General features: G+C 46.2%; 2 protein-coding genes across 3 annotated transcripts; one reads left to right on the top strand and one right to left on the bottom strand.

The window, feature by feature from the left end:
• Positions 1–1,228: 1,228 nt before the first annotated feature.
• On the bottom strand, positions 1,229–58,149 carry RNFT2 (ring finger protein, transmembrane 2). The gene is made up of 10 exons (XM_052654908.1): positions 58,036–58,149; positions 57,486–57,544; positions 51,450–51,931; positions 48,507–48,583; positions 44,923–45,023; positions 41,636–41,789; positions 7,431–7,580; positions 5,859–5,924; positions 5,619–5,720; positions 1,229–1,363 (listed from the first exon to the last, which is right to left on the bottom strand). Exons 1-10 carry the CDS (start codon positions 58,057–58,059, stop codon positions 1,229–1,231), a joined length of 1,350 nt encoding a protein of 449 aa, XP_052510868.1. The 5' UTR covers positions 58,060–58,149.
• Positions 58,150–61,665: 3,516 nt separating this feature from the next.
• Positions 61,666–77,155, top strand: SPRING1 (SREBF pathway regulator in golgi 1). Of its 2 annotated transcripts, none has more exons than XM_052654771.1 (5): positions 61,666–61,827; positions 71,183–71,339; positions 73,952–74,103; positions 74,487–74,600; positions 76,652–77,155. In XM_052654771.1, exons 1-5 carry the CDS (start codon positions 61,741–61,743, stop codon positions 76,733–76,735), a joined length of 594 nt encoding a protein of 197 aa, XP_052510731.1. In that variant the 5' UTR covers positions 61,666–61,740; the 3' UTR covers positions 76,736–77,155. The 2 variants fall into 2 exon arrangements, with proteins under 2 accessions (XP_052510731.1, XP_052510730.1); XM_052654770.1 differs by having other exon boundaries at positions 61,666–61,891; positions 76,652–77,154.
• Positions 77,156–144,179: the final 67,024 nt, after the last annotated feature.

Genomic DNA, 144,179 nt, shown 5'->3' on the forward strand with positions numbered 1-144,179 from the left:
CCGCACAGGCGGCACAGAGTCTTAGCCACTGCCTCCGGGGAGGTCTCCAGAACTGGCCTTTCTTGATGTGCCATGTGCTGTGCTCAGTCAGTCGCGTCTGACTCTGAGACCCCGTGGACTGTAGCCCTTCAGGCTCCCCTGTCCATGGGATTTCCCAGGCAAGAATACTGGAGGGCGTTGCCATTTCCTCCTCCAGGGGACCTTCCCAACCCAGGGATCGAACCCATGTCTCCTGCATTGGCAGACGGATTCTTTACCACTGCGCCACTTGGAAGATACCCAATCACAACTGAGCATCCTGGCAGGAATCCAGCTAAACAGCAACTTTAAGGACCAAAATTTTCTGTGAACCCAATCACGACTAGATTTTCAGAGCTGGCATTCACTATTAGCATCCTCAATGCAGTCCAAATGAAACACACTACATACTCGAGTCACCGATGACGTCAGAATCACCTCCTGTGCATTGAAAAAAAAAAAAAATGACGGAGGGGCCCCACGCCTGCAGTGTCTGAGCAGCACATCAGTGTGTGGATAAGAGGCAGGCTCCAAAGCCAGACAGGCCAGGGGTGGAAGCTTGGTCCATCACTGCTCACTGGGTGACCTGGGAATGTTTCCACATGGAGTTCTGAGCTCAGTTTCTTCCTCTGTGAAACAGAGGAGACAACAGTACCTCCACCTTGGGGCGGTTGTGAGCCTTACAGGAGGTCATCTGGGCCGAAACTTCGAGACTGTGCCTGGCTCACTCTGAGGGTTCTGATACACGAAGTTCCTGTAGGCATGAGGTGGGGCCCGGTATTTGCATTTGAAAAGTACTTCACAGTGATTCTCATCTGCAGACCTGGGGCCCTGGCGGGGAGGCAGCATTGAAAGGCCTCTCTCCAGTTTGCAGCATCAGGTGTCAGGTCACCACGGGTTATGATCACCAACAGGTAGAACCTGGTCCATTATCAGTTCTTTGACTTGGAGGGAGGAGGGAGACTGACCTCGGTGGAGACCAAGTGTGAGTGAGCAGGCGTCCCCATGTGGAGGCGAAAGATGTGCACACCGTGAACAGCACAAGAGAGGAAGGTGAGGGCGGGGGCTGGGTGGGGGACGAAGGCTGGATGGAGGACAGTTGGGGCCCGAGGGCTGTTTTCGAGGAAGCTCCCAGAGGTGGCCCAGACACAGCTGACCCTCCGTCATCTCCCTGGTGTGCCTGCAAGCCCCGGGGCCACAGTCTTCAGCCCTAGTACACCTGGAAGTGTGCCGAAGTGGCCCCGTCCTTCCAGCAGCGCAGGGTATCCACGGCAACCGAGCGGCAGAGGGGGCAGGTGCGCTCTCGGTCCAGCCAGAGGCAGAGGCACTCCTCACAGAACACGTGCTGCGGGGACAGCAATCAGAACCGCTGGGGTCGCTTCCCCCAGCATCCACCCCATACCCGCCTCGGTCCTAGGAGCTGAGACCCAGCAGTGAACAAGAAGGATGATTTCTGCCCTGTGTAGTCAGGGCCGCTTCCTGCAGGTGGGGTGATACTTGTGTTGAAGTCTGAAGGATGTTTAGGGGTTAACTGGGGGAAGAGAAGGGGTGGGGCTAGAGCATTCCAGGCTGAAGGGAACAGCTGTGCAAACCTCCTGAGATGGGAAAGTGTTTGAGAATCTCGAGATGATCAAAGTGGCTACAGGGAGTAGGGTAGTGGGGGAGAGGAGGTGAGGAGGCCATGCAGAATCTTGAAGGCCGTGCCCAGATTCTCACCATGGTCTGAAGTGCAGGATCCAGGGGTCAGCAGGCCCAGCAGCTCCACGAGGGCAGTGACGGCTGCTGCTGTAGCCCCACTGCCTAGCCCCAGCCTGCACTCTGACAAATGAATGCCCTCCCATGCAGGTTAGGTGGAAGATTCTAGAGATACCAGGATGATGAAGACCTGGTCCCTGGCTTCCAGGAGCTCATGGTCTCCTTCTCAGAGAATCAGACAAGACAGAATCTAGTGCCAAATTAAGAGATTCAAAGCACATAGGACCCCAGGGGCCAGGCTGGAGGAGCTCATGACCTAGGACTGCCTCCGACATCTAGAGAAACAAAGGTGTGTCTACAGAGGGAGGGGGCAGAGGGGTCCTTCCAGGCTGGGATGTGTAGCATCAGGTCAGTTTGTGGTTGGTGGGGGATCGCAGGCGGGGCTGGATGGTTAACCTTTCCCTGGCCATGTCTCCTGGAATGTGGACTTGGGAGAGATATCCTGGAGTGGGGGTGTGCCAGCCTGCCCTCAGGAGGCGCTCCATCCATCTTATCTGTCCCATCCGCCCATCCATCCATCCCTCTCTCCAACCATCCCATTCCTTCCATCCAGCCAATGTTTACTGAGTCAGTACTGTAGTGACACTACTAAGACAGACATGGCCACCACTCCCAAGCGGCTTACAATCTGGCCAAGAGGAGACACACCCTACCCAACCAGTTGCCCAATTAGCCATCTAGCTGACAACTGGGATAAGTGCTCTTAAGGAAAAACAGGATCTGGAGCCTGCGTAGCTAGGGGTGCTAACTAGTCTGGGGAAACAGAATCAGGGAAGCCTTTAGTGAGGATGTAACACGTGACTCATTCATCCATTTGCTCATTCATTTGGTGCATTTAGGAATTACTGAGGCCCTTTTCCCAGGAAGGCATCTTTGTCCTTGTCCTTCTAAGCCCAGCTCACAGGAGCAGAGCAAGACTGAGGCGTGTACTGGGCCCGGCCAGGTACGTGGGCTTCAACCAGCACTGGGTGTGGCCACTGCTCCTAGCTCTGGGATGGCGGTGTCTTGTCCAACCCCTCCCACCAATTCTAATCCAGTGATGGGGACACACAGCGGTACCAGGAGAAGAATGGGAGACAGACACACAGACTAAGGCTTGGAGAGACTGCCATCAAGGAAGAAGAAAAACTTTCACCTTGACATCATGCTCAAATACTCACTGCTACCGAGAAGGAAATACAGATGGCTCTGAAGCATATGAGAAGATGCTCATCTGCTCTCATAATTAGACAAATGCAAATGAAAACTGCACCAAGATAGCGTTTGTCACCTGTCAGATTGGCGAGGCTCAGGAAAGGCTTGATAATGTGGTGTGCTGGTGAGGAGGGCGAAGCAAGAGGGCACGTCACACTCCTCACTGGGAGTGCGAACAGATACACTCCTTTACGGAAGGCGACTTAGCAGTGTCTGTCAGACTGCATACCCTCTGACCCAGTAATTCCACTACTAGGAATGTATCCTACCAAGAGCTTGCACATGTGTGAAATGGAATACGTGCCAATGAGAGCGAATGTTTATGGAACCCTGACCATGTGCCAGGTGTAGTTCAAGATGCGTCACCTGAATTAACTCATTTAATCAACACAATGAGTCCAGGTAGGTGCTACAGATCTCCCTATCCCTCCCTGATCGCTCCTGACAACCGCATTTGTGGTAACTAAAGATTATGAACCACCAAAGGCCCATCAACGAGAGGATGGTTGGACAAAGACGGGCAATCCACAAAATGGGATGTTGTGCAGATAAGGAGCAATCTCTTCAGGCAGAGGTTCAAATCAAAAAGAAATGATGCAGAATGCAGCTTGGACAGAATGGGTCACAGTTAGGTCTTTTTGGGAATGATATGTTCACGGTGTGTGTTGTGTATTTAAACTTTTCAGAGCATCTCTGGAAAGATATAAAGGGAACTGGCAACAGTGGTTGCCTGTGTGGGTATTTAGGGGCCTAGGGAGCTAGGGACAAGTGAAGGAGCCCTGTCATCACTTCCCTTTTTGTATCTTTAGAATGTCCTTTTAACAAACTTTTTATTTTGAAATAATCTTGTACTGTGCTGTGCTTAGTTGCTCAGTCGTGTCCAACTCTTTGTGACCCCATGGACTGCAGCACAGCAGGTGCCTCTGTTTGGGGATTCTCTAGGCATGAATAATGGAGTGGGTTGCCATGCCTTCCTCCAGGGGATCTGCCCAACCCAGGGATCAAACCCACGTCTCCTGCATTGCAGGTGGATTCTTCACTGAGCCACCAGGGACACCCAAGAATACTGGAGTGGGTGGCCTATCTGCTCTCCAGGGGGTCTTCCCAACCCAGGGATTGAACCCAGGTCTTCCGTATTGTGGGCAGATTCTTCACCAGCTGAGCCACAAGGCAAGCCCAAGAATACTGGAGTGGGTGGCCTATCCACTCTCCAGGGGGTCTTTCTGATGCAGGAACCAAACCAGGGTCTCCTGCATTGCAGGTGGTAGCTGACCTACAGGGAAGTCTGCAAAGGTACTATGGGAAGTTCCTGGATACCCCTCCCCCAGTTCCAGTCTCCCCCAGTACCATCCTCTTGCATCACCATGGTGGATCTGTCAAAGCCAAGAAAGAAACCCACACAGAGGCATGGCGATGGACTAAACTCTAGCCTCGCTTCAGATTTTATGGCACTAGTTTTTTTTTTCCTGTCCTCTCTCTGTATCAGGTCCCACACTGTATTTAATCATCATGACTTCTTCATCTCCTTTTTGAATGTTTGAGTCACACGAATTTATTCTCAATTAAAAAAATAAATACAATTAAAAATTAAAAATGAACCTCTTAAACATCCCCAAACAGCAAAAACAAAAAAATTTTGTTGGTGCCATAAACGGCCCCCATCTCTTGTACTCCTACCCCTGGGTGGCGGGGGCAAGAGGATAGGGGGAGAGCCGTGTGCTCTCCCATTCATTCCAGTCTGCAGGCTATGCCTCCCCTAAAGCCTTCTCAACCTCCAACTCATCGCATTCTGGCCCGGTCCCCTGGGACGCTGCATGAATCTCTCTTACACAGCACTTATCACTGCCTGCCTTGTTTCATAGTTATTTATGTATGTGTCTGTTTCCCTAGGGTGACTGTGCTTCTAGAGAAGGGGACAGGGCCTGTGTGCCCCTTGCCTCCCCTCCCCGGTATCTGATAGGATGCTTTGACTCATACATATTTGCTGAATTGACATCTTAGTCTGCCCCCATGTCAGGAAGGGGAGTGGGAGAGGGAAGGGTTGGGGGGAGAGGAGAAGGGATAAGTTTAGGCAGCTAAAAGTAACTGACCAGTACTATGAGTTGGTGACCCACAACCAATAACGAAAACAAGTGGTAGTAAGAATTATAATGATACTAATAACTGTAATAGTATAAAGTTTTAGAGCTGAATATTTCAAATTTAGCTCTTCCCAGGGATGATTTCATTTGATCATAAGAATAGCTCTTATGATTAAATAAAGTAGGCACTATCATGATACATGTTTTATAAATGAAAACAACCAAGGTTGGAGAGATGGACTGAGCCACTTGGGGTCCACACACCTGCTGAGATTCATGTGCAGAACATTCTGACACTACCATACCAAAATATGCATTTTCTACATTTTACTGGTGAAACCAAGGCTGGGAGTGGTGAAGTAACCTGCCCCAGGGCAGCCAGCTGGGAAAAGGCAGAACAGAGTTTTATACTTGGGTCTGACAGACTCCAGGCTTCACCACACTTTTCCCAGAAACCCAGCCCAGAGCCCTGAGGTTTGGCCAGAGGACAGGCACCTGGGACTCCTGCATGGGGCAGGGCCCTGTGGCCCGTGGCGCCCATCTCCAGTGGTCCCGCCTGGCCCTGCTCACCTGGCACATGAGGACCAGAGGCTCTCGGAACTCAGCCTGGCAGATGGCACAGATGTCACCAGCTTCTGTGCACTGCTGCCCCGTGGCCCGGACTCCGTAATTCTGCTCGACAGAAGGGAGGGAGAAAGACACAAACACAGCTGTGGCCCCTTGCTGGAGAGGTACCCTCAGAAGCAGTGTGGTCTGTTCCCAGCTCCCGGTTCCTATGAGCTCGGTGAGGCCCATCAGAAGCCAACTCACCTGAGAGGTGCAGAGAAGCTTCAGGGCCTTCCTGACTCCACCCACGCGGCCACAGATGTCGAAGGACTGAAAGGAGAGTGAGTGGATGGCTACAAACTATCCAAGGATGGTTGAGGATCTTTCTCACCATGGGTCTCATCTTTGACTCTGAACATCTGCAGGGTACATCCTCCCATTTGAAACTCCCCACCAGTTTTACTTGGCTTTTGTCTTATTACCCGTCAGCAGTCTCCTCTGCCAGTGGGGCCAGAATGGCGAATATATGGCATGCCTACTGCCTCTTCCCCCACCATAAGCCCAGGGCAGGCACTGCTAATCGATCACTCTTCTTCTGAGCCAGGCTGTGATCATCCTTCTCCATCTCCTGTCAGCCACAGCCAGCAGATCAGAATCAGCAGCCAAGACAAGCCCCAGTGGTTGACTCGACATGGACTGCCTGGCTAGTACTGCTTTAAGGAAAGGGAACACATGATTCTTCCAGGATTCTCTAAAGCCAGAAATAAATACGGAAAAAGAAAGAGGAGGCTGTGTTTATTGTCGGGGAGTGGGGAATCTGACTTTGCACCAATGATGAAAAGAGGAGTGCTCTATACTGATTTGCAGAGTTGAGGGTGTGCAATTTAAGAGGAACGGAAAACAAATTCCATGGCCGTGCTGTTGGTGGGTTGAGATCTCCAGACTCTGGAGGCAGCCTGCCTGGGTTTGATGCTCGTTCTGTGATCTCCAGCTGAGTGATGCTGGACAAGGTACTTCTCTCTGAACCTCAGCACACTTCCCATAATATTGACATGATAATGGAATGTATCTGGAAGGGTTGTTGTGAAGAAGACAACGAGAAAGGATGGCATATAGTGAGCTTTATGGGCAAGAAATTAGGATGGCTGTACCCATTAATGCAGGAAAGTACTGACATATGGTATAATGTGGAGGAACCTCAGAAATGACCCTAAGTGAAAGAAATCAGACACTAAAGATCACAGAGTGTATGACTGCATTTACACGAAAATGCCCAGAAAAGGTAAATCCAGAGAGTCTTCAGAAAGAAGACCTGTGGTGGCCAGTGGCTGATAGAAGAATGAAGAGTGATGCTTCATAAGTTGCTGCTGTTGTTGTTTAGTTGCTAAGTTATGTTCAGCTCTTTGCGACTTCATGGACTGTGATCCACCAGGTTCTTCTGTCCAAGGGATTTCCCAGACAAGAATACCGGAGAAGATTGCCATTTCCTTCTCCAGGGGACCTTCCTGACCCAGGGATCGAACCTGCGTCTCCTGCACTGGCAGGAAGGTTCTTTACTACTGAGCCACCTTTCTCTGCGGACATTTCTTTGTTAAATGTTCTGGAACTAGACAGTGGCGGTAGTGACACAACATTGAGAGTCTTCTAAATGCCACTGAACTGTTCACTATAAAATGGTAAAATAATTTTGTATTGTGTGAATTTTGGTTTTCAGTTAAACAGAAAGAGATGAGGGTGTTTATCCAGGTTCCTCACTTGCCCCCCCAACCACCTGCCAGGTTCAGCTGGTGAATGGGTTGTCCTTGGGCCAGCCCTCTAGCCCCCAGGGCACCTCACCTTGCAGAGGCTGTAGAGGACGATCAGGACCCCTCCCAGGAAGTAGCTGTTGGAGGAATCATCACCCATGATGTATTTATACCACAGCTGGATGGGAACGAGGGATCGGAACAGCTGGCTCAGCTCCTCGATGACCAGATAGAACTTTCCCTGCAACCACACAGAAAGCATCAATTATTATCAGGAGTAAAGACCCAAAGGACCCAGCTGAGGGGCCCTCCAGCCCAGGGAGTAATGACATTCCAGGTCACAGCCAGCCCATTAATCAGCTCTGGAAAGCACTCAGGCCTGCTCCTAATGGGCCTGCGATGTGGCCGGGGAGACAAGGCCCCTTGCCCGCTGCCCTCGCCCGCTGCCCACCAGCCCAGGAGATCAACGCTCTGAGGACCGCCTTTCAGGGAGGCAGAAACTGGACACCTTTAGTAGAAGGTTGGAGTGGGGGTCACTCCCTGGTGCCTGCTGTGGCTTTGAGGGCTCCAAGCCGATCATGGGGCAACAGTAACTGGCCCTTCACACAGATCAGGCTCATCTCTAGGGGGCTGGCCCCAGCTTTGCGGGCAACTGCCCTCAGTGGCAGGGGCAGGGTGGACCACGGGATGCAGAGAAGGATAGGCAGAGAAGAGGAGGGGAGAAGATGGCCCAGCCCCGCTGCCTACTGTCTCCAAGGAGGCAGGATCGTATGTGGGGAAAGAACGTGGACTCAGGGGTCTCAGGCTTGGGGGACTCAGAACCTCAACTTGCTACATATCCACGAGCCTCACTGTCATCATATACAGAATGGGAATTGCAACTGCTACCTTCTGGGTGGCTCTGAAGATTAAAGGAAATAAACAGGAAAAGCATCTAGGATTCTCCTTCTCTTCCTCTCTCGGCTTTTATTCAAGTCCCTCAGCTTTCTGGGGCCTGAGCTATAAAATGGACATGAAAATAACCTACCCTGCCGTGTTCAATGAAGTTAAACAGACACCTCTTTAGGACCCAGCATTCCACTCCCAGGTGTGCACCCAAGAGAAAGGAAAATATATGTCCATTCACGGGTAAATGTTCATAGCAGCTTTACTCATAATATCCCCAAACTGGAAACAGCCCAAACGTCCATCCATGGAAGAATGGATAAACAAATTGTGGTATATATATACAACAGGGTATCACTCAGCAACAAAAAAGGAACAAATATTTGTGATACACAACAGCCTGGATGAGTCTCACACATTCTAGCCAATCAAAGGAAACAGACACAAAAGAGTACATATTGTGTCACTGTGATTTACATGAAGATCTACAATAGGCCATGGCAAACTGCAGTGATGGAAACAAGATCAGTGGTTACCTGGGGCGAGATAGGGGAGGACGGACTGTAAGGGGGCATCAGGGAATTTGGGGGAAAGAAATTTCAGATTGTCTATATAGAATTTTATATTGTATAGTGATGGGGTGCTGGTTGTTCATGTGCATACATTTGCTAAAACTCACTGAAATGTGTGCTTCAAATCTATGTGTTTTGTTGTATAGATATGTTCTACACCTCAATAAAGTCGACTGAAAGAAACAAACAGAAACAAACAGCCCTGCCCCAGGCATGCACAGCCTTAAAAATATGAATAGGGACTTCCCTGGTGGTCCAGTGGTTAAGATCCTGCATTCCCAATGCAGGGGGCCCTGGTCTGATACCTGGTCAGGGAACTATTAGTAATCCCACATGTCGCAACTAAGAGTTCTCAACTAAAGATTCCTCATGCCACAATGAAGACCAAAGATCCCAACGAAGACCCCATGCAGCCAAATAAATAAATACATAAATAAATGTTTTTTAAAAAGTGAATAATTTTTGTTCCAGCAATTCTACTTCTAGGAATTTATCCTAATAAATCAGGGATTTGGGTTAATAGATATGTCAGTAGGAATGGCCAATGCAGCATTCATTGTAACAGAACAACAACAACAAAAAAAAACAGGTGACAAAGTAAATGTGTACGAAGAGGGTCTGGTTATGATAGAGATCAATAATGCAAAGCCATACAGCCAGCCAAATACCATCCTGAAAATGAGTGACTTTGCAGTGAAGAAATCCAGCACATATTGCCTTAACCAAGGTTAATTAAGGTTAACACCCCCAGTAATAATACATCACTGAAGCCTAAAGCCCTGATACGATGCACTGAGAAGAACACAGCATCACTCTTGTGTATTCTGGTCAAAAACTTACAACCTTGATTGAATCGTGAGAAAACAAGAGACAAACCCAAACTGAGGAACATTCTACAAAGTAACTATCCAGCGTTCTTCAAAGGCATGACATTCAGGAAAGACCAAGAAAAGACCAAGGAGTTGTTAGATTGGAGAAGAAGGTAAGTGAAAGTTGCTCAGTCATGTACGACTCTTTGCGATCGCATGGACCGTAGCCTGCCAGGCTCCTCTGTCCATGGAATTCTTCAAGAGTGAGTAGCCATTTCCTTCTCCAGGGGATCTTACTGACTTGGACTGAATCTGGGCCTCCTGCACTGCAGGCAGATTCTTTACCATCTAAGCCAAGACTAGGGAGACATGACTAATGCAATGTGGAATCTTAGATTTGGTCCTTAGATCAGGAAAAAGACATCTGTGGGACAATGAGCAAAATGTGACAAGGTCTGCAGTTTAGCTACTAGTAAGGGAATTGATCTTAATTTCTTGGCTTTGCTAACTGAACTATGATTATATTAAATGTAACATTAGGGGAAGCTAGGCGACGGGTACATGGGAACTCTGCACTATTTTTGCAACTTTGCTCTGAGTTGAAAATTATTCCAAAATAAAAAATTTAAAAAGAAATAATCCTGGCAAAAGATATCAATTGATTCAGGGAAATGCTCATATTATAGTTCCAAGTGGAAAAGCCACAGAATGCAGAAACTCCTCATTTTCGTTGTGGTTTTCTGTCGTTTCCAATTTTTTCGTTACTGAACATATGATGAGTTTAAATTAGAGGGAGAAAAAGGTTATGAAAACATGTTGTGTATCCACAAATGGATGATGTAAAAGGCTATGGATAGAGACTTTATATCCATGTTGCTATATTCTGTCTTGATGGCCTGGGTACAGGTCACTCGCAAGGGGACCCCTTGAAGAGGATGTACCCACATCTGCTAAGGACCAAGGACGGGCATCCAGTCATCCGTTCACTCCCGTGTCTGACCTTGCAGAATCAGAACCTCACTCCAGACCTGCTGAGGCCCAGAACCATCTGTGATTTAACAAGCTTCCCAGGTGACGGGTGTGCACGTTTAAGTTTGAGAAGCTCTCTTTCAGTGGATAAGTGGAAGAAGGATCATGCAGTAACGTGGGCACTATGAGGGAAGAAAGGTGTTGCAGAAGCCCAGAGGTGACAGAAAAGGTGGTCAGTCTTTGGCTATCTTGCTGGGAAGCCTCCTGTTCTGTCCACCTGGCCCCATGATGGGTGAGGATATGACCACCTTATGAAAGGTCCTATGTCCCTGTGTCTCTGGGAACCCCTGCCTGCTCATCTGGCTGGCTCTGGGGGACAGACCCTCCTGTTCCCTCTCAGGCTGATCTTGTACCACCAGTCCGGCTTGGTGGGTAGGAGTGCAGCCTCAGGAACCACACAGCCTGGACTCAGATCCTATTGCCAGCTACCTTGCTATTTCTGTTCCCTTGTCATTGTCTTTGGATCCCCCCAGTTCTCAGGCCCCACTGGCTGAGAGCTGGTCCCCTGGCCCAGACCCCACATTGGCCTAGTGAGTGAATCCAGAACAAAGGTCAGCGACTTTTTTCTTCTGCCACGGGCCAGATAGTGACTACTTTGGCTTTGAGGTCACACAGCCTCTGTCACCACTCTACCCCTCAGCTATTGACAACAGACAAACAAATAGGCAAGGCTGTAAAATTTTAGCTATCAAAACAGGTGTCGGAGCATATTTGAATGCAGTTTGTGGTTTACTGACCCCTGATCTACACATAAGAAGCTAGATAAATCAAGTCTGGGGGCTCCCAACATATCCCCAGAATTTCAGGGCAGACTCAGGGAACAGCTTTTGGGCCCCTCTTTCAGGTGCTTTGCTATGAAGACCATGCTCCTTCTCTGCAGATGGATGTTTGGTCCCATACTCTTTGCCGAGCTAACACTTGAATATCTTCTGTGTCTCAGCTAGCTGTCACCTACTATGAAGACTCTTCCCCAACTACTTAATTAGATGCTCCTGTTACACCCTTTAAATCACTCTTTTAGATCACCTCTCACATTTAAAAAATTATCTCTCTCTTCGTCTGGATTGTAAGCCCCATCAGCATGAAGATAATTTGGCTCCTGATCATATCACCAGCATGCAGCACAAAGTAGGTGCTTACTTAAGAGCTAGACACTTTGGAAGCACAAGATTTCCACCTTTATTACTCAGGTCAATGTCTAGAGTTTGCTGATGGAGAAACAGAATTGGAACATGGAAGAGAGTACTTTTCTTTATAAGCAAGCCCTGATGTCACAGAAAATAAAATAAAGGGAGAGAGAGAGCTAAAGGTAGCAATTAGCTGCTGGCAGAGTGGGGGGAGGCACTTGGAAAAGGAGATAGAACCACCGGGGAGAACTGGGCATATCCCAGTGAAACCATCTCTCTCTAATTAAGCAGTTTTATAATTCCAGGTTGCTTAAGCGTGTTATTTCTGACGACCACCAAATGGAATGTGTGGTTTCTCCAGGGTGTCAGAGAACAAGGAAAGCGATCAGATTATGAGCCGTCTGGCCTCCCTGTCACCCGTGAAGGGGGAACAGTAGCAATTGCTGCAGAACTTGGGCATGGAGAGTTTGCTGCTGGGATTCTGATAAAGGGGGGCGGTTACAGTCGAGATGGAGAAGGCGGTTCTGACTTTTTTACTGCTTGGAGGGGGGAGGGAAGGACCACAAGTGAACTGGGAAGCTAGGAAACAAGAGAGAGCTGACTCTGGAAGGGAGTGGGAAGTGAAGGCAAGTGGGATGCCGAGAAGCCAAAGAAAGGAACACACCTAGGAAAGGTGATGTGAAGGATTACAGGGATGAAGAGGAAGGGGATAGAGACATAAGCAGAGAGTTGTTAGCAGTATAAATGTACAAAGACATAAAGAATAGACAGACACGGAAAGAAGATTTTTTTCTGCATCAAAAGTAATGAATTTTTAATTAATTCAAAATTAATTAATTAATATTTATGAGACTTTACCTGTTTATGAATTTCTTTCATACACATTTTTCTCATCTATAGAAGTAGGACAGCACAGTGGTTAAGGACACGCAGTTTGGGGCTCCAAGGTCAAATATGCTGCCTACTAAATTGGTTGACTTAGGGCAATAATTAAACTTCTCTGAGCCTCAGTTTACTCATCTGTAAGTGGGCTTGAAAACAAACACACATAGTGGAAAACAACCAAAATGAGCAAAAAAAAGGGCCCCGATATGTACATTTCCAATTTCTCTGGTGTAAATACTCCCACCAGGCCAATTTCAAGGTACCTAGGGTTTAAGGACTATTTGCAAATTTCCTGAAAATGTAACCATCCGCTCTCACAAGCCTGTGCAAGTTGGCTCTAATACACCAAAGTGATTGGGAGGACTGACTGAGCATATGAACCTAAAATACAGGTACCCAGAAAGGGCCCAGTGCATGATGAGAGCCGAGAAAGAACCTCATGATGACCTGGGGATGTGGGCACTATTGCTGTCACCTTCTTTCAGAGATGGGGTACCCCAGGTTCAAAAGAAATAGGGCTGAAGTAGAACGAGGCAGAGGTGCTATCTGGGATGCCCAGGCCCCATGAGACCTGGTAGCTGTCAGAGCCTCCCCCTCACTTGCCTTTCTTCCTCCAGCACCACATTATGAAAAACCCAAAGGGAGACTCCATGCAGAGGCCATGTGCAGAGGAAGAGGCTCTGAGCAAGACTACATGGAGGAGAAGCAAGGAACCCAGACAACAGGGAGAACTGAGGCAGCAAATATAGGACCCCGGGCAATTCATCCCACCTGTGTCAGCTGAGCCATTAGACCCGTGAGTGAAAACGCCGTCTTAGAGGGTCCAGACTCACTGTACATCACATAAAGACCAGCCGTCCTCAGTGTGTCCTGGCTGAACTCCTGACCCACAGAGTCATAGGAAATAATGAAATGGTGGTTGTTTGAGGCCAAAAGGGAAAAAAGAAAGAACAACAACTAAAGTACTCATCTAAGGATACTCAGCCAGTGCTATGGATTGAATGTGTCCCCACAAAATTCTTACTCTGAAGCCCTTACCCTCAGTATAGTGGTATCTGGAGAAAGGGGCCTTTTGAGAGGTAATTAGGTTATGAGGATGGAGCCCTTCAGGAGGATGAAGGGCTTCATGAGGATGGAGCCCTCGCGAATGGGATTAGTGTCCTTATAAGAAGAGATATAAGAGCATCCATCCTCCCTCTCCCTCTCGCTCCTTCCCTCCTTCAGCGCTAACTGTCTCTCTCTCTCCCAAATCCTCGCAATCATCCTTGACTCTCCTTTTTCTCATAACCACCATCCAATCCATCTACAAATCCTCCTGGAAACAGCTCCCTAGTGGCGACTGCCCTTGTCCCACTATGCTTAGTCTTTGCCCAGTATCCAAAATAAGCTTCTCAAACACAAGGCAGATCAAATCATCTCTGAGCTCAAACCTGCCAATGTCTCCTACCTCTCTTAGGGTGACATCTGATGCTCCCTCCTACCTTCCAGATCCTGTAAGACTGGCTCCCAGCTCACATGTCTGATGTGCTTGATTCTCAAAAAAAAAACAACAACAACAAAACAAGCACAGTCCTACCTTCGAGCCTTTGCACTTGCTCTTCCTTCTCCCCAGAGCACCCTTCCTCCTGACGTCTGCCAACTAACTGGCTCCCTCACTTCCCTTGGGTCTTAGCACACATGTCATCTCATCAGTAAGGACCCCTGAACAATGTATATAAAATAGCACCTCAGTACTTCCTACTGCACCACCATACTCCCGATTGTCTGTATTCAGCTTTTCATTTTTCTTTTTTGCACTCACCCCCAACACAGACTGTATTTCTTTGTTATGAGAATATGCACTCCTGAAATACAGGGGCTCTGTGTCTTTTTGGTGTTATCGTTTCTGTTTGAAGAATATAGAGGGTGCTCAGTTCACATCTGTTGAATGAATAAGTGCGCCTCTGTGTCTTCATCTGTAGATTGCAGATAAGGTCCTTCAAAAGGGTTTTGATGTTAATAACAATATATACATTGAGGGCTTATTACTTGCCAGGTGCTATACTGAGCACTTTGCATTAATTAGTTTAATTCTCACAACAAGCTATGAGATAGGAGACATCATCATCCTCACGTTACAGAAGAGTAAATTAGGGCACAGAGAGGTTAAGTCACTTGCTCAAAGTCACACAGCTGGTAGGTGGCAGAGACAGAATTTGTATCCAGGCAGGCTGGTTCCAGAGGCCACTTTATAAATCCCCTCTCGTCAGAAAAATAAGTAACATGTAAAGATATTAAAACAAGGTGTGGCACAGCACAATATTAAAAGTTGGCAATTATTATTACTACTACTGTTTGCTGCCAGCTAAATGAAGTTCATTTTAGACTAAGGGCTAAAGAGAGATAAGTCATAACCATCTTGGGTGCTGACTGCCCCTAAGGCCAACTCTCTTGGGTAAGTCTGATGTGTGGATGGCTGGTGATGTTTGTTGGCTTGGTATGTTAACACTCTAAGATCCTGTTTTCAAGTCAGCCACACTCCCACAATAAGAGCAATACCTGCTCTTCTTTCTAGAATGTTCTTTGAAGAACACAAATCTGATCATTGTGGACTCACTGTGATATGATTTGCAACAAATATGAGAACATAAGTATCTTCTATTAAGCCAGATAATAATCTATGAAAATACTAAAAAAAAAATGCCCCTTTTCTCAGTAATTAAAAGGATACTTGTCTTTAGAAGGTTTTTATGTTAACATGTAATGGATTGATTATTAAGTTAATTAGTAAGTACTATAAAAAGTTCTTGGTTTTAATTTCCATTGTGGTGAACTGATTTTAATTTCTATTATGGCTACCTGGGTCATAACAATAATCCATACATGGCAATTCTGTAGGGTCTTCAATATTTTTTAAAACTGTAAAGAGGTCCTGAGTCTAAAATGTTTGAGAAAGCCCAAGAAGCACCTCGAATAGAGTAAGTGTTCAATAACTTTGACTACTACTATTATTATCACTGTCTGTTTCTTTGATAGGCTGTGAGCTTCATGAGTGCTGAGAACTATATCCCGTTCACCGTCTTTCCCCTGTGCTTACTCAGTGTGTGTTCCTAATTGCTGGCTGTCACCTCACATTCGTTCTTTCCTTCTTCCTTAGTACTAGAGTCATCAATATTTTAGCTAGATGATATCTCAAGCAAAGACTACACCTCCCAGCTTCTCTCCTGCATCCAACTGCCTTTTCAGTGGCACTAAGATATAAGTGTCATGTGATAACTTCAGAGAAACTGTCACCTTATTCTTCCCCTCTTCCTCCATCTGGCTATCTTGGACTTAGATGCAATGGCTGGTGCTCCAGCTGCCATCCTGGGTCATGAGGAAGTGTCCCACATCCCAGGATTAGTAAAGTAGTAACCTAGAAGGTGTCACACTACCAGGTTTGGATTGCTTACCTTTGGACTTAACATGGGAAGAAATAAACTCTTCTTAAATTTAAACTTTTTTTTTCTTTTTTTGCTGTTACTGGCATATCCCAATTCTAACTAATACAGAGTCTGGAACTTGGTAGGTGATCAACAAATGTTTGTTGAATGAATGAATGAACAGATGACTAGGTGGGCTAAATAATCCTGTGGTTCAAATAGCTAGGTTTTCCACAGGTGTGGCTCATAGAGAACCCTGAAATCATAGATGCTAGGAACCAAGGGACTATGTATAAGGAAATGCTCAAAAACTATTGAGGCTAGGAGCAAGGAAAAGGGGCTGTCCAGTGACTACTGGGTTTGGCACAAGAGCACCACGAGGAAAGCATGCAGTGCAGAAGAAAAAACAATGACTGAGCTCTTACTACGTGCCTGGCACCCACTCCCTGCACAGCGCTTTGAGGTAGGTGCTATCAATGCTCCCATTCTACAGATAAGGAATGGGAGACCCATAGCGTTGGTAACCTGCCTCAGGGGACACAGCTAGAAAGTTCTGGATACCTCTACTTGGTAGGAAAGATGGCCACTGGCAGCCCCAAGCCAACATTCACATAGCCTAACTCCAACAGAAAGAGAGGCCCTGTTACTCCCTGAGCCCAACACCAACCTGAACAGCAAGCCTTGGGTAAATTGGTCACATGGGGCAGGCAGTGGGTGGGATGCCACAGCTGACAGCGGCAACAGGGCCACAGGTATCGGGAGAGGTGCTTCCGCCCTAGCGCAAGTGGCAGGAAAAGGAGGCCAGAAAGCTTCTTCGAGTTTAAGTCAGAACAGGGCCAAAGGGAGTCCTCACTGCAGAGCCCTCCTTTAATGCGGGGAAAATAAACAGTAACTGTGTCCAGACTCTTGGTGCTTGCCCTTATTTGCTTCTGTTGCTCCGGACTGCTAGTTAGCTCTGGGTTGCCTCAAGGGAGAGGGCCACGTTTCCTGCTCCAAAATGGGTGGGCTGGGCCAGGGCAAAGGGCTGAAAACAAAGACTTGTTTTCTTGGGAAGGCATCCTGCGGGTCTGTTATGATTGCTGGCTGCACCGGGTTGGGGGGGGGGGGGACGGGGACCGCAGCTGAAAGAGCATGTCAGAACAAAACAGCCACAACATTGACCTCTGAAGTGCTGTGCCCATCGGCTAAGGGGCAGGAGGGCCAGCTCAGACTTCAGAAAGCTTAGGGGTGGGGAAAGAGCTTGGTAACTGCCTTCAGAATAGCCTAGCCTGGAGTGCTGGGAGCAAGAGGTGTTGAGGGGACTGGGACTAGAAAGAAGGCTCAAGAGAAATATAGGGGGTGGGGAAAGCGGAGAGACACAGGAGGGGAAATAGGGGATGTGCCCAAAAGAAGAGCGGGGAGGAATGACAGTTAAAGGTCGGGAGAGAAAGGGCACCCAGGAATGAGAGACTAGCACAGAGGAGGCCAAGGAGGAGAAAGTAATCCCATTATTAAGCACATATCATGGGCCAAGAATTCTACATCAAATGCTCCCCTGGTAGGGCAGCTATGACCCAGTCCCATTTCTCAGATGATAAACCCCAACAAATGCAGGAGAGGAAAGAATAAGGCGCGGGAGACTGAGCTAATGAGATACGTACGAGAGGAAAGAGACAAGAGAACAGCAGCAGAAGAGAAGATCGAGGGCCAGCTCAGCTTGGTGGTGAAAGCTTCTCTGGAAACACTTAGTACCTGCATGTGGCCCCCAATTCTGACAACCCTAGGAGATGGACACTGTTCTTACCAGTCCCAGTTAGCAGGTGAGGAAACAGGCTCTGAGGGGTTCCCATGTGCTAGTCAGGGGTAGAGCCAGGTTTAAAACCAGTCTGACTTCCCATCTTGTGCTTTGAACTCTAAGAGGAGACTCTAAGTTAGGAAGTTAAGAGTGAGATGAGAGGGGAGAGAGAAAGAAAAGACACAAGGTGTGTGGGAGGGTAGAAAACCAAAGAGTGAGGATGAGATTCAGATAACAGGTCCTTTATCTGAAAGACCTTCTATTCTTAGCTGTCTGACAGTCTAGGGAACAGAGTCTCCGAGAGGGGAGTAAGGGACCTATAGGGGTTCTGACCAGAATAGAGAATGAAATAGGTTTTTGGGTGCTGGAAGTGTTTTATATCTCTGCCACCCAATACAGTAGCCAGTCGCCATGTGTGGCTATTGAGCACTTTAAATGTGGCTAAATCTATACTGAGATGTACTGAAAGTATGAAATACACAGGAAATTTCAAAGTCTTAGAAAAACAACAAAAAGGTAAAGTATCTCATTAAATTTTTTTATATTGATTACATGTTTAAATGATAATACCCTGCACATACTGGGTTAAACATATTATTAGAACTGATGTCACTTATTCCTTTTTGCTTGCTTAATGTGACTACTTGGAAATTGGAAATTGCTTATGTGACTTGTACTATATTTCTGTTGGAGAGCACTGGTGATATCTTGAAACATATGGATATACATATACATATTTTACATATGGATACATACATATGTAAAAACTCATCGAGCGTGTACACTTATAATTAGACTGCTTTACAATATGTAAGTTATGCCTCAATAAATAAAAAAAGAAAGAAGAGTGAGCCAGGTTGAATATAGAGGATGGGAGCCCGACGACGGGTGGGGGGGTGGGGGCGGGGTCCGAAGGGGCGGGGCCAGAGGCAGGCGGCCGCACGTTACCCGGCAACAAGCGCTGCCGGTGACGTCATCGGTGGCGGCGGAGGCCATCAATCCCCCTCCCGGTGGAGCGGGCGAGTGGGGCCGCCTGTCTCCTCCTCCCCCGGGCCCGGATGAGATCACCGCAACGGGCGGCCGGCTGTCCCCGTGCTCCCAACAAATCGACTCCACGGCAAGCGCCGGCATCTCATGATCTCATGGCCCCGCGGGACGGCGCCGGCCGATGAGGTCACAGGCCCGCGCCCCTGGCTGCCCAGGTCTGCGCGCCGGCTCTTTGCCAGGGTCTCTGGGCAACCTGCCATCAGTACCAAGCAAGCCCCCCAGCTCCTGGCTCTTCAGCCTTCAGGGACAAAGGAGGTGGCTGTTTCAGAAGGGCAAAGCTACCTTTTCCACTCTTGCTGCACCTTTTCCTGCCCACTTATTTGAACCTGTCACCACTGAGGCCACGTGTCTAGCAGGGAGAGACTGCAGCAGCTCCCCAGAACTTGAGGTCAGGAGCAGTGCAAGGCGACTTGCACGCGAGATTTCACAGCCGCTCAGTGAAAGAACTTCTATTCTTAGCTGTCTGACAGTCTAGGGAACTGAGGCTCAGATGGGCAAGGGACACCTGCCCCAGGTTACCCAGCTAGGAAAGGTTGCAGCAAGGACTTTAACCCTTTGGCTCTCTTTAGCTGCACCCCAAACATCCACTCCTTTATCCCAGTTCCTCCTTGCTCTGGTGGAAACTGTGATCATGGCCATACTTGCTGGGTGCCCACCATGTACTGGGTACTTTATATTAAAAGTCACAGTTCCACATGCCAAACCCATGGAAAAGGTATTAGAGTATATGGGCTAGTTTGTGGATAAGAGTTAGAAGGCTCCAAGGGGTGAAATGACTTGTGGCAGAGCCAGGATTTGATTCTACAGCACAGACTCTGTATTACTCTACACTACCTTCTGGAACAAAAGGGGATGCTTTCCTGTTAACCGTGGACAATATACCCTCTCACCTGTCTCCTCCCCCCTTAGGTCAGCCATCAAAGGCAGTCAGAGACAGGCCAGTGAGAGTGCCTCTTGGAGGGTGGCTCAACTCCCTTGCCAGCAGCAGATTTTCTATCACTTACTGCTCACCATTTGCTCTCCAGCAGCATCCACTGCCTAGGATGACAGGGAGGGAGGGAGATGACATTTTCCGAGTGCCTGTGCTAAGCCAGACACTGAGTCACTGCCATTACCAAGAGCAGAGCTGTGAGGGGGTCATTACCAGCTCCATTCTGCAGATGAGAAAACTGAATTTATTTTAACTACAATCAGATGGCAAGGCAGTACCAGCTTCAGCTCCAATATCATTTCTAAAATGATATTGGACTTTCCACAGAAAGTCCTTCCCATCCTCCTAAATGAATCTTCCATGACTTCTGTGTTATTTTCTTCTTAGAGCTTATTGCAGTTTGAAGCTTTATGTTTGTGTTTGTTTAATGGTGCTCTTCCCAACTCAATGAAAGCACTGACCCTGTTGTTTCATTCACCGATGCATTCCCATACCTATGCAGTGCCTGTCATACAACAGATACACAAGAAATGTTTTTAGGGTGGATGCAAAGAATTGTTGGCTTAGGCTGGTGGGCAGTCCTGATATTCAAACTCAGGCTCATTTGGGCCTAAGCTTGGGCTTATATACTTTCTAAGAAGTCCAAGCCTCTTGGTACACATAACTTCATTCACAGCAAAACCATTCTGGTGCTCACTCAGAGCCTACTAATTCGAAGTTTGCTCACAGTACTGACAAGTTTGATGTTCTGGTTTCCCAACCAGCAGAGCCCTTGCTTGGTAACAGACAGAGGGCAGGAGGAGGAACTTGATAAGAAATTAGGTGTGGAAGGGAGGAAGTTCTACGTGTATATGCCTGCTCTAGTCTTTAGTTTTCATATGATTTTATTTATTTATTAATTTTGTACTGGGTCTTTGTTGCTGCACATGCGCTTTCTCTAGTTGTGGAGGTGGGGCTTCTCATTGCAGAGCTTCTCACATTGAAGAGTATGGGCTCTAGGGTGCACAGGCTTCAGTACTTGCAGCACGTGGGCTCTGGCCGCTTGGGCTTCAGTAGTTGCAGTGCATGGGCTTAGTTGCCTCACAGCATGTGGGATCTTAGTTCTCTGACCAGGGATAAAACCTGTGTCCTTTGCATTGCAAGGAGGATTCTTAACCACTGGACCATGAGGGAAATCCCCTCGTCCTAGCTTTAATAACAGCTCAGCAAGGAAGGAGACATTAAAACTACAGAAAAGCAGACTCAAGGAAAACAAGGTAATGGTAACCACAAAACTCTGGTTTCTCATGCACAAAGGGAGGAAGGGAGATGGATAGAATCTAGGAGATGGGCACAGGGAGTTTCTAAGCCATGAGTAATTTTCTACTTTTTAAGCTGGGTACATGAGTCTTTGTTGTTTACAGACATACAGAACACATAGTTTCCTGTTGCAAGAAGGAAATGCTATGCACTATGTTCTTTCATTGAATGGAAGATACATTTTAAGTGTGATGCATACACGTATTATTACTGAAGAGATCTGTAATGCTGCTATTCTAAGCTACCTTAAGCTGCACAAATTTCTATATTCTAAAGGTGAGTAAGGGAACTTCCCTAGTGGTCCAGTAGGTAGGACTCTGCATTTTCAATGCAGGGGGCCTGGATTTGATCCCTGCTTGGGGAACTAAGATCCCACAAGCTGTGTGGCAAAACCAAAAAATTAAAAATAAATAAATATATAAACAGGAATAAGATGATGGCCACTCACAGAAGTTTGTTTCCCATGGAGAAAATGTATGTTTTTTACGAGTTAATGTTTCTTACAAGTTAGATGAACAAAGTTTTTGCAGAGGTTGTTTTCTCAATGTATGGAGCTTGTTCTCTCAATGCAAGGAAATGGCAACCCACTCCAGTATTCTTGCCTGGGAAATCCTAGGGACAGAGGAGCCTGGCAGGCTACAGTCCATGGGGGTCACAGAAGTCTGACACAACTTAGTGACTAAACCACCATGGAGCTTGTACCTAGGACTTGGAATCGCTAGAGAAATGTTTGGAAAAACCTACAAACCTACGTTTTCCAAAGTTTAACTGAAAGCCATGTGAAACTGTTCAAAGCCCAAGTAAGAGTGAAAGCTTTCAGCATGCAGGGAAAGGCTTGTTCCCCATTTACTAAATGTATGTCTCTCACAAACTGGATGAAAGGAAAAAAACAAATTGGGAAAGGAGTACATCAAGGCTGTATATTGTCACCCTCCTTATTTAATTTATATGAAGAGTACCTCATGCAAAATGTCGGGCTGGATGAGGCACAAGTGGGAATCAAGATTGCTGGGAGAAATATCAATAACCTCAGATATGCAGATGACACGAACCCTATGGCAGAAACCAAAGAACTAAAGATTAGCCTCTTGATTCAAGTGAAAGAGGAGAGTGAAAAAGCTGGCTTAAAACTTAACATTCAAAAAACTAAGATCATGGCATCTGGTCCCATCACTTCACAGCAAATAGATGGGGAAAGAATGGAAAAAATGACAGACTTTATCTTTTGGGGGCTCCAAAATGACTGCAGATGGTGACTTCAGCCATGAAATTCAAAGATGCTTGCTCCTTGGAAGAAAAGCTATGACAAACCTAGACAGCATATTAAAAAGCAGAGACATTACTTTGCCAACAAAGGTCCGTCTAGTCAAAGCTATGGTTTTTCCAGTCATGTATGGATGTGAGAGTTGGACCATAAAGAAAGCTGAGTGCCAAAGAACTGATGCTTTTGAACTGTGGTGTTGGAGAAGACTCTTGAGAGTTCCTTGGACAGCAAGGAGATCAAACCAGTCCATCCTAAAGGAAATCAGTCCTGAATATTCATTGGAAGGACTGATGGTGAAGCTCCAATACTTTGGCCAACTGACGTGAAGAACTGACTCACTAGACCATGATGCTTGGAAAGACTGAAGGCAGGAGGAGAAGGGGATGACAGAGGATGAGATGGTTGGATGGCATCACTGACTCGATGGACATGAGTTTGAGCAAGCTCTGGGAGTTGGTGATGGACAGGGAAGCCTGGAGTGCTGCAGTCCATGAGGTCACAAAGAGTCAGACATGACTGAGCAACTGAACTGATATATATGTATTTGTATTTATATATACCTCATGTGTTATCTTAAAAATGCCAGAGCAGAACATTTGTTTGCTTACTTATTTACTGTAACAACACCAAGAGGCAGGGGACAAATCAGTAACCCCAGTTTCCTAGAAGGTACAAAATAACCCAAGCTTTATGCTCAACTGAACCTGGGTTTGAATATCATCACTGCCCGCTAGCCTGAACCACTGAGTCTTGGGAGAAACTGAGGCTCAGTGTCAGAGAAGTTCATCGTTTTGCCTAAGATCACAGAGCTGATAAGTGGCAGAAGGGGCACTGGAATCCAGGTCTGTCTGATGTCAACATGGATGTGCTCATCCACCACGACATCCTGCCTTCTGATAACTAGACACCTGTCATTAAAGAGCAGAGCCAGTGAACACACCTGCCACCCACACCCTCCCACCTCCAATTTCCTACACTGGTCCTCTCTCTACTCTTCGGGTTTCCACGCCAATGGCTGGGATCGGCCTCTGTGACACAGAGTTCTTGGGGCTGGACTGAGGCCCCAGAGAGTCTCTCAGCTGTGAGGAGAAACCTGCCCCTCAACAGCAGCAGTCAGGCATCTAGCTTCACTGGCTGTGGTTCCCTTGATTTAAAAACCTCCACCCTTGGGCTTCCCAGGTGGCTCAGTGGTAAAGAATTCACCTGCCAATGCAGGGGACATAGGTTCCACCCCTGTATCAGGAAGATCCCACATGCCACGGAGCAACTCAGCCTGTATACCACAACTACTGACCCTGTGCTCTAGAGCCCAGGAGCCACAACTCCTGATCCTACGTGCCACAACTCCCAAAGCCCGTACGCCTAGAGCCTGTGCTCCGCAACCAGAAGCCACAGTAATGAGAAGTCCGCACACCACAACGAAGAGTGGCCCCTGCTCTCCACAAGGAGAGAAAAACCTCTGCAGCAACGAAGACCTAGCACAGCCAAAAATAAAATAAATTATAAAAACAAAAAATAAAAGCCTCTGCCCCATGAACAGGAAGGGCCCAGGCGACGTGTCCCAGCAACATGTGTTATCAGGAGCTTCCTCACAGTCAGGGCCCTGCTCCTCAGGACCCAGGAAAGGCCCAATTATATGGTGTTGACAATGAAGACCGAAGTGGCCTGGGACCCTGTTAGCTGCAGAAAGGCAGTCTCTTCCCTCCATTCCAGTCCCAGGGGGCATATTCTGGATGTCCTTACTTGTCCCTGTGTCAGCTACACTCTTAGGCACAAATGCTCTGGCCGCAACTTCCCAAGCCTGTCTACCTCCTAAAGTACTGGGGGTGGAGTGAGGTGAGTGGGTGCACGGGGCAGGGGTGGCCAAGAAGGACAGAAGTTGCCTCATTCCTGGTGGTCTAGTGATCATGAGAGGAACTAGATGGACACGGACTTCAGCTGCAGGTCTGCCCCTTTGCTGGGAGCGATTTTCCCCACATTACATCTCCTCTCTGAGCCCCAGCTTCTTCTTCTGCAACTTGGGGGAGGTGGTAGGCTAAACAGTGGCTCCCCCATATGCACACATCCTGACCCCTAGATAATGTTCAGAGTCACCTGTGTGGTAAAAGGAATTCTGTGCATGTGCCAGTGTGATTAAATGATAAGGATTCTGAGAAGGGGAGGCTATCCTGGATTACCAGGGGTGGGAGCAATGTCATTACCAAGGTCCTTATCAGGGAGGCTGGAAAGAAGAAGAGAGTGAAAGAAGCGGAGGCTGGAGAGACGTGCTCTGAAGAGAGAAGGGGCCACAAGCCAAGGCTCACAGGCAGCTTCCAGAAGCTGGAAGACACAAGGGAACATATTCTCCCCAGAGCCTCCTGAAGTGACCAGCTCATACCTAACACTTTAACTTTAGCTCCATGAGACTCATTTTGGACTTCCAACCTCTAGAACTGTAAGAGAATCAATTTATGTTGTTTTAAGCCACTAAATTTGTGGCAGTTTGTTACAGTAGCAAGAGGAAACCAAAACACTCTGCCTTAGTTCCCCCGTCCTGAGGACAGAGTCAGGACCAAGTGGTCGGAGACTCTTAGTTTAAGGCCCCTCCCTGAAAGGCTGGCTCTAGCGCAGGATGGGAGGAGGCCAGAAGGCATATTCTGGGCTGGGAGTGGCCTCTGGCGCTGTGGTCCCCTGCTGCCTCTCTGATCACCAGGACTGGCTACATAATTTGCAACACCTGGTGGAAATGAAAATGCTGGGCCTCTTGTTTAAATAAAATCCTCAACACAAAGATTGAGCAGGCACTGTGCTAAGCCTTCTAAATCCATGAGCTCATTCTCTGCTCACTGGGCTCCTCTTTGACGGGAGCCGCATTGTCTATCAGCCCCATACACAGAGGAGGCAGTGGGAAACTCAAACCCCTGAACTTGCTTCTGTGAGGATACATGGCTAATGGCAAACCAGATTCAAAGCCTAGCTGTTCTAAGACTCAGCCAGGGCAGGAAGTGTAACATATCTTTCCTTCTTTGGCCTATTCAAGGTCTGACTCTGGCACTCCTAAGCCCCGAGACAAAGAGGCGGGGGTCTGCCAAACCTTAGCAGGCTCTCAGCCGCTGAGCAGCTTGTTTACCTCCAAGCTCCAAGCTCCAGAGGAATTCTGACCTGTGAGGGTCATGGGGGAGAAAACACAAAAGAAAAAAAACACACACACACACATCCTGAGCACCTATCCTGTGTCAGTAACTGCAGAAAGCACCTCTACTTGTGCTGTCTCAATTTATCTTTTTTTTTTTTTTTTTAGCTCAAATCTCCCCTAAAGCCTTGAGGGAAACGGCATCATCTCCTTTTTTACAGATGGGGAAACTGAGGCACGGAGCAGGGAGGTGACAGGCCAGAGGTGATACTGATAGAAATGGCAGAACTAGAGTTCAAATGGGAATCTGCCTCCCTCCAGAGCACAAGCTCTTTCCAAATGACTCTGGAATGTTTCTGGACACACCATAAACTGAGAAGTGTAAGTGGTGGGCTCTCTTGGACCATCTCAGTTGTAACCCCCTTTCTTGCCCCTGGCGTATCTGGGGGAAATGTGAGAGCAGGGCAGGCCCACCCACAGTGGAGGAAGTCAACCCCAGAAAACCAGCAGAGTGGCAGCTACCCAGCAAAACTCAGGTGCCCACCCAGAGGGAGGAGGTGAAGGGGATGTCTCTGAGGCCACCTCAGGGAGCCTGGCTGCCTCCCTAATCATTTAGCTGGAGAAGAGCAAAATAATCACCAATTAGCTGGCTAATTAATCCCCGCAGCACCCCAGAGTAGGGGCTGCCGCTGCACAGCCATAACGTGGTGTGGAAAGGCACACAGTGGGCCTGAGAGTGAGGGACTGGGGCCTCCCTGCCTTGCCCCGAATGCAAATTCACACCAGCCATTTATGTTACTCATCTGTTCATTTGAGAGTCACTGCACACTTACTCTGTGTCACCACGCCCAGTCACAAGCACGGCGGACGCCACCCCTGCCCTCCCGGAGCTGATAGTCCAGTAGGGGGAAACATTCAACAGTCAGCTGGAAAAATGCACACGCCAAACTGATTCCCACTGCGGTGCCGCGGTCCTGGCTGTCCCCTCTCCCTTCTGGTTTGGCTTTGCCTGGCTAACTACTAACCATCTTTTAAACCTCCAAGGTCTTAAGTTCCAAGGTCACCTCATCTAGGAAGACTTTGCCGGGGGCTGGATTAGGTGCCCACCTCTCTCTTTTCCCAGAGGGCTCCGCTTCCTGCCTGTCACTCCATCAGAATAAGTTTTGAGCTTGAAAGTCCTAGGTCTGGGTAGCCCTCCCATGCCTAGCAAGGTGCCCGGCATTCTGCTGACGTCTAATAAACACTTACAGAATGAATATATGAGAGGATAAATCATGCGATCTGGGAGCAGTAACTTTGGAGACTTGATTTCCTTATCTGTAGAAGAAGGTCTTTCTGGGTCTAAATCTGTGAACAAAAGGGAAGGACCTCCCTCCTGGCCCAGTGGCTAAGACGCCACACTCCCAGTACAGGGGGCCGAGTGTGATCCCTGATTGGGGAACTAGATCCCACGTGCCTCAGCTAAGAGATACTGCATGCCCAACAAAGACTGAAAATCCCACATGCCACAACTACAACCCGGTGCAGCCAAATAAATATTAAAAAAAAAAAAAAAACCACCCAGCCCCTGCAAAAAAACCCAGGAGTATAGCCCAGCCTCTAAGGTACTAGGGTACCTCTGGAATGTCCATGTATGACAGTTCTCAGTATGTAAGCTGAGAACTTCCAGATGTTCAAACTGGATTTAGAAAAGGAAGAGGAATGAGAGATCAAACTGCCAACATCCATTGGATCACAGAAAAAGCAAGAGAATTCCAGAAAAACATCTACTTCTGCTTCCCTGACTACATCAAAGCCTTTGACTGTGTGGATCACAACAAACTGTGGAAAATTCTTAAAGAGATGGGAATATTAAACCACATTTTCTGCCTCCTGAGAAATCTGTATGCAGGTCAAGAAGCAACAGTTAGAACTAGACATGGAATCTTGAACAGACTGGTTCAAAATTGGGAAAAGGGTAGGTCAAGGCTGTATGTTGTCACCCTGCTTATTTAACTTACATGAAGAGCACATCATGTGAAGTGCCAGGCTGGAAGAAGCACAAGCTGGAATCAAGACTGCTGGGAGAAGTATCAATAACCTCAGATATGCAGATGACACCACCCTTATGGCAGAAAGTGAAGAGGGACTAAAAGCCTCTTGATGAAAGTGAAAGAGGAAAGTGAAAAAGCTGACTAAAAACTCAACATTCAAAAAACTAAGATCATGGCATCTGGTCCCATCACTTCATGGGAAATAGATGGGGAAACAATGGAACAGTGACAGACTTTATTTTCTTGGGCTCCAAAATCACTGCAGATGGTGACTGCAGCCATGAAATTCAGAGATGCTTGCTCCTTGGAAGAAAAGCTATGACAAACCTAGACAGCACATTAAAAAGCAGAGATATTACTTTGCCAACAAAGGTCCATACAGTCAAAGCTATGGTTTTTCCAGTAGTCATGTATGGATGTGAGAAAAAGGGGTGTAAAGAAAGCTGAGTGCCGAAGAATTGATGCTTTCAAATTGTGGTGCTGGAGAAGACTCTTGAGAGTCCTTTAGACTGCAAGGAGATCAAACCAGTCAATCCTAAAAGAAATCAGTCCTGAATATTCACTGGAAGGACTGATGCTAAAGCTGAAGCTCCAATACTTTAGCCACCTGATGGCAAAGAACTGACTCATTGGAAAAGACCCTGATGCTGGGAAAGATTGAAGGCAGGAAGAGAAGGCGACAACAGAGGATGAAATATTTGGGTGGCGTCACCAACTCGATGGACATGTGTTTGAGCAAGTTCTGGGAGTTGGTGATGGACAGGGAAGCCTGGTGTGCTGCAGTCCATGGGGTTGCAAAGAATGGGACACGACTGAGTGACTGTGAACTGAACTGGAATGTCCAAACTGAGCATTAATCATGGTGGTCTGGCCCCTGCCAACGTCACAAGCAGGACAAAGACTGTGAATCCCTCCAGTCTCTGCCAAGGGAGCTGGTGTATATGTTGCAGTTGTCTTTGCCTCAAGGAACTGAAACTGACTCCCACCAAAGCCAGAAGGGCCTGCTGGACTGACTGTGGGATGGCGAGGTCATCTGAAGGCGGAAGTGGAAGGATCTCTCCTCTTGGCTGGTGTTTTTCCAACTTTCCCTGGGGATCTAGCTAAAATGCAGACCGATGCATGATGCCTCTCCCAGGTGCTGAATGATCAAGTGTACTCAACCTCTGTGTTCCTCTTTCCCTGGGTGAGGGCACCGGATGGGTCTTTCTTGGGCCAGGTGCCTGCCCCAGGTTTTCAGTGACAGCCAGAGCAGTAGGAGCACTGACAGCAGCTATGGCCCCAGCAACAGCTGTGGCCACAGCCCTGTTCCCGTGTATCTAGTTATTCCTAGGGAAGGGTGGGCCTTGGGCTAGGGCAGCCACCCTCACAAGGGTTGACTACAGCTGGAGGGAGCCATGCCAGCTCCCTGTGTATGCAGCGACACTCTGAGTGGTGAAAAGTATCATCTTTCAACCTGGAAGGTGATTTCCAAAGGCCCAGCACTGGGGGCGGATGGAGGAGAGTTTAAATAGCAGCTGTGTTCCTAATTTCCTCAGGAGGAGGCCTGGCTGCCCCTCCTCCGTGTTGAGTGTTTGCCATTAAAAACAAACAGTATCATTTGGTTCAATATAAAATGAATTAAAGGAAATTAAACTGCGGGGGCCATGTGGCAAGCCTTGTCCTCCATTGTCTGAAGCCATTTTTCATCTTCCCCGGTGGGGAACAACAGCTTGGGGGGTGTGGAGCCGAGCAGGGCTAGATAAATAAATAAATAAGGTGAAAGACCCCCCCCCCCTTTCCCCAGGGGCAGAGGCTGGGTGCAGGAAATCCCAGGTGCCTGCTCTGGCCCATCTGTACTGCATTCCTTGGAGGCAGAATGTAGACCTCGAGTCTCCCAGGGAACGAAGGGAAGGGGAAAAAACAAAACAACAACAAAAAATGATGTGGGGCCTCCGAGACAGAAAGGGGGTCAGGGCAGCTGAGAGAGAAGATTATGGACCAGAGGGGCTGGGAGAGGAGGGTCTCGGGCACCTGACTCGTGGGGAGTGATCCTGGCTCTTCCCCAGCTGCACAAAGCAGGGTTGTTGCCGCTATTTGTGCTGCAGAAACTGAGTCAGGAGGGCAGGGGTGGGGAAAGACGGGCAGAGAAGAGAGGACTGGATAGTGGTGAAGAGGGGGGAGGTCGGGCACTAGACTGCCTGAGTTCAAATCCCAGCTCTGCCACTCATCAGCTATGTGCCCTGAGCAAGTCGCTTACCCACTCTGTGCCTCAGTTTCCTCATCTGCAAATTGGGAGTAGTAAGTATCTCCTGCCTAGGGTTGTTGTGATGATTAAAAAAGTTCATGTCTATGAAGCATTCAGAACAGTACTAAGGACACTGGCTATTTGTTATTGCTGCATCATAATTATCTTATTATGATTATCAATAATCATAAACAGAATATTGATAATGTTCTTAATGTTGGTCTCTGGGGGCGTCTTCCTTGGCATCTGAAGACTTAGCCTGAAGTCATAGCTCTGCCATAGGCTTGCTGTGTGACTCTTGGGTAAATGAATATACCTTGCTGAGCCTTGGGTCCTTCATTCTACAAATCAGGGATAAGCAACCTGGGACAGCATGTGCTGGTGCCTCGCAAGATCCATCCTCCCCTTCCTCCTTCAAAATAAGAACTATTTTTTTGCTTAGATCCACTGGAACCCAGCTGTAGGATGGGCCCCAGCTCCTATGCAGCAATTGTGACTGTGTGGTGGCCGATGAAATGTAAGTTAAAGTCACAGGAGCAATTTCCAGGAAGCTACACCTTTTAATAATCTCGCTAAGGAAGCAGAAAGGCAACGCCAAAGAACGCTCAAACTACCGCACAATTGCACTCATCTTACACGCCAGTAAAGTAATGCTCAAAATTCTCCAAGCCAGGCTTCAGCAATACGTGAACCGTGAACTTCCAGATGTTCAAGCTGGTTTTGGAAAAGGCAGAGGAACCAGAGATCAAATTGCCAACATCTGCTGGATCATCAAAAAAGCAAGAAAGTTCCAAAAAAACATCTATTTCTGCTTGATTGACTATGCCAAAGCCTTTGACTGTGTGGATCACAATCAACTAGAAAATTCTGAAAGAGATGGGAATACCAGACCACCTGACCTACCTCTTGAGAAACCTATATGCAGGTCAGGAAGCAACAGTTACAACTGGACATGGAACAACAGACTGGGTCCAAATAGGAAAAGGAGTACGTCAAGGCTGTATATTGTCACCCTGCTTATTGAACTTCTATGCAGAGTACATCATGAGAAACGCTGGGCTGGAAGAAGCACAAGCTGGAATCAAGATTGCCAGGAGAAATATCAATAACCTCAGATATGCAGATGACACCACCCTTATGGCAGAAAGTGAAGAGGAACTAAAAAGCCTCTTGAAATAAGTAAAAGAGGAGAGTGAAAAAGTTGGCTTAACGCTCAGCATTCAGAAAACGAAGATCATGGCATCTGGTCCCATCACTTCATGGTAGATGGGGAAACAGTGGAAACAGGGTCAGACTTATTTTGGGGGGCTCCAAAATCACTGCAGATGGTGACTGCAGCCATGAAATTAAAAGATGCTTATTCCTTGGAAGGAAAGTTATGACCAACCTAGATAGCATATTCAAAAGCAGAGACATTACTTTGCCAACAAAGGTCCATCTAGTCAAGGCTATGGTTTTTCCAGTGGTCATGTATGGATGTGATAGTTGGACTGTGAAGAAAGTTGAGCGCCGAAGAATTGATGCTTTTGAACTGTGGTGTTGGAGAAGACTCTTGAGAGTCCCTTGGACTGCAAGGAGATCCAACCAGTCCATCCTAAAGGAGACCAGTCCTGGGTGTTCATTGGAAGGACTGATGCTGAGGCTGAAACTCCAATACTTTGGCTACCTCATGCGAAGAGTTGACTCATTGGAAAAGACTCTGATGCTGGGAGGGATTGGGGGCAGGAGGAGAAGGGGATGACCGAGGATGAGATGGCTGGATGGCATCACTGACTCAATGGACATGACTTTGGGTGAACTCCGCGAGTCAGTGATGGACAGGGAGGCCTGGTGTGCTGTGATTCATGGGGTCGGAAAGTCAGATATGACTGAACGACTGAACTGAACTGAAGGCCTCAGGATAATAGTTCAGTAAATAGTAATTTTTTTCCATCTGATTATGGTTAGATTCTGACTTTCTTGCTTACCTTAAACTGTAAATGCTCTTCATTTTCTTTAGAATAACAATAACTAATAACAACAACAAAGATTTACTGTATTGCCCAAGGAACTATGGGTTTCCTTGGTGTCTCATTGGTAAAGAATCCACCTGCAATGCAGGGGATGCAGGTCGATCCTTGGGTTGAGAAGATCCCCTGGAGAAGGAGATAGCAACCCACTCCAGTATTCTTGCCTGGGAAATCCATGGCCAGAGGAGCCTGGTGGGCTGCAGTCCATGGGATCACAAAGAGTCGGACACAACTGAAGTAACTTGAGTACACACACAGGGAATTATATTAAATATCTTGTAATAAAGTATAATGGAAAAGAATAAAAAGTGGATATGTAGACGGTGTATTAAAAAGTGGAGACATCACTTTCCTGACAAATGTCTGTATAGTCAAAGCTACAGTTTTTCCAGTAGTCATGTACAGATGTGAGAGCTGGACCATAAAGAAGGCTGAGTGCTGAAGAATTGATGCTTTTGAACTGTGGTGTTGGAAGAGACTCTTGAGAGTCCCTTGGACAGCAAGGAGATCAAACCAGTTCATCCTAAAGGAAATCAACCCTGAATATTCATTGGAAGGACTGATGCTAAAGCTGAAACTCCAATACTCTGGCCACCTGATACGAAGAACTGACCCACTGGAAAAGACACCGATGCTGGCAAAGACTAACGACAGGAGGAGAAGTGGGTGACAGAGGATGAGATGGTGGGATAGCATCATCGACTCAATGGACATGAGTTTGAGCAAGCTCCAGGAGATGGTGAAGGACAGGGAAACCTGGTGTGCTGCAGTCCATAAGGTCTCAAAGAGTTGGACACGACTGAGCAAATGAACAACAGCAACAACAATGTACATATATGTACAGCCAAATCGCTTTGCTGTAAACCTAATACAATATTGTAAATCAGCTATACTTAAAGAAGAATAACTAGCCAGCTATCACTTGACCTGTGTTATTTTAATTATTCCTCACAACAGGGCTGTGAGGTTAAATCCTGATATTCCCATTTTAAAGAAGGGGATATTGAGGGTCAGTGAAGTTAATCAGGGTCCTAGAGGTCTTGTAGGTCTGCTCTAATCACATGAGCCCTTTGAAGGCAGAAGGGTAAGTTACAGGGACATGAAGCACGAGAAGGATTCCATTCTGGCTTGAAGATATAGGAGGCCACAGGAACAGACCAGAATGTGGTTTCTGGGAGTTGAGAGTGAGCCCCAGCCAACAGCCAGAAAGAAAATGGGGATCTCAGTACTATAATCACACAGAACCTTGTTCTGCCAATAACCGAATAAGACTGGAAGTCAATTCTGCAGAACCTCCAACAGGAGCACAGCCTGGCCAACACGTTGATTCTGACCTCATGTGACCCTATAGAGAACATGGTCAAGCCCACCTGGCTTCTGACCTACAGAACTGTGAACTAACAAATGGGTGTTTTTCAGCCACTGAGTTGGTGGTAATTTCTTAGGCAACAGTTGAAAACTAACAAGGGTAGGAACTACAATGATCTCATGTTACGGTTGAGGAAGCGAGTCTGCAGGGTGCCACAGCTGGTAAATGGCAAAGGGCTTCTCAAACAGGTCTGCCAGACCCAGACAGTCTGACTTTTAACCATCGTGCTGTGTTCTCCATTTGTATTTGTGTATGACAATCTCCAACACAGATAGTTTAGTTGTTTTGAAAAGCAAGGTGGGAGCTATGTATAGAATATCACTGTTTGAAGAATGAACTTGGGGTTCATTAGAGAATGAACTTATGGTTGCCAGGGGGAAGGATGATGGGAAGGGATAGTTAGGGAGTTTGGGATGGACATGTACACACTGCTATATTTGAAATGGGTAACCAACAAGGACCTACTATACAGCACAGAGAACTCTGCTCAATGCTCTGAGGCAGCCTGGATGGGAGGGGAGTTTGGGGGAGAATGGATCCATGTATATGTATGGCTGACTCCCTTCTCTGTTCACCTGAAACTATCACAACATTGTTAACTGGCTGCACCCCAAAGTTAAAAAAAAAGAATATTACTGTGTGAATATATAAAGATGAGTAGGAAGAACATACACATTGGTTGGCTTGTATGTGGCGGAGTAGCTATAAAAAGATTCAAGGATGGTATGATTATTTCCCAGGAGGAGAAATGGGTGTCTGGGGGATGGAGAGGGAAGGAGACTTTTCACCATATATTGTTTTGACTTCTGAACTCTGTGATTATATAACCCATTTAAAAAATGGTGTCCTCAATAATGAGAGGAATGGGGAAAAAGTTGACAGACATTTGAATAGACGGAAAAAAACATTCTCAAAAGGACTCAGAATGACAGATAAACTGGTCTGTAGGTATATTAATTTCCCAGGGATGCCATGACAAAGTACCACAGATGGGGGGGCTTATACAACAGAAATTTATTTTCTTACAGTGCTGGAGGCCAGCAGTCTGAGATCAGGGTGTGAGCAGCGTTGGTGCCTTTTGAGGGCTGTAAGGGCAAGGCCTGCTTCCTGCCTCTCTCCTGTGTCTCTATGTTGTCTTCTCTCTGTGGGTGTCTGGGTCCTAATTGCCTTTTTATAAGGACACTGGTCATATTAGATTAGGGCCCACACTAATGGCTTCATTTTAACTTCATTACCTGTTTAAAGACTCTATCCAAATACAGCCACATTCTGATGTACTAGGGCTTAGGACTTCAATATATGGATTTGGTGAAGGGACACATTTCAGTCCATAAAATGAACATTTAACCCAGGGTTTCTCAACCCTGGCACTCAACACCGGGGACTGGATAATCCTTGGTCTCAGGGCCTTGTCCTATGCTCTGTAGAATGCTGAGCAGCATCTTTGCTCTCTACCTACTGAATGCCAATACCACCCTCCCCGCAACCAACCCCATTATAACAATCAGAGATGTCTCCCAAGAGACTTCCCTGGTGGTCCCTGGTTAAGAATCTGCCTTGCAATGCAGGGTACGTGCGTTTGATCCCTGGTCAGGGAACTAAGATCCCACATGCCATGGGGCAATGAATCCCATGCACCACAACTACTGAGGCTGAGAGTTCCGAAGCCCATGGGCCACAACTAGAGAATCTGTGCACCCCAATGAAAGATCCTGCATGCCGCAACTAAGACCCAACGTAGCCAAATTCATCAGTATTAAAAAAAAATATCTGCAGAAATGACCAAATGTGCCCCTGGTTGGGAACCCCTTCTAGCCCAGCTGTGTGGGCAGCTGGGCCAAGTACAGCTGGCTCATCGAGAAGTTCTGCACTTTCATACACAGAAGCATGTACTGTGAGAACCACAGCTGAGACCTAGGAAACCCAGCCCTGCCCTGGTGGAGACCTGTGTCTGCTTAGGAGGGGAGTGGAGAGGGGAATGGCTGACCTCCAGGAGGGAAGGTGATTCAATCAATGGGAAACCACTCTGAGAGCAAAAGTGCTGGGTTCAGGGCCCAGAAAATAGAGGGATTTTAATGGCACCAAAAGCCTCATGAATCCTCTCGGCTCTCACATCCAAGAAAACCACCTTTCCTGCTCTTGTCGGCTCTCCCCTGTACTTAGAGACAAACCACTGGGCTGAAAGCTCGTGGAATCTCGCCCTCTGGAAACCTCTCATCCGGGGGGATGGCTATCCAGACTGCACTAGGAGTCAGTTACGATGATTTCAGACACGGGAAGGGCTTTCTCTTTCCTGTTCTGATGGGAAAAGACAGGAAGTTGGTCATGTACTGTGTTCTTTGGAGAAAGAGCTTGGCTAAACTTTTCCTTGTTTCTGACATTGCTGGTCCTATTAACCACCCAGCAACTGGATACCCACTCTTCTACCTTCTAAAAACCTTAACGGGATAAAAATGACCATTTCAGACATGAGGAAGCTGAGGGCTCTAAAGAGTGAGGTCACCTGTCCAAGGTTGTATAGGCAATAAGTGTCCGGGAATCAGGATTGGAACCCAGGTTTGCTGACCCTACAACTTCTCATCAGGTCAGCACTGACTCAGCTGTCAGTAGACGTCAGTTCCGCAAGTACTTCCTCTACCCATGCGTGAAGTTGCTTCAGTCATGTCCAGCTCCGCGACCCCATGGACTGTAGCCCACCAGGCTCCTCTGTCAATCAAATTCTCCAGGCAAGCACATTAGACTGGGTTGCCATGCCCTCCTCTGGGGGATCTTCTCAACCCAGGGATCAAATTTGCATCTCTTACATCTCTTGTATTGGCAGGTGAGTAATTTACCACTAGTGCCACCTGAGAAGCTGGTAACTAGGTTTGGGTTAGGTGAATACAATAGCAAGTTTTACTCGCAGAGAATAAGGGAGTGCATGAAGGCAAGGAAGGCGTCTTACTCATTTTTATATTCTCAAGGTCTAGCACTGCCTCTTTAAGCAAATAAGATACAAATAATGTCAGTGGGATTGAGGAGAGAAAGGGGAGGTGGCTGGGGGGGGCGGGCAGCAGCAGACCTGGTTTTAACCTCCCGATAGGAATTTAACATGAGGCTCTTCATTCAGCCCATAATACCCACGGTGTGTTTCCTGCGCATCAAGACAGACTTGACAGTCTCCATCCTCATGAGTCTATACTCGAGTAGCAGAGGGAGAAAATAAACACAAAACAATTCAGTCATTGCAGATACTGGTACATGCTAAAGGAAGAAATAAAATGGTGATGGGATAGTGCAGGCTGGGGACCACCGTCAGGGAGGTGACTGAGTCTCAGAGAGAGTGACACTGGAGTGACACTTGAATGATGGCAATGGGACAGCCATGGACACATAGGGAAAAACCTCCTCAGGCAGAGGGAGCAGCAAGTGCAAAGGGCCTGAGAGGGAAGGTGCTGGCTGGTCCAGGGTGAGCAAGGGAGAGGAGAAGGTCATGGGTGATGAGGTCAGAGAAGTGGGTGGCAGTCTGACTGGGCAGGGCCTAGATGTATGGGTTGTATAAGTTATCTAGATTTACGATGGCAAGTGGCTGCTCTAGTCATCCGGCCAGGGTGATGGTTTGGGGCTGAGGTTACAGATGGGTGGTCACCATTGTTAACCCCACCTCCCTTCTTGGCTGGCCAATGAGCCTGGAGATCCTGGGAGGCCCAGGTGTGAGAAGATCCCGGACAGACCTTCTGGAGGGTCTGCCTCCCCACAAGTCTGGAGGCATGTGGGGATCGGTGGCTCAGCCGGGCTCACACATCAGGGACTGTGGGGCCATCAGGCAAACCCAAATTCCAGAAGCCCTTCCAATACAATGATTATAATATTGAAAACCAACCCACCCTCTCAGTGGACGGCGTGGAGGCGCAGGAAAGAGCATCTGTGTTGTGAGCCATTAGGGTCCCTGACAGATGTGTGCCTTCCCCCTCCCCCCACCAGCTGCAAATGAAGACCCATCCTTTTCTTCTGCCCAGACAAGGATTGATGAGGATTCGGGAGAGCACTCAGACAAGCACGGAAAGGCTGCGAACCTTTTCCAAGCCTGCAATTTATCTTGAGGAGACTATTCACATCACTCCTTACAGGCTGGATTCTGCTCTGACCTGGCACATTAATCTCGCCGAATAAAATAATAATAATCAGAAAAAGGGAGTTGGATAGTTGCCAGGGAGGCATTAATAACTGTCGCCCACACCTCGGCAGTGCAGAGAAGGGGTGCCGAATCTCATCCCCGCCCCCTGACCCCCAGCAGTGCCCGTCGAAGAAGAAGGGAGTAAGCAAAAGTTTGCCTGAACCTTGGGGGGATTTTCTAGAGATGGTGTATGGGGACATCATTCCTTAGTCAACACAGGAATTTCCCCAGGCAAATGCAGAGAACTTCCCTGGGAGGGAGTGTGGTCTAGTGATTCAGAGCGGTCCTGGAATCAGACCGCCTGAGTTCAAATCCCCACTCAGCCGTATATAAGCTGCGTGACTCTGGGCCTCTTCTTAACTTCTCACTGGGTTTTTTTTTTCCTCTGGAAAACAGGGATAAAACTAGCACCTGCTGGGAATGTAAAATGGTATAGCTGCTATGGGACATAGTGTGGTGATTCTTTAAAAAGTTAAACACAGAATTACCATATGACCCACCCATTCCACTCTTAAGTATTAGAAAAACTGTGTTCAGAGAGATCCTTGTGCACAAATATTCAAAGGACCACTATTCCTGATAGCCAAAAAGTGGAAGTAACCCGAATGTCTATCAACAGATGAATGGATAAACAAATGCTGGTCTCTCCACACAACAGAATATTATTCAACCATAAAAAGAAATGAAGTGCTGTCATCAGCTACAATGTGGATGAATCTTGAAAATAAGATGCTAAGGGAAATAAGCCAGACATAAAAGGTCACATAATGTATGATTCCATTTATATGAAATGCCCAGAAAAGGTAAATACATACAGATATAAAGCAGACTGGTGGTTGTCAGAGGGAAGGGGGAGTGACTGAATGCATATGAGGTTTCCTTCTGGGGTGATGAAAATGTCTTAAAATTAGATAGAGGTGATGGTTACCAGTGAATGTACTGAATGTCATTGAATCACACACTTTTAAATAATTACTGGTTAATTTTATGTTATGTAAATTTTACCTCAATTTTTAAAAACCCACAAAACAATAGCACTTGCCTTCTAGAACAGATGTCAGAAGAAAATGAGTTAGAGCCAGGTCTGGCCCACATGAAGGCCTGACTCCGTATCAGCTGCTCCTACTGCCATGGGCATTATTATGCTGGGGTTTGCAATCTCTGGCAAGTTATTTAACTCGGTGTCCACTCCATGCATGCAAGGAGATACCAACAGTATCTACCTACCAGGATTGTTAAGATTAAACAAGACAGTGTCTTCAGCAGACTATCAACTCCATGAGCAAGCGGATTTTTGTCTACTTTGTTCACTGATATACCCCTGTGCTTAGAACAGTGCCTGGCACACAGCTGGCATTTAGCAACTGTTCTTGAACGAATGGCAGTGCTTAACTTAAACACGGCCTGGTTCCTGGTGGTTGCTCAGCAATGTTTAGTTGTATGTATTACTATTGGTCTGGCGGGTGTATTTTTGGAAGGCCCCTGCGTGTTCCTTTCTAGCACAGGGAAGTGAGTACTACTTTGCCTTGCAGATTTTGGTGTCTTCACAACAGGGTGTCTGGACATCTACCAGACATGAGAAGTCTGAGCTGAGCTGACAATGGAGTCTAAGCTCTCACTGCAGTTATAAGAGGAGGTGATGACAGTTAGTGTAGCTAGCTAGACTATCAGCTTATCCACTCACCCACCCATCTACTTACCTGTCCATCCTTCTAAATCTCCATCCAAATATCCATCCATCCATCTAAATCTCCATCCATCTATCCATTCAAATCTCCATCCATCATCTAAATATACATCCATCCATTCACATATCCATCCAACATCCAAATATCCATCCATCCATCCACACAATCACTTGATTATCCATCTATCCACATATCCACCAACCTTCCCAGCTATCGATTCAATTCATCCATTCACCTATATAGCCATTCGTCCATCCATCCACTCCCCATATCTACATGCAATGAACATTTCTGAGTGCATATCAGATGCTGGTGATCTATCAACAAAGAAACCAGATGCATTCATTTCCTGCTGTCACAGAGGTTACAGTTGAGCAGAGCAGGCAGACAATTAAACAAGCAATTACGATCAGAGTGGTGAGTGCTGGAACGGGGGAGCACAAGGCGTTAGGAGAGCCCCAGTAGGGTCTCCATCCCTCATCCCAAGGGCAGGAGGACGTCCAAGAGGCTGTGATCTGCAGGAGGAGCGTGAATTGGGTAAGAGACAAGAAAGGAAAAAGGTCTTTGAGGTAGAAGGAACAGTGGTAGGAGAAAGGGCAGCACAGAGCCGGCTCTGGAAGCTGTATGGGTTCGTCACTCAGCATCTCTGTCTTGAAGGTTTCTCATGGGGAAAATGGGATAAGAGCATCTGCCACATGTCAGATTGGGACTAGCTGGTGTATGGAAAGAAATGAAAGAAGTAGGTCTGGTCTAGAGGTTCCTCGTCTGTGGATTCAGCCACTCTCATGTAGAAAATCTAAGGATGTGGGACTGTGGATGCAGGAGGACAACTGTAAGTGGCTTGAGCATCCGCGGATTCTGCTATCCGAGGAAAATCCTGGAAGCAACCCGTCACGGATACTGAGGGGTGACTATATCAGCTTTTCATCTGGAAAGAGTTGATCATAATCTCTCTCTCTCTCTCAGAGGGGTGCTGAGAGCCTTACACAAGTCAAGACATAGAAAAGAATCTAGCAAGAAGCAGAACGTATGAGGTGATGAGTGACCATCCTCTGCCCATTTTCCTTATCTTTCTCCCATAGCTACTTTGAGGCAGAGCTTGGGCCCTGAAGCTGAAGTTCTGGGCTGGAGTCCCAACCCTTACCACGTTAACAGCTGCTTGTCCTTCCGTCTCATCACCAATGAGAGAAATAGTATCTCTGGGAGGAATTGAAGAGGCTACAAAAGGAATTCATACATAAAGTGCTCATAGACCCCAGTTCAATTCCTGGGTCAGGAAGATCCCCTGGAGAAGGGATAGGTTACCAACTCCAGTACTGTTGGGCTTCCCTGGTGGCTCAGATGGTAAAGAATCTGCCTGCAGTGTGGGAGACCTGGGTTCAATCCCTGGGTTGGGAAGATCCCCCGGAGGAGGGCATGGCAACCCACTCCAGTATTCTTGCCTGGAAAAATTCCCTGGACAGAGGAGCCTAGCGGGCTATAGTCCATGGGGTTGCAAAGAGTCGGACACGACTGAGTGACTAAGCACAGCACAGTCTCAGGTTCACAGTCGGTGCTCAATAATTGCAAGCCACTGTTATTCCAGGCTGTCAGTGTTAAGCCAGCTTCCTTACATGCCTGGATTCACATCTCTTGCCTTCCACAAAGTGTCACAAATGCTATGAAGGAAAAGGCTCAGGGCATCTAGAAGTGACTGAACCCAAGAAGGGGGTCGTGGGAACTCCGTTTTGTGGCTGTTTGATCAGCAGCACAGGTGACAACCTGGGGCTTGTGATTGGCCATCTGAACGGACATGAGAAGTCTGGTGGGACTAAGCCCTTCTCCCATGGGATCTGATACTATCTTGAGGTGGATGGTGTCAGAACTAGATAAACTGTTGGACACCCAGCTGGTGTCAGAGAATTACATGACGTGTGGAAAACCCGCATATCTGGTGTCAGAGGTAGTGAGCATGCGTGTGTACAGAAGAAACACAGGAGTGTATTTTTCCTACACACCTGGCCAGTGATTTGACCAGCTGTCACTCAAAACGAATGGTCAATTCCAACTTGCTCTTCTGCCAACCAAGGCCCGGGACAAATTTTGAGCTTTCTGACCTAATGATGATGTCTCTTTCTAACACTGCCCAGTTCTCTGAATTACAATGATTATCCCCCAAGACCTCCTCATACCAACACCTGCTGCAGACCTTTCCCTGAGATGACACTGCAAAGAATCCTTGTCACCATTTCTCTTCCTGCAGCCATGGCAGGCATCACTCATAGATCAGAGTTCTTTCCTCCTGAGCCTCAGTTACCCCTACAGAACATGCCACAGAAGCCATGAAGAGTGAGACCTGTGAGAGCCACCCTTCCCTGGGAAAAGCAGGACCCAGGGCATGTTGATGTGCTCTTTTCCTTTCTCGGGAGAAATTTAGAAGAAAACTGCATCAAGGCCAGCTTTGCACAATAAGACTTAGGAAATGCACTTGGAGAGTAGAGACGTGACGGGAGGGTGATGACAATAAAGAACGACGTGCAGCTTCAAGCAACGATGAGAGGTGGGTTACCGGATCTACCAGCTCAGGTTCTGTTCATTTGATGACCTGACATCAGCTCTGCTCAAGTCCAACCTTTCTTTCTGCAGGAGGAGCACTAGAACCCCTGCATGATCGGTGTGATGGGGGCTGCCACCTGTGCCTACCTTGGACTTGACGGCCAGGATGATCTTGGGCAGGGCCACAACGAGGCACTTGAGAGCAATGGTGATATACTTGAGCACAAAGTCTGCGATGCCCACGATCCACAGCAGGTCGAAGAAGTCCAGTGTCTCCAGGTTGGGCTTCAGGAATATGAGGCTAGGAGAGGAGTCAGAGTGTCAGAGTGCTCACTTAGGACCACTGGCCCTTGGCAGCTCCTTCTACTCACTCTGGGAGCCTTGTAAATATTACCTGTAGAAAGAGCACTAAACTGCGAGTCAGACATCTGTGTTCTGTTCCTGAATATGCTACTAACTTGCTGTGTGACCTCAGGTGGCTATCTTAACCTCTCTGAGCCTCAGTTCCCCTGAGAGTTAAATGATGAGCTTGGCCTAGAACATCATAAGTTAAAGTCCCCTCCAGTTTTATGGGTCCACAACAGGCTTCCACAAGAGAAACTGGAAGGAAGGGAAGCAGAGAAAAAAAGCTGACCAGCACCATGAAGGAGGGAGAGAGAAGCAGGGAGGAAGGTTTTGATGTGTGACAGCATGCTAAGCCCTTTACTCACTGTATCTTATTGTTCTGTGCAGTAAGCATTGCTTACCCTCACTTTATAAATGAGGCACTAAAGCTTGGAGAGGTTAGGTAAGTTACCCAAAGTCATACTGCATGCTAAGCATACAGGCATGAGTATCAGACAGACTTGAATTTGAATCCAGGCTTCTCCATTTTTTGAACACTAGGCAAATCGTATTCTTTCTATAAGCCTCAGTGTTCTCATCAATAAAATGGGAATCTTTCTGTCCCTCCTAGGGTTATTGGTGGGATTCGATAATAGACATACTACAGACTCTGCCAAGCAGCATTGACAATGATAACCACATCTCTACGAGGCAGGCACTGTTATCTACCCATTTTGCAGGCGAGAAAATGGAGACACAGAAAGGTAAAGGAACATGCAGATAGTCCTACAAATACGAAAGAACAGTGGTAGATTTGAACCCAGGTGTGCTAGCTGCAATTACTGCCCTCAGTCCTTACTCTACAGTAGTGCTGCTTGGAGTGTGTAATCCCTCTTACCCATCCATGACCAGGTAAGGCAACCTCACACTCAACTTCTGTACTTCACTCACGGGAGACAGACAAAAAGTCATTCTCAAACTGACCCTGGTCCATGGCCCACATGTGGAGCAGCACTGCTATCTGTCACCTCTGCAGATGATGGTATTATTCATGTTAATAATATCTTGGTTCTTTACATCATGGTGGCCCTACTCCACCTGCTGTGTCTCAAGTCATTTCATCTTCCCAAGGGCTCTGATTGGTAGGCACTATGATTATTGCATTTTGAGCTGGGGAGTCTGGAGTTCTCTGACTTCATGGAGCCCACAGTATCTCAGCTAGAATGTGGAGCTAGGATTGGAACCAGCACCCAAACCGTGCTGGGCCCCTCGCTTTTCTTTCTGCTGGATTAGAAGCTCCAAGGAAAGGCCACTCCGAGTCGTGCCTGTCCCCCCAACACAGTGCACACAGCCCAGACTGAGTGCTTTCTAAACTCTTCCCACATACTCTGCTGGGCTGGCAGACAACAGTGCAAGCTGAGGTCCCCTGATGAGAGCATTCTAGGAGTCAAATGGTCTGTTTTCTTACGTTTATTTTTAAAAATCAATTTCTATTTATAATAAAGATCTTTGAAGAGCTAGACTATGGGCTAAATCAATGAAAACAATCTATTTTGGCAATCTCTCATGATACTGTCAGTCTCCTTCCACATCTGAGCCCCATCTCCATGGGATGCCTCGTCTCCAAGTCTGAGATGCACCCAGGTTACGACATGGGGAAAGGCGGGCGGCCCTGAGCTCCTCTCTTCGTCTCTGCTCTTGTCCCTCCCTGGGCATATCCCAGGCTGGCGGGCTGACTTTCACGCCCTGCTTCTCTGTTATGCATGCATCTCTGATTGCAAAAAAATGAAGATGTGCCATCCACTTTCCACTTTATCCCAGAGACACCAATCTGTTACATTCACCTACCTGGGTTTTACTTCATCATCTTTGTGTTTTTCTGTTGGCTTTGACGCCGGAGAGATGCCAAAGTGTTTTTCCACAGATTGATCACTACATCCACTTATTTCTAAGATACTCTATGAACTTCAATGGACGGATACATTTTATTGTCAGTTTTCCACCCCATTAGCCACCACCACCAAAAGGTATAGTAATTCATCATAAAACAATAACATCATGACATGATTAGGACATATCAAATGTTGCACAGTTCGCCCAGTAGTTTCTGCATATTATAATATTTGGCCTCTGTAATCATTAGCCTGTTCAGGTGGGTAAAGCAGCAATTAACCTGCTCCCAGTTTCACAAACAGAGAAACTAGGGGAGGTTCAAAAAGGCTCTACTATCTGCCAAAGGGCATAAGCTGGTATGTGGCAGGACTATGACCTTCTGGTAATCAGACTTCAAATCCTGGGATGATTCAAACTTGCTTTCACCTACCAGGACTAAGGTTCATTAAAAAGGGTTTCATTAAGCCTCAGTTTCCTTACCCGTAAAATGGCAACAGCAATACCCTGCTCACTGGGAAAGCAAAGTAAGATAATGGCTGTTGGTATCACAAATACACTCTAGACCACTGACATGAAAAAGGAAGGCGCTCTATTGCTTTTCCCCAAGACGCTCTCTTTCTCTTCATCTGCTGCCAGTTTGACTCAGCCCTGGTCTGATGAGGGCACAGAGGTCTGAGCCTGCGAATGTGATCATGCCCAGAAAATGGTACAAGCTGGAAATTCATCCAAGGTTCTGGGAAACTCCATCTCCTTTACCCTCCACCAGGACCTTGATCTTCTGGGCCAAGCAACTAATGCAATGTGTGAGAGGCGTGTTGATGCCTTAGAACGAATTCTCCAAATTGCTTTTATGCAACTTTGGGTGGCCCCAGAAAGTGGTGAAACTGCTTACTCCTCAAAGTCCATTTTGAAAACAGATGGACATAATCTGAAAGCTTGGCTTGAGTTTCAACCCTGTACTAGAGACCATCACTGGCTAGTCCTTTCCCCTTGTGCACTAGGTGGTCAGTAGAAAATGCAAAATTATACATGAGGCTTGCATCCTATTTCTGCTCAAGAATTCTGCTCTAGGCATGTGTGCACCTAACAACAGGGTGGGATCTGAAGGTTACAGTGTGACTGAGGGCTACTATATCATTCTCCAATGAAGGGGGTGTGGGTTCCAAGTGCAACAAAGCTCCCCACTTTCCCACTGAGGGTCAGACTCCTCTGCTCACCTGTTATACAGCTGCTGAGAACTGAATGTGTAGAGCACATAGAGGGTGTTCCCCGCTAGAAAGGCCAAGATCCACAAGATGACCAGCACCGACCTCTTCTCCTGGAGACAAAGCAAGAGATCTGTGGGGAGGCTGAAATGTCAAAGGTACACCTGGAAGAATATTCTAGAATGCTCCCCAACAAGGGGCAAATGTTCCCTTTCTCAAATGTTTGGAGGAAACACGGCTAATGGTGAAAGGAAGGGTGTTGGCATCTTTCCATCCCACTGGAACCCAAGCAATGTTTACAGTGGAGGTAACAGAAAGGTATGAACCTGCTTGGAGAACTATCCAGAATCAGGAGGGCATCATGGTTAGCAAAACTGATTCTGGAGCTGGATGACCTGGCTTCAAATCCTTGATCTGCTACTTGGGAGCTGTTCAACCCTGGGCAATGACTTAAACTCACTGCATTTCTCTTTCCTCACCCGCTAAAAGGGTGTGTATTATATCAACTTATAAAGTCGTGAGAGCTAATGTACATGAACCGTTTAGAACAGTGACTGGCATATAGGAAATGTTAGTTTACATTTACTGTTAGGGACTGAGGCACTGAGAATTTAAGCAACTCTTGCTCAAGGACACATGTTTTAATAACTTTTTTTTTTTTTTTGACCACACTGTGAGGCATGTGGAGTCTTATTTCCCTGGCCAGGGTGTGAACTCATGCCCCCTGCAGTGAAAACGTGGAGTCCTAACCACTGCTCCGCCAAGGAAGTCCTTTAGGGGCATATATTTTAAGGTCCAGTGCCCTTATTCAAAAGTGAGGTTTTGTTAAGGTTTAAGTAAATGTGACAAATGTAAACATTTAGTTGGGCACAGGAGCGTGTTTCAGGGTCACTAAGTGGCAGGACCTGTTATTCCAACTTCACAACCCAGCACTCGATTCAGATCGACAAGTCAGAAACTGCTGTTCTAACTTTTTCTGGTATGCACCTTTCCGGACTGACCATTCAGTGTAGGGGCACGTTTGTAGGACTACAGTCAGCTTTGTACACGTCGACGTCAAAGCCCTCTGCGATCCAGCCCGGTTTCTCTTTTTTCAGACTTGTTTCTGATTCGTCCCCAGGAAGACAAGCTGGGAAACCTTCTCAGTTTGTTTTCTTAGTAGTCTCTCAGCCTGAGAACAAACCTAGGAAATTTCTAGAGGATGCGTAGAGCAGGGTGTTCCTGCCTGTGTACCCTGGGATACATAATCAGACCCAGTGCTGAGATTCTCAAAAGCCTATCTCTTCCTGGACCAGGGCGGCTGCATTGCTGGAATAAGATGAGGTCATAACTTTCCCAGTGTAACCTTCCCTGTGGTTTCGGTAAATGCTCCAGTCTCCAGACACAGCTCAGTACTTCACACACTGTTACAACACACATTTCCATACAGCAGACAAAATAAATGCATCTCCAATCCACCCATTATTCCAGGAGTGGTCAAGGTTAACGGCTCGAGAAACCACCTCCAACCAACCAACTGCTCTTATCAATGTGATTAATCCACTCGGCAGCCCTTTTTATGCCAATAAATAATAGATTCCAGCTTAATCCCCTGTAAATCTGAACCAAAAGTAGAAGAGAGAGGGAATGAGCAATGCCCTGAGAAGCCAGACTCTGGAGGACAGGTGGGGTAGTTCTCCAGTAGTCAGCTGAGATTCCTAAACCAAGAGTCATGTAGACCTACTGCCACTGAAATATGCATACATAGGCAAAACATCACTTGAGTCTTCAAAGGTGCAAAGACCCCAGAAGCCTATTCATGGATATAGGCATTCCCTTGTCCTTACAATTCAAGTCAAGGCACCCTGAGGATGTTACTGCACCTGAGAAAGAGAGAGCCCCAACAGCCCCACTATGACACTGAACAACCTGCTCTTTTTTATAGGTCATTAAAAAAAATTTTATTTATTTATTTATTTGGCTGCATGGGGTGTCAGTTGAGGCATGTGGGAACTTGGTTGCATCACGTGGGATCATTTGTTGCGGAGCACAGACTCCTTGGTTGTGGCCATGTGCAGGTTCAGCTGTTGTGGCCTGTGGGCCCAGCTGCTCCATGGCATGTGGATCTTTATTCCCCGAGCAGGGGTTGAACCTGTGTCCCCTGCATCACAAGGAAGATTCTCAACCGCTGGACCACCAGGGAAGTCCCAACTTGTTGTTCTAATAGCAACAGAAAGGGGTTGGCGTGAAGAAGAGACTGAGGGTCAAGAAGAACCTCTGGCTCCATGCCCTACTTCTGACTTCAACGTGCTCATTTGTTTAAAATAAAGACTGAGCTGGCATTTTCGCCTCATGGAGCCCTAGATGCTTCCAAGAAAGCAGATGACCCCAAAGCAGGGTCAGAGAGGATCGTGGCTATGATAGGAGCCCATGTGCCGCAGAATACACAGGCTTCTTAAGGAAAAATAGCTAAGTTGTTCCTATGAGCCAGGTGCTGCACAAAACACATTCCACACACCATCTTGCTTAATTCTCTCAGTGGGTGAAGTGGATGTGGCAATTCCTTGCCCAGAGGTGGCATCTGAGGATGAGATCAGTGAGGTCACCCCCTAAGGGCTTGCAGGAGGGTGGAGAGGCTGGGATTTGAACCTGGGGGAGCACAGGCTCTGGGCACAGTGCCTGGATTCATATCCTGACACCATGCTTTGCACTGGCTGTATGGCCTTAGGCAGAAAACTTAGATCTTAGCCAAGAAATTATGGGGCACTGTTTCCTCATTGGAAAAATAAACTAAGTGTGATTCTGCCTGCCTCCCAAGTTGCTGGGACGGATCTCCAAGATGAGCTGTGAAATGGGTCCAGCACTGTGCTGGACACATTGAGTGCTCAGCAGGTATCAGAAGGCACTGGGGATGACGGTGGTGAGACCCACACAGCCACCCAGAAGTGCCACTGGGGTGGCCTTAACCATGAGGGTGGGCTGGAAATGAGTTAACTGACTGAATGTCAGGAGGGTAAGGGGACTGGGCTAGGGGCATGAGAGGAGAGGCTGCTCTTGGAAGGGAGAAGGGTGGCACATCTGGGACCTGCCAGGGTAGGAGGCAGAAGAATGACTCCCAAAGGTGCTCCTGTTCTAACTCCCGCAGCCTGTGAATCTGTTCGGTTCCATGGTGATAATGGTTGCAGGTGGAATTAAGATTGCTAATTAGCTGACCCTGCGTTGGGGAGAGTTTCCTGCATTATCCGGGGGATTGGTCCAAATAATCGTAAGAGCCCCTGAGAGTGGAAGGAGGAGACAGAAGAGCAGAGTCAGAGGGGGATGTGTCTATGGAAGGATGTTCACAGATGCAATGTGGGTGGCCCAAAGGAGGAGAAGGGGCCAGGAGCCAACGAATGTGAGTGACTGCTAGGACCTGGAAAAGGTGAGGAAAGAGACCGTCCTCCGAACCCTCCAGAAGGAAGACAGTCCTGTGGACACCTTGATCTTAGGTTAGAGGGATCCACTTCAGACTTTTGACCTAAAGAACCACGAGGAACCCATTTGTGTGGTTTTAAGCCAATGAGTTTGTGGTCATTTGTTACAGCAGCGCTGGAAAGTTGATTTGCCAGGTGACTCACCTTTAGAGAGACCTGTTCCCGGAGTGTGGAGTTGGCATAGGCGAAGGTGCTGGCCATTCCGATGCACACAGCAATGCCTGCGGGGCAGAGGAAGGGCCAAGACCACCCACTTAGATGTGTCAGGCCTGGCCTGGGTTACTAGGGACATGGGACACATACCTGCCCTCCTCAGAGTCAACACACCAACCACAGAGGAGAGAGAAAATCCCATCTCTGGGGCATTTGGGCTGTCATGTATATTGCTGGGAACCTTGAGGCCCCTGACTTAGGGATGGGACTGAGGCCACTGGGGGGAGGGTATTTTATAGGACCAGTTAGCATGGGCTGTGCAGTCTGGTAAGATCTGAGTTCAAATCTCAATTCTGCCACCTCCTCTCTGTGTGAGCTTGGACGAGTCACTGCCCCACTCTGAGCCCAGTTTCCTCCTCTGTAAAAACAGAATAATAACAGGACTGAACTCAAGGAGGGATACTGCTTACAATGCGCAATCTCTAGCAGTTTCTGTTGTTGCTGTTCAGTCACCAAGTCATGTCTCACTCTTCGCGACCCCATGGACTGCAGCATGCCAGGCTTCCCCATTCTTCACTAACTCCGGGAGTTTGCTTGGACTCATGTCCATTCAGTCAGTGATGCTATCTAACCATCTCATCCTCTGCTAGCCTCTTCTTTTGCCTTCAATCTTTCCCAGCACCAGGGTCCTTTCCAATGAGCTGGGTCTTTGCATCAGGTAGCCAAAGTATTTCTATTTTCAAAAAGAATCTGAGGCATGTTATTTGTAATAAAAGCATATGTAGCAAAAGGCCACAGCACCATAAGAAATGGAAGTTTCATGCTAAAAGGGAAAAGAATTCCTAGCTGACAGGAAAACATGACCTTTGGAGAGGGGGGAGAAAGAACGGAGTTTTATTCCACAATTTGCTAAGCTACAGTCAGAATTCTCCCTGAGCAGGGATTTTCAAATCCTACTTTTTGTTCCTTGTGGACAGGATTCTGCTTTTACACAATGTACAGAATTTCCCATGCTTGTAGTTCACTTTTACTTTTTAAATAGTACATGTATTCCATGCATGCTTCCAGATCTACTTTATAAAAGATGAGTTGCTTTACTGAAAACATATAAAAACAAAATCAGTAACCCCACAATCCCTTCTTATACTCTTTGATCAACTGAACAAACCTGACAACTGAGAAAGAATATGACCAAAGTTGGGAATAAAACTTGGTGGCGAGTTTGCTGGAATTCAGGTAAGAAGAAACAGGCCAGCTTCTGTTTCTAGGAATAAAAAGGAAGGTGGAGAAGGGCATGGCAACTCACTCCAGTATTCTCGCCTGGAGAATCCCATGGACAGAGGAGTCGGTGGACTATACAGTCCATGGGGTTGCAAAAAGCCAGACCTGACTGAGTGACTAGCACTTTCACTTTCTTTCATGAAAAGGTATAGGTGTACAGTATAATCTTTATGTATATTAGGAGAAAGGGGGGACAGAGAAAGGAGGGGCCTGCAAAGGTTGAGGCTCAGTAGCTTGCAAAGTTTAGAAGCAAGGGGCAGAACCTTTCACTTGAAGCTTTGTCCACAGCACCTGGGGAAAGGGCTCAGACACCCAAGAAGGGGACCGGCACCACTGCCACAGGCGCCTGAGTCCGGCTGGTGCTAGACTTGGAAGGAGGTGCTGAAGGGCCCAGAACCCAGTGCGTACGTGATTATAAAAACCAAAAAAGCCACCATTTTTTAATTGGTCAAAAAGGAAAAAAAAAAGGAAGGGACTGATATTGTAGCATCCCAAAAAGGAAGGAGAGACCTGGGTCAGCTGGAACATACCGGAAAGGGGCAAATAAGACACAAATGATGGCCTAACCTCTTCTAGATATTTCTTGTGGGATGTACTAGGCTATGTACTAGGCTATGAGATAATTTGTACTGTAATTTCTACCATAAGATAAAAACAATAGCCTAAAACTCTCCAGGACACAGCAACACCATGATCTAATACCAGTAACAGAAATAAATAGCAGTGGGCCAGAGACCACGTTTATTCAATGTTAAGTATGTGTCAGGTACTATGCTAAGTACTTCATGAATCATTATTTTACTTCCTAGTAATAGGCTGTATTTATTGAGCACTTGCTATGTGCAGGATTCCACGTTAAATATTTTACAGGTACTAACAATGAATATAATAAAGATGATTATCTACACTTGGACAGCACTTATTCTCTGCCAGGCACTGACCTAAGGGCTTAACACGTTTGCTCATTTAACCTTACTCAGTCTTATGAAGGCAGAAGCTGTACATATAATAGTATCTGTAACATACTGTTATAGTATATGCGTATCTATGATACCTACATAATAGCATATGAAATAGTACAGCTGTCCCTAACCTTTCTGGTACCAGGGACTGACTTCATGGAAGATAATTTTTCAATAGGTCAGGGATGGGGGGAATGGTTTCTGGGTGATTCAAGCACATTACATTTATTATGCACTTTACTTCTAATCTAATGCCACCACCGAGCTGACAGGAGGTACTGTTGCACGGCCTGGAGGTTGGGGACCCCTGAATAGTACAAATACTATTTTAATCCTCATTTTATGGATGTTGGGACTAAAGCACAGAGAGGTTAAATAATGTCCCCAGCATCACACAGCTAGGAAGGGGAAGAATTCAGGTTCAGACTGGAGAAGTCTGAACTCCTCCACACCTTCAAGTCACCCAACCAGCTGAACGTTTCTATCACAACCCTTGCTGGACAGATGAGGAAACAGGCTCAGAGAAGGCTAGTCACCAGGATTTGAACCCAGGTCTGAAGCGGAATCCTGGCCTTTTAAGGACTTTGCACCATGAGGACCTCTACTGCCTGCCCTTGGCACTTGGGATGGAGACCCCCAACCCCTTGGGTTAAGTGGCAGGCATTGACCCCCGCATCTCCCCGACACTCACCGAGCTTATGCTGGAAGCATAATTTGGCCAGGAGGATGAGGATGAAGGGCAGCCCTTTCTGGAGCCAGCAGATCACAGCCTTCAGCTCCGACAAGGCTGGGGCGGGTGTCCCAGGCTGCTCATCGCCTGCCTCGTCCGAGTGTGAGCGGTGGTCCCCACCCACGTGCTGCAGCAGGGAGCCCCCGCGGTGGCTGCCGTGGTGGAAGTGGTGGTGGGGCTGCCGATGGTGGTGGTAGGCGCCCCCCTCGCCACGGCCCCCGCCTTCCTCCCTGGATGCCGGCATCTGCAGGAACACGTCCCCACCGCCAGCCGCGGCTCCCAGGACCAGGCTGGACGGGAATGGGGTGGTGGGGAGGCCGCCTGCCGGGAGGCCGGATAAGCCCGAGAAGAGCGCTGGTGGGGAGGCCGCTTCCGCCTTCAGACTCTCAAAGACGCCACCTTCGTCCACACTCGCCTCGGAGCTGAGCGCTTGGCTGCGATTTCTGGACCAGTCAGGCAGTGGAGGATGGGGGGCAAATGACAGGATCAATAATGTTACGGGCTGAATTGTGCCCCCTCCCCCAGGAAAATCATACATTGACACCCTAACCCCCAGTACCTCAGCATGCAATTGTTTTTGAAGAAGGGTTTTTGCAGAGGTGATTAAGTTAAAAGGAGATTATTAGTGCCAGCCCTTGTCCAGGTTCCCTGGTGGCTCAGATGGGAAAGAATCTGCCTGCAATGCAGGAGACTGGGGTTTGATCCCTGGGTGGGAAAGATCCCCTGAAGAAGGGCACGGCAAACCACTCCAGTATTCTTGCCTGGGAAATCCCATAGACAGAGGAGCCTGGTGGTCTACAGTCCATGGGGTTGCAAAGGGTCAGACACAACTGAGCGACTGACACTTTAATCCAATATGACTTTTGTCCTTACAAGAGGGAATCTGGACACAGACACAAGAAAGGGTGGATGATATGACGACACAGGGAGGAGGTGGCCATCTGCAAGCCACCAAGAGAGGCCTCAGAAGAAACCAACCCTACTGACACCCTGACCTTGGACTTCCAGCATCCAGAACTGTGAGAAAAAAAATTTCTGTCATTTAAGCCGCCTAGTCTACAACACCCTGTCATGGCCAGCCCTTGCAAATTAATACAAGTAATAATAGCAATAGGGTTATAATCTTTACTGAAAATTTCCTGTGTGCCAGATACTTTTTCCAACTGCTTTTCATTAAATTAACTCATTAAGTCTTCCTATCAACCCTGTGAGTCAGGTACTAATAATATCCCCATCTTACAGATCAAGAAACTGAGGCACAGAAAAGAGTAACTTGTCTAAAGTCACACAGCTGGTAAGGGGTGGTACAGAGAGATTCAAACCCAGAAGGCTACCTCTGGAGTCTGCTTTCTTAACCACTTTACTTCACTGAGAAGGGAGCGCAGGGTCCTACGTTTCGAGAATAACCTCAGGAACTCAGGTTCCCCGGCTCTGTCATCTCTAAGTTCAATGATTCCCAGTTCCCAAGAGGATCCACCGTGGTTACAGCTGATATTTGGAGGGCGGCAGAGAGTAATGGGAAGAAGACTTAATTGGAGAAGCCCAAGTGTGAATCCTAGCTCCACCCTTCCTAGGGCTCTTAACAAGTCTACACTTGGTTTTCTCACCTGGAAAATGGGTATAAACACCGTTCATGCATAGAATTCCTGGGGATCAAATTTATCTGACACTAAGTAAATGGGAACTCTTATCTCTATCCCTATGCAAAACCTCCAGGGCCAACTGCCATTCCTAGTTCCAAGCACAGCCTCTTGTACTGAAATCAGATAAAGCATGCTGATGCTCTTTCAGAGCCACTGCCAGAGGAGCAGAGAGCCTAGAGTTACTCTTCTAAGAATGCAGAGCCTTGAACTGGGTGCCCTTTCCCATAAACACCAGGCCCCAGAACCCTGGATGTCATGTCTTCTCTTGGACTTGTCCTTTTCAAATGGAATCAGTCCACAGAACAGGTGGAACTGATTAGTTTAATGTGCTGTGTCAGTGGGAGGGGCAAAGAGCCACCCTTTCCTCCTCCTCTCACCCCAGAAGAGGGCCCCCAAGGCACCTCCACAAACCCCTTCAGTATACCTAAAACACCCAGAGTTTACTCCAAGTGAGAGCTGACTTCCACTCATCCTCTGGACTCCGCAACCCAGGGCATACAGTAGGTGCTTAATAAATGCACGGCAGCTATCACCCAGGCACGAAATGGCCCCTGAGGGAGGCTCCAGGGAAGGTTTTACACTGCCTTCACACTTGACCTTATATAAACTATCTCCCACTCAGAGAACAGGGTGAATAAAAAAAAAATCCAACATATATTCAATTATTTCACTATCCCACTAAAAGGGCTTCCCATTCTAAATGCTTTCCTGCAGTCTCAGATAAATCCCATAGTTAGGGACTAATATCATTCCCATTTTATAGATAAAGAAACTGAGTCCATTAGCACAGCACAGCACACAGAGTCAGTCTCAGAGAGATGAACTTGCCAGACAGCCTGGATTAGCTCTGGCCCATCCCAAGCTTGGGATGATGATAAAGATAATAATAACTAACACCATGGCTATGATCCTCAAGGGGTCTTCAGCTTTTTCTGCACTTTAAGAACCTGAACTGAGAAAGCAGGAGTCCTGGCAGGTGCCCACAGAGGCCACCCTCTCCCCCACTATCTCACCACGTGCCCTCTTCTCACTACCCAAGCACTTCCTACTGGAGGGCCTTTGCCAAGCCCAGCCCCTTCACTGGTTGGCCCCACCAGGAAACCTACACTGATCCATCAGATTTCAGCTAAAACTCTCTCTTGCTCGGGGCAGCTTTGCCCACCTCCCAGACAATGACAGTCTCTTTGCTCTCTGTCCTCACTGTACCCTAACCTCCTATCATCCAGGCACAAAATGGGACTGATCATAGTTATTTTACTCCTTACCTGTGACTCTCAGCCCTGCATGTACATTATAATCATTCAGGGGAGTTTTTGAAAAATACAGGCCTTGGACCTAGTGTTGACCAACTGAATCAAAAATCTTTGGGGTTGGACAGTATACCACAAGCTACAACGCAGTACACTGATTTGTTTACATGGCCTGTTCTCCTACTCGACGGTAAGCTCCTTGAGGCCACACACTGTATCTGATTCACTTCTTTGTTCTCAGTGCCCAGCCAGCGGCATAGACCAAAGCAGGTGCCTAGGACATTAGAAGATGAAACAGCTAGATAAAACCCAATCAATGAAAAAGAAACACTTAGAAGTATACAAATTCATTGAAGTTATAATATTAATTATAACTTGAAAAAAAATCTCTGGGGTTGGGTCGCAAGCACCTCTATTCCCTCAGAGCCCCCAGGTGATTATAACATGTACTTGGCACTAAGAATGGTATTTCAGACTGGGCCCTGCTCCATAAGGTTAAAGACCACGACTGTCTGCCCTCCATTGGACTGCCATGACCCAGCACAATGCACCTGGTACACAGAACATGCTCAATAAATATTATTTGAAAGAATGAATGAATAAGTTACGCTAAAGGCTCTGAAAGGCTCTGAGAAGGCCTGCAATTGAAAACATTAACTTTGTTTAAACCTAGTGTTTTCCCAAACTTATTTGATCACGGGATTATTTTCCTCCACAGAAAACCTACTCACATCTTGAAGAACATCTGTTAAACCCGGCAGGGGAGATTCTGATCTGCAGAAATCTTGGGACTGGCTTCACCGGCCTTTCAACCTTGACCCGGGGGTAAGTTATTATAAACCACCAACTTTATGCCCGGGCAAGGGAGGGAACTTGAAGATGGCTATCTATTCCCCCACCTCCCATGGCCCATCCCTGCTGGCTCCAAAAGCCCAGGAAATGCGTGGGCCTAGTTTCTTGAGCTTGGGATGATGATAACGATAATAATAACTAACACCATGGCTATGATCCTCAAGGGGCCTTCAGCTTTTTCTGCACTTTAAGAAGCTGAACTGAGACAGCAGGAGTCCTGGCAGGTGCCCACAGAGGCCACCTTCTCCCCCACTATCCCAGGGGCTCTGGAAAACCTCCCGCCTGCCTTAAGCTCGCCAGCACTCTGAGCTCACTGGGCTCAGGGGACCTCTAGTACAACCAGGGAAGGCTCAACCCACCAAGGGCCTTTTTATAGCTGGCCTCCCTTCCCTGGGCCTTTCCCCAGCATGCAGTTGAGATTTCAGCCTAAATGGGAAAGAATAATCCTTGGGGGAAGCAGAGGGTGAGCTTCCAACTTAACTACTTAAAGGCTAGAATGTGAAGCAACCTGGAAGAACAGTGAACCCATCAAAATAGGAGATAGCTGAAATGTAGAGTCTCAAAGCACATACTTCGCAGAGGTCAAATTGACTGGGGCCTGAATCTCAGCCCTGCCACTTCTTGTCTGTGTGACTTCAGGTATCTTACTTACCTTCTCTGAGCCCCAGTTTCCTCATTTATAAAATGGTGATAAAAACAGTCCTGACGTCCACTGGCTAATATGAGGGTGACATAGGAAAGTATACAAATCACAGTGGCCATTATTTTTCTAGTGTCATCTCTGCCCCCAAAGACCTCACCATTCATTTAAAAGCGGAGAGCAGTTCTGTCTTTGGAGGCTGGAAAAAGCTCCAACAGTGCAGCTTATCAAACATCCCAGGTGCTGTGTTTCTGTATTTTCACTCATTCACAAGCAACCCTGAGTTTTGTTATCTGCCATTTATGGACAGGGGAACTAAAGCCTAGAGGTGAAGGTGCTTGCCAAAGGCACAGAAGTGGGAAGTGACTGATGTGGGATTTTGTCGAAGGGTTATCTGACTAAAGGAGTTTTTCCCCAGAGAACAGGGAGGATTCATGCAAAACTCAACACTGGCACTGGTGAGTACTTTGTGATTTTGCTGCGAACCTCAGAGTCACAGGGGACTTGAAATAGGAAAACCTTGGTTGCCAGCTCCTTGGGTGTATATTCCAGCATGGTGAGAGGGCTGGGCCGGGAGACTGTCACAACCTGAGAACAGGGCCCCACGGTCTGTACTCTTTTTGGCTTACGTAGATAGAAATCCTAGTTCATTAGTGTTTTACCTGTTGTTTTCTTAGGTTCTGTATTTGTCTATTTGGCATCTGCTCATTACGGGGCTTCCCTGGTGGCTCAGACAGTAAAGAATCTGCATGCAATGCAGGAGACCTGGGTTCGATCTCTGGGTCAGGAAGATCCCCCTGGAGAAGGAAATGGCAACCCACTCCAGTATTCTTGCCTGGAGAACTCTACACACAGAGAAGCCTGGCAGGCTACAGTCACTGGGGTCGCAGAGAGTCAGACACAACTGAGTGACTAACACTTTCATACACACATTATAGGGTCAAACTAACGGCCAAACTTGTTTACAGCTTCCCTGTGACCCAGAGCCTATATCCCCAACCATCTCCTTTATCTAATTCACATTCTCGGCCAATATTTCCTCTGCCTCAAATCACCCAGGGCCAGGTACCAGACAGCTAGAGACCACTCCTATAGCATAGAGGCCACCAACATTATTCAAACTAGTCAACGCTAAGCTGTTTCCTCTGCCCTGCTTTACTTTGTGTGGAAAACACAATAAAAGCTGTGACCTATGCTTTCCCTTTGCTCCTTTCTGTCTCCTGGCTGACCCTGGTGCTTCCCCATGTGGCCCTGCGTAGGATGGAAGCCCTTTTCTCTTGGGAAGTGCAAGCAATAAAAATCTTCTTTCAAGGTCATCAGCCTCTCCATGTTCCCACCCAGACACCTCTATAAATTAAAATCTCCTGGGTGCAATCATGGACACAGTCAAGTGGACCACTGGCTGCACAGGCTTTGAGAATTACCGTAAGAGCAACAGCAAGCTGTTGTGTGTTGAGGATATGAGGTCATCTTTGTGCAACGCAGTTTCCGATCAGATCTCCTCCACCCTTCTGACAAGTAGCCCTGAGGAGCAGGTAACATTCAATCCAGTTTTGGGTCGTCCCGACCACCTGAAGCTCAGAGCCTCGGATGGAATGAGAGTGATGCCTACCTTTCAGGTGGAACGTTTTCTGTGTTGCTGCTGTGGCGTCTCTGCATTTTCCTTAAGACCTAAAAGTCAACACAGGCATGAACCAGAGTCTCCCAACATTCCCAGCACCTAGATTGCCATGGTAACTATAAATAAGTACTACTCATATCTTATATCCCTAGAGCTTTCTGACATTTTGCAAACTGGGTTTCAGTCTGGTATGTCATTCAACCCTCAAATCAACTTTCTGTCCCCTGAGGAAAGTGTCATTCATGGATGAGGAGGATGAGACTTCAAGGTGGAGGAAGTCTTCACATAAGAGGAGAAAGAAGTGAACTATAAAGCAAAGAGGTGCTGGAGGAGGTGCAGTAGACAGACATTTGGGAGACACAGATCCTGGACTGGTGCCACCCTTAATTTGCTGTGTGACCCTGGACAAGTCAGTAACCTCTTGGTGGCCTCAGAGTCCCCATAGGTTCAAAGGGAGAGGGGTGGAGTGTCTGAACCCAGAGCTTCCTTCCAGCCCTCACATTTGGTAATGAAGATGTGAATCCCCATGCAGACATGTCACCTGGTTCACTGTGAGGAACCACATGGACTTCAGAACTCCATGTTGACGACACCTCAGGTGGGCATTCAGGGTTCCAGGTGGGGATGTGACCACTGGATTCCAGAGAAAGCAGATCTCTCCCTCTTCCTTCTCTCCAAAGGGACACAGGAGCTTACCAGAGATTCCAAATCCTGGATGGCACAGAATACTTAAGTGACTAGTCCATGGGATGCCCTGAACCTAAGAAGTCTTAGGGCTTCATGGGGGGGGGGTGGCTATAAACAGATGGTTATGTTGCCTCCTTATCCTTTGCTAGCCTCCCATTGATCCCTCATTGGTATTCCTGAGGACAGTTATGATCTGAACATATTTTGCCCTATTGTCAAACTCTGAGTCCTGACTGGGAAATACAGACATGTTTTAGGGCCTCCAAAGGTGACCCACTGTAACCAGAATAAAATCAAAGTTCTGTTCCTGGCCTGCAGGCCTCACCTGTCCCCAACCTCACCTGCCTCCACTCTCCCTTTAACCAAGCCCCTTCAATCATACTGGTCTTTTCGTTTTTCAAAGATGCCAGCTTGTTCCTGTCTCAGGGCCTTTGTGCTTGCTGTTCCCTCTCCCCAGAATGCTGTTCCTTCTGGCTAGCTCCCTCAGGTCAAATGTCACCTCCTCCTAGAGGTCTTCTCTTCTCACCCTCCTGACCCACCATATGTTGCCCTGTTCAACTATCTTCATAGTATCGATCAGTTATTTACATGCTTGCTTATTTATTTATGCTCTGTCCCCCATTAGAACATAAACGCTATAAAAGTAAGGATCCGTCTGCCTCATTTGCCCTTCTACCTCCACATGTAGAACACTGCCTGGCACAGAGCTGCACTCAACAAGTAAAACATCAATGGGTCTCTCACTTTACCTCTTTCTATATATGCCTTGCTCCTTCCCTGACCTCTCACCCTAGAGAAAAAACAAAAGCCAGACACTTTATATGAATAGGTTTAGCTTCCTTAAATATTTTCTTGTTGCAGAACAAAAGATGATATCTGGCTTAGTTCAGAGCGCCATAATTGGCTGTTGAGTGATTTCTTGATCCTGACCAGCCTTCTTCAGGGGACAGTACTGGTGTTACCAGGGCTGCTGATTAGAAACAATTCACCAGAGAAGCCTTCTTTCTTTTTGGAAAATCACCCAAAACACAAACCAAAACAAAACTGGTCAGTAGCACCATCTCCATATATGAAGGAAAGTTTATCCTATAATTGCACTCATCTCACATGCTAGCAAAGCAATGCTCAAAATTCTCCAAGCTAGGCTTCAGCAGTATGTGAACCGAGAACTTCCAGATGTTCAAGCTGCATTTGGAAAAGGCAGAGGAACCAGAGATCAAATTGCCAACAGCTGGATCATAGAAAAAGCAAGAGAATTCCAGAAAAACATCTACTTCTCCTTCATTGACTATGCTAAAGCCTTTGACTATGTGGATCACAACAAACTGGAAAATTCTTAAAGAGTTGGGAATACCAGAACACCTTACCTGCCTCCTGAGAAATCTGTATACTGGTCAAGAAGCAACAGTTAGAACTGGACATCGAACAAAAGATTGGCTCCAAATTGGGAAAAGAGTATGTCAAGACTGCATACTGTCACTCTGCTTATTTAACTTATATGCAGAGCACATCATGAGAAATGCTGGGCTAGATGAAGAACAAGCTGGACTCAAGATTGCCGGGAGAAATATCAATAACCTCAGATATGCAGATGACACCACCCTTAAGGTAGAAAGAGGAACTAAAGAGCCTCTTGATGAAAATGAAAAAGGAGAATGAAAAAGCTGGCTTAAAACTCAACATTCAGAAAACTAAGATCATGGCATCCGGTCCCATCACTTCATGGCAAATAGATACAGAAACAATGAAAACAGTGAGAGAATTTATTTTCTGGGGCTGCAAAATCACTGCAGATGGTGACTGCAGCCATGAAATTCAAAGATGCTTGCTCCTTGGAAGAAAAGCTATGACAAACCTAGACAGCATATTAAAATGCAGAGACACGACTTTGCTGACAAAGATCCATCTAGTCAAAGCTATGGTTTTTCCATTAGTCATGTATGGATGTGTGAGTTGGACCATAAAGAAAGTTGAGCACTTTAGAATTGATACTTTTGAACTGTGGTGTGGGAGAAGACTCTTGAGAGTCCCTTGTACTGCAAGGAGATCAAACCAGTCCATCCTAAAGGAAATCAGTCCTGAACATTCATTGGAAGGACTGATGCTGAAGCTGAAGTGCCAATACTTTGGCCACTCGATACGAAGAACTGACTCATTGGAAAAGACCGTGATGCTTGGAAAGACTGAAGGCAGAAGAAGGGGATGACAGAGGAAGAGATGGCTGGATGGCATCACTAACTCAATAGGTATGAGTTTGAGCAAGCTCCAGGAGTTGGTGATGGACAGGTAAGCCTGGCGTGCTGCAGTCCATGAGGTCACAAAGAGTCGGACACGACTGAGCAACTGAACTGAACTTATCCCATAAATCTATTTCAAGAACCTGAAATCTTGCCTTAATGCCCCCTCCCCCCACAATGATTCCTCATCACCTACAAATCCTTGGAGAAAATAAAATACCGAATCCCAGGTTTCAGGACTTTCCTCGTGGTCCAGTGGCTAAGACTCTGTCCTCCCAATGCAGGGGGCCCAGGTTCCATCCTTGGTCAGGGAACTAGATCCCACATACTGCAGCAACTAAGAGCTCGCAAGCCACAACGAAGATAGAAGATCCTGCATGCCACAACTAAGACCCGGCACAGTCAAATTATTGTTAAAAAAAAAAAAAATCCCAAGTTTCCATCCACAAATTTGCCACAGTCTCCTAAATCAAATACCCAAGATCCCACTTTCAGATGCTTGCTTTCGAAGGGGCTTCAGATTCTGTGTTGAAAGCAGGCCGTACATAACTATTCCGATACTGAATTCTGGAATAAAACGTTTGCATGTGGGATGCTTCTGAAATGACTGACTGAAATGCCTTTTTTACCCTCTGCTTCATACATCGCACTCCATTCCTAAGAAGGATTTTACCAAGAGTTTTCAGTGTATGGGAGATTTTAAGTTGCACCCCCGGGCCGTTACATGACTGCACGGAAATGCACGCAAGCGCGCATCTCCTGCATCACTTGCATTGGAAGAAGGCAGGTGCGCTTCGAATACAATGCCGTGGGCGTTTTTCGTTCTTGCAACCAACGTTTAGCGCGAAACGCCGCAGAACTGCAAGGGCAGATTACACTTACCATACTGGAGGGGGAAAAATAACGTTCTCATTTTACCTGGACAAACGATTCAGCAATCACAGCGGCATCATTCACGTCCTTCCAAGCCAATCACTCGCGCGGCCGGGAGAGCACCTGACTTCCGAATGCTTCCGGCCTCTCCTCAGGTTTTTCTCCCAGGTCGCTAGGTCCGGCGCTAAGACCCGGGCATAGCTCCACCGGCCGCACGCATACGATTGCCCACCCCTTCCCGAGATTTAGCCAATAAGAAGCCCCCGCTCTGTAGGGACCAATGAGGAGGAGGCTGAATGAGGCCCGGCGGGTGACGCGAGAGGTGAGGAGGCGGTGCGTGGGGCGGAGTCACGTGGGAGGTGAGAGGGGGCTGACGGGAGCTGGCTGGGCTGAGGGCCGCGGGGCCGTCGCCCGCCGCGAGCCATGGGGCTGCCGGCCGTGTAGGGGCCATGCCGCCGGGGCCCCGGGCCTGCCCCGCTCCGCGCCGGGATGGTGAACCTGGCGGCTATGGTGTGGCGCCGGCTCCTGCGGAAGAGGTGGGTGCTTGCCCTGGTCTTCGGGCTCTCGCTGGTCTACTTCCTCACCAGCACCTTCAAGCAGGTCAGTGCTGCCCCGGCTGCCCGGGTGAGGGAAGCTGCCTCTGCAGCCGCGCTGCCCGAGTGTCCGGCGCGCCGGGGCTGAGACGGCAGAAGGGACCTGCCCCTTTGGTTGGGACAGAGCTGGGACTCGAGCCCGCTGTGATGGGCCTCTAACGCTGTTCTTTTCACCCTCAGGGCTTCTCACCTGCCGGTCCCAGGGCTTCTCACCTGCCGGTTCCAGGGCTGAGCGGGGCTGGCATTTCTCCTTTCATCCTCACGGAGGTTTGGGGTAGGGTGTAGGTGTACTGTCCCCGTATTGTAGCGGGGGAACCTGGAGACTGGGGAAGGTGGAGATTCCTGGGCTATAAGTAGCCAAGCTGCGAGGCCAGCGCCGGTGTGCCTGGTTTTTATTTAATTTCGGGGCTCAGTGATCGCCAGGACCCCCGCGGTTCCCTTCCTATACAAAACAGGGTTGGGTGGAATTTTGTTTTCACCTGGCTACCCCCTGAGTTTTTCTTTTCTGTGCGGATTTCTGAAAGAAAAGGCGGAGAGCTTTGGTGGGAAATGTTACCCAGAGCACGGGCAGGATGTTTAGAAATCGGTAGGAGCGTTTGGGTTTTTACAACGAATGAGCCTACTTCAGAGGGTACCCGGGACAACCCTGCTTTATGCTGTTGCTCTGATGGGAGTTTAAAAAATCTCCCCTTTTCATTTTCAAGAGTCAAGTTCCTAAATAGAATGTATCAGTGAATAGAAAATTACCAAACAGGGGAGGGAATATATGTATACTTAACGGCTGTTTCACGTTGTTGGACGGCAGAAACTAGTACAGTATTGTAAAGCAGTTATTTTCTAAGTTAAAAAAAAAAATCAGTAAAGGAGATGGTCACCCTAGTTTTAGCAGGTGGGTGGGGAAGCTGTAAAAAGGGAAATTAGAGAACTGTATCCCACTTTTCACCTGTGTTACAAGCTTCCTCTGGTGACTAGGACGTGTGGGTGACATTCCTGTGAACTCAGTGCTTCTTGGATGTGTGTTTTCACAACTTCACAGACACCTTCTCGTGGTCACATGCTGTCCCCTGTCTGTCCCGAGGGTGCCACGGTGAGCAGGGACTCAGCCCCCTGCCTCCCTCCCACCTGCCGTTGCTCACCTCTAGCACCGTTGGTTTCAATACCAACTGTATGCTGTTGGCTATCCTAATTTCTAACTCCAACCTCCACGGATTCAGAAACCCCCAGGTTCTTCTGTCCAGTTGCCTGCTTGAGTCCCTTTTGAATGTATTGTCAGCTCCTCTTTCTTGTCCAAAACCAAACTCCTGATTCTCCAGCACCTGCACTTCCTCTCCAGTCTTCCCAGGCTCACTAGTTACTGTTCCTCAGGTAGTCCGGCCACAAATACTTGCTGCTTTACTTTATCTCACTCCTCGCCTGCAAAACATTTCCTCTGCCTCCACAGCAGATCCCGAATCTGTTCTTCTCTCCCAGTTGTCACCGCAGCCACCCTAGGGCAGGCTGCCTGGACCTCTGCAGGGGCCCACCCACAGGTCTCTGCTTTCTTTCTTGTCCTATAGTTTTTTCTCTATCAGCGGGAGGGGATGATCATCTGAATAGAAAAGAAGATACAATTCTTTGGATCCCCCTTGCATTTAGGTAAAACTCCAGGCTCAGTTCCAGGATCTCTGCATGGTGAGTCTTGTTAATTCAAGTGAGGCTTACTGTTACTGCCCCAGGTCACACCAGGTGACACAGTCTCAGTGACTTCAGTTTCTTGTCCATAGTCGTTCTTTAATTTTTTTTGTGGTAGAAATCACTTACTGAGGATTTCTGGATCATTTGTTTGTTTATCTGTTTCCCCTCACTCTCCCTTCTAGAACATAATTTTTTGGAGAACAGGGACTTTGTGGTGTTCATAGAATCCCAGTCTCTAGAATACTGCCAGACACTATCGTGGTTATTCAGATATTGGTTGAACAATCAAATCTTTATAATTGGGTGGCTTCCTTTCTTCCCAGTTTGGCACACTCCCACTGATTTTTCCTTTATTGACTCAGATGCTGTCTACTCTTTTACTTTCCCTACAGTCTCCTTTTTTGAGGGTTGGTTGTGGATGGGCATGTCATGAGGCTTGTGGGATCTTAGTTCCCTGACCAGGGATTGAACCCAGGCCCTTGGGTGAAAATGCGAAGTCCTAACCTCTGGACTACCAGGGAATTCTCACTACAACTACCTTTTACTCTGGTGTCCTGGTATTTGTTTTTTTTTAACTTTTGATCTATGGCCACAATCATAGAGGTGTGTGTGTTGGGGGGTAGTGGGGGATGATTCTGAGTCCCTAAAACTGTTCACAACTGTTTTCGTTTTGTAGATTTTTTTGGATCCAATTACCCCATGGCCTAAAAAACATGTTAGCCATGATCTCTCTATTTCTGCCCATTAAGCCCTTGGCAATCGCTAGTCAACTTTCTGTCTCCATGGATTCACTTATGCTGAACATTTCGTATAAATGGAATCGTACTGTGTGTCTTCTGTGTCTGGCTTCTTTCAATTAAAAGCTTGTGTTTTCAAGGCTCATCGATCTTGTAGTATGTATTAGTAGTTTATATCTGAATAATACTCCTGTAAACATCTACCACATTTTGTCTGATGGAGACTTGCCTTGTATCTGAAAAAAGTGAAAGTAGTGAAAGTGTTAGTTGCTTAGTTGCAACTGTTTGCAACCCCATGAATTGTAGCACGCCAGGATCCTCTGTCCATGGAATTCGCAGGGCAGGAATACTGACTTGTTTCTACTTTTTGACTATTTGCCATGAACACTGGTGTACAAGGTTTTGTTTGGAAATAGATTTTCAGTTCTCTTGGGTATGGTCCTAGGAGTGGAATTGATGGTCACTTGGTAACTCTGTTTAACTTTTTGAGGAACTGCCAGGCTGTTTTCCAAAGTGGCCATACCATTTGCAGTGAACTTTTAAGAAACTATACTTGTCAAGTTTTGATGTACTATCAAAGATTATCCATAATTATCTGGAAAAACCACTAAAATATTCTACTTCCAACTACACATCTGTATGAGATAGATTTTCTTCATAAGCTTCAATCCGAACAATATATTGCAATAGATTGGATGCAGAGGGAGTTGTGAGAATCCAGCTGTTTTCTATTGAGCCAGGCTTTAAAAACATTTGCAGACACGTAAAAACATTTTCTCATCTCACCAAATACATATTTTTGTTTTGAAAAAACATTCTTTTCCCACACGCACATGAAAACCTGTTGATATGTAATGGGCTTATTATTGTTATTTTTAAACAAATAGCTTATTTAAATATTTTAAGAAGTTATGTTTTAATTTCTAATACGATGACTATCAATAGCCATAACCCTCAGTGACCCACATATTGAAGTCCTGAATAATTTTTAAGAGTATAAAGGGTCCGTGGACTTTTGTGAGATGAACATCATCCCAATCTGACTGATGCTCTTACACATGTGTGAGTTTGCTTGCTGGCTCTGTTCTCTGCTGCTGTTTTGGTCTTCGGCACTCCTGAGATCAGTGGCTTGAGGCAAGTGGGCTCCGTTTTGCCTAGACTCAGGCTCCATCTGTAACAGAGCTGTGCTATCTATTGGACAGGAAGGCGGGGTGGGAGTGGTTAGAATTAATTGAGAGGAGACTGAAAAACTCCAAAGCTTCATATGATCCTTAGCTCTGCTTCAGTGAGACTGAACTCTTGGAGCAGATGCAGCCACTTTTTGCCTAGAGATAGTTGATTATTCTCTACAGCTTTGAATTCCTCCTTTCTTTGGTTTTCATGTTAATGCTTTGGGGGATGGTTTAAATTGTAGGTATGGGAACACAAGAGAAATTAGTGACCTTGGTGGGGATGTCATTGGGGGAGAGGGCTGGGTGCCAGGTGACTTGGGCACACTGATTTAACAAATGTTTTAGTGAAAACCAACTGCAGTAGGCAATGTCTGCTAGATGATGGTGATACAGTGGGGGGCAAAGCAGATGTAGTCTGACTCTCCAGGAGCCTGTATTCTGTAGGGGGTGAGGGGTAGAAATGGCAAATGAGCAGGATTATTTCACATAACAATTAGTAATATAAAGAAAACAAAACAAGGTACTACGATAGAGCAGCAAGGTGGGCCTAACTCTTTGGGGCATTTGAGCTGAGATTAAAGAAATCCCAGTCTTGGAGTCAGAAGGGTCCTTAGAGGTCCTCTCATGTAAATAACTGTTCTCATAGTTGTTCACGTAGTGCAGTTCTGAAAGTGTCAGGGCTATTTGCATAACTACTTCAGAATACATGAACATCATCATCTTTTAAGTAATTAAGTATGTAAATTGGTTTCAAGTTAGACACTGTCTGAAGTGTAATAAATCATAAGAGTTGCTAATCTGTGTTTTCTGTTTTTCACTGATCACGAAAGTACATATACCTTTCAGAGTTTGTAAAGTGCTGCACAGGTTAGACAAGGAAAGCAGTTATCTTTAATCTCAGCAACCAGAGGGATTCATTGATATTTGGGCATATTTTCTTTCTTCATTTTCATATTTTAAACATATAATTGGGGCACACTCTTTTTTCACTTAACATGTATGCATTTTCCCCATCTTTAAAAGCTTTAAGTATAAATTTTTTATAACTAAAATTTTCCATGATCAGGTTATATTTATTTGTCATTCCCCAAATATTGGACATTTGGGATTCCCTCTGGCCTTTAGCTCCCTTTTTTTTTGCTTTTACTTTTGAGAATCAGAAGCGAGTCTTTTAATGACAATGCCTTGTGCTCAGGTACCTTCCTGCATACATGGGACACGTATCTCATTTGTCCCTTAGGCTAGCTCCTGAAAAATAGAACGGCTATTAGTGCATGTGCTCATGTGCTCTGTCACTCAGTTGTGTCTGACTCTTTGCTGCCCCATGGACTGCAGCCTACCAGGCTCCCTTGTCCTTGGAATTTTCCGGGCAAGAATATTGGAGCAGGTTGCCATTTCCTGCTCCAGGGGACCTTCCCAACCCAGGAATCAAAACTCTTGTCTTTTGTGTCTCCTGCATTGGAAGGTGGATTCTTTACCTCTGCACCACCTGGGAAGCCCCAGTTATCAATATACACCCTTTTAAATCAGAGGTTAAGTAATATACATTAGTAATAAAACATTTCTATAGTTGCTTGTAGTTTATGAAAATTCTGGAGGCACTTTGAAAATAGAGAACCCAGCTACCTTTGTTTCTATATCCTTAACACATTGTAAGAACTTCATACCTTTGGATGGATCTGAAATGAGAAAATACAAACATACTGGGAGGAGATGTTTAAAATTGAGACAGCCTGTTAGGGTAGGTGGACCAGCTGGGGAAAGGTTTAAAGCTGCCTGTTCAGTGAAGGAATCCCTTCAATGCCCCTTCACCACATCGTTGTAAAAGTGGGCCTTTGGAAAAACAAATGTGCTAATTCATTACTTCCGTCATTATGTCTCACACACTGTCTTGTACAGTCTTTTCTGGTTGTAGAACTCTGACCCAATCCTTTTGGCAAGGTCGTGAATATTCAGGTTTGAAAACAATCTCAAATGCTGGGAGCCTTGCCTTCCTGTTTACCAGGATCATAGTAATGTGGAAGAGGCCCTTCTGGAATGCCCTTGACCATGAACGCTTGTTTTCTTTCAGGAGGAATAACAGGAAAGTTTGAGAGTAATTTGAAGAGCACTTTCAACCTTGCTATACTGTAAATCCAGTTTACTGTACTTTGACCAGCCTCTTAAGTCTTTATGGCTATTAATTTATCTAGGGTAGCATTTGAAGTGCAGTTTAGCTTGCACATAGCTTGATTATGTCATTAACTGATACAGCCCCAACAGAGCAGAGGAGCATGAATTTACAGGTGGTTAAGCAGTGTGCACCTAAGTGGTTTGTCCGTATTCCCAAGGCTTCTGCATTTAGCTCCCATTCTTCCCCCAACCAAGTAATACTGATGTTGTTTTTGTATAACCCATCTTGTTCATGCTGATGCTAGTTCAAAAGAAACAAAAGAGGGGAAAGTGAAAGTAGCTCAGTCATATCCGACTCGTTGTGACTCCATGGACTATACAGGCCGGCATACTGGAGTGGGTAGCTCTTCCCTTCTCCAGGGAATCTTCGCAACCCGGGGATTGGACCTAGTTCTCCCACATTGCAGGCGGATTCTTTACCAGCTGAGCCACCAGGGAAGCCCAAGTATACTAGAGTAGGTAGCCTGTCCCTTCTCCAGGGGATCTTCCCAACCCAGGAATTGAACCGGAGTCTCCTGCATTGCAGGTGGAATCTTTACCAGCTCAGCTACCAGGAAATCCCAAAAGAGAGGGGGCAGAATAGAAATTAAAGCCACCTGGTAGGATTGTTTTATCTTTAGTAAATTAAGGAGCAAAATTCAGTACTGGTGTGGCACAGTGTTATTTAAATGCTGGTAATGTTATAAGTGGCATATATAACTTTTGGAAAATTATCTAGCACTGTGTGAAGAACTAATTCATTGGAAAAGACTCTGATGGTGGGAACGATTGAAGGCAAGAGAAGAAGGAGGTGAGAGAGGATGAGATGGTTGGATGGCATCACCGACACAATGGACATGAATTTGAGTAGGTTCTGGGAGTTGGTGATGAACAGGGAAGCCTGGTGTGCTGCAGTCCATGGGGTCACAAAGAGTCAGACACAACTGAGTGACTGAAATGAATTATAGCATTAACTCTACTTCTAATAATAATTCCTACCATAAATGATGCAAGAGAATAAGCAAAAGGTCTCCATTTTTATTGCAGTGCTGTTTATGATAACAAAAACCTGGGGCAGGCAGAAACATTGATCTGTAGAGGATGTATTTACTAAATTACAGCATATCAACATGATGGATTATTATATAGCCTTGAAAATGATTATCAAGATAATGTAGATACTTGAATCGTTTACCATCCAATTAGTGTCAAGAGGAGCTGAATGTGAAGCATCCTAATTTGTAGTATAAATGCTGGGGTCAAAGGCTAGAAGTTAATATGCAGAAATGGCTACAGCTTTATTTAAGTAATGGGATTGTGGGATATTTATGTCTTTCAGATTGGTAATCATGGTTTTTTAAAATAATAAACTTAATTTGGAATAATTATGGGTTTACAGAGAAGTTTCAAGGGTAGAGTTCCTGTAGATTCCTCAGTAGTGTCACCTATTGTTAATAACCATGTTTTTAATAACTTTTATCATTTTACTTTAAATTAAAAATGAAACTTTTCCAAAGATGAAAGATGGTAATAATCACCTGTCCTTTCCATGTTAATGGTCTGTAGTGTATCTTTCCATGCCTTTATCTCAGCTCTTAAACAATCCTGTATGTATACATTAATACAGTTATTATTGTAATACAACATGTGGTAATATGCACATTATTCTGTAACTTGTGTTTTAGCTTAATATACTAAGGACATCAGTGATCTGCAGCCCTGTTTATTAATATCATCTGAGTGCTTTGAAAAAATAATGACTCCCAGGCCCCACCCACAGAGCTTTTTACTTAGTCTGGAGTTGGACTCGGGAATCAGAATTTAAGTGTCCTATATAATCTAATGTGCAAGTCATGTTTAAGGACTCCTACTGTAGGTAAATACACATCAGTCATGTCAGTTTTTTTTTTTTTTTGGTAATAGCCATAGCTATACATGTTTATTCAATCAATTCTTTGTGGTTGGGGTTCCTGTTTTTTTTTTCTATCACATAAACAGTCCTATAGTGGACATCCTAATACACCCTTACATATTGGTACTTTCTAGAGGCTAGGTTTCAAAAATGTGTTTGCTGTGCCAAAGTATATGTGGATATGCATGTTGTAAATATTAAATAACTCTTCCCAGAAAAATAACTCTTTTCTGTTGTCTTAAAGTATAACCTTTGTCATCAACTTTCAAGGTTAGTCCCTTTTGCTCAATGACACATGACAGATCATTCTTAATGGCAAAAGCCACAGAGTTCTATCAAAATGGTAGAATGGTTAAATTATCCTCTGTCCATGGGACTTCCCTGGCAAGAATACTGGAGTGGGTTGCCGTTCCCTTCTCCGGGGAATCTTCTCAACTCAGGGATTGAACCCTGTGTTGCAGGCAGATTCTTCACCACTGAGCCACTAGGGACCCACATATACACACCCATATACACAACCTCTCTCAGAGGGAGTCTTATCATTGTTTTGTTTTCCAACAATAGATAGGTTGAGTAATTCAGAAGATGGCTGTCTCCTGAATCAGAAGATGGCATGGTCTGTGTTTTGGCTCTTGGGCACCTTACTTAGTTTGTCTTAAGAGTATAACAAGGCAGTTTGGAAAGTCTAACTGCAACGTGGGGGCTAGGAGAAAAGGTCTAAACTCTTGCCTCTAGAGAAGCTCCTCACTTTGCATGTCTAGGTAAAGGCTGTCTGACGTGGGTGTCTTTTGTAAAGAAAGATATATGTTCTAAGGATCACTTTGTTTGCTTGCTAAGTCGCTTCAGTCATGTTCGACTCTTTACAACCCAGTGGACTGTAGCCCACCAGGTTCCTCTGTCCAAGGGATTCTCCAGGCAAGAATACTGGAGTGGGTTGCTGTGCCCTCCTCCAGGGGCTCTTCCTGACCCAGGGGTCAAACCTGCGTGTCTCGTGTCTGTTGCATTGGCAGGCAGGTTGTTTACCGCTGGCGCCACCTGGGGAGCCCCAAGGGTCATGTACTTAGTATTTTTTCATAGAAAAAATTTGCAAGTTTCCATGCTCTTGCACCTAAAATCAAGCTCTTAATTCAGAGTTCCCATTTAGTTTGCCACTGTTCCTCACTGCAAATTAAAGTAACCTTGTTACCTGTGATATGTTCCAGTATTGTCTGAAATGACAGTTGGAAAGTTTTTTTGAAGTTTCCTCTTTTATTTTAAAAGTGTATTCAGATTTTACATTCTATTCCACAATGTAAATGTTTACTTTTAACATAAAAAATCTTTTAAATGATTTGCTGTCAGAAAGTTCAAAACTCTTCCCCTCCAAATTTTTTGAAGAAATTAATGCTTTTGTACCCATTTATAATGTGTACTTAATCTAGGGGCATTTATGTAAGTTTTGAAGCATAGCCCTAATTTATTACTTCTTCCTTCAGGTTTATTTTGCATTTTTTAAAAATGACTTTGGCCCAGACTTTTCTTATACCAAGTGAGGTATCCTGTTGTGCAAGCTTTTTTATATTGTTTTTGTCCTGTTACTGTAGTTTATATGAAAAATTGGTGAAAATGCAAGAAACAATAGTTTAACCTTCTCATTTATGGTTTCTTTGTAGGAGGAGAGGGCAGTGAGAGATCGGAATCTCCTCCAGGTCCAAGACCACGATCAACCCATCCCATGGAAAGTACAGTTTAATTTGGGCAATAGTAGTCGGCCCAGCAACCAGTGCCGCAACTCCATTCAGGGGAAACACCTCATCACAGATGAACTGGGTAAGGCTGGCTCCCTTCCTCTTCTGCAGTCTGGTGCCACTTTTCCTTAATGTCGATTATCCAAACAGTGGTCAGAATTCTTCAGTTGTTTTGTGGGTTTTTTTCCTTTTTCAGCTGGTGGTTTGCAAATAATCTGGTTTGTTTTGCAAGAGTAAATTTTGCTCTTAGTCTCAGAACAAATGAATTATAAACCTAACAATACTGAAATTGATAACAGTAACCTTGAATTAGAGTCTTCATTGATACATGATGAAGCTCAACAAAATGAAGACAGGTACTGTCTTTAGGATGAGACTACAGTGCATATGTGTGTGTGTTTTAAAGTTTGCAACCCCAGTAAAATAATTAAGAAAAAAAACGTTTTCCTAAAAGATCTCAAAGGTGTCAGAGCATATGAGGTTATTTGGGATTAAAGGAAAGAATCAGGAAGACTAAGCAGTGTTGAGGTCTGTTTTTAAGGTTACATTGGAAAAGCAGATTAAATTGCAAATAACATGTGTTTTGTTTAAATAGAGTAAAGTTCAGTTAAGGGAAGCTACTTCCACAGTATGACCCAGCTAGTCAGGCAGGGGTAGACCTAGGACTAAGACCAGGACTGAAGTTGGAATTCAGTGCTTTTTTTCTTACAGACTTTAGTTTGTATGATACCCAGTGAGAAAGCTTGAAATCTTATGCCTTGACTTTATTATTTAATATTAGGTTATAAATGACAGTTTGTCTTTTCCTTTGGTCATAGCTAGCAAAAGAATGATTGCCCTCTGATTAATTCAAATGAGACAAAGACTGTCAGATTTCTTAAGTAAAAAGTTCCAAGAACTAATCAATAAAAATCCAGGAACGATATGTTTTATATTACCTCCATGAATACACGAGAGGAGATAAACAGTGTAATAAAGAAAACTTGCAGGAAATTTTTGTGTTTTAGCGAGCAGATGCCACCAACATGAGTGTTGCCAGAGTTACACCTTATTCAGTAAGACAACCAATAAAGTTAGAAACTTTGCAAAGGTTATAAGTTGGTTTCCCAGTCAGGAGCAGCATACACTGAGATTGTGATTTCACAGGACTCCTTGTTGGAAATAATGTCTGTAAGAGTGCATTTCTCCAGGTGCAAAAGGAGAAATCTTGATGGGCTTTCTTTCACCAGAAGTTAGAAAGATCTGGTTTCAAAGCTAAATATTGACAGATTGTACTGGGGAAAAATAGAAGACCTGAGATGCCAACACTTACAACCTGGAAAAGAGAAAAGGGCAGAAAAATCATTTCAACAAGGGTAATATTTTACATCTTTCTGACAGATTACATGATAAGATGCTCTCTATTTATCATTTGGGGCAGAATTTTAAGGAACATGCTGGTTTATTTGGATTTTTAATTTGTAATTCCTATGAAGATGAGTAAGAATAGTTAGGAAGAATCCCAGAAACATTTAATGTGACATTAGGATCATACTCTCTTATTTTAGAAGACAAAACCACATAGTTAAAACTACCACAGTGGCGAAAAGAAGCGCCAGCACCCAGATAAATGGGATCGGCTTCTCATAGGCCTCAGTTTCCCTAGTATGAAGTGAGGGCCCTTCTTGCCTCTTCCATTGTTATTTTACTGGTGCCTCCTGCTTTTGCACAGACTGTGTTTTCCAGAACGGTTTCTGAAAACAACCTCTTGCTTCATGAGGTCTCATTCTCTGAGGATTATGAAGCTGGGGCATTTGGAATGGAAGGATGTGAGGAACAGCTGCTCTGCACCTATGTGCACCTGTGGGCCTGAGCCTGCACCTGGGAGTTTGCCCATGGGCCAGGTGGGGTCCCTCGTGGACTTATTCTTACATTTTCTTGTCCCACTCCCAGAAGTGTGTAGAGAATTGTCTCTTTAGCAGCTATGAAAAATAAGTTTGCTTTTGTGAGGACATTGTTTTCTTAAAGTTGAATATGAATGCATGAACTAAGTTGGAGGGGGTCTATTTAGATGACGAGTGGAGGAAATTAGGATTTTTATTCCTTGGGTCTTATAGAGTACTGGCATTCCCTAATCCTGAGGGCTAATTGAATCCCTGCTCTGTATACTTAAAAACAGCCTAAATCAGTTTCTAAAGGTTAAATGTGAAATGGCAAGTATATGAAAGGCATTTATAAAAAGTGTGTGTGAAGTTTTTTGTTTGTTTGTTTTTTTAATCTAGGAGGATCTCATTTTCAGGAATGAACACTTTGTTTTTTTTCCTCTCTTCAGATTTTTGTTTGGAAAAGCATTACATTTTTCTCCAGGCATAGATGAAAAATTGGCTTGCATAGGTTAGAACAGGGAAACAAAGGCCATGTGATGATTAAATCAAATATGTGACCGCAGACTAAAAGGTCATTTAGGTGGATTAGGATGTATATAGCCTACTTATAAAATAGGAGTCTGTGTTTCCTATAAACTGCTGCATGCAGGTTGCAAGCTCTGACTGGACACCGTCTGATTCCAAACTCTATGGTCTTGAGGATGCTTCTGACTCCAGACTCCGGCTTCATGTTCTTTGGGAGCAGGACTTTGATTGCCGCCGTGTGATCACCCCTGGTCACAGGTAGGGGACTGCTAGGTCTATACTCAGGCTAGTTTCTGACTTTCAGGTTACGTTTGTGAGAGGAAAGACCTGCTGGTGAATGGCTGCTGTAACATCAACGTCCCTGGCACAAAGCAGTACTGCTGCGACGGCTGCTTGTCCAGTGGCTGCTGCGGCGCCTACGAGTACTGTGTCTCCTGCTGCCTGCAGCCCAACAAGGTATGGAGAGTTGCTCCTTGTGCTGCGACTCCTTTAACTTTTCTGCTTGCATTTCACATTGAGCATTAGAGTCTTTCTGTGGGATTCTTTGAAAATAGAAGAGAACCTTGTGTAGGTGTCAGAAATGGCTGCTGTGAGGTAGCCTTTGTCTGCAAGGGAAGGACGTAGTTCTCTTTCCTCCAGCTTTGCTTTGGTAGAGTGGGCTGTTGTATTCCCAGTCAGATGTCTAAAGAATAGGACACCAGCCTCCTGCTCATGTAAGCCTCTCTTTCTCTCCCTCCGCTCCCTGCATCAGCCGTCTCTTAGTTTAGGAGAAGTTTCCAAGGTTACCTTGTGCTGCTGAGTTTGGAATTTATTATAGGTACTAACTTTTGTTTCCACAGCAACTCCTCCTGGAGCGCTTCCTCAACCGGGCAGCTGTGGCATTCCAGAACCTCTTCATGGCAGTCGAAGATCACTTTGAATTGTGTTTGGCTAAATGCAGGACCTCATCCCAGGTCAGTATCCATGATGCCTCTGGTGGCAGGGTGGGCCGGTGGGAATCAACGTCTGGAAGAAAACTTGAAAATCCACACTGGGGGCCCTTTGGTGGGGGTGATAATGGAGAAGAGATTTAAATGGAACTTTGGGGGATTAATTGTACAGTCATCCCTTGGTATCTGAGCATATTTGGTTCCAGGACCCCAAATTCCTAAATGCTTCTATAAAATGGCATAATGTTTGCATATTACCTCCCTCCATCCTCCCGTATGCTTTAAAGCATTTCTAGATTACTTAAAATAACTAATACAGTGTAAAGGCCATGTTTTGCTTTTTGGAACTTTGTGGAGTTTTTTGAAATACTTTTGATCTGTGGTTGGTTGAACCCATGTATGCGGACCCTGTGGATACGGAGGGCTGACTGTATTTAGAATGTCAACGTGAGATTTTTATGATTTAGGGATGTAAAATATTTATATTTGCTTAAATCAAGGTCTAACTAACTTGCATCTTCCCTGTCTGATTAGCTTGTTTGCATTTTAAGTCCTACTAGTCAAATTCCTGAGAGAAGCTCTCTCCTCTGTCTTTGACTGAAATTTGACTAAGGCTTTCCAGGCACCACTCGTTTAGAGTGGGTACTAAGTTATTCTGGGACAAAAATGTGGTTTATTTTAGGATTCAAGGGCATGGGGCAGGTGGGTATTAAAAATACACAGATAAATCTGTAGGTTGTTAAGCTTTCAGTACTTTCTAGCATGTTGTCATTAAATGCTTTGCTCTTTGGGCATTAAACATGGCACCAGCTGCTGAAAGTGTCTGAACCTTTTCGCATTTTGACTCCCCATCCTCTGCTCTCAGCCTTTTTGATTGGGTGGTTGTTGGAGTGCTCTCTGTAAAATCACCAGATGTGTTCGTTATACAAGCGCACTTCCTCTGGCTTTCCTTCATGGTGTCTCCAAGATTGACCTGGCTCTGTCTGACATACGTGACTCAGTTGCCATTCTCTGGAGCTCTTACACCCTTTGCCAGATTTCTGTAGTCCTCTGGGTTTTATGCTACTCTCTGTGTCTCTGGTCTGCTCTTAAGGCATCTAGCATTGTTGGGTAAATGTTTCAAGGATTATAATGAGTATTTGAAACATGAAGAAATTCCTAATGGCCTTGTTTTGCTGAAAGAGCTTTCCATTTGAATAGACTTTAAAGGAAATGTGGAGGAAGTTTGAACCTGTGACTTTGATTCATACTCTCATTCTGAGAAATGAAAAATAGAAGAAAGGCCAGGTGTTTACTTTCCTTAACTGATAAAACCCAGGAGTTAATTCCAAACTTGAGTGAAGATGCTAAACTTTCTGACTTTGCTCTTTCACTGTAAAGAGAAAATTCCCAGTTGCCAATTTGCCTTTATAACAGTGTCCCAAGAAACAGAGTTGGCTGCATGACTACAAATTGGATTAATACAATTTAGATGTTTAGCCTTGGTCTTAGACTAACTAATGAATTCTTGGCTAGCCAAAAATTCAAGTTGCTTGTATGAAAACAAATTGCTGAAAAATTAGTCATTGAGGCTGATTATCTGTAGTCACACTTCATTTGCTTGGCCAGATGTGGTCAAGCATTTGTGTGGTCATTTGTGTGGTACCGTGGTGTTTTGTCCATGTGCCAGCCCTTAGGTACACAAACCTTGATGGAAGCAATTGGAAGTGCGTATCCTTCACCTCTGCAGGGTGCAGTGCTGGAGACTGAATTACTTTGAAGCACAGGGTCAAGTGCAAAACACCTGTTGGATCTTAACTGACTTAAAATAATTTGAGGAAAGTTTATTGTCTCAGGTTGTCCCAGTCACAGCTGGGTTTTAAAAAACTCACTAGTGTGTGTAAAAGAAGCAGTCCTGTGACACTTGTCCTTCCTCATGCCCTTCGTTGGCATTCCGTGCCGAGCATCCGCCTTGGTTGCAGAGGGTGCCCTGGTGACATGTTGGAGCTGGGCTCACCTGGGCTCCTGCGGGGCGCATATGCTGGCCGCCGTCCCGCTCTCTCTCACCACGCTCTTCTCCCCCGTTTTGCCAACAGAGCGTGCAGCACGAGAACACCTACAGGGACCCCATAGCAAAGTACTGCTACGGAGAGAGCCCTCCCGAGCTCTTACCCGCGTGATGCTGCGGGGCACTCGGCCCTCTGGGAGGACGTGCTGCTGAAGAACTTGCAGCCTGAAGCTTTTCTCTGGTCTTCGAGAGAAGACTTTAGTATGACCACTTCTTTTGTTGTGCTCTGTGGCCTCACTCGCCCCCAGGCTGACCAGATGGACTTGCTCCGTAAAGCAGTTGGAAACGCCAGCGGGTCGCATTCGAGAAAGACAGAACGGCGGGTGACCTGGCGGAGGCGTCGGCGCTTTGGGCGCCTCAGCCCTGCGGCTGCTTGGGAACATGTGGGCCCCCTTGTGTGTTCTCCCCGGGCCCTTCACTGTAAAGTTATTTATTGGACTTCTTCGGAGTGGTGGGAAAATTCTGTTTCCTGTAGAAAAATGTTTTGCCTTGACAGTGGAATATATACAAGGAGATTGTTGTTCTTGTTGTTTTCTTGTGTTCTTGAGTTAGTTTCATGAGTGAAATCGTCCCTTCACTCACTAAAACTTTGGCCTCTTAAAACGTGCGTGTTCGCTCAAGCTGGTTTATTTTTGGTTTTGTTTTGACAGCATCTTCAGGAGTGCACCCTGACGTCTAAAATTGTCTAGAAACTCAGATGCTGTTCCCTTCTCATCCTGTGCTAACTTTCTGGCATCTGGCACTGTGTGCTCTCAGGTTTTTTTCTAGTCTATTTGGATATGCTTGTTTACTGATGTGCATGCATCGTTTTAACCAGAAATTCTGCCTGTTGTCCTGGAGGGTTTTGTTAATTGTTTCCTACGCCCTGGTTGAAATGACTGGTCTTCTCAGCCCTGGAACATCAGGAGTCTCAAGAAAGTCACCTGCGGGGCAGCCTCCTCCTCTCCTGACATGGGAACTCTGTGTTAAGGTGATTCCCAAGTGAAGATACGTCTTGCAACTGACTGTAAGTGGTCATCTTTTATTGCTTTCAGCTTCAGGAGATGTAACAGGTACAGACATTTGGTTTCTCTATGATTTACAGAGACAAAGAGCAAAACTCAAGTTTCTGTCAAGGTGCTATAGGAGACATCTGTCCTCGGTGGATGCAGGACGCACAGGCGCTGGTCTGCTTACTCGGGGCCTCCTGTGCTTCTGCTACAACAACCCCCCTCTGGTCAATGCCAGCAGTATTGGGGGCTTAGATCAAGACGTCGTGCCTGTCGCATAATACAGCTCTCTGCTCTCAGAAGTCATGCTGTCACACACACTTCTTTCCCAGAGCCCTTCACTAACCTCTGGATCTGTCAAGGTCGCCCTCGTTCTTTGTCGGTTGTTCAACTGCTGCCCTTGGAGCAGAGCACAGGGTTTACAGCCCGCTTTCAGCGTTTTTATTTCAGTGGAGCTTTGCCTTCCTCTGTATCTTTGACGTCTGCATAGTGGGAATTTCCCTTAACTCTTTCACATTATTTCTCACCCTTATCTTCCCAAGCCCTTTGTCCCCCTAAGTCCACTTTCGTAGAGGATAAACTGTCTGGCAGTTGTTTTTAAATGTTAGATGCCAGGAGGTTTGTTTAGTGTGCATCAGGCTCTCTGGCTTCCGTGTGTGTTCTGTGAAAGCGTGAGTACCTCTACCTGTTTCATCGTCTCACCGCTTTTGGTAACTCAGCCGTCTCCCAGTGGTTGTCACTGACAAGCCTCTTCTTTGAGCTTATTTGAACCCTTGAGCAATAACTCACAGTAGATTTACTGTGGAAACAGTTTATATCAAAGGTCAGCCATGCCTGTTTACTCTGTATTTGAACATTGGTGTGCACGTTTTGCATTTTCACTGCTTTCACGGTCTTTGTAACTTAAGTAGAAAATTAAGCTCTCTTGTTCCCACCTTGTAGATGAGGTAATAGAGAGAAGTGACTTCCCTTCTCCACGACAGAACCAGAACACGACCGTCATCTGCTGCTCAGGGGTCTACTGTCCTTCCCGGTGCCCCTCGCCCGCTCCAATGCTGACTCATCTGTAAACACTCCCCTGAGAGCATATAGCTTTGGATTCCAGGCCAGAAGAGAGGAGAGGTGGCATAAGTAGTCAAATTGGGTCGATAATCCAAAGGTCATTTTCATTCAGTCCTGGAATATGTTTCTCTGTACTATAGTCACTTAAGAGGTGTGTTAGCTGTTTTTGGAAACTCATGGTACTGCAGACTGCATAGCGAAGCCTCCCAAGGACCTGGAACATCATGGGCCTCCCCAGGCTTCCAGCCTAGACCCCTCTCTACTCCCCTCTCTGGTTTGTTTCTGGTTCCTTCAATTGAAAGTTTCCATAATTAGGAATCTTGTCTTAGTTTTGTATGCCCAGAGCTCAGCAAAGTGTGTGATATACATTGGGTTTTAGGAAAAGATCAAAGATGAAACGAGAATTCCTTTAGAAGAAAATGTATTAAATTCCAAATGTTTGGGGTGATAGGTAATTGGCTAATTTAAAGCACTTCCCTTAATTCTGAATCTTAACTGCTGTGCTTATTGGTGGAGCTGTAAAGATACGTCCTGATAGGGAAAGAAATGTTCCATGAAAAGGGTGCTATACAAAAAGGGCCACCCTCCTCGACGCAGCCTGGGACTCAGGGTGGCCCTGGACCTGGTAGCGCTGGAGCTGGTATCAAAGGGCCAACTCTGCAGTTCTTGTAAAAGCGGAGGATAGGATTTTCGAACAGGGTTTGCAGCTTTCAGCCTGCTCCCAGAGCTGACTCAGAGGCTGTCCAGGGAGTGCCTCGGTTGGTGAGGCTGCACAGGTGCTGTGGGAGCTGTGTGCAAGATTTCGAGCAAGCTGTTCCCATCGTTGGGATTTGCAGGTAAATTGTAAATGGGCAGAGACGTTGCTTCTTTAATCTGCTTTTCACCAACTGGAGAGAGTGTGGCCTTGCAGTCAGTAACTCTTGCTTGTTACTAAGGCATGGCCTTGGGCAGTCTTCTTTCCTCTTTAGGTCCCAGGCCCTGCTCTGTGATACAGGATCACATCCGATGGCTCCTCATGGGGTTGCTGTGAGGTGTCCGAGTGAGTGAGGGCTCAGTCCTGGGCACGAAGTCCACATCTGCAACCCAGCAGGAGCCCAGCGTCAGGTGGTCAACAAGGTTGGGAATGGGTAGGTCCCTCAGGTGGAAGGATGGGAACTACAGAGTTCTGGGTATTGTTTTCATTACTATTTTTAGAAGAACTCATGCTAAAGATAATTTTTTAACTGGAGGTAATTTAGAAATATGTCAAGATGAAAGTAATAATTACTTAAAATCATGCAATCTAGAGATCAGCCTCTGTTTTTTCCTCTTCCCTCATGACTTTTTAGGCAGATATGAGAACCCTTTTTCCTCTTGAAAGCAGTCCTCTGATGAACATTCTTCTATGTGACATACAGGCCTATCTAATAATTTTTAGTGATCACATGGTGTCAGTTTCATGGATATACAGTAATGTTATTAATCCCCTGCTGAGGGCGTTTAGCTTGTTACTTTTTTTTTTTGGCTACTATAAGTAATACACTGATGATACGCTTTCACGTGCACGATTGTATGTTTATCGGAGAATGATTTTCACCAATTTATACTCCCACCTAATGTATGTGATGAGTGTCTCTTTCTGTATACCCAAGAACCCCATGGCATTGTTTAACTCTTTGCTGATGGATCTCAGTGTTCTAATTGATGTTTATCTGATCTCTTCCCGTATTTTGATTGATCATCTTATCATTCAGATGTAGTGAACTGCTGCTTGTGACCTTGGCCAGTTTTTCTCTCATTGGTCTTTATCTTACAGAGCGTTTTTCACTGAAGGAAGCCTTAAACCCCTTTTCTTGTCTTTCTCAGCCCTGCGTTTCTCAGAGGCAAGTGGCTTGTTAACAAACTAACCTTTCTAGTTGATCTAGGGCAGCAAACGGGGGCAGTTTTGCCCCCAGGGAACAGTTGGCAACGTCCAGATTGCCAGGTGGTCATTAGGTGTGATGGTTGGAGACCAGGGATACTACTAAACACCCCACTGCCCCTGCGACACAGAATGATCCAGCTCCAAGCGTCAGTGGTGCCAACGTGGAGAGGCCCTACTCTTGGTCACATTTCCTCCCTTTCAGTTAAAGAGGAAAAACTACCAGGAGCTGAGAGCTGACTTGATTATTTCCTTGCCCTTGCCTTCTGTTGTGCCCAAGTGCTGCTGATTAAATTACCTTGAAATCCCACAGGACATACGGCTTCCTCGCTGGTCTCTACCAGCCCAGTGCTGCCTCCAGGAACTGGCTTATTACTCTGCATCGGCGTCCCTTGCGTGCTGACACAGTCCAAGCACACACACCCTCCTGTGGGCAGAATAACCTCAGGTTTACTCACAGCCCCACCCCTCCCTGTTCTCCTGCAGCAGCCCTTTGCAAGGAGGGCTTTGGAAGATGAGGGGGGAAGGGAAATGTCACTACAGATCCCATTCAGAAAACTGGTCCTTCTACTATAAAAAAGTACCACATAAGTGAATAGTAATAATTAAAAGGAAACGCTGGTGGAATTGTGAGAGCTCTTTACTGCACAGCACTTTCCCTGACTCTGTGGCATCAGTCATTGCCTTCCGAGCCCCTTGCCTGTGTGGACTCTTCCTGCAGGGTTTGTTGTCACAGTGTGAAGACTGTTTGGAGTACCGGGATCCCTGTTTTCACTCAGTCACATGGCTGCGATGTTCGTCGTCTGGTTTGCTTTCACAGGTGGGAAGAGGAACAGGTGGCCCCCTCAGGCCTGAGTGGGGACCAGTGGGGGTCATCGTGTTCGTGCAGCTGGCTCCGTGTTCTGGTAGCCCCTCGCCACATACCTTCATGTGTACGACTCGATTCACCCCTGCTGTAGAGCTGCAGTGGTGGACATTTTAAAAATAGAAGTACAGCCTTTAATATTATAAAGAAACAAAACATCTAGCCACTTAAAGCGAGTGGGTCCAACTGTCATTCAAACGTTTAAACGGGTCCTATATTGTTTCCCAGGACTGCAAGGTCAGTGTCTTCAAGGGAACCAAAATCAAAACCATATCACTGCTATCAATGCATTTTATTTGTAAGTGGGTGCTTTCCTAGTTTTTGGTAGGGTCAGTAGTTCCTCCAGTCTTTGGACTTTTTAAATTCTTACATATTTTTATGGAGCATAGTGTAGGGAAGCTCTGGTCAGCTTGCATCTGGGTTATCAAAGTCAGAAATGTTTGCTAAATGAGAAAAAGTGGTATTGGCTATCAGTGAAATTCAAAATCTCAGTCTATGGTGGCCACATGTCCCTATTACTGAGGAGGAGTATGTGTGTTTATAAGTGTAACAGCAGTGTGTGAGTAGCATCCTAATTTTATTGACGAGAGCGCAAACATTTAGTGGCCTTAAGTAAATTAACCTCTTCTGGCTTTGGTTTTGTCATTTGTCATAGGCAGGTGATTACTAAGATATCTTGCAGATCCAAAATTCTGATTTTTGTGCCAAAGATCCTGCCACATATAAAGCAAGACTAGAGCCCAGCAACTTGGTCCTTGGCTCTGATTCTCAGAGGGTAAGTGGAGACCAGCCATCTGGAGCCTATTTTCTTCAGACCAGGGCTTCCCCTTCTCTCTTGAAGATTTCAGCTGGGGCTCACCATTTTCTGCCTCTCTCCTCAAATATTAAATAGACACCATATTCTTCTCTGCTGGGACCAACTTATCATGTATTGCTGCTCTGCACCTGTGAAGACAGCTGCTGTGTTTTCCATCATAAAAACAGCTGCCTTTTGGCAAGGAGGCCCAGAATGTGCTTTGTAGCTGTACCTTAACACAGTGCTAAATTATTTAGACATGCTTAACCTGAGATGCTCAGAGCATCTTGGACTTCCTATTTAGGGCTTCTGTAGTTACTGCTCAGTAAAAGGTTTCCCTTTCATATCTTTTGTGATTACTAGGCAGAAATCTCAAAATATAGGAAATTACAAAGATATTAAATTATCAGATCCCCAGCACACCCCAGAGATAACCACTAATTAAAGTTTTGATGTAAAGTTTTGCCTTTTTTTGTACATAAATGTATATTTTGTGTTAGTACGTAAATAAAGGTAGAATCTTGCTGTATAATATTTTAAAATAAACAGTTCCTATCGGGTTGGCTTAACTCAATTATAGCTAACTAATTTACAGAATGGGAAAAGTGTACATTTTAATTGTATCATCTGGGCCTCAACGTAAAGTCAGGGTAGGGTTGAAAGCCCTTTTAGAACTGCACACAAATTTGGCATTGCCTTTCTACATCCCTCTTCTTTGATTTTTACACAGTAGGGAGACAAGTCTTTGTTTTCCTCACAAATAAATTACAGGCATCCTACCTCAGTCAGAGTTGACCCGCAGGAAGCATGAGGAGGTTGAAACCTGTCACGGCAGAACCCCACTTTCTTGAGAGAGCTAAGGAAAAAAGATGAGGGGAGCCCCACTCCAAATATCCCCAACTATGTCATTCATTTCAGTGAACCACTAAGTGCAGCAATTAAGGAAATAAAAAAAGTAGAATTATAAAATGTCTGGGAAGGACACAGGGGGACCATCTTTCTGGATACCTGCTTTGGGAAAAGGATGATATGAGTTTAAAGCGGCCATGTTTTGTCAAGTTTGTGGTCCACGGTGATGGTTTTTGAGGGCAAGAGGGATGTCGGTTTCTAAAGATGTTCTAGACGCTCCATGGGTTGCTATTTGGAGCTGGCATCCTCTGTGCTTCCCTCCAGAGCCTCAAGAGGCCTGGAGTCCCTCGCATGTGCTGGACTGTTTCTCTGAGGAAGTTTTTGCCTGGGCAGCAATCCAGGGTGTGCTCTGAGAGTGTAAGCCCTGACACCTGTGCCCTTCCTAAGCTCTGCCTGCAGCCTGCTGCATGCCAGCTTGGAGGCCTGATATAAACGGTCTTGCAGCCGCTTAGCAGTCAGCCAGGCTCATTTATTTGACACAAATAAGCTCATTGACCTGATTTAACAGAGGGAGGAACTATGGAATCAAGTCCAATATGATCTTAAAGCCCTTTCTTTTCATCACAGTCTTTTCAGACCTTTAAGGATGACTGCCGAGTTAAACGATGCTCATGGGCACTCTCTCAAGGAAAAAAGGGGAAAGAGAAGCTGGAGAGATGGGAGGAAGGGGAGAGGACAGAGCAGGAGGTGTTGGGGGCACAAACGCCAACAGTTGCTCTCTGTGCCACTTGGGGGCACCAGTTACTTAGGTTTTCTGTCCTCAGCGTAGTCCTTGTTGGGAGACCCTGAGACCTGTGCCCACGTGGGCTCCCTCTCACTGAGACAATGAGGCTGTTCTGTAGACGAAGGACCATCTGGTGGTGACGACGAACCACGACTCTTTCCCAGAGCCCTGTCGACTTTGTGCACAGGGACTCAGGCATATCCTTTTGCAAAGAAAAGGAAATCTGCTGCTGGTGCCATTGAAGACCTCAGGCTTAACTCGGGGCCTATACCGTCCTCTTCTTCCTCCCCTCCGATTTGCTGAGGTGAAATGTAGGATAGTCTCTTGACTGGTCCTACCTGGACGAAAAACATCTGGGAACTGCTTACAGCGTACCATCCTGCATTGGCCCCATCGCGTTCACACAGCAGTGTCTCCTGAGGCAGGTGTTCTTTCTCATCTTCATTTTAGGAGCCAGGCTCTGACACTAGGGTTATATTTTTCTCCAGGTTATAGATGCCAGCTTCAGAGCCCCGGAAGGTGCACACGGGCCCAGCCCAGGCACTTTGTGATTGCAGCGACCGTCTTCCAATCATTTCTGGCGCTAAAGGCCTCTTATTTAATCTCAACAACCACGCTTATGAAGTTGTAGGTCTTTTTATCCTCATTCTACAGAACTCAGAGATTAATTTCTTTGTCTGGGAAAACATCGTCTTAGTGGTTTAAACCAGGATAGTGATCGAACCCAATCTCTTTTTGCTCCAGGACCTTGACTTTTAGCCCCTGTGATGTAAGTGCCACTGTGGGCTGAGTGCTGAGAAGGAGGTCGAGATGGAGAAGGGGTTATTTGCTTTAAAGCTTGCTATTTGGCCTAGGATTTGGATCATCCTTGATTTAAGCAAAATGTTTCACCTTCTTGCTGCTGGTCCTGCCAGAAAGAGTGTTTGAAGAATGCACTGAAAGAGGATTTTAGCCTTTCAGCACAGCTCTGGTAACTTCCCTTTTCGCCCTGATCAGAGTCCTTATAATGGGCTGAACTGTCTCCTCCTACCCAAATCCATATACTGAATTCGCAACCCTCAGTGGGTTACAGTGTAACCTATTCAGATAAACTGCCTCTGAAGAGGTGATTAAGTTAAAATGAGGCTGTGAGGGTGGCTTCTAATCTACTAGGACTATGTCCTTATGAGAAGAGGGAGAGAAAGCCCTTAAAGAGGGCTTTAAGAAGGCCGCCATCTGCAATCTAAGAATGGCCTCGGGAGAAACAAACCTATTGACGCCTTGATCTCAGACTTCCCAGCCTCCAGGACTGCAGGAGAATAAATTCCTATCCTTTAAGCTCCCCAGTCTAAGGCATTTTGTTAGGGCAGCCTGCGGTGACTGATAACAATCCTTGAAGGAAGTGATACTGAGTTACTATGCAAGCCCAAAGGATAGCATGGCGGGTAGCAACACTGAGCTGCACCGCTGAGTCGTCTTGGCGCCAGTGTGTTTCTTTTCTACGAAAGTGAACCTGAGAGCCTGTCCAAGGTTCCTTCCAGCCCTGGCCTTCAGGGGTTCTAGTTTTAGGGTCTAGCCTCAAGTCCTGAAAAGTGCTGCTTTAAACCTGTGATGTTTAACCAGAGGGGCATTTTGCCCCCCAGGGGACATAAGCCAATGTATAAAGACAGTTTTGGTTGTCATGACGTGTGTATGTCTGTGTGCCTCCAGCTGAGGCACACGCTCAAGTGCCCTGCACAGCCCCCACCACAGAGGGTTGTCCACTGCTCAGTGTCAGCAGGGTCGAGGTGGAGAAACCCTGGGTTCAGCCTCGTTGCCCTGTGAATGGGGGTGACGTGGGATTGTCAGCTCCGGTCATTCATTCAGCGGGTACTCGCTTAGCACTTACTGTCTGCCTAGCTCTGTGCTAGGTAGTGCAGAGACCTAGAAGAGTCTCCTGGGATTTAAAGTCGGGTTGATCTTAAGCTTCTGGTTTGGGGAACATGGTATTAATACCTAAACATTCTTAGGTGATGATGTTACCATCCTCCTTAGGATAAACCATCACTTTGGATTTCCAGAGAGCTTTTTTTTGCTCAGACGGCCAAGCACCATTTATTGAATCCTGCCTCATTCACAGACCTACACTAGTATAGCTTTGTTGTTCAGTTGCTAAGTCATGTCCGACTCTGCGATCTCATGGACGGCAGCATGTCAGGCTTCCCTGTCAGCTTGGTTCTTTTTATAAAGGATTGGAGGAGGGACTTCCCTGGTGGTCCAATGGCTAAGACTCTGCTCCTAATGCAGGTGCCTGGGTCTGATCCCTGGTCAGGGAACTAAAACCCACATGCCGCAACCAAGAGTTTGCATGCCACGACTAAAGATCCCTCGTGCCTCAATGAAGATCGAAGATGTTGTATGTCCCAACTAAGACCTGGCGGGGTGCAGCCAAATAAATAAATAAAAGTAAATATGAAAAAAAAAAAAAAAACAACCAGAAAAGATTTGAGGAAGCTATGTGCTGCTGCTAAGTTGCTTCAGTCGTGTCTGACTCTGTGTGACCCCATAGACGGCAGCCCACCAGGCTCCACCGTCCCTGGGATTCTCCAGGCAAGAACACTGGAGTGGGCTGCCATTTCCTCCTCCAATGCATAAAAGTGAAAGTGAAGTCACTCAGTCATGTCCGACTGTGAGCGACCCCATGGACTGCAGCCTACCAGGCTCCTCCATCCATGGGATTTTCCAGGCAAGAGTACTGGAGTGGGGTGCCATTGCCTTCTCCAGAGGAAGCTATGTATTTATATATAATACTGATCAGTAGAACCAGTTTAAAAGGAATGGCTACCCACTCCAGTATTCTTGCCTGGAGAATCCCATGGACAGAGGAGCCTGGCAGGCTATAGTCCATGGGGTCACAAAGAGTCGGATGTGACTGAGTGACTGACACTTTTAAAGTGGAATGCCAACATGCAGGTGTGAGAAAGCAACACAGTTGATGCGTAAATCCATATATGCATTTTTCCTAATTACAAAGTGACACATTATAGAAAGTCAGAGAAGTAAACAGAATAAAAACTTTCATAATCCTTCTATCTGTAGATAACCACTATGTGATACATCTCTTTTTGTACACATGCACATATATTTAACAAAAAAGAAAATTGCAACCCTATTTTACCATTTTGTCACCAAGTGAATGGCCCTTGAAAGGGGCTTTGACATCTAATTTGGTGATCACAAGGCAGAGAAAGATGTCTGCACGCCAGACTGGCTGTGGAGTTAGGTGACCAGGGTCACTGCCTACCAAGAATGCGTTGATCCAGGGAGATGGGTGAACACCCATATTTCACAACTCCAGAGGGCATCGTTCACATAGTACCAGAATGGTGTATTCCGTGTCACCCCTCCGCCCCGCCCCCCTTGTGTGACCCAGCAGCCCTGGAACTCTTATTTTTTGTAGCGGTTTTGTTGAGCTGTAGTTCACTTAGCATGCAGTTCACCCATTTAAGGTGTACAGTTCAATGATGTTAGTGTATTCAGAGCTGTGCAGCCGTCACCACAATCAATTTTCGAACATTTTCATCACCCCAGAAAGAAGTCCCGTACCTGTTAGCTATCACTCCCAGTTCCCCTGGTCTGTCCAGCCCTAGATGACCACTGACCTACTCAGTCTGTAGATCTGCCTATTCTGGACATTTCATTTAAATGGAACCATATATGATCTTTGGGGCCTGGCTCCTTTCCTATATCATCATGTTTCCATGACTTGTCCAATTATAGCATGTATCAGAACTTTGTTCTTTTTTAAAAATTTACTTTTCTAGTTGAATTGTTCATATAGAGTTCATTCACCTTTTTAAAGTATACAGTTCAGTGTTCTTTCCTGTTCACAAAGCTGTGTAGCCACTACCACTAATTCCAGAATATTTTCATCCCTCCGAAAGAAACCCCATACCTATTGGCAGTCATTCCTCATTCTTCCTCCCTGCCAGCCTGTGGCAACAATTTACCTTCTGTCTCTACTGACTGACCTATTCTGAATAGTTCACATAAATAGAATTGCACACCATGTAGTCGCTTGTTACTAACCTCTTTCACCTAGCATGTTTTCAAAGTTCACTCATGTTGTAGCATGTGTCAGTACTTCATTCCTTCTTATGGCTAAGTGTTCCGCAGTATGGATAGATCCCCTTTTCCTTATCCATTCATCAGTTGATGGGCATTTTTGGTTATTGTGAATAACGTTGCTCTGAGCATTTGTGTACAAGTTTTAGGTGGACATATGATTGCTGTTCCCTTCTGTGCATATACCTAGAAGTGGAATTACTGGGTTATGATATGCGTTTCATCTTTTGAGGAATTGCCAGTCTGTTTTCCAAAGCAGTTGTACCACTTTACATTCCCACCCAGCAGTGTACGAGGATTCCGATTACTTCACACCCTTGCCAACACTTGTCTTTGTTATTGTAGCCATCCCAATGCTAATGAAGTGGTATCTCGTTGGGGGGTTTGAATTAGCGTATCCTTGATGGCTCATGATGCTGAACATCTCTTCATGTACTTAGTGGCCACATGGACATCTTTAGGGAGGTGTCTATCTTAATTCTTTGCCCATTTTAAAATTGGGTTGTCTTTATAAATTGTTAGACTTCTTTATGTATTTTAGATATGAGCCCCTTGTCAGATATATGATTTGCAAACATTTTCTCTTGTTCTATGGATTGTCATTTCACTTTCTTGATGGTGTTCTTTGAAGCATAAAAGTTTTAGTTTTGATGAAGTTCAATTTAATTTTTCTTTGGTTGCTTGTGGTTTTGGTGTCATATTGTGATGCTAATTGATTTTTAATGAATGATAATATTCCTTGGAATAGATGTAGCATAAAAAGATAATTGTTTGATACTAATTGCATAATGTTCTTTGTTTTAATGTCTTCTTGCCCACCCTCACCCCCAATATCTTTATTCTGGTGACATCTGGATTTATACCTCGAGCCGTTTGCAAATTGCATTAGATTCCTGCAGCCTTTGTAAACACATCATTGTTCCATGTATCCTTTTTTCCTCCCCTACGAATGTGCTTAGCGGTGCCCAGACCTCTGCAATGCAACTGACAAGGAGCAGAAGTCTCCATACAGCACAACTTAGCTGCCCTCCAAGTCCCTGTCCTTTGATCGCCAGCGTTGCAGTAATGCAACCTTGTGGGACCGTGTCGCCATCTTCTGGCAAAGTTGGAAAAGTGCAATGCCAGAAACTTGAAGGCTTTACGGAAGGTCTTTTTGTTTTTTCCTTTCTCCATGGCAGTTTGTCAGGTACCAATTAACTCTTTTCATTCTGACCTACTCCTGTTGCTTTAAGGTCTTTTCACCTTTGGAGGTAATGTTTAAAAATTCAGCCACTTACAAAAAGTGAACCTGTTTTCTATAAGGCAGGGAAGCTTGTGTGTCTCTCATTCTACAGGCAATTCCTAGTGTGTTAAACATTTTTACTGTCGAGTAGGAAGCAGTTCTTTACCTTCAGTGTGGAAAGGCAAATGAATACAAGTCATTTCTTGCATCATTTGGGTCAAATTATTATGTTTGTTGAGTCCCTGATAGGCTAGGACTCTCTCAGGTGTACCATTTTGCCAGCTTTGCCCAGCCCTCCCAGGTATAGCCAAGTCTATGTATTGTTTCCACTTTGCTTTTGAGAGTGAGGCCCTAGGAAGATAAGTGACTGATCTTTGTTTTCTAGGACAGAATGGGCAACAATTAAAAAAAAAAATGATGGAACAATTACGATGTACAATCCATCTAGTCAAGGCTATAGTTTTTCTGGTGGTCATGTATGGATGTGAGAGTTGGACTGTGAAGAAAGCTGAGCGCCGAAGAATTGATGCTTTTGAACTGTGGTGTTGGAGAAGACTCTTGAGAGTCCCTTGGACTGCAAGGAGATCCAACCAGTCCATTCTGAAGGAGATCAGCCCTGGGATTTCTTTGGAAGGATTGATGCTGAAGCTGAAACTCCAGTACTTTGGCCACCTCATGCGAAGACTGGACTCATTGGAAAAAGACTCTGATGCTGGGAGGGATTGGGGGCAGGAGGAGGAGGGGACGACAGAGGATGAGATGGCTGGATGGCATCACTGACTCGATGGATGTGAGTCTGAGTGAACTCCGGGAGTTGGTGATGGACAGGGAGGCCTGGTGTGCTGCGATTCATGGGGTCGCAAAGAGTCGGACACGACTGAGCGACTGACCTGAACTGAACTGAATCTTTGGTATCCAATATAATGCCTTATACTTTATTTTAATAAATCTTCATTGAATGAAGAAAAAAAAAGAAATTCTGTGTCCTGACTCCCGACCTACTTTTCCTTCACCACACCCAACTGCTTCTCCTATCGTAAATGCCTCAGTCATTTCAACGAATATTTGCACTGTTGTTCAATGAGAGAACAGGTGTTTATAACTTTCAATCTTTAATAAAAGGAGTAAAAATGTGATTATTAAAAGAATGTGCAAAAAAACACCTACACCAATATTCATACCAGTGTTAGTCACAACAACCGAAAAGTAGAAACAATCGAAATGCCCATCAGCAGATCAACAGATAAAAATGTGCACCATCCACACAGGGGAATATGAGTCAGCCACAGAAGGGAGTGAGTATTGACACCAGCTACAGCATGGTGACTGTTGAAAATGCGGTGCTTAGTGAGAGAAGCCAGTCCCCAAAGGCCATGTGTTATATCATCCCACTTATATGGAATGTCTAGAATAAGCGAATTTATAGAGACTGGAAGCAGATTACTATATGAGGGGAATTAAGGGTAGCTGCTAATGGATGTGGGATTTCTTTCAGGGTGATGAAAATGATCTGAAGTTGATGGTAGAGATGGCTGCACAACTCTGAATATACCAAGAAATATACTGAAAATACACTTGAAATAGGTGTGCATTTTATACTACATCCCAATAAAGCTGTTTTTAAAGTGTGTACAGTGAGCTTTGAGAAGAGCTGGTGTGTGTATTGGGAAAGGGTGTTGGGCTTGGGACCCCACGGAGGAAGTGGAGCGCTGGGCTCAGCCAGAAGGACCCCAGCTTAAACCCCAGTTCCGCCCTGGACAAGTAGCATCGTTTTACCTTAGTACTTAGCTGCTCTGGAGCTTGTTTCCTTATTTGTGAGACAGGCATGACAGTATGACAGTACCCTCCTCACAGGCTCTTTTTGGATTAAATAGATGGTGTGTGTAAAGTTTCTTACACATAGCCACACTCAGCAAATACTCATCCCTGTCTTTCGACCCTGAATTGCCATGAATCTGTGACTTCAGGCTAGCGAACAGACTCTGAAGCCCCCTTTGCCTCCCAGAAGCATCTAGTGGGTTAGGGTTAATGCAGTTGAGTGGATCCAAAATGTGAAATGAGGGGTTTGGACTAAGCTAAAAGCCTGGCCACTTCAGGAGTCTGTGGTGTCTTTGTTTTGATAGCCTAAGTTAGTGGTCTGCTTGAGCCCACTCTGGTCTGTCCTGCAAGACCCCAGTCCTGCGCGTGGCGGCTTGTGAGCCTGTGGGCACACCTGCATTGTCCTCCAATCCTGAAAGGCCTGTGCAGCATCTCTAGGCAGTGCCCTCCTCCTGTCTGCCGGTCACCCCCACCTCTGCCTCCACCAGCTCCTTCCTCAAGGGGCCGACTGGCAGAGGGGCCTTGTTATAAGGGGGATGCTGGGAGTGTGGCCAAGAGCAGCTTTTCCCATACCCTCATAAAGCAGTTTTGTCTTGGATGAATAAGGACCCTTCAAGCTACTCTACACAAACAATGCTTGGGATAAAGACAGATAAGCATGTGCCAGTGAGGCTGGGGGAGAAAAGAAGGGGGTGTCTTGAATGTCTCTACCGACCCCAAGCCAACAAGTCACATCTGTTGTTCCATCAGACACCTCAGGACCAGAGGAAATTAGCTCCTTTGGTGACCCCTGACCCCTCCCAACAATCCTAGGTAGCCTGGGGACCTGGTGAGTCCCATCCTGTGCTCTTCTTTGAACCCGAGGCCTCACTTAGTGGGGCGGTGCCCAACACGGAGGAGTGAGTCCTGAACTCACCCTGAATGAGGCCAGGAAGTGGGGGTCAGACCCAGCCCTGCATCTCGATGTGAGATGAAGGCATTAGGCAAGAAGTGGCTGAAAATGAAGGCCATCTGTGCTCATTCCTGAGCCCTCTCCGCCCTTCTGCCAGCACATGTCCCGGCTGAGCTGTTTATCCTGTATGAAGAAGCCTTTCTCCCTGCAAACATATGCTGGTTCTTGCTTCTGCCTGAGTGCTGAAGCCCCATTGATGACACAGATACCTGGAGATGGGTGCAGGAGATAAACCCAGTCAGGGCTGAGGGCAGTCTGACCCTGCCAGGTAGATCTTGGTCAAGGCATATGTGAAGGGACAGTTGGGGGGTGGGGGGAGCCGTATTCAGCCTGCAGGCTATAGTGCACTAACCTCTGGTTTAGCAGGCCAGTCTTAATTGTTCAGACTCCCTCCCTTCTTAGTGTTGTCCCTTATTTTAGAGACAAAGTGTTAGAAAAGGCTGAGTCTGTTCAGTGATCACAAAAAGGTCGCTAACAACCACGAAAGGCCACCTTTAGAGAAAAACCTCCACCAAGTGGAAGCAACAGGAATTTGGAGCTTTTACCCTCCGGCAGATGCTGAGAAATGAAGATTCTACTTTCTTCCCATTGTCCCTCAACGGAAGGCTGGGTGTTTTAATTAGCTAATGTTGGCAAATTGCTTTGAAGAAAATTGTAAAATGTTTCGTGCTCCAAGTGCCAAGAATTCTAATTAGCTTTCCTTAAAGATACCACCTGGAAGTGTGAGCGCTTGTTGCTTGAGGTCCCAGCCAGCAAGAATAACCTGCGGACCCCAAACCGGTTTTTAAGCAAACGCAACTGAATACAAACAGATCTCTACGTTGATGTCACACTTTCTTCCTTCTGCTGAATCTGATTCCTAGCAGCTGGGATATTAAGCCCCCAAAATGGAGGTTTGTTGTTGTTGGGTTTTTTTTTTTCGAATGAAAGTCTGGTGGCAAGGGAGACATGAAATACATTAACCCATCCATTTGTCGCTTGCCTGTGTTGCCTTTCGGATTTTTAGCTTGTGCGTCGGAGGCCCTGCCCCGGCGCGTCAAGGTCACAGAGAAGAGGAGGCGGGCAGCCACTCAATCTTGCAGCGGGGCCGGCTCCCAGGTCCCCCGGTCTGGGAGAGACGCGTGTATGCTCTGTCGCTCTTAACAGCTGCGTAATGAATTTGCTCTCCAGCAGTCTCGTTTCATGTGGTGGCGGTGGCGACAGCAGCGGCATCTGATTTGTGTCACCATCAGAAGCAAGTGAGATGTGGTTAATATGGACCTTAGCCACCGACGGGCATTGATGGGGAATCTCCAGGCTCTGACAAAGTCCCGCTAAATTGGCAGGGCCGGGTGCCATGTGAGAGGAGGCGCCCAGCCCGGGACCGGGGAGGAATTCCTTAGCCTCACCACCACTGGCATCTGAGGCCAGGTGAGTCTTTGAGGTGGGAGTGGGGAGGCTGCTCTGTGCGCTGTAAGGCATTGAGCAGCATCTCTGGCCTCTACCCACTAGGTGCCAGTAGCAGCCCTCCTTCCCAGTGGTGACAATGTCCCAGTGTGTCCCAGTGTCCCACGATGTCCCAGATACAGCCTCATGTTCCTGAGAACCACCGGGTTAAGGGGAGGGGTGGGGCAGGGAGTCACGTTGTTCAGGGACACACTTGTACCAGCGACCTAGTGGAGAGGGGGCTCCAAGCATCACTCTTGAGTCCTCTGTGCCATATCCTCCTCTAATCCACGAGCGAGTCCCAAAGGTTCTACCTCGACGGCATGTTCTGCAGCAGACTACTTCCTGCCACCCTGCCTCGCCTGCTCTCATTCAAGCCCCTACATTTCTGGTCTAGAAGAGGCCAGCAGCCTCCCAGCTGGTTCTCCCACTCCCCTTTGCTCCCTACAGAGGGACCCTCAGGAAAGGAAAGTGAGAGCATCTCACTCTCCTGCTGGAAGCCGCAGGCTCCCGGGCATGTACCCTTGGAATCGGCAGGCCCACCGGGCGGTGTGCTCTGTGGGCGCCTCCCCACTGCCCACAGACATCCTTCCCGCCCCTGGATCTCTGGTTGAATCTCTCCAGAGCCCTTCCCTCACCCCTTCCCTGAAGACCAGACATCCGTGTTCTCTGAGCCGGGGTCCACAGCCTCAGTACTAGTGCCATTTGGGGCCAGACGATTTCTGTAGTGGGAGCTGCCATGGGCATTGTAAGCTGTTGGGCAGCGTCCCTCACCCCTCCCCACCTGATGACAGTGGCACCCCCACTGTGACGCCCAACAATATCCCCAAACATGGCCCACTGTCCCCGGAGAGGCAGCGTCGCCCTGGTGGAGAATCACTGCTCTCCGGCAGGTGTTTTATTTTTCTTCGTGGCGCTCTCTGACAGGCCATCCGATCTGTTTGTCTTCTTCAGTGGAATGCAAGCTTTAGAAAAGCAGGGACTTAGATTTGTCCCCTGCTGTATTCCAAGGGCATAGGATGGAGCCTGGGACATGGTGCTGCTGCTGCTGCTAAGTCGCTTCAGTCGTGTCAGGTGCTCTGTAATCACGTTGAATGTTACGAACTTCATGCTTCTGAGTAACCTGTGAGGGGAAGGGGTCATGGAGTGGGGCAGGGCTGGCCTGCAGAGTGTGCCTTAACTGGTCATGGACACTGAAATGCTCTGCCTTGGCCACCCGCAAGCTCTTTAAAGCACAAAGAAATCTCAGGAAACCTAAGCCAGGGGTCTGGTGGAAGGGTGGCTCCAGAGCCCCTCTACCAGCGGAGTAAGCACTGCCAGGGATAAGTAGCATTTTTCGCAGGCACCCAGATGAGCCTGCAGGTCATCCTTGGAGGCCACCAGGCTCTGTTGAGAGTGACTGGTCTCTGGCCAGCATACATTCTCAAACGGAAGGATTTGTGTGGTCTGGAGAGCCAGCGCGTATTCTAGCTTTTGTTCGCGGTTGTCTTGAGGCTTTCTTTCCTGGCTGCAGGCGGTACTTGGAACTTGGCTAATGAGGGCAATGCTTTTCTCCATCCCTCTCCCAGCATCACCGAGACTTCCAGGTGACGGCTGTGGTCAGGCGTGGTGAGCCCTACAAATACAGCTGCAAACCAGTGTCATGGAGGCAGGGGACCCGTGTACAAAGCCACTTCTTCCTCCTTCTGGTACTGCTCTTTCAGCGTCTGGTGTTTGCAGGTTATTTCTCCCACCTTATATTCATAGTGATGGGGGCATGCTGTAAAGTGTAGCTAATTAGGAGAAATATGACTTCAAACTGGGACTCTTCCACTGACTGCATGGCTTTGGCAAATATCTTCACTTTTTAAAAACTCAGTTTGCCAATCTCTACAATGGGGGTAATAATACCCAGGTCTCCATTTCCTCATGAGGATGCCATGAAAAGAGCAGGGCTCCTCACCTGGCCTGGCCTACTTAAGACCTCACTGGGGAGCTGCTGTTATTATTTCCTACCTGCTGGGGCCTGCCTTTATCCAGCTCAGCCCATCGACAGGGTTCACCTGCCTCCTCCCTTCCGCCTCTCAAGTGCGGCTCCTGCTGCCTCTGCAGTGTCATCGTCCCCACCAGCGAACGACCTCCCCCCTCCCGAGTCTCGCCCCCTCTCCCCTCTTCCCAGCACGCGTATCTCATCACTGTGATTACGCCGTGTTAGCCACCGTGATTGTTGCATGCCTCGCCACCTCATTACTGAAATAAAGTTAACATTAATGGGAGTCCTGCAGCTAATCCCTGTGCTTACCTCTCCTGAAAATGCATTCCAGTGATTAGCAGGAGAGACACATGCATATATTCATTTAAAAACTCTTCCCGGCTCCCCCCTCTCCCACCACATCTCCTCCTCTGTCTCTGCAGAGATGGAGGCCAGGGGGCCTTTTAGCTGCCAACGGGCAGAGGAGGCAGTGAGATCCTTCCGAACTGGGGCAGACAGGATTTTGGGAGCAGCCGACTTTTCCCCCTAGAAAAAGAAATGCATCCGTTTCCTTAGGGCAGAGTGCAATTAAAAACAAAACCAACCCACAGACAAAAGGCCTTGGAGGGAAACTGACCAGGAGCTGTGTGGTAGCCCGGTACTTTCTCCTAGGAGACCTCGGTAAAATAGCTTTAACCTTCCTAATGCAGTTTCCTCCTCTCCTGAAGGGGATGTCAGCACGGGGAGGATTATGTCAGATGAGGAACATGGAAGAGCCTAAGGCCTCAGGGCTTGCTTCCCTCCCCTCTCCACCCCTCCCCTCCCCTCCCCAAGGATCGCTTCCCCCCCACCCCACCCCTGCTCCGGGTCTGTGAAACCAGAGGTCACGTGTGTCCACGGGGCTCCTTGAGGTCCCCAGTGTCGAGAGATGGCGCCGAGCACGATGAAGATGAATTTCTCCGTGACACATTATCATTCAGAAGAACTTGGGTGAAACTCACTCCATCTTCCTCCCCTCCCCACCCAGGAGAATCTGTAGATCTCTCACAGGGTTCGGGAGCCAGGCTCCCAGGCCCACCCAGGTAACCAAAGCTCTCCTTTCCTGCACTGCCTGTGTCCTGATTAAAGCAGGGGGCAGGATGACCCCCCTGTGCAGCTCCCCCCAACTCGGCAGCAGCCAAGAAAAGGGAGCAGGGGGACAGCAGAGGGGAGGCCTGGGGCTGTAATGAGATTCGCAGGCGCCCTCACTCACCCTCTGTGTCAAGGAGACATTTTCAAAAAAGATTCGACACAGCATCCTCGCAGAGCCCTTTGCCAAAATGCAAGGTGGAGGCCCCCAGAGTACTTTAAGCCGGCTTCTGTTAACAGAGCGGCCCGTCTGCATATTATAATCACGCTGCTCCAATTCCCCGTTAAGCAGCTGTTCCCACAAAGAGGGACAATAGCCCAGCCCCACCCCTTTGAGAGCTGATTTCAGTCTTGTCTTTGCCGGTGCCAATTCTTTGATCAGTTTTCACTTAGGATCTGGAGGGCATGTTACAAAGTGCTTTGGGCTGGCTGCCAACAGGCGCCTCACTGGAGCATGACAGGGGCCCAGAAGTGTCAGTGTTGGGAGAGAGACAGTGCTCACAGGATGCCTTTTAAAAAATAATTATGTTTGAATTTTAAAAGCAATCTTCATATATGTTAGTAGATTCATTTATATGGAAAGCTATGCTGGTTCCCATACCCTTTAATATTTGATGTTGCATCAGCTTCCTTCACAGTTGGGATAAGTGTTCTGTGGCATCTTGGGGACTTTTGGGATCCCTGGGTTAAAGAAAAAACAATGAGAGGGCTAGATACTGTCATTTCTTTCCCATTCCTCATCTGTTCTCCTTCCTCCCACACCTCAGCCAGATGCTTTGTTGCTAAATTGATTGTAGAGGATCTGAGGGAGCAAGGTGGGAAATGGGAGGAGGGTGTCCAAAATAAATTTGGTTTGTTGGTGGTGGGAGAGGTAACTATATCTATTGTTTATTTTCTCTTTTATTGTGATAAAATATACCGAATATAGAGTTTACCGTTTTAACCATTTCTCAGTGCACAGTTCAGTGGCGTGAAGTACATTCACATCATTTTGCAGCCATCACCTCCATCCCAAACTCCTAAAGTCTTTCATTTTCCCAAACTGACACTGTACCTGTTAAACCCTAATCCCACCCCCACTCCCTAGCCCTTGGCAGCACCGTTCTACTTCCTGTCTCTATGGCTTTGACTCCTCTAAGACTCTCGTATGAGTGGAATCATACAATATTTATTTCTTAGTGTCTGATTTCTTTCACTCAGCATCATGTTCTCAAGATTCATGCATGTTGTGGCAGGTGTCACAACTTTCTTTTAACAACTAATATTGCGTTTTTGTATATACTGCATTGCTTATCCATTCATCAGCTGATGGCCACTTGGGCTGCCCACTATTTATTGAATATTATGGTTTCCAGTCATCCATTTGAGGTGCGTGCCTACCTACAGACATCTAATTTAATTCTCACCAATGCTATTTTATAGTTGAGGAAAGGAAGCCTGGAGAAATGAAAGGTCTTGCTTGAGGTGACCCACTATTAATTGGTGGTGCTGAGATTTGGTTTTGGGGCTTAGCACTATAGTTCTTGGCACTGCCTTGGTGGTTCAGTAGCTGCAACTCTGAGCTTCCAATGCAGGGCGCTTGGGTTTGATCCCCGTTCAGGGATCTAGATCCCATTTGCCACAGCTAAGAGTTCTCATGTACAACTAAGACCCAGCGCAGCCAAGCACATAAATAATAAATAAAAATTTTAAAAAGATGAAACTATAGTTCTCAGACATTCCAGGATTGTTTCGGAGGTTCCTAGGCCCTGTCTTGACCTACCCAGAAGGTCTGCAGTAGGTCCCAGGAATGTGTGTCTTAATAAGCACACTTCTCCAATACAGGTCATCAGAGAACTAGAGTGTGCTTAATATGGTGAAGTCTAGGGGCTTTGACTACTATCCTGTACGGTCTTGTTCCTAAGAGAGTTGGAGGCAGCTTTCACCCCAAACATTTCAAGATAAACAGAAGTGTTCTGGGTAAAGGGACAGTTGTATCCCATAAGGCATTCACACACAGGGCATCTGTGAGTGCTGTGGTTTGGGCTGCAGGGTCAGCTCTGAGCTTCCTAGGAGCCCAAGCAAAGAGTGAAATAAGATTAGCCACCAGATGTATCCAGCTTGTAACATAAAACATACCACCAGGAGCACAGCTATTGTGTGCATTTTGGCCTGAGGGCTCCTCATTGAGAAGACCCTGTGCTATGATGGAAAATAGTCACAAACAGCCCGGAATCAGTTCAACAGGACCATCATAGGGCTGTGTCTTTAGAGCAAACCAAGGTGCAATGCTAACGAACCCTTCCAGTAGAGACGAACCTGGAGAAAAGTATGCTAAGCTGTTTCAAGCCTGCCTTTCTGCAGGGGTGTGATGGAGCTCTTCATGTTCTGAAACAGATCCCCTGGCTTTTTGTTAGACTGCTGGCCTGCCTCAGCGGCTCCATTCTTTCCAGCTCCTCTCCTGAGACTGCAGGTCCCCCTGCCCTGGAGAGAAGAGCCCAGCGGGTGGCCTCTGCTTTAATGACTAGGATGCTTGTCTTTAAAGTTTGCCAAGCCCTCGGCCTCCAACCAGTGGCCAGTGTGGCCCTCCTCTCCTTCGGCATGCAAGAAAAGCTGCTGTCTGGTTGAGTGAGCTCTGCTATAAATCAAAGTGTCACCACTTAGCCAGTAGAAGTGATTTAATTAATCCGCTGTGTTGTCCCCTGAGCATCACTCCACCTGACTGCTAATCAACTTCCATCAGCAGGAGGAAAATACAGACCCCCTTTTACTGAACCACATTGCATGAGATGAAGGAGGAGAGGGAGGGGGAGAAAAAGTTAATTGTGGCAGGGGAGCTCAAACTGTCACAAGAAAAAAGTCTCTTGTCTGGCATCTGCCTCTTTACACACCGTTGTCCCCGTCCTGGGTGAGCTGCAGGAGAGGACCACGTTTTAGTGAGATTAATATAGACATTATCTATTGTCCATATCTATTTATCAGAAATAATATCTTGCCTAGAAACCCTTGACAGCTGGCATATTGCAAAAAGGAACTGTTCTCTTATCATGCACCCAGTATTTAGACCTTAAAAAAAAAAAAAATCCCACACAGAAACTTCATTGATAATCAGATAAGACTGAAAGTTTATATGTCTATCTCGTGGGCACAGGAACGTTTTTGACAGATGACCACCCCGATTTCTGTCACATTCAGGTGAAATAAACTCAAGGCATTTCTCTGCAGTGTAATTAGGCAGACCTAGTTAATGCTACAGTGCTTTGAAGGTGAAATAAGGTTTTGTAATGAGAATTCCAAGTCCAGGATACTTGAAACCTTCTTTAAGACCCTTCAGTCTCCTTGAAACTCTTCACAAATGGCAGCTAGCACGGCTCCATTTTACAGCAGAAGAAACCGAGGCAAGCAAGGGTCAGGGAAGTTTCCAGGAACTTGCAGAGCCCATGTGAGTGTTCTGAAACTGGGATCCATCCCTTGTTGGAGGAGAGGGGCTGCCTGAGAATCTGTTTTAAAGCACGGGCTTATCTGGAATTGGATTCTTTTCTGATTACTAAGCTCTTACTCTATAAAGAGAAATTTCTAGAAAGTCTCTTTAACAGGATAAAGACCAGAAAATCTTTCATCCGATCCAAAAAATGACATCTTGCACCAATTATACATAAACCTTGGTTTTTCCCCCATCAGAAGACTCTCCTTCCTCCACCCTCCCCTGCCCCCCACCCCAAGCAAACATGGAATGCCTGCCTTGCTGGGCTTTTGTGGGTGAGTCACCCTGTCTTTAAAGATGGGTTAGGGGCAGTGTTTACCTGCTCGGAACTCTGTATTTCAGCAAAGATGTGCTTGGAATCAGAGCCTCTGCTGTACTCAAGTTGATGGATGTGCCTTTTAAAGGAAAGAGAGCCCTGGAATCTAATTCCACTAACTCGAAATGCCCAGGGCGGTTAAGGACTACCCTGGGCCCCTCCACACGTGACCTCTTTATGCGCATTATCACTGCTGGGCCAGGGCCACCCGCACAACTCTGGATGAGCGACAGGGTGAATGACAGGAGCGCTTCTCCTGTGCTTTGACTTATTACTAAGTCAAAATCTGATTGAAATGGATATCTGGGGCAGTCTTAAAGGGAAAGAACTGCCGTAAGAGATGCGGAGGTGCGTGTGGTCCGTCGAACACTAGGGGGCAGTATCACCTCTTCCCCTACCCTAGGATGTGGTTTTTCTAGGAACAGCTTTCCTCTTGCGGGTAGAGGAGAGATCGGGAGTCGCTGGCTTCCACCAACTAAAGGTCGCAGGCACCCATAGGACGAGTGCTGCCTTGCAGAGCGTGAGGGCCTACCCCAGTCTGTTGCTGGGGTAGGGTAACAAGGGCTACCCATGGTGCTGTACTTTTGACTACACTGCCCTCTCTGGACTCAGTTTCCTTATCTGCAGAATGGGAATGCTTATCTCCCAGACTGGACATGGGGATGAAATGAGATTATATGTATGAAAGTCTGCAGCGCGGCACCAGGCAAACGGATAAATGGCGACTTCCTTGTCCTCATCTGCCCTCTCCTTCCTCCACTCCCCCAGTCTCTCATTCCTTTCACCGGCCATAGAATCTCTGCTTCAACGTGCTTAATGATTTGACAGCAGGGACTCAGATCCCAGAGTAATGCGAAGATCCAAATCCTGCCAAGCCTCCCCCGCCTCCCCTGTCGTTCACCCGCCTCGGGCAGGCATCAAGGAGCTCCTGCCCCCCAGCTCAAGGGGCTGGGACCCTCCTCTCTCCACCCACCAAAGCATTGTTGCCGTGAGGAACTCTCCTTTCCTTTCACCTGCTTCCACCACAGCCGCTGAACCACACTCCAGGCCCCGCTGCTGGTCAAGTCGGGGCCAGCCAGGGAGCCTTTCATTGTGGCTTTGTTTATTTTTGTACACAATTTAGAAACATCTGTTCTGACCTATTCTGGGGTCACAGACAGGAAGAGAATGAGGCTGATATTTCTCAGGTGTGGGGCCCTGTAATTGGAAAGTGGAATGGTTGGGTTGCTTCTCCATTTGTCAAAAACATTTCATTTGAAAGTGAAGTCAGGGTTATGGTGCCCAGGGGTTACATTGTATGCAAACAGATAAGCATTAAAGGGAAGTCTTGGGAAGTGAGAAATAGCAAAGCATTAAGAAATCCATGGCAAAGTTCTGTGCAACTTTCTTTGAGACAAAAGACCGACCCTGGGGAGTACACTGCAGCCCTTGTCTGCTTCCTTGAATTGGAAGTCTATTTTCCTTTTCTCAGTTACTCCCCCTCTCAAGATGAATGTGGTAAAGGTGGTGCCCAGAGTTCACTGAAGGTAAATGATCAGATGTATTGGTTCAGAAAATATTTACTGAGCACCTACTCTGCCCAAATCTGAACTAAGTGATGCATAACCTAATTATAATATGAACTGGCAGGTATCACCATGATACTAAGGGAAGTTGGAGAGGGACTCAGGAAAGGTTTCATGAGAAGTTCGCCAGGCAGAAGATGAGGGAGGAGATCAGGAGACAGAAGGATGAGCTTTACTATTTTCTTGTTTAATCCTCCAATATCCTGCAAGGAGTAGGTGGTATTATCCTTGTTTTTCAGATGATGCTGGGGGAGACTGCATTGCTCAGCCGAGGTCAAGGCTAACCAGGTGGAGAACTAAGATTTCTCCCCAGGCCTATCTGTCCCTCCCACCCTACCCCACATGCTGTCCCCCAGCGCTGCTCTACTTGGTATGATTTGAATGTAGAAAATGGAGCTGGAGAGGTGTAGGGGGACAGATTGCAAAGGACTTTTCATGGTGTGTTATGGAGTCTGGACTTTTTCCTGTAGGCAGTGGGAAGCCAGCACAGGTTTTTAAGTGGATATTGATTCCATTACCAATGGGAGATGGATGGAGAAATAACCCGGGCCGGACCTTGCCTGGAACTTTGACCACAGTCAGATTCAAGTCCTGCCCATCCAGCTTCTTGCCCATTGTCAGGGATGACTAGCCCCTCAGCTGAAAGAACTAGACCACTAGGGAGGACGAATCTCATAAGTGATGTAGGAAGGGAGCCATTTTCTATTCATCTTTTTTGGCTTGGGTATGCCTTTTTTGTTCTTCCCGATAAAGCTCACATAAAGCTCACGTGTGAAATTTTAAAAATGCAACAATGTGGTATAAAAGAGAAACAAAAGTACAAGTTCCCTTCCAGTTCATCTCATTCCCCTGATGTAAACAGTTACCAATTTCTTGTATAGCTTTCCTGAAATTTTCTGTTCATGTATAAGGATTTGTATGTATGTATAACTTTCTTTTTAAAATTTTGTCCATTTCTGCCTAGCTAATACATGTACATGGTTCAACATTCAAAAGGATTTTACTGGGAAAAGTCCCTCTCCCACTGCTGTCCCCAGCCTCTCTGTTCTTCTCCAGTGTCACCATTATCTTGTATTTATGCAAATACAGGCTCATGCTTTGCACATATCTATTTTCCCTGTAAGTACAAAAGCTATAACAAGTGCTATCTACACTGTTCTACCTCATACTCTTTTGTTTTGTGGTAATTTTAAAAATTTCAAATTTAGATAGTGCTTACCAAGTGCCCCAAATTCTTCTAAGTGCTTCCTGTATTATCCCACTGAATCCCATGACAGGGGCAAGTGTTTACAATCCCCATCACCAGGAGGAAACTGGGGCACAGAGAGATTGAGTGACTCACCCAGGGTCATTCGGTTAGTAAATTAGCCCTGACTCTAGGGCTGGAATTGAAATAAGACTGGACAGGAGATGCCACTGGTAGTCAGGGCCAGCCTGAAGATGTTTGGGTCTTGCTTTTTTGAGGATATCAGCATACCTTGGAGATATTTCCAGATCAACACATACAGACTTAATTCTTTTACATGGCTGGATACTTAACTTCAGTTACTTCATCCTTTACCTATCAATAGATGTTTCCGTTGTGTCTAATGTTCACCTCTAACTAGTGCTTCTGAAGCATCCTTGTGTGTATACCTTGCAGTGCAGGAGCAAATGTACCTGTAGAATAAATGACCAAAGTGGGCTTGCTAGTCACCAGATATGCACACTTTACCTTCCAGTAGATGATGCTAAATTATGTTCCAAATATCTGCACCGGTTTCCCCTCTCCCAGAGTGTATGAAAGTACCAGCCCCCTATCCTCACCCTCCCTGAGCATTATCAACCTGTTTAATCTTTGACACTCTTCCCACTGAAAAATTAGCTCATTGTAACACACATGCATTATGAGTACATTTTTTTCATGTGTTTGTTTGGCCATTTATAATTCTTTTATGAACTGGCTTTCCATGCCCTTTGCACAGTTTGTGCTTGACTTTGTCTTTAAAAAAAAAATAGAGATATTTAAGAGCTCTTTGAATACTAAAGAAATGTGTTACAAATATTTTTCTAGTTTATTGTTTGCATTTGTAATTTTTTCACCATGGATATTTTAATTTTTATGTAGTTAGATATATTAATCTTTTCTTTATGGCTTTTGGGTTTTATGTTTGCCTTTTCCTCTCCATGACTATATTTATATATTTAATGACCAGTTTTTTTTCTCCTTAGCCTTTTCATGGCTTTAATTTTTAAATTGAATGCTAGTCCGTTTGGAATTTATTTTGATGTAAGGAGTGATATAGGGGTCCGGCTCATGTTTGGCTTTGAGGGGAAGCTCTTTGGACTCCTTAATGCCCAGGCTTCACCAGATTAGGAGCGGGGGGACCACCAGCAGGAGGCTGGGGGTAGAATTTGCAGTGGAGGGGCCAGGGCCACAGCAGGCTGGGGCTTCATTCCCCAGGGGCTGCTGAAACCCAGAGTGGCTAGCCCTCTGTCACCTGGAGAAACAGGGGCTTCTCTGGGGTACATATCTGAGCCGAACACAGAGACTGTATCATCATAGGGAAAGAGGTGCATCTTACCTGTCTCCATATGTTCCCAGCACTGCTTGCAGGCCTTGGCACAAGCTTGGGCATTGTCGCGTTGTATGGAATCAACTAATTCTGACCCCCGAGCTGCTGCTGATTTGGTGCATGTGATTTTGGGACTCAGTACATCCCTTCACATCTCTGAATCACACTATCCCCATCTGTGAAGATAGGATACTCCACCCCAGGAGCTATTGCAAGAGGTCTCTAGAGTAAAGGGAGAAATGGGTGTGATTGCACTTGATGAACCCCAGTGAGCTCTGCAGATGAAAAGTTGAAACGCTCAGCCACCTCTTTGCTGCTATTCATGTGCCTCAGCCTGTAATCAAATGAAGTTGTAAAAACTTATAATTCATCTCCATGCGGGATGTGACTTTTTTTATTTTTTAACTCTTCATGAGAAAAGGCAGCTTCTGAGTTTTTTTTCTGAATATATTCTTGTACCCCCAAAAATGTTGTCTACTCCTATCCCCAAACCGCTGACATTTAGAAAGTAAAGGTGAGCTTGGAATGGGAAGGTCTGTGTGAAGCAGAATCAGGTACCTACAAGGAACTCACTTCCAGTCCACATGGAAGAAAGTCCTGGGCTCTCAGGCTTAATTTGATCCTGAGTGAGACTTGGACCACTTTGTGTTTCAGTTTCTCTCAGTTGGTTATAAAAGAGACCTTAAATCCAAGAAAAGTCACTCTAGAGTAGCCATCTGGACTAGTAGTCAGGAGGGTGGGTTCCAGAATCTGACCACCAAACTTCAAATCCAGCTCCACCATTTACTAGGTGACTTTGGACGACTCACCGGCCTTGTTTGTCATGGGGCAGGTGAAGACCTGAGTGCCTAAGGAGCTTAGAACAGAGCCAGGCATACAGCAAGTGCTTAATGAATGTACTTATCATCTTCAAATATTTTATTGGTTTTGATAGCCTGTCATGTTAATATATCGAGGCATCTTTGATTGATAGTCCCATAGGAGGTGCTTCAGGGAACCAGGGGTGATGGATACAAAAAGAAACTAGAGAGATGGTCCTCAAAGAACCTAGGAGATACGCTCAGACAGGAGAAATGCCACAAACACACATGAGAAGACTGCAGGCCTAGGGCTGCAGACTCTGAACACCTATGGAGGACAGACAGGCCTCAGACAGGAGTGACGCACGCAGTATGACGCATCCATAGGCAGATGGTTGTGCTCCTTAAATCGCAAAGGAGTGATCTTCTTCTCCACAAAGGATTATGCTTTCTCCATTTGTCTTGAAGCTTGCTCACCTGGATTTTCTCACATTTGGCAGAGGCCTGGCCACAGAGAGAGGGTTCTCTTGTCATCATAGAAACAACAGTGCATGTACATGATCAGTGACAGCCGAGCCTGGCCTCAAAACCAGCGAAGAAGGGGAGCTGTGGAGTCTTAGCAACTGTGATAAGGTGACCCCATCCAAAAGGGCAAGTCCTTGTGAGGCTAGAGCTTCTGCACTTTCAAGAGAGAGCAGAAATTAAGATTTTTATCATATTTTTAAAATGTCGGATACAACAGTTTTAATATGCTGGCCCAACACAGCATGTCCATGGGGATGAATCTGGCCTCTGGGCCCCAGGTTTGCACCTTTTGCATATAGCCTGTCTCATAAGCATACCGATGTGCAAATTCATGCACATCACACAGTTGTTACATAAGAAGCATTGCCTGCTGCTGCTGCTGCTGCTAAGTCGCTTCATTCGACTCTGTGTGACCCCATAGATGGCAGCCCACCAGGCTCCCCTGTCCCTGGGATTCTCCAGGCAAGAACACTGGAGTGGGATGCCATTTCCTTCTCCAATGTATGAAAGTGAAAAGTGAAAGTGAAATCACTCAGTCGTGTCCAACCCTCAGCAACCCCATGGACTACAGCCTACCAGGCTCCTCCGCCCATGGGATTTTCCAGGCAAGAGTACTGGAGTGGGGTGCCATTGCCTTCTCCAAGCATTGCCTAGCTAAGCAATTTTGCCTTTCCAAATCATTCGGATGTTGTCTCTTCACAGACTCCACTGTTCTAACCCATAGTCTGCCATGATCCCTTTACACGAAACTGCCTTTTAGGAAAAGATAAGTTGGAAAGCATAGGGTGTTTTCATACAATGTGTGAGGTTAGAAGAAAGGTACTCAGGGTTTAAAGTTGTGCGATAATCAGTGCAGCTGCCATTTGAGATGTTACCTGGTTGAGCGTGCCAGTGTTCACAGCAGCATTGGCAGTAGTAGCCCAAAGGTGGAAGATAGCCTAGATGGCCATCAGCCGGTGAATCAAGAAGCAAAATGCAACATATCCACACAATGGAGTAATATTGGGCAGTGAGAACGGATGATGCGACACGGGGAGATGCCCCAACATGGACGAGCCTTGAAAATATGCTGCACAGTGAAAGCCAAGATGACCCCAAGATAACACTAGGATTCTATTCATCTGGAATACATAGAATAAGCTGAACCACAGAAACAGAAAGGAGGTTAGTGGTTTCTAGAGGGTGGCGGGGAGGGGAACTCGAGTCACCGCTATTGGGATGGAGTTTCTTTTAGGGGAGACAAAAATGTTCTAAAATTAGATTGCAGTAATGGTTGCACAACCCTGTGACTATATAAGAAAAAAAAATTGAACTGTAAGGTATGTGAATAGTATCTCAAAAAGCCATTTGAAGAAAAAGATTACATGATTCCTTCTTTGATGCTCTTTGCCACATACAGGGACGGTATCAGTCATCCCTGAATACAAAGGACAGCGACATAATTAGTGACAATTACAGCCTGTTAAATGCATTGGCAATTGGTTGCCACAGGCAAAGACAACTGCAGTTCAGACCATTGGATCACTGGATCCTTATTATATTGTTTACTAATATTGTGTTCTGAATCCACATCCAGCAGTGTAAACAGTCTTGTTAATTTTAGGTCTGCAAGGACAGGAGAATTTTAAGAATGCCGGTGCCTCTTTCCATAACCCGCCTCGTTCCGGCAAAGGGAAGCCCGGCGGCTGTGCCACCAAGCCAGTGTCAAGTGTGAACCCAGAGGATCTTGGCTCGTGGCCACCAGTCCATCCTGTTTGCTACCAGTTGGGGGTTGTGTGTGGATGGGTGTGTGTGGTTATGTTTTCCTTTTGGCTGCCAGTCAAGCTTCCCCTTTATCCTCTTCACTCTCTAACCCCATCGATGTAACCCCACCAACGAGGGTGAACTGGATGGTCCCTGCCATTGTTACTGAATGGACATGAATGAAGGGGCAGCCACGTGGCAAGAACCAGGTCCCACATCTGGCAGCAGCCGCATCTGCTTTCTCTTAACAGGCTCCTGTTGTCCTCCAGCCGGCTCCACGCATTTCCCATCAGCGGAGAGCCCCAGTGGCGGTGAAGACCGTCCCGGGGGGCCAGCACCGCTCTCCAGTCCCCTTGCCAAGTCTCACCACTTTCCCCCAGAGCACCTTGCTCAGGGCTTCAAGCTGGCTTAGCCGATTCCCTGAGTTCATAGCACATTTGCTTTGTTCCCCCTCCTCTTCTCTGAACTCTGAGGTCAGTGCCCCTTCCTATTGCTTTTTCCTGGCTCCGTTGTTTCACTCTGGACTGTCACTTAGCACGCTTCCTGCCCAAATAGGACAAGACCTGGTAATGAAAGTCCCCCTTCACTCTGGGGGGCCCTTGAGCATTAATGGCCTCTGGAAGCAGATATTGTCTGACTTCCGGGAGTCTAAAGTGCTTGACCTGCACATAATTACAAAATGACCTACCAGACAAGGAAATGTTTGTTTATATTCCATCTCTGTCGTCCCTGCCCCCCTCCCCAAGGGGAAAAGTTTGGCAAGGTCCATTCTCCTAAGTCCATTGTGAGTCTTTCCTCTGGGTTTCCGTCCTGTCCCCTCCCCTCGACCCGCCTGTGAGGTGGGTGGTTGAAAGCAGATCAAGTGAGTTTCTTGCTTAAAAATTAGGCTGAGTCGTGCAGGTGTGTCGCCTGCCTGCCCTCACACCTGCAGCGTATATCTCTTGAGCTTATCTGATAAGCCAGGTGCCGCGTCAGACACGATGCTGTCAGAGTGTGTCTGGTGTGGCCCCTGCCCTCGTTAAGCTTGCAGTTTAGGTGACAGGTGCAAGATGACAGTCAAGGTAAGTGCTCTGATAGAAGAGTTCAGGGCACCTTGCAGGCATTTAATGGGGTCACCTGACCCACTAGTGGTGCTGGGAGGTTGAGGAGTTCAGAAAAGGCCCGGGTTGCATTAATCAGGCCTTGGGGGACCCCATTCTTTTTAAAAATTACATTTTACAATGGAGTTAGTATAAACCCGGGCTAGATCATCAATATATAGTTGCTATTATAGTCACTTTGTTCTTCTGATTTTAAAAGAAGTTAAACATTTTGCTCCTGGGCCCATAAGGTATTGTGGGTCCATGGCTATCTCTAATGGAGAAATCAGCCCAGGAAAAGCTGCCCTGAGGAAGAGACAACTAAACTGAGATCCAGAGAATAAACAGGACTTATTTCAGTGAGCCAGGTAATGGAGACAGCACATGCAAAGGCCCTGTGGTAGGGGAACTAACCCTTGGGGAGTGTCAGAGATAGGTAGTGCAGAGAACAAGGGGACACAGAGATAAAGTGAAGCTAGAGACACGGCAGGACCATATGGGACATGGATGTTATTGTGACCTTTGCCCCAGGGCCGTGGGAAATCGACAAGTTTTAAGCAGGGCAGTCTGGATGACTTCTGAAGATATCAATAGGAAGAGCTGACTGAAAAACCGGTGATGCTCCCATGGGTACCTCCCTGGTGGTCCAGTGGCTAAGACTTCACGCTCCCAGTGCAAGCGACCCAGGTCTGATCTCTGGTCAGGGAACTAGATCCCCCATGCTGCAACTAAAGATCCCGCATCTGAAATGAAGACTGAAGACCCTGTGTGCTGCAGCTAAGACCTGGTGTGGCCAAATAAATAAATATTAAAAAAAAAAAAGAATAGAAAACCATTATGCTCCCTATCCTCAAATTCTCTCTATTAAATCTAATCGCCAGAATAAGAACTGGTTCGAAATTGATCAGGGATCAAACTATGTGAAAAAGAAACTGAGACACAGCTGCTGGTCCGTGATTAGTGGAGAAGAAAAGACAATATTTTGCCTCAACTTTCATTATGCTCCCCCAACCTGGATTGGGCCTTCAGGAAACAGATTCTGAGACAGAGATTGCGTGTAGATTCCCGGGAGTGTGCTCTGGGGAACAGTATCTGTAAAGGAGTGAGGGCAGGACCACGCAGATGCAGCAGAAGTGTCAGGCACTCCCACAGGGCTCCCTGGGGCAGCAGCCCCCACGGAGGCCAGGGGCAGGGCCTTTGCACCTGCTGGGTGAGTGGCTGCCATGGGGGCAGTGGGGAATCTCCGGCGAGCAGCTCTGAGGTCACTTCCGGGTGAGGGTCTCAACGCCCAGTAGCCAATACTGCTGGCCCCCAGGGAATGCACTTTTTCTGTTAAGGGCCTGGGAGTGAATATTTTCAGGTCTTTGGGCCATATGGTCTCTGTTGCAACTGCTCTGCTCTGCGGTTAAGGCGCAAAAGCAGCTGTAGACGCTACATCATGAGTTGGCATGGTTGTTGGTCAATAAAACTTTTTATGGATAAAAATTTTTAATTTTACATAATTTTCACTTTTCACAAAATATTCTTCTTTTACATTTCCCCCACCCCACCCCCTCAACCCAACCATTAAGAAAGGTAAAAACCGTTCTTAACTTGCGGGCCTTGGACCAGGTTTGGCCTGTGGGCTGTAGTTTGACAACCCCCCACCACAGCCCAGAAGGAGATGCAGGAGTTGGAATCTTTGGTGTTTAAGTTGTCAGCTGTAGGCTAGTTGTCAGGGGACATTTCCCTTTTCCCTTCAGCTTGCTTGTCAGTAAAACAGGAATAACTTGAAAACCTAAGGTCCTGCAATGGGGGCTGAGTGGGGTTAGGGACCGGGGGCAGGCTCTGTTAAAGCATTCCTGAGTCATATTCAGAATACTGAGTACCATGGATACATTTCTCCATCCAGTACTGCCCTTCAGGCCCCAGCCATGCTGGAGTCTAAAGAAAACGAGTATGTCTGCTAAGAAGCCTGGTGACATCCTAACTGCAAGGGGGAAACGGAGTCAGGGTTGGTTTAGCATTTGGGGGATTTTTCCCCAGCGTGAAAGTCAAACCTACACCAGACAAGTCCCTTTCCTTTTCTGTTTCTCGTTCTGGAGAGACCAGTAGTCCCCTCTCCCCACCTCCTTCCCTCCCCTGCCTTCACATTCTCACCCTCTCATTCCTGTGTGGTAGCAGCCCTCGTTAGCGTCCTAACCTCAGGACTGGGTTTCCAAAGCTGCCTGCAGGAGGCCTCCGAGTGCTTAGAGATGAAAAGACAGTCTCTGCAGCGTCCTCTTCCCCCTAGCCCCCACAGGAGCGAGCACAGATCACCATTACACAGCCCAGAATGCTCCAAAGGCACACTAAGTCTGGGTTTGTGACCCTGAGACTCACAAATTGAAGAAGAAGCTAATAGAACATCAACTTTGAATTTCACCTCCGACTCTGGCCTCTTTCCTTGACAGGTATGTGTTCCCCTCAACCTGCATTCGCGGTTCACCTCACTATTGGTTGCCGCTTATTTTAGGGGTCAGGAAGTGATTGGGAGGGGGCAGAATGCCGTTTTAGGGAGTCGCGGCTCCCAAAGCACGTTGTAGAAGTCATTGGCCCTTCTGAATGTCTGGAGTCACACCTGGCCTCGGGGCCAGTTCTCAGCTTCCGGCACAGCTCAGCTTGGCGGCTGCCACTGTACCTTGCTGTTTGTGGTCCCATTTAGCTTGTTCACTTGCAACCCCACCCTTGTTCTCGTTCTGTTCTACTTCCTTCCTCTCTTACTCTGGTGTTATTCTGGTTATCGTGGGAGAGAAAGGGTACAGCGTTTCCATCTGTCACCTAGTGGTTGTCTGGGTTCCCAAAGGCAGCACGTCTGTGACAACTGGCACCAAAGGAGCTGGTCAGTCTTCCTGTTCCCCTGCTGTGTTCCCTACGCCTGGGTCTGAGTGCCATTTTCATCTCCATCCCTTTAGTCCCGGGATGTGTTTGCTTCTGACAAAGTTGATAAGCCTCGTTGAGAAGATAGTTCATGGATAATTAGTGGATCAACTAGACAGAAACTCCTGCAGGCTCAGAATCATGCCTTGTGTTTATTTTCCTGTATCCCCACAGTGCCCAGAATAAAACAGCCTTCAAGAGTCACCTGTTGGTTGACAGGACAAATCTAATGTTTCTTGGATCCCACTCTCCTTCTGCCACCCAGGCCCTCATCATCTGTTTCTTGGGCCTTTATAATAATTTCCTATTTCACCTCCCTGCCTGTCCCCTTCCCCATTCCCTGTGAGGTTCAAATAGTTGAGCCCATAACTTGTACTATTTGGCCTAAGTTCACTTGGTGGGGCAGCAGGGAGCCCTGCTATTCAGATTTTCCTGTGTGAGGGTAAGGGGGGCCCATTTCTCATCCATCTCCATATCTTCAGTGTGTGTCAAAAGGCCCAACTCTTAGCGTGTGTTTAACAGTGTGTGCTGAGTGAATGAATGAAAGGATGGGAGGAACCTCTTTAACTCCGCATGCTGCCCTCCGGCTCTCTCTAATCCCAGGCAGGATGAATTCTTCTTACTCTAAGCAAAATCTTTTGGTTCAGCATCTACTGGCACATATTATAAAAATCCTCCTCAAAGAGGGGGATCCAGAAGGACCCCGATGTCAAATGAGTTTGAGAACTAGCTGCATCCTCTTTACCCATTTCAAGACTGACCATGCACTTTGGCATTTAAAGACTCTGAGACATCCCACGTTTAGATACCTCTTTAGCTTCATTCTTTTGCTTGTGGATATCCAGTTTTCTCACCACCATTTGTTGAAAATACCATCCTTTCCCCCATTGTGTCAGTAACTACTGATTTTTAAATCAGAGCTTAAACGCACAAGGATAGCAGTGGTAGTGGTAGAGAAGGGGTCTGTTAGTATTACCTTGGCCCTAGGGACATCTTTCAACTAACTCCTCTCCCCAGTTTGCCTGGGAGTGGGAGGTGTGCAGACTGGCCAGGTGAATCTTGAAAAAGCTCCAGGTGAGGACATACCTGGTGGTACAGTAGATAAAAATCGACCTCTCAATGCAAGGGACATGGGTTTGACCCCTGGTCTGGGAAGATTCCACATGCTGAGAAGCAGCTAAGCCCGTGTGCCACAACCACTGAGCCCACGTGCTGTGACTACTGAAGCCCACGTACCCAGGGTCTGTAAGGCTGCACACAGCAGCAAAGCCCCAGTACAACCAAAAATAATAGAAAGAAATAAATGAGGAAGAGAACACTCCGGGTGATCCAATATATGTGCCCCTCTTCTTCTGGTTATCAACCTAGAGCCAACGGAGGACAGAAATCTTCAAACCGACGAGCAGTGTCACCGTGCAGGGTAGAGACACTTTGCCCATTGGATCTGCTTGACTAGCGTGTACTTCGTTGCTACTGGGTTTTCCCAAAGCTCGTGAGCTCTCCGGAGGCTCGGGACCTGGCTGCCCAGGTGCCGAGGATGAAGTGCTGGCTGCCCTGTACCTGGACAGTCCAGGAAGCACCCTGAGCATCTGCCTGCAGTTGGCACACCCATTTGAAAGGCCCCCTTGGGGGAAAAGGGAGGAAGAGCTGCTGGAGGGAAGCAGCTCCATGGTCTGCATGGAAGGCATCTAGCACAGGTGTGTGGAGCAGCAGATGTCAGCCTGCAGCAGAACCCCCACGGTTCCCTGGCCCTGCAGAGGGAAATGAGAGGGAGAGGGGAGCTGGCCGGGCTCCTGAGGAGCCTCAGCCTGGAACTGCAGCGCCCGCCTCTGTGTATATAGCACGCACACCTGCTCCTCCCTTCCAAGGATCGATCCAAGGCCTGGAGTACACAGGCATCTCAAAGAGCTGGTCTTCACTGCAGGCCTACTAGTGCTTCTAAACGATTATTGCCTGGGGGCTGTGTTGCTGTGAACACCCACTCAAGGGTCCCACCAAGCCTCCACATTGGCCACAGTATGGATGAGGGAGCGGCCAGGGCGTCCAGCTTTGTCTGCTGGAGATGACCGTACACAGGAAACGGGTCCCAGAAGCAAAGCCTGAGCACCCTGGGTTCAGCAGAGCTTTTATCCCTTCCTCTCACTGATGGCAGGCAAACCAGCGGTGGTTGGTGGCGGGGTAGAAAGGGCGGGAGGTGAGCGGGGGCAGCAGGAACAGGAAAGAGCAGGCACCATCACTCCCTTATGTTCGTAGCAGAGCATGGGCTCCCTGTCAGCATCCCTACTATACTTTGGAATCCTCCTCAACTGCTGCCCTCGGGGTCCCTGGAGAGGGAGAGGGGAGCTGTCCTGTAGGATGCTCATCCTGGCTGCCTCCGTGGCCTCTGTGCCTCTGGAGGTATCCCACCCATGAGACTTTTGTTGTCCCAGCTGGAAGAAGCAGGAAAGTTGCTCCTCCCCAAGTATTTGTTCTCTCTTTGCATGGAGGCTGGAACAAAAGCCCAGAAATCCCTGCTCCAAAGTTCTGTGTGGTACGGAACCTGGGAGACCTAGGAAATCGTCGAGCCCAAAATTGAAAGGGATGGTGTGGGGCCGGGGGTATGTGTGACCTGGGAGATCATGGTGCTGATGATAACCGCCCCCACCCCGCAACCCAGGGTGCTGCACGGGCCAGCCCAGTCTGAATACTCTGCTTGTGTAAGTCCATTCAACACCCCCAACCCCCCTGGAACTAAACACTGAAACCTTCCTATCCCACACATGAGGAAATGGACTCTCAGCCAGGTTGAGTAACCTGTCCACACAGCTGCTGTTGCTGCTACTTCTACTACTAGGCTAGGATCAGATCACAGGGAAGCTGGGTTCAAAGTCCATGCTTTTAACTACTCTTATGCTATAAAACAAACAAACAAAAAAAATCAAATCCAAAATCAAAAGCCGATTTTCATCCACCAGACTGATGACAAGTAATAGGTTTGATACAATCAAATCACCATGAGGCAGTGGCGAAGGGCCTGCACCTCATTACGTCCAAAAAGGCCTACAGGCTAAGACTGGGGCTGGAGGTTGGTGGGCACTTTCATCTTATCTGTGTTTATTCTGCAATGCAGAATATACTTGTACAGGACTTGGGTTCATAACTCATAAGAGAGAGAGAGAAGTGAAGATGGTCGGGGAAAAGAACCAAAGATAAAGACCTGGAGGGTTTTGGGAGTCCAAAACCTTTGATGTGAATTCAAACATTGAATGTGACCTCTTGGCTACAGAAATTCTGCCGGCCTTGAGCCTTGGAGGAGCTCATGTTTTCCTCCAGCACACATTTCTTTACTGTGTTTCAGGCTCTGGGTCGGGCTCTCGGCAATTTCCGCACGAACCCAGGGTGTGTCCTGATAGTACGGTCTCACGTCTGTCCCCAGTCCTGGTGCCTCTGTGGCGATGAGGTCATGGCCGCACGCAGGGAGGAGCTGGTTCACCCCTCAGCTCCGATTTGTGCTGGGCTGTTGCCCCAGAGCAGCTGCTGCAGCAACATTTACTTTGTACAGCGGCCAAGAGAGAAAGGGAGAGGGAGAGAGCGAGCCGGCAAGAGTGAGCGCGCATGAGCCTTCCCCATTCCAAAATATTTCTGACAAAATCTGGCACTCCTGGTTCTAATCAAAATACTGAACTTTGGAACAAATTAACATTCCACAGCCTTGCAGGGAAGGAGAACTCAGCCGAGACAACTTCAGTTCACAACCACAACAAAAATAGCTTCTCCCGGGGAAGACACAGTCTGCTAACAAGGTCACTTTTGTTTTGCTTCCCCTGCCATCTGGCTGAGTGGCACCAGGGGCTGGATTTGGTACCGACTTCTTCTGCCGAGAGTGGATGGGAGCCGGGTGGCACTGCAGAAGGCTTCTCAGCCTCCTGGCAAAGGGTGCCGGCACAAAGTTACCTTCAGACACCCCCCAGCAAGCACGCGGGCAGATGGAGCCCCGGTTTCACCCAGCCCGACTCAGCTCTGAGCTCCGAGTGTGCAGAAGGTGTGACACCAGCAGACAGCAACAAGCAGGTGGGAGTCAGGGGAGAGTGAAAAACACGACAGGATGGGGAAGCTATCTTCGTCTCGAAAAACATTCCAGGACTCAACGCAATGCTCGCTCTGGCAAGTCGGGAGTCTGAGTTCCAGAAGGCGAACAAAGAAGCATGATTTTGGGTTTGGATTTTTTTTTTTTCTTTTCCTCTTCCCTTCTGCTTGCAAGATGCAGCCCCTCTCTATCATTATCAGGGATGTTCGGTAACCTCCCTTGGCCTGTTTCCTTGTCTGTAGGACAGAATCACCTGCACTTGTGGGTGAAGAGAGCAGATGTCACTGCCTAAGGGCATCAGGCTGGAATTCCCAAAGAACATGAGTGCCCTCTGACCTGGTAGCCCAGGAGGGCTTCCATGTAGAAACACCCCTCAACAGCCCTCTACAGATCTTCCAACATGACATAAATAGTCTGCCCAGAGTTACTTCATTTTGAAGGTGTGGAGCTGGGATTTGAACACAAGCCTTTTGCTTACGAAGATTCTGCTGCTGCTTCTATACCAACGATTTTCAATCTTTTAAAAAAGGATCAAAGCCATGAATATCCACAAGGGGTTCACGGCCTAGTAAAACCACGTCCCTCTCACAAGAAGTCTGTGTGTGCTAAGTCGCTTCAATCTTGTCCGACTCTTTGTGACTGGACTGTAGCCAGCCAGTCTCCTCTGTTCTTGGGATTTTCCAGTCAAGAATACTTGGGTGGGTTGCCATTCCCTTCTCCAGGGCACCTTCCCAACCCAGGGATCACACCCACGTCTTATGTCTCCTGCCTTGAGAAGCAGGTTCTTTACGACTAGTGGCACCTGGGGAGAGGAGTCTAGGGAGCTTAGTTAATTATCATAGTAGATCTGCTGGGAAAACAAACAAAGCTTTAGTAAAACAGAGAAGGAATATTTAAAATGACCTAAAATCTCCCTACCCTTAAATGAAGGAAAATAAGTTCATTAGAACATCTCCTTTAGGGTTCCCACACCCACTCGCCCCCATCCCCTGCCAAAAGACATATAAAGAAACTTTGATTTCAAGTGAGTTAAATCTGGTCTCCCAGGGGTCGGAGGTGGGGTGAGTCTGGTGAAAATCTTGGGACTCTAGAGTTGTGTCATCGCTGCCTCTGGGGAATGGGGTGAGCAAGGGGAGCCCAAGGTCCCACTGTCGCAGGTGGTTCCTGAGTCCGAACTGAGCTGTGGCATCTGGCAGAGGGTTTAAAAGGTCAGGAAGAGTCCTGGGACCATTTGCAAGTGTTCATTGGTATTAAGGACTGAGATCCTCTCTGCTGCTGGAACCTGTGGGTCTTGCTTCCCCAAATAGCGCAGGGAAGGCTTCCCACTGCCCCCCAGCAGGGAATATGGTTGAGGCGGGGGGCGGTTAGGCTACTGAATATTGATTACATACCAGTCAGTGAGCTCAGCCCTGTTGTCTAACAAGGAAGAAGAGAGAGATAAAGCACTTGTCCTCAGAGGGCTTTCCATCTTGTAGGGAGATAGACATTGAACTCTAAGAACGGGACAGGGTGGAATGAGGGCAGAGACTGAGTTTCTAGCTAGAGAAACACAGGCCATAAGAACAACGTGAAAAAGAAAAGAACACTGGTGGCTCCAGAATATTCTACCTCAGAGACGCACATCGATAACTTGTCCTGAAGCAGTGTTGAAAATAGCACTTTGCAGGCTTTTGAGGCAATGAGAATTATCTAAGTCAAAGAATACACATGGGAGGTATTGAGTGGAGCGGGACGTGGGGAGGAGGACCGAATCCCTGGGTGGCCGAGGCAGAAGTCCACATTGCCTCCTCGTCCTTTGCTTCCCCGCTAGCAGCACCAGCTGGACTGAATCCTGACCTTATTGACTGGTCCTGTGGCACCTGCTGGATTCTCCCTGGCCATCGGGACCCTCATGTGGTGGCCGCTTGGGCCCCAGGAGGACAGGTGGACGGACACTGGCTCCTGGATTGGCCGCATCTGGGCCTCCGGTCGTCCCTCACTCTTTCAACAGCTCACGCAGTTGTTTGCTGTCAACACAGCAGCTGGTTACCCAAGACGTAGGACAAGCCATCCTCTCACCTGCAGGATGGTTTAGGCTTACATAGCATCAGGCCTGAGAATGGGGGGAAACTTGTGGGCATTTTTTTGGCACTGACAGGCCCTATGAGTCTGTGACATGAGCCGAGGTGGGAGAGAATCAGTCAATGAGACTGTCACCTCCCAATAGCTCAGGTTCCTCACGCGGAGTCCAGCAGGCCCCACCAGGGCTCCTGGTTTGCAGATCGGCGAGGAAGAGTGAGTGTCACAGCTCTTCCCAGTCAGAGCCTGTGCCCAGCAGCTCTTGACTCCGGCTGGTGCTTACCCAAACTGGCCTCCCTCTTTCAAGTAAAGGACACATTTTTCACTCTCTGTGTTTTCAAAGAGAAGCTGACACTGAGAGAATGTTGTGAATCACAATCAGAGTTCCCTGCTGCAGAGCACACAAGATGAGAATTGATCTCAAACCTCTTCCTGTCATCATTTACTGAGCACTGGAAAGACACACACATAAGTCAGCAGAGAAAAACTCAGAGTCCTGGTCTCTAGTTGCGTGTCAACAAAACGCCGCAATGATGTCGCCTGCTGTAACACCAAGCAGAATTAAACCACAGCCCAGTCAAGTCTCCTTACGCTCCCAAAGTATCAAGGTGATCTTTGACTTTACCTTTATTATTCTTTTAGTCAACTTTATTGAGGTGTAATTTTCACACAATAAATAGCACTCATTTCAAGTGTATGGGTTGATGTTTTGACAAATGTCTGCAACGGGATAACCATCACTTCAATCCAAGTATAGAGTATTTCCAACACTCTACCCCTCCAAATCCCTTCCAGCTTTTGCAAGAAGTCAGTCCCCTTTCACCTCTGCCCTCAGGCAACCATTGATCTGCTCTCTGTCACTCCACTTTTACAATTTGTATGATTCCATGTAATGGAATCAAACAGTGCATACTCTTGCGTCTGCCTTCTTTTTACTGGTTTATGAGATTCAGCCACATTGTTACATGTATTAGTAGTTTATTTCCTTTTACCACTGAACAGCATTTCACAATTTGTTTATAGATTCACCTAGTTGATGGGCATTTGGGTTGGTTCCAGATTTGGATGTTATGAATAAAAGTTCTTATAAATATCTGTGTATGAGATTGTGTGGACATATGTTTTCATTTCTCTTGGACACATACCTAAGAGTATCTGGGTTGGGCGGTAGGTATATATTTGCCTCTTAAGCAACTGCCAGACCTTTCATCCAAAGTCGATGTGCCATTTTCACATTCCCACCAGCAGTGTCTGCTTCTGGGTGTTCCGTATCATCAGCACTTGGTTTTATCAGTCTTCCTAATGGTAGCCGTTTCTAATGGACACAGCGGTATCTCAATTATTTGCGTTTCCTTGGTGACTAGTGTTGAGCACTTTTCTGTGGGTTTACTGGTCATTGTATACCTTCTTTTCTTTGTTGCTTAGTCACTAAGTCGTGTCTGACTCTTGTGACCCCATGGATGGTAACCCACCAGGCTCTTCTGTCCATGGGATTTCCCAGATAAGAATCCTAGAGTGGGTTGCCATTTCCTATTCCAGGGAATCTTCCCAACCCAGGGATCGGACTCGCATCTCTTATGTCTCCTATTTTGTCTGTTCTAGGTCATTTGCTTTTCCACATAAATTTTAGGATCAGCTTGTTTCTATTAAAACAGTGTGCTGGAATTCTGGTTGGGGTCATGTTAAATCTGTTTGGGGAGAATCAACATCTTAACAATTTGACCCTACCCATCCATGAACATGGTATATCAATCCGTTTATTTTAGTCTTTTAAAATTTCTTTGAGCAGTGTTCTGTAGTTACCATTGTACAGGTTGTGTACATACTTAAAAAAAAAACTTTTATTTCATGCTTTGTGGTATTATAAGTATGGAATTATATTTATTTGTTTCCATTTGTTGATTACCCTCTCTTCTTCCTCCTTTTTTTCAGTTATCTCTTCCTTTTTGATTCTAATCCTGACATTAAAGCCTTAAATATTTTTTTTTATCCTTGACACTACTGATATCCAGGGTTCAAAAATTTCCCAGTTGATAGTTTAGTCGAGAATTGGCATTGATGCTGCTCTACATGTTGCCTCTCATCTCAGCATTTACAGCTTTTCTTAGCATAATTCTCAGCTTATCAAACCACCTCCCTTCTATCACTTTCATCCTTTTTCACAGCTCCCACAGTCACACCTCCTCCAGACAGCCTTCAAGAAAGATGTGACAGGTACTGTGGTTTCTTTTCAACACTGACTCTTCTGTTACTCACCACCACATTAATTGAAACAATTATCCAGTTGTTTGTTCAAAATGAAGGAATTTTATGTTATTTAACTCTTGTGTGCCTGCATTAGTTACCTTGGGCTGCTGTAATAAGGTACCACCAACTGGGTGGCTTGAAACAACAGAAGCTTATTTTCTCACAGTTCTGGAGGCTGCAGTCTGAAAATCAAAGAGTTGGCAGGGCCACACTCCCTCTGTCACCTGTAGGAGAGAACCCTTCCTTGCCTCTTCCAGCTGCTGGTAGTTCTCAGCAGTCCTTGGCATTCCCTGGCTTGCAACTGCATACCTCAATTTCCACTTCCATCTTCACATGGCATTCTCCCTGTGTGTGACTGTATTTCTTCTTTTCTTATAAAGACACCAGTCATACTGGATTAAGGGTCGGCACACTCCAGTGTGATCTAATTGTTACATCTGTGATGACCCTATTTCCAAATAAGGTTGCGTCCTCAGGTTCTGGAGATTATGACTTTAATATTTCCTTTGGGGGGAACACAATTCAGTACATAGCAGTGTCTTAGCTCTTTCCTCGTCTCAAATGTTCTTCCTCACTTTATTCTCTTGAAAAAGTACTAGAGGGCCAAGTTCAAAATCTGCCTTCTTGGGTATTTTTTTCTGAATACCCCAGGAGAAGTGAATCACCTCTTTGGCTATATTTATAAGCATTTTTGCATTACTATTAGAAAATTTCTCACATTGTGCGGCACCTAGGGACAGAAGCCATCTTATTCATCTGGAAATAGAGCTCAAGGTCCCAGAATCCCATTTAGATTTCCTTCATGGCAAAGCTTTTCCTAATGTGAGCATTTTAGGCACATATGTAAACAATCCCTAGCCTTGGAGATTAATGAAGAAAATGAGGAAGTTTTCAAGGTCCTGTGTTATTTAATTTTTTATTTTAGTAATGTTATCTTTAGGAAATACTCTGGCTAAGCATTTGAGATCCTATTTATGTATTCATGTGTAAAATTCCCTTTTCTTATTGACTACTGTGTGTTAAAAAAAAAACAACAAATAAAACAGTCTTTTAATGTAGATGTGGTATATCCGAGTTTCTTGGCACTACTGACATTCTGGGTCGGATTATTCTTTGCTGCAGGAACTGTCCTGTGCATTGTAGGATGCTGAGCAGCCTCCGACCTCTGTCTAGCAGGTGCCAGTAACCCCTTCCTCCCTAGTTGTAACAACTAAAAACGTCATATAGCCAAGAATCCCTCAGTTGAGAGCTATGGTAGAGTATCACAAGGCAGTTGAATTCTTAATGTAAACATTACAAAAATCATCCAAATTTCTCTTTGTTCTGCTTTCTTGATAATCCTCTTCTCGACCCTTAAAGCTGCTCTGTACTGAGACCACTGGAGCTGTGAGTAAGTTGCGTGGCTCAGCTTTCCCTCGCCACTGCCTCTGTACATCTGGGGCCCGTGGGTGGCCTCATTCACGCAAAGGGAAAAATTAATGCCCCTGTTTCTTGTAAAGACTCGAGGACTCAAGGAACATGAGGAACCAAGCCAGGGCTCTGGTATGCGAAGCCCCGTTAACTTCACTCTCACCCCCAGAATCTTCGGAAGCCCTTGCTGAGTTCCTCCTCAACTCATTGAACTAGAAGGAATAAAATTGTGGTTTTAGAAGAAAGATCAAAAGCCAGGGGTGGAAATAAATCATTATCTGGAGGGAATTTTAAAAGTAGTACATTCGTGGACAGGAGGGCTGGGAAAAGGAGTCCATGGTGGCCCTGTACTCTCTAGAACTATTTCTAGATAATTCTAGATTGCAAGTATTTCCTGCAATGGTTTCCAAACACAGACCCAACTGCCCTCATCCCAGGCAGATCAGATCGTGACCCTTTAACAGGAAGATCCCCTGGAGAAGGAAATGGTAACCCACTCCAGTGCTCTTGCCTAGAAAATTCCATGGATGGAGGAACCTGGTGGCCTACAGTCCATGGGGTCGCAAAGAGTCCGACATGACTGAGTGAATTCACTTTCACTTCTGTTTTGTGGTTCTAAGGGAGCAGGCAGGACTTGCTGTTTGGAAATGACCTAGAATCTGCCTTCTTTTCTCAACTCTTATCTTTGGTTTCAGTTTGGAAGCTGCTACATTGTAGGCTGAAGTGCCAGGGCTCTCCTCTTCAGACTGGTTGACAGGGGTTCCTGAGGAATTAAGAAAATGTTGTTTCAGAGTGGAGACCCTGCCTTAGGTTTTGGGCTCTGCTCAGTGATGTAAATCCTTCAAATTGTGGGACAGATTTTTACTGGATGAGGAAGCTTTTCCTCTGATATGTTAAAAAAAAATTGAGGTAAAATTCACACCTGAAAAATCCCATGGACAGAGGAGCCTGGTGGGTTATAGTCGAAAGGGTTGCAAACATAAGATTAATCAATTTTTAGAGTATATATAATTCACTTATGTTCAGTGCATTCACAATGCCGTGCAATCATCATCTCTATCTAGCTCCGAAATACTTCCGCTGCCCCCAGAGGAAACCTCATACCCATTAAGAAGTAACTCTCCGTGCCTCTTCCCCTAGCCTCTTACAGATGTTGAATCTGCTGTTTCTATGGATTTACCTGTTCTGGACATTTCATATAAATGGAATCATACAGTATGTGACTCTCTGTATCTGACTTCTTACACCTGGCGTATGTTTTGGAGGTTCATCCATTCATAGCAGATGTCAGCCCTTCATTCCTTTTTAGCCTTGTATAGACATGCCACATTTTGTTTGTCCGCCCATCCACTGATGGACATTTAGGTTGCTTCCACCTTTTGGCTATTCTGAATAATGCTGTATGAACGTTTGTGTTTCTCATACTTAAATTAAAAAAAAAAAAAAGACTGTGGTGAAATATACAGACATAAAATATGCCGTTTTGACGATTTCAAGGTTTGCACTTCAGTGACACTAATTACATTCATCACGTTGTGCAGCCATCACCATAGTCTGCTTCCCAATCTTTTCCATCACCCCTAAAGGAAATCCCATACCCAGGAAGCAGTAACTTTCTATCCCTAACCCCAACACTAGCCCCTGGTGTTCTCTGATGTGCTTACAGTCTCTGTGAATTTGCCTAGTCAAGATAATTCATACAAATGAAATGGTACACTATTTGTTCATTATATCTGGCTTCTTCCACTTAGATGACTTCAAAGTTAATCCATGTTGTAGCCTGTGTCACCGCTTTATTCCTTCTTGTGGCTGGATAATACTCCATTGCAAGGACCCACCACATTTTGTTTATCCATTCATCTGTTGATGGACATTTGAGTTGCTTTCCCTTCACGTCTTTTGTGAATAGTGCTGCTGTGAACAGTCACATCTCTTATAGGTGTTTGAGAAGTGCCCATAACCCTCAGCATAATGTCCACCCTCCTCAGTATGGCATCAGTTGTGTGGCTTCTTCTATTCCCCTGTCCATGGTGTGCACCCTCCTTCTGGCCTGGCCACACAAACTGCTTATAATTCCTGAATTTGACTAAACGTGCTTTTAACTCCCATGTCTTTGCACAGGTGCATCCTTGGCTTGGAATGCTTTCTTCTGTCCTTTCTTCACCTGGCTGCCTCTTAAGTGTCCTTCAAGGCTGAGATGAAGTGTCACCTATGCTGGGAAGAGTGCCCTAGCCTGGCCTACCTTACTGGCTTAGGCAGAGCAGCCAGGCAGAGACCAGGAGCAGGTCCAGGAACCCAGCCGCTGGGGAATTAGTAGGGCAGTGGAGGGTATGGGGCAGGGAGGCAAGGGGGCATTGTGAGCGGTGTCGGGGGTCAGAGACGGTTGAACTAGGGGTGGATTTCTGGCTTCAGTGGAACAGACAGGCTAGACGCAGCTCAGGTCTGCTGGCTCCTGCTGTATTCCTGAGACTCTCTGCTTCCCTGTGTCATAACTCGTACCTTGTCACTGCGTCACAGTCCATTAATCCGACCTTCTCCTCCAATGGACACAGAGCCTACTACATATACTGAAAACAGGCACTGTTCCTGAGGGAAGAAGACGACTCTTACTAATTGAACCTGTTAGATTGTTTCTCTCTGCTTTTTTCATATCTCTGTTGGGACTTTCCTGGTGGTCCAGTGGCTAAGGCTCTGCACTTCCAATGCAGGGGGTCTGGGTCTGATCCCTGGTCAGGAAACCAGATGCCACATGCTGCAACTAAGACTTCACATGCTGTAACTAAAAGATTCCGCATGCCACAATGAAGGTCAGAGATCCCACATGCTGCACCTAAGACCTGGCACAGCCAAATTCATCAATCAATATTTTTTTTTTTAAAAAGCTCTATTTTAAAAAATATTTCATGGGTGAGATATCATTCACCCATGAAAAGTGTGCAGATCAGTGGTTTCTTAAAATATTCACAGAGTTGTGCAATGCTCATGATAGGAATCATATACCCAATGGCAGTGACTTCCCATGCCCCTCATTCCCCACACTACCCTAGGCAGCCGCTTCTGTCCTCTCTCAGGTTGTCTTAATACCGCGAACATTAGACACCCTCCCTCCCCTTTGTATGTCGGGTTTGAACATCCGAGTTAGTGAGAAGATTTTTCCAGGCAGAGGCGGAGAGAGAGAGGCAGCTTTGTCAGAGAGAGGAAGGAAGGAAGGGACAGACACTGGGGCACAGAGCCCGCAGATACATGTGATACTGGGACCGTCTGGCTCAGAAGATTCATAGAAAGAAAGAAAGCAAAAGATGAGAGAAATTAGCAGGGAGAGAGCCAAAACGTGTTCCTTTGGGAAAGTTTGCAGAGTTCTTTTCTATGGAAAGAAACAGTGATGTCATGGAAAGTAGATGGCTGGACATATTGTTGGGATGAATGTTCCCATTGATTACATGAGCTGCTGACAAGCTGCTGCACAAATGCTGCTGTGTGTGATCGGTGTCCATAGTTTTAAAAGAAAGTGACGAACATTATCTAGGGTCCTCTTTCCATCCCATTTTTATGTGTATGAGGTAAGTGATCTGCGTGTTTGATTCTAAGTCTTCTAATTTAAATAAGCTCCTGAACATGTAAACTTGTCTGCTGAGTATAAATATTGTATTGAAATGCAGATTTCCATCTTTCCCCACTATGTTCAATTAAAAAGAAAAGGAAAACAGCAGGTCCATTTAGAGGACTTCTTTGCCCTGTAATGGGAGAAGCAAAGCACTGAGGTTTTCTGTGGGAGGAAAAATAATGGCCCCTCAGATTGTCCACCACCTAATTCCCAAAACCTGCAAATCTGCTGCCTTATGTGATGAAAGGGACTTTGCAGATGTGGGTAAGAATCTGGAGATGCGGGGATTAGTGTGAATTATCCAGACGGGCTCAATGTGATCACGAGGGTTCTCATCAGAGGGAGGCAGGAAGGTCAGAGTTCCAGACAATGTGACCACGGAAGAGGAGGTAGCAGTGAGGCGGGGCCAAGAGCCATGGGACACGGGTGACCTCTAGAAGCCAGAAAAGGCAAGGAAGAAGATTGTCCCCAGAGCACCCATAGGGAGGCAGCCCTGGGGACCCATCTCAGACTACCGACCTCCAGAATGACGGACGGTAGACTTGTGTTGCTGCGAGCCACTCAGTTTGTGGTAATTTGCTACAGCAGCAACAGGAAACTCACCTAGATTTCTACCTTCATTTTGAGTTTTACTTGGAGACGATGGCTCTTCCTTACTGAGATAATGTCCCACAGCTACTGCATGAGAGCGATGTGCCAGGAACTGTGCCAGACCTGGAACAGACATCATCCCGTTCCATCCTCCCAGCGACACTGCTAGACAGGCACCATCATGCGCTTGTTCGTACAGTACGTATGTGTGCGTCCAGAATCAGGGTGTTGGCAGGACAACGTTCCCTCCAGAGATTCTAAGGGAAATCCATTCCTGGCCTCTTCCAGCGTCTGGTGGCCGCCAGCATTCCTTGGCTTGTGTTCTACACCGCTCCAATCTCCGCTTCTGTCTTCACATCACTTTCTCTCCTCTGTGTGCCAGTGTCAAATCTCCCCTTGCCTCTCTCTTCTAGAAACATGTGATTGTATTTAGGGCCTGCCGGGTTAATCCAGGATGACCTTCCCATCTCAAAATCCTCAGCTTAATCATATCTTTTGCCATATGACATAATATTCACAGATTCCAGGACTTAGGAAGTAAATAGATACCTTTGGAGGGCCGCTTTTCATCATTCCACAAGGGGATAGGCACTTTATACATCTTTACCTCTCATATCAAGCCTAAAAGGTAGCAATAACTTTTGAAGTTTTACGGAAGAGGAAATCGAGGCTCAGTGAGTTTTGCTATCTTGCCGGTATGCAGCTGGTAAGTGGGCCAGCCTCTTTCTGCTACTCCCAAAGAATGTTCTTGGGAGAGACACTGGACCATCCTGTGTGACTCCAGAGAGTTCACTTAACTTCTCAGATGCTTCAACATCTGAATTTTCATCTGTAAAATGAGAATCAATTAGATAATTTTTGATGAAAATTCTTTGAAAAGTATTATGTTATAGATGTAAGTGGTTATCATTATCTAGAGTGTATTCCAAAGAAAATCTTCATTGAAAAGAGATGACTTAGCTGAATACCATGAATGAAATGCCAAAAAGTTCACAGTTATCATCACCCTGGCTTGGGGCACTGAGTCTTCACTTAAGATTGTGAATAAGGTTCTGATGTAGATATGTTTAGAAATCTGCCCTGTTTGAGGAATTGTACCTGGAAGTCACTTCCCAGAGAAGAAAAGGAAGAAATGCTGAATTATTTCAAGCTTGGGGGGGAAGGGCAGGGAAGTTTCACTCCTTATGATGCTTATTCATCTCTTCATGCTTCCAGGCACTCGTAACCAGCGTGTTAGAATTTGGTTGCAATGATACCGCATGATGCTTTTGTGTGTTCACTCTCTGGTTTCTGTCATCTGGGTAACAGAGAAAGGATGGTGCGAGAGCAGGGTGGGTGGGAGGTTGCACAGGTAAGCAGTGAAACAACACCCAAAAGAAAAAGTCAGGCATGGGGAAGAACGTTTAGTGAGAACCTAGATGTCATTATTGAAATTGCTTTTTGACTGGTCAGGCCTCTACTCTGCGTTCATGCTGCATTTGTAAATCCAGATCAGACGTGGAAGACATGTCCACTCAGAATAGAGAACGTCCAGCATCATGGCAGACATCCCTAATAAATCATAGCAAACCTGCGCTCCCCACCAGTCAACAAACCCTAGCTATCATCTCTGTACTAGATGATAACCCTAGAATATCACTTTTACTGCGTTAACTAACGTACCTAATTCAGAAGGCTCTTTTGACCTGTTGTTTGTACTAAAGCTTAAGCTGCCATTTACTATTTTAGTAAAACCTGGTTTCTTTGTGACCCAATAATGCCAGCTACTGATCACTCACCGTGTAGTGAGCATGCTACATTTAATCCTCACAAATGTTTTCTAGGTATCCAAACAAAGTTCATCTGAATATGATATCAACCAAGGGAAGGGTTCTGTTGCTTACACAGTGTTTGAAGCTTACTGCCCTAGAGAATAGTGTTTCTGGAGATGAGTGAGGCTCCCCACTGTGTTTGTTCTCCGGTGTTTATTGTTAGATGGCTTGGGGAATGCAAAAGGTGTTATCAATATTTACCCTCAAAATACTTATGCTTGTGGTGTGGGCAAGACAAACTCACATGATCCGTTAAGGAAAAACAAAATCCATATATGTGCATGTGTGGAAAGAAAGTGAGAGGCATCAAAGCAAATTGCAAATATGACAAGATGTCGGCAGTTGTTGAATGTGGGTGGAAGATATTCAGGAATTCATTCTTTCCACTTTATATGTTTGGAACTTTTCACAATAAAAAGATGGGGATGGAATAAAATACAGAGAGTTGAGGTATTTGAGGAAAAAACCCACTTCATTTATGAGCTTTTTGTCACTTCTGTTTCTTTAAATTTTTATGGAAATATAATTTGCATAACATAAAATTCACTATTTTAAAGTACATTTCCGGTAGTTTTTTGGTATACCCACTTTATTATGCAGTCATCGTGTTTTGTTGTTTAGTCACTAAGTTATGTCCGACTCTTTTGCGACCCCATGGACGCACCAGGCTCCTCTGTCCATGGGGTTTCCCAGGCAGGAATACTGCAGTGGGTTCCCATTTCCTCCTTGAGGGGATCTTCCTGACCCAGAGATCAAACCCACATCTCCCACATCCGGGCAGATCCTTTACCACTGAGCCACCAGGGAAGCCCCTATACAATCATTACCACTGTCTAATTCTAGAACATTTCCATCACTCCAGAAAGGAGCCCCGTACTTATGATTAGGCTCTCATTTTCCCTTCTCTGTCCCCTGGCAACTACTAATCTACTACTTTCTGTCTCAATGGATTTGCCTGTTCTGGACATTTCATGTAAATGGATTGATCTAGTATATGACCTTTGGTATCTGGCTTTTTTCACTTAGCATAATGTTGTATGCTATATATATCCATTGTATGGCTACAGAACATTTTATTTACCCATTCATCCATTGATGGAAATTGGAGTTGGTTCTACTTTGGGGCCATTATGAATAATGCTACTATGCACACTCACGTTCAAGCTTTTGCGTGACTGTACGTTTTAATTCTCTTGGGTATATAGTTAGGAGCAAAATTGTCGGGTCATGTGATAACTCTGTATTCTACCTGTTGAGGATCTGTTGGGTTGTCTTCCGAAGGGACTGCACCATTTTACATTCCCACCAGCAACGTGTGAGGGTTCCAGTTTCCCCATATCTTTACCAACACGTGTTGTTGTCCTTTTTCTTTTTCTAACAGTCACTCTATTGAGTATGAAGTGATTTCTCATGGTCTTGATTTGTATTTCCACCACTTGTGTTTTTTAATTTTAATTCTGATGGTTGACTGTCAGCTGAGAAACCAGACTAAGAAAAGCAATAGAGGGTCCTCATAGCAATTGCATTCTGCCCTTACTTAAGAATCATCTCCCTATGCTCTCCAGACTAACCCTGAGTTGACTGAGACTTGTTTTAGTTTTATATTGTTGTTTAACGAGTCACCACAAGCTCAGTGGCTTCAAATAACACCCGCAGTGTTACCTTTTCCCGGTTCTGTAGGTTGGAGGTCCAACATGGAGGAGCTGGGTTCTCTGCTCAGAATATCTCCAGGCTCAAATCAAGATGTCATCTGGGCTGAGTTTTCACCTGGAGGCTCTGGGGAAAATTGTTTCCAAGACTGTTCTTGTCGATGGTGGAATTCAGTTTCTTGTGACTCTAGAACTTGCTGTCAGCTGTGAGCCACTCTCAGCTCCTAGAGGCGACCCACATTCTTTGCCACGTGGCCCCCTCCATCATTAAGCCAGTGAGGGCATATAGAATCCTTGCTCTTTGAATCTCTGACATTCAGATCTAGCTTTATAGAGCTCATGTGGGTAGGTGAGACCCACCTGGATAATCTCTGTCTCTAAAGGTCAACTGATTTACGACCTTAATTACTTCTGCAGAATCCCTTCTTAGCAGTACCTAGATTGGTGTTTAAAGAACTGGGGAAAGGCGTATATATAGCAAGAGCTGGGCATCTTGGGGGCCAAACTAGAATTCTGCTTCCCACAGGGCTTTTGACACAAACACTAAAATAGATCTTTTGTTGATTACAGCTTCAAAACGTTTTAATGTACCAGTCGTGCAAGAAGTTCCAACTTTATGGCAGACATTGGCCAAGAACCGTTTAAAGTATGACAGTATTCTGCAGCTCATTGATATTGTCTCTACTGACTCTTGTTGATTATTGAATTGATGGCTCCTGTTCGCTTTAGGGGCTCTTAGCTTGTGGACTGGGACCTTGCTGAACCTTGACAAAGTGATAAATTGCGCTTTTATGTCCTTGTTTGATTCTGTGGCTCTTTTGAAACGATCACCCTTCTGATGTGCCCAATAAAATCCTCTTTGATGTGTCAAATACGGGCAGTTGAACTTTTAAGGGATTTTAAGTGCCAAAATTAGTGTCTGCCCACATTGGTGCAAGCGCCACTTTCTGTTTGTTCCTCATGATGGACAGTGGATTTAGGAAATGTGTCATTTCCCTCCCCTGTATGAGAGTCTAGCTCTCATGTTCTGAAACGGGAATAAATTGCTTCTTGTTATATTAAGTAGAATAAACCACAGTGAGCACATGTGAAAGCAGAAATGACTTTGAGAGAGAAAGCCAGGGGGAACAGAGGTCAAGTCAGAAGTGACTAGAAATTTCGCTCTTTTAATACTGTCAAAATGCAGTAGGTTTTCAACTAGTCTAACAACAGCATTTTCCTGCATATTGGGACACTATTTTCATAAGATGAATAATAGATGTTAAGTGGAAAAGGGTTCTGTGGTCAAATAGGTTTGCCATTAACATGTATTAAAATTTCTGAGGGAGAGATACAGTATGCTGTGATTTCCAAACTTAGAGTCTGAATGCTCATTTTGGTTTTCCATTTAGGAAATATTTATAAGATTGGAGCTTTAAGGAGCATGCTTTGGGAAGGACTGTGTTGAACAAAGTCTCTGACTCAGAAAGCAGGACTATGTGTGTTGGCACCTTTGTGGCACCAACTCAGAAATGGACACGTCTCCACATTTGTGTGACAAGCACATGTATGTGGGTCATAGATGCACACATTTAGATCATAAAGATGGATAGCACTTTTTCTGCCTCAAATAAATTTCCCGGTATGATTATTTCCTAATTCCTTCACAGTCTATTAATATTATTCTCAACCTAGCCTTAGAAATTGCCTCAGACACTTGTTACAATTTTATAATCTAATGAATGGAGAAAAGAAAGAAATCAATATTTATTGATCATCCCCAATGGGATGGGTCCTTTGTATGCGTGCGTGTGTGCCAAGTCGCTTCAGTCATGTCTGACTCTTTGCGATCCTTTGGATTGTAGCCCGCCAGGCTCCCCTGTCCATGGGCTTCCCCAGACAAGAATACTGGAGTGGGTTGCCATGCCCTTCTCCAGGGCATCCTCCTGACCCAGAGGTCAAACCTGCATCTCTTACAGCTCCTGTGTTGGCAAGTGGGTTCTCTACCACTAGCGCCACCTGGGAAGCCTGGGTGTTTGTATGCTGCTGCTGCTAAGTCACTTCAGGCTCCGCTGTCGCTGGGATTCTCCAGGCAAGAACACTGGAGTGGGTTGCCATTTCCTTCTCCAATGCATGAAAATGAAAAGTGAAAGTGAAGTCTCTCAGTCATGTCCGACTCTTCGTGACCCCGTGGACTGCAGCCCACCAGGCTCTTCCATCCACGGGATTTTGTATACTTTGTCTTATTTAAACTTCGCCATAACCCTGCTGGAGTGTTATTATCTTCAGTTCATAAATGAGGACACTGAAACTCAGAGAGGTTAAGCAGTTTGCCTAAGGTCTCACAGCTTAGAAGTAGTAGAGGGCACTCAGATTTGGGGTCCAGGATGCTCTGACTCCAAAGCTTCTTCTCTTCTCAATATTACCCCCTGCTTCTCTGCCCTTGTTGCTAATCTATTTAAATATTTGATATACATGAGCTTGCTGAAAGCTGGGTATAGATCAAACATTTCAAATCGAGTTGTATTTTCCCAGTGATCAGCATTATGATTTCAGTGGTGCTTCATCTGTAACCGCCAATGGTTTGGGGTGTTTGAGTTTTCAGTTTCCCCATCCCTTCCCTATTCTCTATCAGATGATTAATGATCTGAAAAACAACCTTTCATAATGCACTAGGGAAAACAAATTCTGATTTCATTGATTTTCCATACTTCTATGCCACGTAAAGGAAAGCATATGTTTTCGTTTATTTGCATAATAATAGAGAGCCTGCAGCCAAACAGACTTAGGCTCTAATCATTTGACCTTTGGCAAAAGACTTCATTTCTGTGCCTGTTTCCTCAGTCTGTAAAATGGGAATGATAACTTACTCTTGGATGCTAGCCCAGGACTAAGATTATGAAAAGGAACCCTTCCATAGGGGTGCTTAGAATGTCTCTTCTTCTTCCTCAACACCGGGGCTTAATATTGGTGATAAAGATGAAAAACAGGAAAGGAAAAAAAAAAGAAATGCCTGAACCCCGTTTAAGGGCTCTGATATGGTTGTGAAGAAACTAGCACCTGCTCCCGTGTTGCTCTTACTGATTTTGCTACTAGTTCATTTATGGCCAGTTGGTACCAATTCAGGGTATACTTGAAAATTCAAGTAAACATGAATATACATTAATATTAACCAAAAAGCAAATATTTGTGAAACTCCCCTGGCCTTCATGTTTACCTTCACTCTGAGAAGCGTAGTTAGCAGAAGTAACATCAAACAAGAAGGCTGTTTCCATCATCTAGGGAGAGGGCTGTCCCCGGCTCGCCACACTGGGCCTCGAGCTGATCTCTGTCCTAAAATGAGGGAGATTCATTGGTATTTAAACACTAGGTATCTTTGCTTAAACATATGTCATTTTAAAACACTCTTACCTTGATAGCCTCAGAGCTAGGGAGCACAGCGCCTTGCCCATGTTAAGATCATTTTGCTGAAGTAATGAATATTTACAGAAACATGCTAAATTCCATTTCCCTCACTATTTAACTCCCAACGAGATGAACAGGTTTTGTTTTGTGCCTGGACACCGTTTGGCTTCTGGAAAATATTTTCCCAAGGAGCACAGTGGAAGATGAAATAACCTGAGGTTGCTCAAAATAAAAGCTACGCCAGTATTTGTCACTCAGACTCTCCAGCTCTGACCTTCATCTGTTTGAGACAGACTTTCGTGGCTTGGCAAGAGAGAGTAGTAGGCCAGCTCACTTCTACCTGAAATCTTAAGTTGACTATAGACAACCCCTGCTCCCAACACACACCTTATAGTCTTCCCATTGAGAATCATCAGCTGTCCAGTTCACTCATAACTCCTTCTGAAGGGTAATTTAAGAGTGCTAAAGCAATCTGGAAAACCTGCTGCCTTTCCACCTTGCTAAATGATGCCGCACCCACTGTGTACAACACTGAATAACCCACGCCACGCTGCCCCTCACGGCTGCTTTAGAGCAGCTCCTAGTCACTGACCTGGGCCAGCTTCACTTCTCAAAGACTGGACTGACAATGTTTTCTAACCTCACCCATTTCCGTTTAAGAGTCCTCTAATAGTCATCTTTGAGACCACATAAATTAACCCCATTCCTGGGAAATTCCACACAGAGCCTGGGTAGAGCCAGTCTGACCACTGAACTGCACAGCCTTGGAGAGAGTTCTTTCCGGAAAGCCCACTGAGAGGAGGACAGCAGAGCTGTCCCCTCTCCCCCGTCACTCACGGTGGCAGATCAGAACAAATCGTCCTCAGTTTTTCGTATCTGGAGAATCAATGGGTTGGTGTGGGCGGAGCTGGGAGGCTGCCATGGAAAAGGTGCAATCTCCCTTTCTGCCAGTAGGGGATTTTAAAATAGTGTCTCAAGACTCTCAAGGAAATCATGACAAACGAGATCGCAGGGACGGACACAGAGAGACACAACGAGGCAATTGCTATTTCTGTTTGCTGCTTGGGTTAAGATGATGAGTCATATTTTTAACATGGGATGGGGGGCAGGGGGAGAGTGGTAGGACGTGAGGAACGGAAAATGCTCTTCAGGACTCTCACTGGTCACTGGGGGCTCTCCAGCCTGGGGGGCAGCACGACTTGTCTCCAGAGACAAGCACGGCTGTGTCCACGTGCCCTCCTTCCTCTGTGCTGGGCGAGAACGAAAACCTAGACAAGAGTTCAAATATCCAGCGCCGGTGCTTTTGCACATCCCTGGGATTTCCCCATTAAACTCAGCTCTGGTTTCTTTTCCATTTAAGTCATTTATTTCACTATTGTTTTTTTGCTGCGGTAGATACTACATACATAAAATTTACCATCCTAACCACTTTTGAGTGTGCAGTTCAATGACATTAAGTGCCTTCACATTTTTGTGCAACCATCGGCGGCCGACCATTCACAGAAACCTGTTTTCATTTTGCAAAACTGAAACCCCATACCTGTTAAACACTAACCCCCCTTTCCCTACACCCTGCAGCCCCAGTAACCACCACTCCACTTTCTGTCTCTGTGAATTTGACACATTTCATTTTCACAACGCGGTTGGGCTGCTGTGGATGTCTGGTAGGTGGTAGAGGCCAGGGATGCTGTTGAACAACCTGCAGGGACAGCACAGCCCCTGAAGACCAAGGATTACCTGACTCCAACCATCAGTAGTGCTGAGAATGAGAAACTTCCGTTTAAGAGATGCAAGGAAGAAGGAAAAGAAAGGAAAGGAATGGATGTTGACCTGGAGAAGGGAGCCTGGAGGGAGAAAGTCAGCAGTGAACACATTTGCCACGGGAGCAACGCTAGAACCTCAGCCAGGGAGTCAAGAGATGAGCTGGGCTTTTCCTCCCACCTCTCCAGTGACCCCAGTCCCCCCTTCCCAAATCGCCATGTCCCAAACCACCGTCTCCGCCTCAGTATCTTCCTCTGCTCAATGGGGCAAACGCCAGCCCCCTGTGCCGGACATAGTGACTGAGGGCGACAATGCAAGGTGCAACCATGCGTGCTGCGATTCACGGGGTCGCAGAGTCAGACACGACTGAGTGACTGAACTGAACTGAACTGAACCGGAGGTTGAACATGCTTGACCTCCAGGGCCTGTGACGGCCCCCATATCACCCACCAGCATATCATAGGTTCAACCTTTCTGAGACTAACAGAGGAGAGGAGCGGAGAGAGTGAGGAGAAAGCGTGACTGTGGGCACAGGGCAGGCCCCAGGTGCATCTTTGCCTAACACGACCCGCTGACTATCACACTCAAACTGACTCCCAAGAGATTCCCTGGGTCTCAGATCATCAATTGACATTCCTAGGACACCCAAACGACGCATGGCTTTTTCAAGTCCTGTTTTCTGCATTTTAAGGCGTTCGAGGTCAGTGACAGGACGAAGAGAAGAGCCAGCCTGTCCTGTTTGTATAATTTGGTGCATTTCCATATTCCCACCCATCATTACACCAGGCGAGGTAATCATCTTGGTTGCAAGTGTTCACCTGTCTGGCCTGAGCCAAATTGGCAAATGCTCCCTATTGGCTCCCTATAAATATTCATTAATGTTGAGGTCAGATGAGCTGTGGAATTCAGCAAAGGATCATTGTTAACACAAACCACAGCCTTCTCCCCCACCTGAAGGACCCCGGGCCTTCCAGCAGGAGCGAGAAGGCACAGGATCACATGTCAAGAGCTAAGGAATCAGAAAGAGCTAAGGAATCAGACTGAACTTAAATGGAATCAGGACATGAGAAGATGTGCCAGATGTTAATCACAGGGGAAGATACACACCGGGTAGCAAATGAGCTACTCCGCTATTGCTGTTCTCATCTCCTCTGTCGTGGCAATTTCCCTAAGTGCAATGGGGGCTGCTGAGAAATCTTTATGCCAATAAAATATTCACAAGCCACTTTTTTTAATTTGGTAAGTCCACCTGGAAGACTGGCATACATACTGATGAGCAGGAAAATCAAAATGACCACAGAATTCACCTTCCAACAGGGAAGAGGTAAATACCAAGGATGATTTTCATTAGTCCTCAGATCACACACGAACAGCCTCCACTGCTGGGGTTTATTGGCCCTCGTGTAGGTCTTTGGGGTTCTAGAGAGCGGGGAGGGGTGGGCTGCCTCAGTTGCAGACAAAATAGATGGCTAGCCCAGTGCCAATTAACCTCCCTTTAATTGATAATTAATTTTAAAGCCTATTTACTCTTCCTGGAACAGCTGAGACTTTAAAAATACCACTGTGAAAACAAATCGAGAATAAAGTCCTCTCTCAGGAAATGAAGGGGGCCTCTCGGGGATGGAGAAAGAGCAGACCTCTTGGACAAGCTGTTTTATTAAAGGATTCTGAGTGTTCATGGAGGTGACAGAGCAAAGTCATAAGGTGGCCACAGCTGCCTTGTAAGTGGGCTGTCTCTACAGCACTGCCCTGCTGCCCGTCAGGCTGACTGATTGTCACCGTGTGCTCAGGACCGAGGGTTCCCCAGGACATGGGATTTTCAGCGCTAAAGATGGGAGAGCCTTGTGTCCTGAGCCCTATACCCTCTACATTGATTCTTTCCACTTCCTGCTTCCTCTGGGCTCCAGGCCTTGGCCCCAGTCTCCCCTTAACTCTTTTTGGCAAAGCTCTCTATCCTCCTACACCCAGTCCTTTAACCTCAGGAAACCGTAGAGCTTACAGATCATTAAGGTTGTTGTGTTAATCAATGTCCAGACTGACTCATCAAATGCCTTCCTTTGGTTGTTTGTTTATTATTATTATCTTTCTGACTATAAAAATAACTAAAACATCCTTACTGACAAAGAATACTAGGGGCAGGGGAGGGATAAATTAGGAGTTTGGGCTTAGTAGATACACATCACTATATATAAAAGACATAAACAACAAGGACCTACTATATAGCCCAGGGAACTATATTCAATACCTTGTAATAACCTATACTGGAAAAGAATCTGAAAAAAATGTATATGTATAACTGAATCAATCTGCTGTACACTTGAAACTCACACATTGTAAATCATTGTAATTTTAAATCCTTCAATTTAAAATTAATTAATTGGTTGATTAATTTTAAAAAGAATACCAACAAACAGAAAAGGCAGCAAAATATAAAGAGAATGTAAACATACAGAGATGATAAATAGAGCAAAGCAGAGATCGCTCAAATCTCAGCTCTCGGAAAAAAGAGTCAGTATCTTTGTGCAGACTCCTTTATTAATCTTTAGAGCAAGGAAGTCACAAATCTTCTGGTCATATCCTATTTCATCCATTCACTGTTTAATGACCTGGGGAAAATATGACTGTGGTCTCTACTGTATCTCCATTGTGATTATTCTAGATACTCCGAAGAGACCCAGATATGGAGATTCTACTGTTCATAACATTGTGTGTAACGGTGTATCATAACGTCATATCAGAAGAGACAATGGTAAATAACAACATCATAATCATGACAAGATAGTATTTTCTGCCATCACTAATGAAAAATGAACTTTGTTTTGATCTGAATTCACTTCAAAATGTGTTTGAGGTTGAGGGTGAGAGGGCAGCTAAGAGAATCACTACCTAAACGTGTGAACTTGACTGCTCAGCGTGTGACATGAGATATCTTTGGAGGGCTCTCCTTGGCCAGCGTCGAGACCTGTTGACCAGTCCAGTTACTCCAGCAGGGTCTAACTTGGGAAGCTTGACTTTTTCTCTCCCTGGGGATCTCTGAGTCTCACAGGAGACTCTGTAAGTCAGCACACAGGAAAAGCTCTGTGACTCTGAGTCTGAAACCTCAGTTCCCTTGTGAGATGTGGATGTAATAATATTTGCCAGCATCTGGCAGTGTAGATACCCACATACTCCATGAGTGCAAACACTCAGCAGGAGCAGCAGCCCCGGTCAGCCTCTGCCCCACTGAACAATAGGGTCCTGGGACCTGAAGGGACCCCTAGAGATCGCCCTGCTTCTGGAAATATCGGACTTGTCTACTTTTCATTCATTACTTTTCCTTCCTTCCTTCTTTCTATCCTTTATTCCTTTCTTCCTTCCTTCCAGGCAGCTCTTGCTGAGACTATGGATTCCCAAGCTAGTCTATTTAGGTATAGACTCCATTCTCCATTGACTAGCTGTGTGTGCCCTTGGGCAAATGACCTAACCTTTCTGTGCTCAATTTTCTCATCTGTAAAATAGGGAGAATAATAAGACCTAATACCTATCACATAGGGTTAGTATGAGGATTCGACAAGTTAATATGCATGTATAGGCGCATGTTCTATGACAATTCTTGTACACAGATGCTCAGTAAATGCTAATTCATTCATTCACCTAAGATCTTCCAAGTTATTACAATAAAACGGAACAAGGAGTATGCTAGGTCTGGGGAGCTTGCATTAAGGAGAAAATTTATCTCTGCTCTCATAGAATCTACCACCTAGAGGTGGCCAATAAACAACAAGTAATACAATGAACAGTAATACAACAATAAGCAAGTAAACAGGTGAAATAATTACAAATTGGGATAGACTCTCTGAAGGAATCCACCGTGTGGCCAGACAGAGAATAATGAGGGAGACGTGGGCTGCTGCCACAGCACGGTCCAGGCAGCCCTTTTGGAGGAGATGACATTGACCTGCGATCCGAGGGTCAAGCATGGGGAGGGTCGAAGGGCAAACCTGCCTGGCAGAGGGACTCGCTGGCGCGCAGAGTCGCTGGGAAGGAACTTCTTGTGTCAGAGCCAGTGTGGCTGGAGCAGAGCTGGCAAAAGGATGAATGTGGGGTGGGATGAGGTTGGAGAGCTGAGCGAGATCTTGTCACACAGGGCCTCTCAAGGAGGCAAGTGGTGTGATTGGATTTCAGCTTTTGAAAAACTGATTCTGACTGTCACCTGAACAAACTGAAGAGGGGTCTGTCATTTCTTAGGGTAAACTGTACAAAAAAGATCTTCACGACCCAGATAATCATGATGATGTGATCACTAATCTAGAGCCAGACATCTTGGAATGTGAAGTCAAGTGGGCCTTAGAAAGCACCACTACGAACAAAGCTGGTGGAGGTGATGGAATTCCAGTGGAGCTGTTTCAAATCCTGAAAGATGATGCTGTTAAAGTGCTGCACTCAATATGCCAGCAAGTTTGGAAAACTCAGCAGTGGCCACAGGACTGGAAAAGGTCAGTTTTCATTCCAATCCCAAAGAAAGGCAATGCCAAAGAATGCTCAAACTACCGCACAATTGCACTCATCTTACATGCTAGTAAAGTAATGCTCAAAATTCTCCAAGCCAGACTTCAGCAATACATGAACAGTGAACTCCCTGATTTTCAAGCTGGTTTTAGAAAAGGCAGAGGAACCAGAGATCAAATTGCCAACATCTGCTGGATCATGGAAAAAGCAAGAGAGTTCCAGAAAAACATCTATTTCTGCTTTATTGACTATGCCAAAGCCTTTGACTGTGTGGATCACAATAAACTGTGGAAAATTCTGAAAGAGATGGGAATACCAGACCACCTAACCTGCCTCTTGAGAAATCTGTATGCAGGTCAGGAAGCAGGAGGTAGAACTGGACATGGAACAATGGTTCCAGATAGGAAAAGGAGTACGTTAAGGCTGTATATTGTCACCCTGCTAATTTAACTTCTATGCAGAGTACATCATGAGAAACGCTGAACTGGAAGAAACACAAGCTGGAATCAAGATTGCCGGGAGAAATATCAATAACCTCAGATATGCAGATGACACCACCTTTATGGCAGAAAGTGAAGAGGAGCTAAAAAGCCTCTTGATGCAAGTGAAAGAGGAGAGTGAAACAATTGGCTTAAAGCTCAACATTCAGAAAACGAAGATCATGGCATCTGGTCCCATCACTTCATGGGAAATAGATGGGGAAACAGTGGAAACAGTGTCAGACTTTATTTTTGGGGGCTCCGAAATTGCTGCAGATGGTGACTGCAGCCATGAAATTAAAAGACGCTTACTCCTTGGAAGAAAAGTTATGACCAACCTAGATAGCATATTCAAAAGCAGAGACGTTACTTTGCAGACTAAGGTCCGTCTAGTCAAGGCTATGGTTTTTCCTGTGGTCATGTATGGATGTGAGAGTTGGACTGTGAAGAAGGCTGAGTGCCAAAGAATTGATGTGTTTGAACTGTGGTGTTGGAGAAGACTCTTGAGAGTCCCTTGGACTGCAAGGAGATCCAACCAGTCCATTCTGAAGGAGATCAACCCTGGGATTTCTTTGGAAGGAATGATGCTAAAGCTGAAGCTCCAGTATTTTGGCCACCTGATGCGAAGAGTTGACTCATTGGAAAAGACTCTGATGCTGGGAGAGATTGCGGGCAGGAGGAGAAGGGGACGACCCCTGATGAGATGGCTGGATGGCATCACGGACTCGATGGACGCGAGTCTGAGTGAACTCCGGGAGATAGTGATGGACAGGGAGGCCTGGCGTGCTGTGATTCATGGGGTCGCAAAGAGTTGAACACGACTGAGCGACTGAACTGAACTGAACTGAACTGAACTGACTAGATGGACCGTAGTTGGCAAAGTAATGTCTCTGCTTTTGAATATGCTATCTAGGTTGGTCATAACTTTTCTTCCAAGGAGTAAGCGTCTGTTAATTTCATGGCTGCAATCACCATCTGCAGTGATTTTGGAGCCCAAAAAATAAAGTCTGACACTGTTACCACTGTTTCTCCATCTATTTCCCATGGAGTAATGGGACTGGATGCCATGATCTTTGTTTTCTGAATGTTGAGCTTTAAGCCAACTGTTTCACTCTCCTCTTTCAGTTTCATCAAGAGGCTTTTTAGCTCCTCTTCACTTTCTGCCATAAGGGTGGTGTCATCTGCATATCTGAGGTTATTGATATTTCTCCCGGCAATCTTGATTCCAGCTTGTGTTTCTTCCAGTCCAGCGTTTCTCATGATGTACTCTGCATAGAAGTTAAATAAGCATGGTGACAATATACAGCCTTGATGTACTCCTTTTCCTATTTGGAACCAGTCTATTGTTCCATGTCCAGTTCTAACTGTTGCTTCCTGACCTGCATACGGATTTCTCAAGAGGCAAGTTAGGTGGTCTGGTATCCCCATCTCTGAAAAAAAACCCCAAATATATCTATATCTATATATATCTTTTCTTTGGAAAAGGCAGAGGAACCAGAGAAAAGATATATATATATAGATATAGATATATTTGTTTTTTTTTTAAAGGATATGCAGTCACTCTCAAAGTTATGGGAGAGGACCAGATTTGAAACCAAGCTTCCAAGAGCAGCCCCCAAAACAATGTCTGCACAGGGGCCCTATGCTTAAATCCCTGTGCTGCCGATGGTGAGCTCCACGTGCCCTCAGCACAGCTTTCCTTTCTTTTCTGCCGCAGCATCGGGGTCCCAACTGGACTGGTAGCCTCGGCAGCACCTTCCCAGCCACAGGCCCACTTGGATCTCTGCCACCTGCCATTTTCCAGTTCCCTGGGTATCAGAGAAGGAACGATGCCATTCAGTGCTGCAGACACCAAACAGGTGAATATTGCAAAGATGCCGCACGAAAGGACACCCCCCTAGCAGATCTGGGCAGGCTGGAAGAAAGGCGGCATTTATTGACATCAGAAGTTGGGGAGAGATTTCTGTGACTACAGAGATTGGATGAGGTCTTATCAAGAACGTTTCCTTCCTGAGAATTTTTCTGACACATGCTGCCCAAACCTTACAAACCTGGGATTGTGTGCGGTTTTCCTCCTTGTTTGATTTCCCATTGCTTTTAAAGGTCTTTCTTCACTAGATTGGCAGAGCAATAATAGCAGCTCCTATTTGTACAGAACCCATTCTATGCCAGGCACTTGCCATACATAATCCCTAAAGCTTGCAGTCCACAAGTTCAGATTATTAGCTCCACTTTGCAGATGGGAAAACTGAGGCTTATAAAGCCACATGCTTTGTGACTTTACAGACAAGTATAAATGGCAGAGCTGGAATTTGAACCCAGATCTCTCTGGCTCTGAAGTCCATGCTTTGCCCTCACCTCCTAGCCTAGGGAGACATGCTGCAGCTCTGGCACACAGCACCAGGTCTGACAAGAGTTGCTTCACCTGGTATCTGCTGAATTCTCCTGGCCCACCATTCGCACCTCCTTAACTGGCCCCTTTTCTTACTGGGCACAGGGAGGTGAGGGGAGAAAGGGTTCCCTGGCCTGCCCCTACATGGGACAGATCACTGGGTATTTTTAGCAGCCTGAGAGGACTCCCAGTCAAAGGGACTCCAGTTTTCAATTTGCCTTGTCAGCCCTGCCTCCTGAGTTCCCCGCAAAAGGTTTACGGTCAACTCGGAGCAGCTTTGCTGATGCAGCTGGGAACGTTTATAACCATAGCAAGCTCTTGCAAAGCCCCGGCACTGATTTCTTGCCCATCTCCATCCCTGAACAGAAGATTTTTCAATTGAGTAGGTTCGTCTCACGCACAACATTAGTTTTAAAATAGCTCCAGCCCAGCTCTGAGGATGGTACAAGGCCCCACAAGGGGATCTGTACTCAAAGTCATGCAGATACATTTATTTTGCTTTCCTCTTTCTCCCTCTTTGAGGAATTTTAATCCATCATGCAGGAGTATTTCTCCCATGTCAGGAAAAAGCCTCGCTCCACAATGAAGACAAAGAGCTGTGTATTGTGTTTGTAGAGAGAGGAGAGCTCCATTTGGGCTCACCCGAGGGCTTCTCAGGATTAGATAACGAGGGACTTTTCCCTAACGCTTGACCCTGGGAGTAGGGGCTAGAAACTTGCTGCGGCAAGGGCAATCTTCCCGCAATGTCAGCGTCGGGCCTGGGGCTGGCAGATAGGCGCTGTCTTGCCAGCGTCAGTTGTAGCAGGAAGGATGAAGTGTGCCTGGGTGTGACCGAGCCCTGCAGACGGCATGAAAGCACAGTCAGAGCCTGTTCGTGGACAAGAGAGCTGACCTATGGAGATCAACGTGCAACCCATCTGTCATTATTTCGTGCCTACTCATATGTGTCTGCAGGATGAAGTCCTAGAAATGGGGTCGCTGCGTGCAGAACGTATGTTAGTCTCCCACGGCTGCCTAGCCACAAACGAGTGGCTCAGGACAACACTGAACCATCTTCTCTCGCAGCTCTGGGGGTCAGAAGTCCAAAATCAATTTCATCGGGCTAAAACCCAGGTGTTGGCAGATCAGCTTCCTTCTGCAGACTCCAGGAAAAGCGTGTCCTGGCCTTTTTCTGCTTCTGGTGGCCAGCTGTCTTCCGTGGCTTGTGGCCCCTTCCTCTATTCTCAAGGGCCACTAATCTCTTCTCCGTCAGCCCATTGCCTCCTCCTCCCTCAACTCCTGCCTCCCTTTTATCAGGACCCCTGGATAATTGCAGACCTGCCTGGATAAACTAGAACGACTTCCCAGTCCCAGGATTCCTGACTTCATCTTGAATCCTTTTTGCCACGTAAGGTAACGCGTATTCCAGGGATTAGGATGTGGACCCTCGCATTCAGCCTCAAAGGATCTGTACCATTACATGCTCTTGACAAATTATAAATTGCCCTCCATACAGGTGGGCTTCCCTTTTAGCTCAAACTGTAAAGGATCTGCCTACAGTGCAGGAGACCTGGGTTCAGTCCCTGCGTTGAGAAGATCCGCTGAAGAAGGAAATGGCAACACACTACAGCATTCTTGCCTGGAGCTCCATGGATAGAGGAGCCCGGCGGGCTATAGTCCATGGGAGTGCAGAGTCAGACACAGCTGAGCGACTAACTTTCATTTTCTTTCACTTTTTTTTCCAGAGGTGGGAACAGTTCACCTCCTTACCATTGTTATGAAGGCAAAACTTTTTCTTATACCATTAACACAGCTTTACCAAACTGATTATTTGGTGATAAAAAGCCATACCCCTAAAAATGAGGAAAAAGTCATACCATTGTGGTTTTAATTAGTGTGTATCTTATGAGTGAGTTAAAGAATATGTTTTCATGTTGAAGAGACATCGTATGTTTCACCTCTGGTCCTGTCCTGTCACATTTTACCCACCTTCCTTTGGGTTGTTGGCCTTTACAACCTTTGAGCTGAATTGCAAATGATATTGTTTTTCTTAACCCCGTTTTTTTTTTTTTTTTTTAACTGGCGAGAAAGTTAAAGTATAGAAACTTTGCACTGCTTTCTCAAAGCTGCAGGATGGTAAATGGCAGGGTGGGGATTGACACCCTCCTTGACTTTGAACTTACTCTATGTTTCAGTCTTATCAACTGGCAGCTAAGCATAGATTACTTCTCTGCCAAAGCACACATTAGGGATAACAAGTAATAAACCTTTTATGCTGGATGGTGCTTGTGCAGTTTTCCAAGAGTTTTCTTTTTTTAACCTCATTTTTACCTTCTTAGATATTATCATCCCATTTTACATATGAGGGAACTGAGGCTCAGAGATTTAGGAGCTGGCCTTGGCCATGTGACTGATGAGTGTAAACCTAAGGTCAGAACCTGCTCCTAGCACGGTGCCTTTGTGCTATTTCATCAACCATTTGTGGTTTAAGGCTTTCATACGCCACCTTCAGGTTTTGTTACCCCAAGTCCAACTGTATAATCACTTATCTATTATCATTCAAAAATGACTGATATTCTAAAAACTTAGCCCCCTTCTAAGTGGTAACAGTCGTGAAATAACAAGTCTGATGTGCCTTATTTGTTCCTAATCTCACATATCTAAGAATTTCCGTGGCCCACCTGAAATGCTCTGTTTCCTGTAAGCGGCAACAAGGCTGCACGTTTTGCAAACACTGCATTACATTCATAAGACCTCATGAAAAATGACAGGCTCTTATAAGCATTGTCCTTTATTAAGCATCTACTAAATGTCAGATGCTTCATTTAATCCCCACAGCAGTCCTCAGAAAGTGAAGTTGCTCAGTCAT

The sequence above is a fragment of the Budorcas taxicolor genome, chromosome 17, assembly GCF_023091745.1.
Source record: "Budorcas taxicolor isolate Tak-1 chromosome 17, Takin1.1, whole genome shotgun sequence".
In the NCBI taxonomy this organism is placed as follows: Eukaryota; Metazoa; Chordata; class Mammalia; order Artiodactyla; family Bovidae; genus Budorcas; species Budorcas taxicolor.

Bases quoted from the DNA above. Each gene is read 5' to 3' on its own strand.
- RNFT2 (XM_052654908.1), bottom strand. From the start codon at position 58,059: ATGTGGTTCCTCACAGTGAACCAG. The intron at 57,545-58,035 runs GTGACATGTCTG...GTTGACTTTTAG, and splicing joins GGTTCCTCACAGTGAACCAG to GTCTTAAGGAAAATGCAGAG. The intron at 5,925-7,430 runs GTGAGGTGCCCT...CTCTCCTTTCAG, and splicing joins TCCTCTACAGCCTCTGCAAG to TCCTTCGACATCTGTGGCCG.
- SPRING1 (XM_052654770.1), top strand. From the start codon at position 61,781: ATGGTGAACCTGGCGGCTATGGTGTGGCGCCGGCTCCTGCGGAAGAGG. The intron at 61,892-71,182 runs GTCAGTGCTGCC...GTTTCTTTGTAG, and splicing joins TCACCAGCACCTTCAAGCAG to GAGGAGAGGGCAGTGAGAGA. The intron at 74,104-74,486 runs GTATGGAGAGTT...TTGTTTCCACAG, and splicing joins GCTGCCTGCAGCCCAACAAG to CAACTCCTCCTGGAGCGCTT.